The 128,059-nt window shown below is 31.5% G+C and overlaps 1 protein-coding gene across 1 annotated transcript; it reads left to right on the forward strand.

The window, feature by feature from the left end:
* The first annotated feature begins 14,201 nt into the window (after positions 1 to 14,201).
* Positions 14,202 to 113,608, forward strand: LOC149899801 (uncharacterized). Its single transcript, XM_090113699.1, has 3 exons — positions 14,202 to 15,039; positions 87,967 to 88,289; positions 113,404 to 113,608. The coding sequence occupies exons 1-3, from the start codon at positions 14,889 to 14,891 to the stop codon at positions 113,551 to 113,553; spliced, it is 624 nt and encodes a 207-aa protein (XP_089969825.1). The 5' UTR covers positions 14,202 to 14,888; the 3' UTR covers positions 113,554 to 113,608.
* Positions 113,609 to 128,059: the final 14,451 nt, after the last annotated feature.

Consider the following 128,059-nt stretch of genomic DNA (forward strand, 5'->3'; position numbering starts at 1 on the left):
GAAAATGTCTACTCAATTTTTTATTATTATTAAAAGTTGTATAAGTACCAATTACCAATACAGACAATATTTTCAGAAATAAATTGAGTAAATTCAACTTACGACTGCAAAATAAATAGCATTATTTATTCCTTGCAATTATATTGAGAGTGAAACTCATTAGCTTATTCTATTTCTGTTAATGGAATATAAAAATATTTAGTCTTTAAATAACAAAACCAATCTCATAATATTTACATATGTATGTTTCATTTATTGTTTTTATAGGTAAGAAGATATTATTATATAGAGCCAATTAAATCATAAATATTTTAAAATAAAACAAGCTGACGATAGCATAGAAAAAATAAATATTACGGCAGCTATAAGTAAAAAAAAAAACAAATTATAAAAGGGGAGTTCATAATATATTGGACGAAACTGTGTTTTATAGTACACATTTTAAATACGGCTTTTAAGCGCTCTTCAATTTATGATGATCGTAATTTTCTGAGTCAAGACAATGGTTTAATTATGTCGGGTGATAACGGCTGTGTAAAACCTTTGAATGATTATTAAAACATTTGCAAAGCAAATTAAATTTGACTTTATGAGAATGCTAAAAAATCTTTATGCCATCTCAAAGCAAAAAAAAAATAAACCGAAAGAAAAGACCTGAAATTTACACATTTATCAAATTACAACTGAATTACGAAAGCAAAATAATCATAAATATTAATTGTTTTCTGAAGAAGTTTTCTGAATAGTAAAACTTCAGAACTTTAGACAAGACTCTTTTTCAGCTTGTTATATTATATTATTGAAATAGATCTCAATAACTGCCGAAAAAATAGTCAGCGTTGAAAACATGATACCAAAAAGCAATCACACATAAATATAAAACTCAAAATAATCACATCCACGATGTATAAGATGACCATCAGCCCTTAGAAAACAAACTGACGAGCGCACAAGGAATCTCAATTCCCAACTGCTGTTAAAACACATAAAAGTTAAAAATATGACTGCCACTACGTCAAAGAGAAACCAATAAACAAACTTCTTGACGATAATTGTCAGATGTAACATGGTAATAGCTTCTCTTTAAATTATTGTACGCATTTTGACTGAATTTGTTGTATTGGGTGATTTTTTAATGTGGTACCTAGTCAATAAAATTAATTTAGAGTACTGAGAAATGGGTTCTAGGTTTTAAGAATAATATTGATAAAATTCATTATTTTGATAACATACGATTAGGTACAACAAAAATAATAATCAATGCAGTGTTTTTTGAATGAATTCGCAATATTTTTTTAATTCAGGAGACATTTTTGTAACCTCATTCATAATATATCGGTAATAAATCTGTAGTCAGACTCCAAATAAAAAATATAGATATTTAAACTAATTACCTACTCATACTATAATTGAACATCAAATGCTCAAAGAATTTCACATACCTAACTTTTTTACTAATGCTACCTGCATGGGAAAACCATAACGTATAAAACACGGATCATTAGATTAACGATGTCCTTGTAATTGAATGTCCTATGCAATACAATTATTATGGATATTCTAATGGAAATGATTTGGTCAATTATAATTGCTTCTGGTACGTAAAATACAATATGTAGCTATGATTTTTATTGCTGTAATAAAAATCGAAGGAAAGACTAATTATGTGTAATTTATTTAAAGATGTTTTTTTAAAATATTTCCGTTGAGGCTACTAATAGCATATTTAGCAGAAATCTATACTTAATATTATAAACATTAAGAGTTTGTTTGTTTGAACGCGCTAATCTCAGGAATTACTACTTGAAAAATTCTTTCGGTGTTAGATAGCTCATTTATCGAGGAAGGCTATAGGTTATATATCATAACGCTAAGACCAACAGGAGCGGAGCCGCGCGTGTGAAACCGCGGAACGCAGTTAGTCAGACGTATGATGAAGAGCTGAAAAATATGTCATATTAATAAAATATAACGTAGTATTAAAATCTTGTATTATAATGTGAATTCCTGCTTAACCAGAAACATGTTCGAATATATTTCGTATGTAATTCAGTCCATAGATAAATTTTTATTGTAATTAGTATGAACTAAGTGAGCTGAAAAATAAGGGCAATTATATACATGTATATTATAGGTACACATACAGTGATACAGTAGTACAAAGTTCAACTATCATCTAAAGACTACAATGTATATACAAAAGAGGATGGATTTTATTTCCTGAAATGATGAATCAAAGAATCATCTGCGCAAATTGATGATAATTAATAAAAATAACAGTTCCTATTCCTATACGGATACATAAATAAACATTTCCGTGTTTTATGAGTGAAGTTCCAACCTGCTTTCAATAATTATTTCATGTTTCAATATCCTTAATTAGCTTCAGTAAATATTTTATAATTAGGATTAAGGATTAAACTTAATTTTTTCGAAGTTAGAATAAAAAAATATATAAACCTTATAAAAGTTACATAAAAATAATAGTATACAATCATATTATTAAAGTGATTTTAAACGAAAATTTTATGCTAATTCTAAAAATTACCGTTCATTTTTCGCCCTTGCAAAACAATTAAGTAAAAAATTTCCTAATATTTCGTAATAATAATAACACGCACAACATTTCAATTTGCACGATGTTTATCACTTCCCGTTTTTAATTACGAATAAATCAAACAAAGTAAAGATTTGTGACTGAACCAATGAATTGGGTTAAATTATCATCAGTTATTTCAGCGGAATCGAATCTTGCACGCGATTCACGTATTAGTGAATGTACAGTGGTGATACTTTTTGGAACTACATATTTAAATATATTTTAACTATTTATAAGTAGGTAATAATAAGTTAATATTTCGGACAAATTTTCTGGATTATAGTTAATTTACACTAAGGATAATTATTAATTGGTGTTAAAATAATGACTCTACTCTCAATTTCCAATCTCAATGCACAACTTAAAAGAATGGCAGTTTTAGTATACGTTTTTCTGTTACGTAAAATTTATCTAGGCTATATGAAGACAAATTACATATATTTAACAACTGACCTGTAATTTAGCCAGAATTTTCAGCAGCTTACATCAAGCAGAGTATTTATTTTCGCCTGAAAGGAACTTTTATTCATAAAAGATAAGAATTATACCTAGTTTGTCATAATTAATAGTATCGTATGTTGTACATACACTTTCCAAAAGACAAGCAACAAATATGAGCGGGCGAAGTGATTTTTTTGGCGCCAAATTAATGTCCTATCTTTGAAAATGTTTGAGCTATCTGTTTATTTAAGCGGTAATTTCGGTTAAATGATTTCTAATTGCGGTGTTTTATATTTTTGGACTTGGGGTGTAAGTGTTACTAATGATTTTTAAAATGTCAAAAAAGTGATCAATTTTTTTGGGTTTTTAAACATACTATCAACTGCGAATCTTTTACGTGAAGATAATATTATTATGGAAGAGATTGTAATAATAAATTTTATAATGAATTTGTCATTAGATAAGAAAAATTACAACAACTTAATTCATAGTAATCTTCTTGTTCATTCCATCCATTCATTCCAGCCTTTCAAGACGTCCACTGCAGGACATAGGCCTCCCCCAAAGGCCTCCCCCTTGTTCATTAATGTCGCAAATATTTTGCTGGTTAAATTAATCTAGCTTTCCGTCCGCGGCTTCGCCCGCTTTGTTTAAGACCTGATAAGTTATACACTAAAATGTTCCTTTATCACTCTATCTATTAAAAAAACCGCATCCAAATTCGTATACATAGGGACATATTATGGACAGAGAAAGCGTCTTTATTTTATACTATGTAGTGATTACTGAAACAAGATATATATAGAACAATGTAACTACGTATTTCTTTCTCTATGCATTTATTCCTTTTGCATGTCCTCACAAACAGCTAAAACCTGTAAATACCCAAAGATAGATCCATAATTAGCGTAACTTTTTGTCCACAACCAAACCAAAGTGAGGGCGGTATACATGCCTTTTTATTTCACATCTCAGCCAAACTCTTAAACTGTGACCATTCGTGACCTGATTTGTTTGTACAGCTGTGGATTACTCTTTTTTTAACCATAGTGACGAGTTTGACACCGAAAAAACATTTCAACCTTTGTTTGGTGTTTATGCTGGGCCTAAAATATATTTGCACTTGTTACAGAGCTGTTTAGAGGTGGTTTGATACTTAACGAGTGAACTAGACTTATTACTCAGACTTATTATGGTGGATTAAATATTTTTTTGTGGTTGAGTTGGTAAGCACAAATAATTTAAATGTTATGATTCAGGAAGAGTAGTTGGTACAAATATTCAAGACTTAGAACGAGTACCTCTATGATACAAAATTTATGTAAGACACGTGGCATAACTACCTTTATTCCTTACACATATTTATAAGTATAATATACTTCAAATATTTCGTCCCATTTTGAATGATTCCGATGAGCGTGCAATACTTCCCAATGTTCATGGAAATGAACTGACTTTCGCGTTAATATTAGTAGATTCATTCTATAAATAAAATAGTTTCACACTTCAATCTAAATCATAGTATTCAAAGTAACCGTCGCAGCAAATTATTAGCGCATTTATCAAACAGACAATAGTAGAAATTAAGCCTGGTCTACACTCTCATTTGCATGCTGATTTGCGCATGCATTGTGTGCAAACCTTTACAAACCAGTCGTCAAGGACACTGTTATAAACAAAACATAAACCCTAGATCGGATACTGTCGTCGATTCGACCTAGATAGACTGAACTGATTCCTTTGTCCGTAGACGTAACTATTTAGTATTTAGTAATCTGTAGTACTGGTTCTAACTGGTACAATTTATAGAACAAACTGCATTTAATTTGTGCCCTTTGGTTATCTGTTTATTTACGTTAGTTTTGTTTTAGGTTATGGCTAAACTAAACACTAGTTTATCTAGACAGTGCGACTCCTGGTTGTGGAATTTCCTTTACGATTTTTTATACTTTTTGGAAGTAAACAAGTGGCATTTTATTTTTCATAAACACAGCATGGTGTAAAAGCTATTAAGAAAAGGTTGGAGAGTTTTTACGTCCAAAACTACTGGTCTTGCCTGATGATTTTTTTTTTTAGATATTATGAATACTTTGTAGTTATGAATATTCAGATTTGTTAAATTTCTTCTTCTGAGTAGATCTGTAAAATTCATCAACCCAATTTGGCAGATTTGCAAGTATTTTTTATGTTACATAACATGCTACTCAATGCTCTACATTCTGTCCCTTTGAAATGTTTGAAGACCTTGAACTACGATTTATTGTGCAATTTTGGAACGAAATTGAGTTTTACAAAACAACACCTCTAAAATCAATAATAATAAGCTTATCTTAACTCTAATGGGCCTTAGCTTATCTGTTAATGGTTTGAAACAATTTTTTTATACATCTTCCGTATACGACCCTTTTTTTGCTTCTACATTGCGGTTCAGAGCCGGTGCTATTGTAGGGTACATGTCAACTGTTTGGGTATATTTTTAACAAAATTTATAACTGTATAAAAATCGATATATATCACAAAAAAGTGTATTGTTTATTATTTGTGAAAATTAAAAACAGTAAGATATTAATAAAGTTTTTTTTTTCATAAACTCAGTACAATTGTAAAACAATAGTCAATGCAACGACTATATATTTTTTATGTATAAGTAGTAGGCATATAATATTATAATACAAAAACAAGAATTCTTATGTAGTGTATTCCATAGTCAATAATCATCATAATATAATGGAAAAATAATTTTTTTAGCTCCGAAGAGGGTATAATTCATGGGTTTTACCCTAATCCCTTGTCCACAGCACGTCCAGACTTGACCCAAAAAAAAATTATTTACATTTTTTGTTACAATGCCCTTAACGCAGTAGGTAGATCCCAAAATACTTCCACTTTTTGTATGTCCAAGTAGCCTTATTTATTCAATAAGAGATAAATTTGATTTGTTTATTGGTTTCCTATAATTCAAGTTACTTTTTTTTCCTTTTTTTTTAGTTTTATTGAGTAGCGCGATGATGTGGAATGGGTTAAAATTTGAAATTGTAGGAACTGCTAAATTAAATAAAATAGGTTAGTTTTTGTCGGTGCGATTCAAGTCACATAATAAAATTACTCTTTAACTAAACATCAATTTTAATTGAAACACAGAGCATCCTTACTTTTATTAAGAATTCGAATGTGTGTTTGTTTGTCTTTCTTTCACATCTTAACGAAGAAATATTCTGGTACAAATATGACTTTTGAATCTTGATATTGGAGGAGAGAGACTAGGTACTTCTTACTGCGGTGAAACTTCTCATTCCCCTGGGAATTTCCTTAAGGCGAAGACGCGGGCAGAAAGTTAGTACAGCATATAAAAAGTCATGAATTTGCAATCTTATTATTATCAAAATATTATGACATATAACCAAAACACAAAACCATTAAAATACTCCTATAATTTCTTTATTCCCATAGTTTCACTCGCCTGCCGTGACGAACTAATTTACGAAAGCGCACTAAATGATATGCATTCGCCAAATAACAGGTGTCGTACTCGTATGAACGATCTCTCGTTATTACTGTACGTGGGCTGGGCTTAATGAGGAATGTGTGGAGCTGTTAAAACCGTAATGGTGAGATTTATTATGATATTTGGGTACAAATAATATGATATTTGATTTGTAACAACATATTGTGTTGAGTTTGTGACCTTCATTTCATTTTATTGTATTAATTCATTCAAGTAAAGTGCTTAATTACTATTAATAAATTGTGCTAACTTGAAATGAGATACATTTTAAATATGTGTGTAATATCAAGCTGTATTAAAGAATCATTGTTATTAATTAAATATCATGATGCTGAAAAAATAGTTAAGGTAGCGTCTTAATTATTTCAATGTTAATAGTATTATCAGCTCTATATAAATTTCACAATATAACTTCGCCCACTAATCTGTATGAAGCGGATTGCAATTTATTAAAACAGACCGGGGACATGTGTCTTCGTGTGGCCAATGTTTTTCATTTGTTCTCCATATTAATGCTTTTATTTTTAAGGATTCATTGCAAAGAATAATTTCATTTTGCTTATATGTATTATATTCAAATGAATTATAGAATAAAGACTAAAGCCGGTATTTTGTCCATTTTCATTCATAAGGTTGTGAATTACCTACAACAAAGAATTAAATGAATAGTACTTATTATTATTTTCTTTGATTAAGAACGTGATTTCTTGTAGCTAACTTGATAACTAGATACTGCTTTCCAAATCGGTGGTATATGATAAAAATATGTAATGACGATTCAAAAGTGCTTCTAGAAGAAGTCTAATTGTAATAAGTGTTTGAGATTAAGTTTAACTGCACAGCAACTTTCGGCATGTTAAAGAAAGAAAAAAAAAAACATGTGGCACTCGGGGACTGCCGCGGTAAAGTTATTGCATAGCATGCCTTCAAGCCACACCTCCGAGCCCGTCATAGTGGGGAGCGTGAGGTTTTTTCGTTACGGAATTTCTCGATTCGGTCCCCGCGCTCAAGGCCCACGATAGAAGCTATGCAATAGCTTAAAAACAATGTCTCTATCTAGCATAATTCTCATTATTTTCCTGTGTAGCTATCAATGCTATCTTATTTTCGCTTACATAATATCAAGACTTGTAAATTCATGTTTCAGACATATTGAATTCGTGCTTCCTCTCTTATATTTATGATATAGGTATGCGTTTTCAATACCCGTTGGAGGTAAACATTTTCAATCAATAGTTCGTATAAAATTAATCCCCGACCACTCAAACTAAAAGTAATATGCGTAGTTTAAACATAAAGTGATGGAAAACGTTTATTGCACTAGCAATATTCAGATTTATTGGACCCTCTGTCCCTTTTACATAGCTCAGCTGTTTTTAATAGTTTGTAAGCTGGACGAATAAAATTTTACATTTTACAATTTTTTTGAGTAAAATTTTTTTCTATGTAACTGAAGTGGGCTTGTTTTAAATGTGTTGTAATAAAAGGAAAGTTGCTATGGTGGTATTGTATTAATTAAATTTTTAAATTTTACAGTAATATAGTGCTCAAATTTTTCAATTTGTTGTTTACAATTTAGGTCTTAGGAAAGTGTAGTGTAAGATATATTTTACTTCGATTTTGCTATACGCAGATAATGAATACTAGACAAATCGCATAAGTTTCTAGTTATGTTCCTCTAATTTACATAAGTTTCTCTTACAGTTTACGTATTAAAGTTTCAGGTGAATAAAACATAACAGTTTCCCCATCACTGAACCAACATCTTATCTATTATCTAGGTTACAATTAGACAATAGACACTAACACAGTTTGAACACAGTATAATTTATTAGACAGTACATCAATCAGCGACACATTTGCATTCCATCGCTGTTAATTTTACTGTGCCTGCACTTGGCTGCGAATTCAAACGCACCTGGTGTATTATTTGAAATTTAGTATGTTTTAAGCAGAGAGATACATTAAGGAAATGAATAATTTTATTATTTGTTTGTTTTCACGATATAATTGAAAAAAATGCTTGACAAAATTAAAAATTCTATTTCGTCTAATTAAAGATCCTCTTCTGCCTGAACTTAGTATCATAGATTCTGTATGTTTTATGAAAAAGCTAGAAAAAGCAGTTAAAAGTATAATCCATATCAGTACCATATTATCTTAACCTAATCAGCCGTTTTTGCCACACTAAAAACATCCATACTCACACACTATACCGTTTATAATTGAATGAAATAACTTTATAAACAACGTAATGAAAACTGATAACAAACACGAATTAATATGTAAAATCGCTGAATAAACAACGCGGGCTTTCAATCTATTATCCAGTTACATCACGTGGAAAATTGTATCTATCGATCAATTTGCATTTTTGCACTATAACACATTAACTGCATGATGGGCTGAAAGAGAATTTTTCGTTGATTTAAAAATTCGAAACCTTGTTTACAATATTCAGTCATTGAAAGTTTATAAATATTTTATAAACAATAATTAAACTTTATTAATTAATACAGATTGGTCAGTGCCAAATTGAAACTTTATTAATACAGATTGATCAGTGCACAGTGTTTTTTAATTGTATCTCTTACTTATTTCTATTTTCTTTCGCCTACTTGAATAAGCACTGCTAATGAAAATAATAAACTGCCGATAACTATGAAATGATGATATACGAATTTACGTCAGGTTTTTAATAAATTTCTTATAACTGAAAATGCATAAATCAACACAATGTCGTCCATAAATAAACATAGAGCTCATAATCCGTTTACATGTAATGTTAATACATGAAAACATCATTTGCATGCAATTCCCCATTTTGTTATTGAGTGCGAATATTATATTGTGATAATGGAAGAGCCATAAATTCATTAAACGCATTGACACGGACAAATGAAAGGTTTTAACTAGCTGTTAATTATATTACTGATATGTAGTTAATCAGATACCTGTGTTAGGTTTGTAGTTTGTATTGATTTATCGTGTAATAATATCAAATATTTAAACTTTTCAATTGGTTATAGGTATAAGAATTAAAAAATACGAAATTTTTAAAGACTACATAATTACATACATGTCTTTAATTCATTAATGTACGATAATGTTGATTATATTATCATCATCCATACTATAATATGTATTATAAATGCGAAAGTAACTCTGTCTGTCTGTCTGTTACTCAATCACGCCTAAACTACTGAACCAATTTGCATGAAATTTGGTATGGAGATATTTTGATACCCGAGAAAGGACATAGGCTACCTTTTATTGCGAAATATGTACCACGGGCGAAGCCGGGGCAACCTCTAGTATTATATATAACAAAATAAGTTTGTTTAAGAGTTATGGTGCAAAACGCATTTTCACTTTTGTTAAACTGATCGATTTTCCTGGCATAAAACAGGCTATCTTACCATGTCCAACATAGAAACTTTTCTAATACTGGGAATCGAACCTAAGCTACTTCCGGTTACATCGTAACTATTATACCAAAGGGCATTGAAAAGAAAATTCTGCACTTTTGTATCGAAATATCATAACAAACTTACTGGCGAGAAACTTATCTGAGGCAGGAATCGAACTTAGAGACTAGTAAGCTGTGTGGTGCAAGTAAGGGCGCGGGCACACGATGCGTTGCGGCGCCGCACCGCAAAGATTTCACCGTGTCAGTGGGCACACGAGTGGTGCGGCGCCGTAACGTTGTTCTGTCGCAGCGGCGTCGTAGCAGCGTTGCACAGCGTGTCCTTCCTTGTGATGCAAAACAACTGAGCGGTGCCGCTCCGACGTCGCACCGTATTCACCCCTCCCCGCCTCGTCTTGGTGGTTACAAGCCCGGTGCGGCGCCGGAGCGCATCGTGTGACATGCCACAGATATTTCTATGTAAGACGACGCAGCGACACCGCTCCGGCGCCGCACCGCCGCCGCAACGCATCGTGTGCCCCCGCTCTTATAGAAAAACGCGATTTTGTTACTTTTTTAACTATTAATCATTTATATTGTTTAGTTTAGCTTCAATTGTACCTTATAATATGTAATACCTTATAGTATGCAATTAACGTATGTAGTGGAGTGTGATATTTACATAGTAGGTATATTTATTTTTCTATTGAATAAATTATTGATATAGAGATAAATAACATCATAATACTTATAAACATAACAAGCTCCTCGTCTATTAATTGTAACAATAATATGAAAATTTATTTATATTATACAGTATTGTTTTACATTTCAGAAAAAAACGGATGCCTTCCAACCTTCAAAAAAACCTCAATCATTAATCTTCGCAATACTTCAAGTCCCTTCCTTTAAAATTGATTTCTCTATTTCCTTAGAAAGTCTTCAGAAACTTATAAATTAGGCTAGCTCCATACAAAGGGCAATCAGGTTCATTTTGTGGCGTAAAATCGAGCGGTAGCCGACATGCTGGATTATGGCTAAGTGAGACCCTTCAAGGGCTTTTCTTTACGCAGATACAGACGTTTGGATGGACAAAAAATAAGTGTAAAAATGACGGTTTGATAGGTAAATAAGTAAATATTTTAAAGATTAATAGTTTTTTTGATAAATTTTTAATAGAGTAACGATAGATAGATCAACGGAATCGTATTTTCATTAAATATTCAAAAAAACAAATGTAAGTTTCCTAAAAGTAAGTCCCCTGTATTTTTACAATAGTGTTCATCATTATGTATTAAATAGTAATTCATCATTTTTTTGAGCGACAAAAAGAAACAATTTAAATAAATCTAAATCGTTTTAAATACACTACGTAGATAAAATCTATTAGCTTATTTTCTTGCAGTGTATTTATACTACGTTCAATAAAATCCATATTAAATAAAAAATATTTAATAACCTTGTCTTCGAACTAAATCAAATTTTATACGAGTTACGATTTTTACTCTACAACTCTATCGTATAAGTCTTTGAATCTACTACTAGCGCCATCTGTTGTCACACATTGTGCAACTTATGAGTACAAACTACAATAATTCTGTATATTTTTTTTCTAGAAATATAACGAAATTATAATTATAATCATTTTTATTCTGATTTTATACAAAATGGAAGATAATACTTGCTTTTAAGTACTTTTTGTATGGTCAGCCTTCTAGGCGATGATTCATTACCATAATATTTTCAACTTTCATATAATACATGTCTTAACAAGCCAGGCCTATGCCTTTCTAGGTTACCAACTGCATTCTTTAATTATTTTATTTTTAGTTCAGTTTAAAATTATGTCATCAGATGAGTCAGTTGAGGTACCTACGTGTGTTTTTACAAGTGCTTATGAAAAGTATTTTTTAAAATGTATTTATAAACAGGTTTTTTTTATAGAATTGTAGTTTAATAAGCTCTATATTATTATATCACATCGATAATACCTACTTGTTCGAATTTATTTATTCTTTAACTTTTTTGCGTCTGACAAATTTACCTCTAGTTATGAAGCATTTCCATTATAGAGATACATAGCCGTAATTTCGCTCTACCACAGAATAGATTTTTGATTTGATTTTTTAATTATTTACTAGTTAAATGATGAAATGACCTAAATAAACGTATATATGTAACATAAATTTGTATAAGTAATGTTTGTATCGTATGGTAGAGTCATAAATCATAATTATGTAGATTATTTTCAAATTAACTTTTTGTAATTCAATTCTGTAATCGTAGTGTCAATAACAGTAGTTTCAAAAATATATTGTATAAAATATTTGCTTATCGCTTTTTTTATAAAGTCGTTAATTAAAATTGCTCTTATTTTGGTGCCCTAATCTTATCTGTATGAAAAACCTATAAAATCTATAATAATTTATCAGATCGAAAGGACCTAGTATTCCATTAATATGTATTGATTAACTTCACTAAGTTCACCTGAGGTTGACACACTTAAAGATGATGCAATCTTTTAGATTATTTCTTTCTTAGTCACCATAAACAAAGATATACCTATATATTGGAGTGGCTCTTTATAAAAATATTAAGTGTGTATTATGCGTGCTTTAGTTAAATGCTTAAGATATTGTTAAATATGTAGAAATAGGTAGATAGGTATCTTGATATGCAGCCTGCAGGTGAGATTTTTTTTAATATTTTAATGTTAAGTACAGTTATATTATGAGCTAGGTACATTTTATTAGGTCATTTATAAATTCATCAACAAGAAATCGTATTTATAGGATTTCTTGTTGATGTAAGAATACAATATTTCTTTGCTGTGAAAATTCGGATAGCGTATTTATAATTTATGAGCAGGTAGTGTTATTTTTCGTGAAAAAAATAAATTCAGAGTAGGTACCTATTTTCAGTATTTTTAAATTACTATGGGCTGACGATTTGTGCGTTTATGGTGTTTCTGTACTTTTATAATAATGTTTCATTTTATGATATTTTTTATACTTTAAAGTGTATCAGGTATGTGTCAATGTGATTGTGTAATGTGTTAATACTTTACCTTTTTTAAAGCTGAAAAAAATCATACGTTTTCATACATTGATGTAGAGTCCTCCTCAAGGTCTGACTATAACATAGACTTTTAATACTACTTCAATTTAACTTATTTTAATGGGAAAATTCGCAAGGCAAACATATTCAAAGTTTTTTTTAAATAGACGACCGACTCGACCTATTAAGTCTCGTATATAAACTAAATAAATTTGGCTCTATCAGACTCTACATTTTCTAAAAAATTCTTAACTGAGCAGTTTTCACTGATTTCACTTGATTATTAGTTTGACCTAAATAGTTTTTAAGCGAACTTCAATATTAGATAATAAATTCTAATTTTTTTTTATTGAAAAAAATATTCTTTTAAATTTTAAAATGTTCATTCTAGCACTACTCTACTTACAGTCACTTAAACTAAGGTTAACAACCATTTGAAAGACAACACTGCCAAATTTTAAATAGAATTTATTCCGCAACGCTTTGATACACAATTTCATAATACATATTTACTCTAAGTGTTTAACGAAACGATTTTACATCTAAAGCAATCATTTTTATTGCTCGTATTGAGTCGAAACAAAGGTTTTCACTCGGCCCTAAACGCTAATAAACCCAAAAGCACCTTCGATTGCACAAACTACCTTATGGCAAAACCGCGAACGTAAAACCGACGTACTAAACTTAAACATTACCGAATTACTACAAATAAAGCACACGCGTAAATTCTATCACGGTATCAAATGGCCCGGTCCTAAACTCGCATTAAAACAAGATTAACGTTAGCGTGAACAAAGAGTCGTTAAAGCCATAGATATCGCGGTAACAGGTACACAGCCGAAAGCTCAGAGCAAAGTGAACGCGCCGGATCCAACAACCCCGTGCACTCGATATCTCCATTCTTACGTCACCTCACCCCATATGAATACGCTCCTCTCATTGGTCCATTCACTTTGCCGCGCTTTCTGCCACCAAATTAAAACCCCAATACGTTCATGCTATCCCTCTCGCAAAGGGATTAATTCCTGAAAACAGACCGAGAACACCTATATCTATCAATGCTGTTATGACAGTGATGTAACCAGCTCGAAATGAGACGGGAGACCTTTTCGCTGCGCGTGCGAAAGGGACGGCAATAGCCGTGTCACAGTTGATTGTAGTGGTAGAGTGCGAAGGGAACGTGCTACCGTGCGTTCAACTATTTATAATCAAATAGGGTGCAGCAGTGTGAGCGTATGTTTACGTTATGCACCACGCACACAGGCACGCGCGCGTCGAGCGAGGCAATGATGTGCACAAAGTATTATCCCTTATTACACGATCCGCTTCCGCGCTGGCTGCACGTACAATAGTTGTCAGTCGACCTCTTTTGTAGAGCGGTGTGCGAAGTTTCAGTTTGTTTACGAAAAGCCGAGCGATGCATAGTGCGTTAGTTAGCGCGATTGTGTCATCGACCGAGCGTCGGTTATCGCTAAATTGCGAGTGAATCACGGACAATGCTAGCTGTGGAGTTTTCGCAAAAACTTTTTGTGTATCTGTGAACTTTTGAGGTCGTAACTTGTGATCTCCTTGCCGCCAAATCGAACTGTGACTGTGTCCAAGTGTTGAGTGAACTTTTTGTGATTTATAAACATTTTTATATATTTTTATTCAAGATTGAAAATAAAAAATTTCGAACTTTTATATCGCCATCAAGTTAGGAAATATTTCGTCGAAATTAAAGTACAGTTGGCAAAAAAATTTAAACATTATATTGGATGAAAATTGAAAACATCACACGAGAGCGAAGTGCATAAAACGCGCTCAGCATTTATGTATACAAAACAAACCGCAATCTGTCCACGCTTCTTCCGTCGAAAAAGGCGTTGTGAGAGACAAAGATGGCAATAGCATTCAACTTGCCGAGCGAGAGAGAGGCGACAGAGGAGAACTTTTCACGTTTGAACCGGCTTCTAGCCGAGTTGTACGAGGTCCTATGCCACATCTTGGTATCGCGACAACCTGGCCAAGAAGTGCAGGACAATCGCCGAGGTGAGTGCCCTCGCGAGCCTAACATACCACCTTACCACTTAAGATGCAATTCGACCTACATCGTGAATTTGGTGATGGTAGTAGCCATCCTTAAAGTGTCCCTGGCGTCATCTCTCTTCAATACCGTGAGATAAGAGAAGAAACTAGATAAGTATTGTTAACGGTGATACTGCAAAGCAGATTTGGACTATTGTTACGTAATTTTAAGTCCAGTATTTGTATTCCAAGAGATGTTGTGTCAAACTGCACTTAATTTGTAAGTGGTGGTCACGAATTAAAATTTACAATCTCGAAATTGTTCGTTTTAATTCGTCTTGCAATTAACACACTTTTGCTTCCGATGAATTTTGCTTTACAAATTTTGAGTGAAGTTCGACAAAACCTCCACAATAATTATTGTACTCAAATAATACGTGCATTTATAATGTTGCATTACAACGAGATAACATAATTGTTATAATCGATAAAATGTGTTCATAATATTTTTTTTTTTTACGAAAATTTTCTCTAATTTTTGTCTCATCAAAAAATTAAATTTCTCTGCTGACCGTAGAAAATATAATTTCATTAGTACTGTTAAGTTTTTATATTTAGTTACATTTCCATTTGATCTCTTATTTTGTTTTAATAATTTTGCATAGTATAGAAACAGTTAGTTTAATTTATTGTATCTAATAGTAATGAGGCGAGTAGCATTTAAATATTCGTATGATATAAATTTGTTTGAGGATCTCTTAATTTTAGTTCCAAATGATCGATAGTCATGAATTATTCGTAGATAATTTCGATTTACGCCAAATATTAGTGGAATACGCCTCGGCAAATAAAATTCAAATGTTCTGTAATTTATCTAAATCTAAATATAAGAAATTGTTACATTACCACTTGTAAATATTTACTGAATTTTGTTAAAATAATATTTTAATCGATTATGTTCTGTTTTAATAAAGTGTAAAACGAAAAAAAAATGTAAAAATCATAAATAACTTACTGGTGTAGAATTTAATTTTTGAATTGTAAATATTGCATTTAAAATTTGTGATTTCTATGTAAGCATTTCTAATTTCTATACATTTATTATTTCACAAGTATCAATTATAATGTAAGCCGCATGTAATCTTTATAATAACTGGATTGTGTTTAGTTCCCAGCTGTGGGTTAATATTGTGGAATAAATTTATTATTTTCTAGAAGAATCTTTGATTTTACTCCACTCCTATAGTCGTCCCTACATTATCTTTACAATCAATTTATATCTTAGCTCGTTTATTTTTCAAAATATAATTATTTTCCAAAAAATAAAAATATTATTTTCAGAATAAAAATGTAGCTCTACTCTTTACTAAACTTAGAAAAAAAATCTTTTAAAATTCGAAATTATTTTTAAATTAAAACGTGTACTATAAATATGTACATTAATAAAATAAACAGTAGATACTATTTTTAACTAAAAATGTTTATAATATACGCGCACAAGTCACAAATTATAAACAGTGTTCGTTCGTCAATCAGGACGGAAATAGCCGAACAGCCTGAAACATGTTGTTACATGTTGAAGCATTGTTTAATGACAAACTGTTTTATGTTTAGTGAATATGACTTTTTATTTAATAATTATTAAAATTTGGTAGAGTTTTTTTTACTGATAAAAAATATAGAGTCCGTGAGTGATTAATTTAAATAAAATATATATAGTAAAAACAATCTCTGATTTTAGTAGCAATAATTCTGTATACTTATATGTATATTGTATAATATTATAATATGTACTAGCCTAAATTCATAAAATATTAAAACAATGTCAAATGTATTCTGATTTCTGATAGAGTCTTGGGAACTCTACCATATGAATTTTTATATTTAAATGATGAAATAGAGTTTTTTTATAATTTAAATAATTGTGATAGAGTCTTGGTAGAGTCATAATTTATAGAGCAAATTCATAAAATATTAAAATCCCGTCATGTATATCCATAGAGTCTTGGTAGAGTCATACGAATTTTTATATTTAAACGATAAAATAGAATTGAAATTCATAATTAAAATTGTGATAGAGTCATAATTAACATTTTTCTTCTCTACCAAACTTATTAAAATACAGATCCAACAAATATCAATTACGAACCATTTCATGTACCTTCGAGGTTATATATTAAGAAAATTGTAAGACCTTAGAAAGGGACAAACGATAAACTAGTTTAAACTTGAAATAAGACATGAAGTTGCTCTGAATCGTGGAAACGGTCACGAAGCGAAGTGGTCCAAGTTCAATTTAAACGTTTATCGTAGCAATGTTATAAAATTGAAGATATTTTGATCTCTAAATAAAAAATAAATCTCTAAATTAAATAAAAGTGATGGGTAAATATATATTTGAAGCTTCATGTATAAATTTAAATTAATTTAATAACTGGGTTCGATTCCCAGTGAAATTATTATCTTGTGAAATTGTGCACTTGTTATTGAAGGCGATGCAAATAATGTTTTATAAAAAATCATACAATAAAACCTAAAGTAAAAATACAGTGTCTTTCCATAAGAAAAAAGTGCCACGTCTTATATTAATAATTACTACAGATATTTTATAATTATACTTATAAAGTATATTACTTGAACCGTTAAATATTGATAATGGACTCGACATTCGAGAGGAAAATCGATCACTATCTTGTAGAAAACGAAATCTTATTAAATATAATAACAAACGATTTGACGTAATTCATTATTTGTGGAGATTTATTACTAAGTTATAAACATTGCCTTATTAGAAACGCTTTTACACTAAAAATTGACTAAAATAGTATAAATATAAAGAATTAACTTTTATAATGTAGTAATCGATAAAATTAACACTTCAAAAACATAGTAAGTATATAATAATAAGAGTCCAAAATATCCTACTAATATTATAAATGCGAAAGTTTGTGAGGATGTGTGTGTGTGTTTGTTACTCTTTCACGCAAATTCTACTGAACTGATTACAATGAAATTTAGCACACATATAGAGGGTAACGATTGGTTTTATCCTGGAAATTCTACGGGAACGGGAACTATGCAGGTTTTCCTTTGAAAACGCGGGCGAAGCCGCGGGCGGAAATCTAGTATTATAATAATTTATAATGGTAGTTTTAACTTGTTCATATAAAAATACTTTATCGCTAAGTAAGAAGTTAAAACAGCGCATGTAGAGCATCGTCACTTTTAAAAGCTACTTTACTTAGATAAGCCATAAATTAATGAAAATTAGCCAGAAATTTATTAATTTAAGCCTCAAATTCATTCAAAACACTAAATTTTACGACTAAACAGAATAACTAGCGTATAAATGCACTTTAAATATTTCTAATAAGAACTTCACTCAAAGCAAAATTCATCGTCTCGAAGCAAACTGGCTTATAACTAACTATATATTATTTATATCTTCTTATTGTATATAACCTATTTCAAATGGTCTCCGTATTCCTTAGGTGTGGTCTATTACAATTAAAATATAACAACCAAAGGTAAGTCACGCTTACGATTATCATTCGAGTGGAAAAAGATCGACTTTTTTCCGATTTGTTTTTGAAAAAGCATCGATACCTCAATCGATTATTTTTTCACGCTCTTACAATGGTCGATCATTCTTAGAATAACGAATTAATTTGTGCCTTTCGGTGCAGTGAAAATGTCCCCATGTGGGGTATGGGGTAAATTCTATATTTATTTCACAGATTTTATTATATTGTGAAACTTGTAAGAATTATAATTTAATACATAGTGTATTTGCTAGAAATAAACATACGTAGCTCTGAATCCCTGGGTATCGGAAATAAACCATATATTTTTGATAGAGCCAATAATAATGTGTTTTCTTATTGGTTTATTTGATTCTAACAAAATATGAATAAAATGTGTCAATATTATTGAAGGAAGGCCTATAAGAGTTTTTTTATTATGATTCGAACACGAAACTTATAACTTGCACAAAATACTATTTAAGGGCCGATTTTTCAATGCTTGGATAAAACTTATCCGTCCAATAAAGTACGATACACGATAATATTAAAATGTCACGTAAACTGTCAAATACGGACAATTAGAATACGTTTTTAAAATGGTAGTTTTAAACATTATTCGACGAATAAGTTTTATCCAAGCATTGAAAAATCGGCCCTAAAAGTAACTTCTCATAAAACCAGAAACCACCCTTGAAGATATAATTTAAACAATTACATTCCAAGCAATTAAACTTCTAAACTTTTAGTGTTGGATAACCGCTATGCAAATGTATTACAAAGGTACATTTTGCAGCATCTTAATAAATTCACTTGTTACATAAATTTCATTCATGGATAGTTCTGAAGAAAGGTATAAAATTGTGGTTAATCTTATTAGAATGTGCATTATTTATAACGATATTTATATTTGTTGTTATATTAAATACAATGGACTTTCTCTCATAGTGTTACTTTTAAATAGTATTTTGTGTTGTTTACATTTAAAGCTTTACATCTGCGGTTACGATAGTCTAAAAGAAGCTAAGTTTAGCTTCATTTAAAAACAATATTTTACCCTTAGATACCGATTATTTTTTTTATTAATTGTAAGACCATTATATTATTTTTTGGCTTCTAATACAAACATGTCTACATCTTACTCTTATTATCTAGTTGCACAGTTGTACCATTTTGCCATACATTAAAAATAAAACTAAGTGCATTACCAAATACACAAACTATACAAAGTAACCTTACATTATTACCTCTCTACATTATAACTTACAGGTACAGTTTACAAGATTCCCAAACTCCCTTCATACAAACATTTTATTGTGTTCAACGTAAACTAACAATGCTTTTACACCGATTACCCTAGTGCCAGATTTTTTTGCTCCCGAATGGCTTGCACATGCAAGGGGACGTGGAACATAACACAGGTGTTGTATAAAGGTATTTCTACACGGTCCAAGCATGATGGGTTGGTAAAACTTGACAGTATTGCAGGATGAATCTTCGTAGATCATGATTGTGTTCTTTCAATTACCTGAAAGCTATGTATGTATATATATATAATTTAATGAGTCCCCTGCAATGATGTGATATACAATACCTATATGCAAGCAAGACGCATGAAAGCTTATAAACAATCTTGGGTCGCAAAGTCTTGGATACGATTTTATGCAATACCTATATTTGAGTGTATATTATGTAGGTACGTAGATAATTTTGTCAATGACCAGTTTCTATTCCTAACAGGACGTCGGAACTCGGAATATCATAGAATCTTTATGTATTATGTTTCCTTCATTATATTATATAAACACATTTTGTAATATACATAATATGATATTGTAACTTGTAAGCCAATGCTACACAATTTAAGCATGACAAGTCGACATGAGCAATAATAGTGTGCATGCCTCATTTTTTCATCGAAAAAGGGGAGTTTAAATATTCCACAGGTGTTGTTTAAAACAGGTGTCTAGCCTTCATTTAGGGTTACGAAGTTTACAGTTTCTTTAATTTATTTATTTCATCATTCGATGTTTATCTTTCTTGAGATGGAATAAGGATAAAAATAGAATGAGACAAGCGTTTTTAATTAAATGTCGATTTATTTATAGAATAGCATTTGATGATAAATGTAATTGTAGTGTTTTGTAATTATAAAATGCATGTTATAACCACTGTTTTAACTTATAATATGTATAATAACCGTGAATTTAAAAAGGTAAAGAGCTTTAAGCTCATGGATCCAATAGTTGTTAGTTCCTTTGATTTAGTTAAAAATGCATCGGAAAAAGATCACTGTAACAGAAATAGTTTTCCTTATTTTATCCTTAAACCTATTTTTGAAGTTTTAAACAAATAACACTTACAAATCATAATATAAATTAAAAACAATAGCTACAATATACTTTGTATAATATATTATTACTTCTTCGAGTATAGCACATTAGCACCACAATATTGTAAGCCAAATAAACCTGATTAACATTTCATACACATTTACACTTCAAATACGTGTAAATAACACAAGATTTAACAAAATGACACACTGTTCCAAGCTATCATGTCCAGACATGTCCATTCTGTTCAATTGTTTTTGTTTTACGCAGAATAACAATTTATTAATACTGTCTATGAAGCGGATTAGAATACATTTTTATGGCACTTCAAAAGGATTAGTTAAACTCAAGGCTTAGGTAGAGGGTGTTTGAATAATCGGCTACTGTCACAGAATATATAATAAGTAGATAGTATTATGTTCAGATTCACTCACAAATAACTTAGGATTTAACAATGTATATAACGATTGATAAATTTACTAATTACTATAACTATATTATAGCCTTGTAGTAGCTCAAATAATCTGTGTAACAAAGAAAGAAAGCTTAAAACTTAAACAATGAAAACCCAACAAAGTAAAATTAGCTCTATATATTGAATGTATTATGTATTTATTATTTACCGGACAATGTGTAGTCAGACTGAGACTTTATTTTATTTATCTCTACAAGAAAACTTACCCAGGTCATCCAATTTTATTCTTACTCATTATTCCTAACTATCCTTACCAATATTAAAAAGTGTATTTATTTCTTTACCTATTTATCACGTCGAGGTGTTTTGACCTGCCCTAAATGTGATCGCACATTCCTCGCTAAAATTGGCTACATTAGCCATCTCCGAGCGCACGACAGGGCATTGTTGACCCACCGTAACAACGACACATAGCAGTCGCTGTAGCCGAAATCGGCAAGGAGCGATTATTAGACGATAGAGAAATTTTATATGACTTAGATATTATATTAATTGACTCTGTGTACAATGAAGAATAAATTTATTATAAATGGAGAAGTTTATAATAAGAGAAAAGACAATATACGAAAACACAGTATAACCAACTTATAATTGTGACACACTAACACACTACATTCGAAAGGTTGCTCCTTGACATTTTAGCATTTTGCCCCCCTTGATCATTAGCTGACGAACTAATACTGCAATTTGCGAATAGTCCCTCTTATGCAATATTTAACAACCAGTATAGATACCGGCGGTGAATTCGTATAACAACTGTTATTTAAGGTTTTTGTTTGATTTATCAAGATGAAGAATACAATGTAGTAGTAGTCTCTATATGGCTACAGAGCTGCTATTATATTTTTAAAAGCTTCTGAAAACTCATTGTTCAGGACTTTTTTTTATATAATTAGCTTTAATTCACTATTTAGGTACAAATAGTTGAAATAAGACTCTAATGTTAATAGAAGCCTTACTTGTACAATATCAAATAAAAAATCTATTTAAATCTACCAGAACTCAGTAACTACATAGAGCAAAAAGTTAAATTCGCAAAATATAACATTGCGTCGAAGTTTATCCAGTTAATATTCATTACTGAACAAGTACCAGGACAACAGCAGAATACAGGCACACAACCACCAATGTACAACGATTCAATTTCATACACATTGAAAACGTACACTCAAGTGTCAACAAATACAATGCCCTAAGGCCCTTTGTCTCATAATTGGACACACGTGGTCCGTCTGGTTACTTTAATAACGCCATAATCATGCTTTATTAAGTTATATAATTCTTTGTTTTAATGCAACTACCGCTATTTTAAACGTTTAGTTGTTATAAACAGGTTTTGTTTAGGTTTCTTTGACGTTGTTTAGATTTTCTGCTATTCCTTCCATCTAATTAGTTTAAGGATCGTATTATATCCACGAGTTTATATCTCTATAATATGTATAAAAATGAATCGCTATGTGTTGGTCAAGAACGGCTGAACCGATTTCGTTAATTATTTTTTTATAATTTTCCCATGAACTACGAGGATGGTTCTTATGGAGAGAAAAGGTAACATTTTCCACGGATGGAGCCAGAATGGAGCGCTAGTTAATTATAAAAATGATTCATGATAGTCTAGAAGCAAAAACATTTCCGCAAATGAATTAATCTTTAGATAAACAAAGGTTTATCTAAAGATTAATTCTATTTTAATGCGGTGTCTTTACACAATGCGGTGCAAAGACACCGCATTGTAGACTATTTCCATAAATCTCCTGAATTCCGAAAATAATGAAAAACCTCTTTCAACTGTAAAATAATTAAACTCAAAATTAGCTCTACCTTACTCGTCCTATGACTGACGTTTGTATAAAGATATTCAATTATGTACTATCCAATTAAACAAATGTCCAATGCCGATAAAATTTAATTATTTATACTCTATGAATTGATATTTTAATCACACAATCTTATTCAACACTTCATTATATGTACAAATCTCCACAAAGTTTCTTGAAGTTTCGTAAACATGAATTTAATTATTTTGTTAATGCTAACATGACATCTTATTGAATGTTAATTCACTATTATTTCTATATTACTGTATGTAATGTAAAATATATTATACTAGCGGTCCGCCCCGGCTTCGCCCGTGGTACCTACATGTTTAAAGTTTAAACTATCCTATCTCTCAAGTTGGATCGAACTGCACATGGTGTGCGAATTTTATTATAATGGTGTGCGAATCCTACTAATATAAAATTATAAATGCGAAAGTTTGTATGGATGTTTGTTACTCTTTCACGTAAAAACTACTGAACCGATTACAATGAAATTTAGCACACATATAGAGGGTAACTTGGATTAACACATAGGATAAGTTTTATCCCGGAAATCCCACGGGAACGGGAACTATGCGGGTTTTCCTTTGAAAACGCGGGCGAAGCCGAGGGCGGAAATCTAGTTTTATTATAATCGGTTAAGTGGTTTAGGAGTACATTGAGGACAAACATTGTGACACGAGATTTATATATATATTATAAGATAATATTACATTTGTAGAGTGAAAGAAACAAAGTTAAAATGCTCCGCTTGTGCTCAAATTGCCGTTGTTGCAAAAATCAAAACTTTCCTCCTTGTTGTGTTCTTTTTTTTTCTTACTCGACAATAAAAGCTCTGGTGACCAACAATCAAATTAACATCTTAAAATCGCGTTATTATTTCTTCGAAATTATAAAACATTTTGTAAACTAAATGTATCATAACAGTAAGTAAAAGATAATAACATAATTATGCATTTAAAAACGTGGGAAGAACATTCTCGCTTCATTGCATGAGAATTAAATTGTTCTATACTTTTGTTTTATTGACAATTAAGCTGGTTAATTGTAGTCGAAAATAATGTAAATTGCTGGTGTATGGTTACTTGATGAGAAGAAATTAAAGACTTTCTTTTCATACTAGCTGTGCTCCGCGGTTTTACACGCAGTGCTCCGCTCCTATTGGTCGTAGCGAGATGATAATATATAAGCCTATTATAAAAATAAAATTTTTGGCAAAACGAATTGCATCGCATTGTATTCAACTATCGCTGATTAAATTGGACTGTTATTGAACATAAATATTACAAATATTCATGGATGCATGCATCATGTCTTTGCTTTGTCACAATTGACTGAACTTATCAAACCTAAAAATCTTTCAGGAAACAGTCCAAAATAAACACTACTCTTTCAAACGTAAACAGTCCTACAATAACGACTTATTTCTCATTTGATATCTTCCCATATTATGAACATACGAACATTAAACATCTTTATATCGCAAATCATTTAGAAAGTCAAACCCAGACAAAGGTACATAAAATTTAACAAAAAACATAACGCATTTATTACCTCAACTTGTCGGGAATCTAGCGGTTCAACCAGATTTTATCCAAACTTATATGTCGATTTTGGTCACGACTTACTTTGACGATTATGAGACTTAAAGAATGCTATTATGCGAGATATTTTCATTGAAAAGCTAATAAACAATGTTAATAGCTTCAAAACTGACAATATGAGGCAGATTAATAGCTTTTTTAAATCATTATGCGTTGTGACGTGAAAGAGAAATAAACAAGGTTCTTCAATGAGTTTTCAGAAATGTTTTGGATACGCAATGTTGTTTGTTGTAAAAGTATGATGATATATTTTCTAGAAAGATAAAGCGGCTCTTTTCCAGTGATGTGACGAAAATATAACTTAATTCATATCGAAGAAGATACAGCTCTACATAATTAGTAATTAAGATTTTTATTAAGCTATTGCATAGCTTCTATCGCAGGCCTTGAGCGCGGGGACCGAATCCAGAAATTGCGTAACGAAAAACCTCACGCTTCCCACTCCGACGGGCGCGGAGGTGAGGCTTGAAGGCATAGCATGCAACAGCTTTACCGCGGCAGTCCCCGAGTGCCACACGTCTTTTTTATTTAGTGTGATCTTTTTATCCCCTTCGTTAAAGGAAATCCTTTTCCAAATTACCTTCTCGAAAATCTTTGTTTATCATTGTATCTATCAAATAATTATTATTAGGTGAAGTTAACTCAACAATGAATTGCATTGTTTTTCAATACACAAAAAATAGTATTTTCTTGAATTTTACGCGAGTATTTTACCTTTCGAAATTAATCGCTTTTAAAATCCGTTAAAATCTTTAATTTCTAAATATACACAAAAATGCTTCATCCACATTAAAATAATATTCCTATTTTCCTGTTATCTCTTGTAATATCTCACGATCTATTTAATGCAAAATTATTAAGATGAACTCAAAAGAAAATGACTAACATTTAATAACTGTGTTTTTAGCTTCTCAGAAATGGCGGTCGATTTTCCTTCAGACCTTCTAAGAACGTTATACAGATTTCTTAGAAACTCAGGCTTAATTCGGTCTGTTTGTGGAATAGAATTTAATATTATATTGTTTGAATGTGGATAATTTTAATAATACTATATTTTACATGAATATGAAAATATATGGTCTACATATGACACATAATTATTTCTTGAAAATACGAGTTAAACATACATTTAACACAAATTAAAATAAATTTTATTTATATTTTAATTGCGTATTATACTAAATTTCCTATTTGTAAGTAGGTGGAGCAGTATCGAGAGTAATATTGAATAACTGCAACAACAATTAAGATTTATTAAAATAATTTAATTATACATAAAAAATATCACAAAAATTATAATTCGGCTCCACAAAGTATCCTATTACATATCACTACATAGTATAAAACAAAGTCGCTTTTTCTGTCCCTATGTCTCTATGTATGCTTAAATATGTATTTAAAACTACGCAACGGATTTTGATGCGGTTTTTTTGTAATAGATAGAGTGATTCAAGAGGAAGGTTTTAGACAAAGCGGGCGAAGCCGCGGGCGGAAAGCTAGTTTACAATAAACTATCATAAACACACGAAAGCCAACTTACCATGCCTATGCTTATATTATCTGTATCATACGTATAGTACCTATTATATTATCTGTGCCCATACGTAAAAACAAAATTACATCAAATCACGAGAAACTTATGAGCAATCAGTAATGGCCCCCAAGCGGATCGGTAAGCCGATAGCTTCTAGTTAAATTACAACAATTTAATTTAAACTATCCTATCATTGCATCTCGCCTTGCTTCGTATATTTTTTTTACTATAAAATGTGTTTTAGATGTGCCGATTAGAAATGATTTCGAGAAAGAATGCATGGTTTACAGGTGATGATGAAAAAATGTTTTATCTAGTATGGCGTAATTGTAATTAGAAGACCTAAAAGCAATGATCATTCTACAAAATATACTAATGGGAGGTTCTTATTATAAGCTAAGCTTTTGCACTTAAAAAGTATGTTCATCAATTGCAACATGGTATATTGTAACCATTTTTCATGTAAATTACTTAACCTAAATATAATAATTGCTTTTCTGTTTCAGGTATGTAACCTTAATTATTGATGAGAAGATTAAAACAAGTAAGTAAAAAAGAAACATGTTTACAATAGCCTTTATTTTCTATACAATTTCATCGTTACACGTGTTTATAGTTATGATAAAAAAAATGTGTGCGTGTACTAGTGTACGTACACGTAAGAAGTGAAACTTCTTTATGACCTTATTCTTCAAAAAATAATTTACTATATGCAACTTTACAGAAATACGTCGAATCACGCGTGGTAGGGATAAGAAAAAGATGGCGCGTAACGGAAAAATGTCACGCGTAACGAAAAAATGTTACACTAAATTTTTTTCCAACCCCGATAAAGAAGTTTCACTTCAAAAATATAGTTATCAATGAAATTACAGATAATACATAAAGCTTACATAAGGTATCATTAAAATACAAATAAACAGATCTTAAACTCAAATCGAACCGTTAAATTAAGTCAACCATAGGGTTCAGTTACACCTTTCTAATACTTCACCTTTTGTAACCCATCACAAAAAAGTGACACCGAATAAATCAACAACAATACAAATTACATTAACAAAATCAACTCGCACAATCTTGAATCTTATTTAACAGGTAATAAAGACGGTATTAAAACTATTTCTTTTGTTCTATAAGCAGTTTTAAACTTGTAAGATGCATCGATCGATCAAGGCGTATATATTAGACGTCAGATTAACTTTCATTTCGAAGTTGGAGGCATAATATGACATGAATTGTGTGACGATAGCATGATATATGATGTAGAAAATCAATAGATCAGTATTAAAGAATAAAAATAAGAAATAGGAGGAGGAATCCTGGTTAGGCCGTCAGCATTTTTTGCGCCATCCATGTCTTGTGATATTGTCTCGTTGACTAATAAATTCGCATTAAAGGTTGACTTCGTTTCTTATCTGGAAAAAAACAAAAATATTAGATGAGATTATGTAAATGAGATTTAAGGCCAATTTTTCAATGCTTGGATAAAACTTATTCGTCAAATAATGTATAAAAGTACCTTTTTTTAAAACGTATTCGAATTGCCCGTATTTGACAGTTTACGTGACATTTTAATATAAATAATGTTAATATTATGAACACCTCATAAAAATTATATATGAGATGCTCAATTAAGTACTATTGAACAAAACTTCAAGTAATAATAAACCTCATGGTTTGCATGCTCTAGGATATAAATTGGAACATTATAATTATGTTCGTTTTAGAAGTAAACATTAACTAATCATAGAGACTAAATGCGGTTTAGTTTTATGTAAAAATTGCATGATCTTTAATGTTTATTTCCATAACTTTATCCACAGAGCAATTTCCACAAACATATCAGTTTGAACTTTGAAACAAAACTGAAAAAAGCGGAACAAAATCATAAATCATTTGTAACACCAAGCACAAGTTCCAATAACTTCTGATGGCTTATTTTGCAAATATAAGAATAAAACGTAACAACTAGATTTGTATCTTATGTCAGGGGAATAGGTTTGAATTTCTTAAAACGGTGTAGATACGACAGCAAACAAAGGATTGTAATAGATGAGCTAAATAAAAATAGAGAAGATAGCCACTAGCGATATACAAAACCATAGAGTTGGCACGCTTCATTTAGCAAAACTATATCGAATTCATCCTCCATACTGTCTGCCTTATATGTTTTTACTAAAAATTGTGTAGCATAATGGAAGTACTCTATTGCTTTTTCTGTGCTGTGATAAAGTGGCACTTTGCTACATTTTCTTATATTACCATCATTAAACATTGTTCTTATTTTAGAATTTATTTACGCTTTACATTTCGGTAGAAAGGTTGAAAATAAATCGTAGATAGTAAGATGCATGTTATATTATCTTACAATGTTAAGTTATTTATGATTATTATTTTAACTCTCAATTCCATTGTAATCGGAACATATCTGAAACAATATTTGATTATCATATTGGGGAAAAGATCTAAAAATATATCGCTATCGAATTTTAGCGAGTTCTGCGACCGCAATCACCTGCCTACAACTATACTTGTATATCTTGTAAATAATATATGATTGAAAATATAATCAATATTGTCTTTATACTTTCGCCTTATTTATATTCTTCTTCAATACTGAAGTCTATAGAATAAAAACAATATCACTTACATTTATCATTGGTTAATGCATTTGCAAATAGTCACGACACAAAAGGTTTCAGTGGCATTCATCATTATCACACACATGACATTGATGTGCACACAGCCTTTTATTTTAAGTATGTTGATAGCAAGACTTTACAAAAATTACTCAAATGATGCCGTACATTACATACATATGATATTAAAGTCAGGATTGTTTATTAAGGGCCGATTTTTCAATCCTTGGTTAAAATGTATCCGTCTAATAAAGTATTACACGAACATATTAAAATGTCACCTGTAAACTGTCAAATACGGACAATTATAACACATTTTTGAAATGGTTGTTTAATACGTTATTTGACGAATAAGTTTTAACCAAGGTTTGAAAAATCAGCCCTTAAAGTATTGAACTGATATTTTTGCCATTAGCACCGAAATGAACTGAAAAACTTCTGTAAGTATATGAAGTTAACATCACCTTTAGCAAATTATTATCAAAAATATTGTACAATTGCGTTAATTCATACAACTTATACTATTTACAATTTAAATAAATACATTTCTAAATATAAGTATGACAACTAAAACTACTGTTGCTGTCTTTCACGTTAAAAATAATCCATAAAATAAAAATCTAACGGCACATTATTGGTGATTATGACAATTTTTAATACTAAAACATAAAATCTCATACATCCAAATAGTTAACCTACGAACATTAAATGAGACGATCAGCCATAAAACCCATTAAGTACCACATATTATAAGCCATTAAATATATTATGCAGTGTTGGATCGTTCTAAATGGTTTTACATTAAAAAAGATGCCATCAATCTCTCGCGATGATATTACAATTATGGCACGTGATCACGCACTGTTTCGAATGGTTTTAATGTTAACTGGATGGACAAATTGCTTTGGAAGTTATTTTCTACCAGCTTTAGTGGTGTTAAAACTAAGCGTATGTAGTTCTTGTATTACGTCGCAATCGCATAAATTCATTGTCTGTCCTTTCTTAGAATGGAGCAGAAACTTCCTGAAATTATAAATTATCAAATTAGGTATTTCTTTAGTAAATATTTCTATGAATGGAGGAAGAAAATAAATTCCTAAATTCATTTTATTCGAGAAATATTGTACCTTGATTGTAGCTATGATCATTGTCTATAATAATTAAAGCTCAAAAATATTTTTTCATATGACAACTTTTGACGGTTATTATGTTATTATATTATACTAGCGGTCCGCCCCGGCTTCGCCCGTGGTACATATTTACGTTTTCTCTACATAAAAACCATCCTCGTACTTCAAGGAATATAATAAAAAAAGAATTATTGAAATCGGTTCAGCCATTCTCGAGTTATGCGCTTACCAACACATTTTGCGATTCATTTTTATATATAAGACTAGCGGTCCGCCCCGGCTTCGCCCGTGGTACATGTTTACGTTTTCTCTACATAAGAACCATCCTCGTACTTCAAGGAATATAATAAAAAAAGAATTATCGAAATCGGTTCAGCCGTTCTCGAGTTATGCGCTTACCAACACATTTTGCGATTCATTTTTATATATAAGATGAACTCTGCCTCTCTACCATAAACCGCGAGTTGTGAGACATTGAGTATTACAATATGATTTTAATTAGCTAAAACCATATTTTCCGGACTAATAAGACGAAATTAATTCCAAAACCAAACAGAGCGATAATAAAAGTAGATTTTAAGGGTAATTTTATAAATGTCGGATTGTCCTTTAAATTCTTTCATAAGCTCATAGTAAATGGCTTTTATAATTATTAAAAGAGCACTTCAAATATAGTACAAGGAGATCAATCGTTCCGAATAACCTAATATCAATTAATGATAGGAAAATTGGTTGTATCTATTTTATTAACTGGGTTCTGTATAAAATTCGTTAAAAAAGAAACTAGAAATATTTCAGTGGAGTTTAATTCATCTTTTTGGTAAAAAAGCAAATAATATTTTCCTTATAGATAATACAAATGAAAAGTTTGTAACAAGCTAATAATAAAGTGATAAAGGAAAAATAATTTTCCAAAGTAAAAGAAACCTCTTTTTTTTTAAATAACAAATAACGTACTTCTAAAATGTCCTACACCTTACTATAACCGTAACAAAACATCGTAAACTACTAGAAATTTTCTATTTTTTATAAAAGTCAACGGATCCCTAAAAGTTACAAGATTAGTACACGCGCGGCGCCTGCGCATCGTCACCGTGACATGTAATAATGTGCTGATGGCACTCGATATTAATGGACCCTACAAATAAGCCTCTGTTCCTTCTGTTATTGGAAAATAGTGTTATATTTTAGATTGGAGATCGATCTTTTGTGAAAACGGTTGTTGAATCGATATCTCTGTTTTTTTTTTATATTTATTTTGTATGCAAGTGTTAGTTCATCAATATAGAAAATAAATATGTTTGTTTATATTGTATCTTCTCTTCCATTCAACGTTAAAAAAGTGAAAATCAAAAATTGCCTATGGAGAGTATTATCTTTGCTAAATAATATATGCCTCTGTGATCTCACTCAAAGTGGTATGATTATTTCTAATTAAAACCTATTAACTTCAATTAAGACTTTCTTTGTTGATCCCACTTAGTCTCTAATTTTAAAATTAGTTTTTTCTTTATGATTTGCAAATAAATGTAATAGCAAAATTAGCATAGCTTATGTTAAGTATGAGGTGAGGGGTCTAACAACTCGTTAAAGTTCAAGTTAAATCACAAGTCTAAACTTGGCTAAGCTAAGGAATACAAAGTAAGGTTAGCTGGATACAGGAACATCGTAAAACGGATTGCACTGATCATAAGGTTACTGTTACACCGTTGTGTAATGAAATGAATGTATATTAATTATCATGTGTATGATTATCTGAAAAAAGTGTATCTGTTGTACATACATAGATGTATAATTAAGCGATTTTTCAATCTTTATTAAAACTTATCGGTCGAATAAAGTTAAACAATAAATTTCACAAGTAAAATTAAAAAATAGACCTTTATTCGACTATTAGCATGAATAGAAAAATCAGTACATACCTACCTACTACGCGAAATAAAGTTCGTGTCACTTCCTACGTGAAGGTGAATAATAGAGTTCCAAAATAAGAGAACATACTGGCGATAACAATCGTATCAAAATGCGTTAGCTTGATGAAATGAAAAGGATAATATTCTCAAATATCGTTGAAATACTGCATTTATGTAGATATAAAAGCAACAAAGTTATGAATAGTATCAGCCTAATTTGAAAAATTGAAGGTCTTGACAGAATATTTTAATTGTTTCTTTGCTTCGATTAAGTAATTAATAAATATAACTTTAATTACAGTGTACCATCGGTGTATGGCACAGCCACCTAAGTGGGCACACTGCACTTCATCTAGCAACGAATAAAGCGGCGTTTAAGTTTTGATTTATTAGCCCATTGCGTATCGCGGACAACGGTAAATGTGGTCATTAGTGCGCTTTCACACTAGCGGCGGTTGTATGACGCGTTTGTTGGGCGTTTTTTTTTTTAACCCATAAATATAAAATATAAAGGATCAGGAAAGGAAAATATAAAGGAAAGGTTAAATCAATATACTTAGTACGATAGTTATTCTCTTATTCTACGATTGCAAAAATTCTTTACTCAATCTCACTACAAAAAAAGCAAAATTATCCATCTGTTTATGATTATCTATACAAAAGTTGTCTTTCATTTAAAAAATCATGATGCTTCAATTTATCTCGATTTGTACTACTCTCTACTTGTAATACATGTGTGAAAATCAACGTCCATAAAAACCCCTGAAACTAGATTCCAAAGTGTAAATATCATAAAATTTATTATGTCAAAACGAAGGTGTAAAGCCGGTACACACACATGCAACTACCTAAAGTAGCGGTTCCTTATTGCTACAGACGTACAGCACGCTCTTCATATGATGAGATCTTAATGGTTTAAATGTAAGTTAATGGACGAAAATGTTGCTCAATGCGTAATTTGACATAGTTTATGTATTGTTGAAGTGTTCTCTGTGGTTTTATGGTGATTATAATAATTCTTCTTCTAGTATCATTAACGATCTGAATCTGGATTGACTTTACAAAGGTTAAACCTTTTATAATTTGAAGATATAAGCACAAGTATGTTATTTTCAATAGTACTACAATGGATTTATGGTAAAATCTCACACACACGGTAAAATTACAATAAAAACATACTCCAAAGTTTATTTAAAAATAGATGTAGATACTAGGCAAATGGGTGTTTCTCGTATTGACCATCTCCAACTAAAACATAATATACCACATATTGCTCCGTTACTTTCTTATTACAAAACAAACGAATAAACACGGCATTTATATTACTAAATATATTATAACACCAAGGTGGTCAATACACCATAAAGTAATAATAACAATAATATTGAATTACTGGAGTTACCGCACTGGCGCGTGCCCTGTATCTTTGTATAGTGTTGGATGCAGTTTATCGATAAATTAATCAGACTTAAGACAATTTAAATAACAATCTTGTTTATGAGGTAGTAAACGCATGACCGTAGCATAGCCTAGATCTCACACAAGTAAAGTGGCTAAGCATTTATGCAGACTTTTCTTTTTTTAACTCACAGAGAATCAGTATGGTATATATATTTAATATAAATGATAAATTCATGTTTAAATCCCACAATAAATACAACCTCTTTAATTTATAATCCTGTAGGTTACGCAATATGTAATTATTATTAAAGTGAACTCTACCAAAACCATATTTCTAAAGTTATTAGTCTGTATGAAAATTACGTATAATATGAAAATAATATCGATAACGGTGCACATCACTAAACATTCAGATGTCGTATTGAGAAAACGGTATTGCGGTGTGTGTAAAACATAATATTATGCGGTCTGTAAATGGAAAGACGAAGTAACCTGAGCCGAATGAAAGCTAATCTAATATTGAAACAATTCTATATATTTTCCATTGCCCTGTAATTTTGAAGGTAATTTTCAAAACGGTAGCATCTAAGCTATTTCGTATCGGTTTCAAATTGCATCATAATTTGATACCGCTAATACGTTATGTTTACGCATTCAAATCTGGAATATAAATTAATATTATTGATGTTATTTTGAAACCTGACTCACCGATGGCTTGGTTGGTAGTGACCATGTCTTCCAAGCCAGAGATTATGGGTTCGATTCTCATTTCCCAACCAGGGCAAATATTTGTGTGATGAACATCGATGTTTGCTCTGTATTTGGGTGTTAATTATGTAAATAAGTAGATATTTAAAATTATATATGTATGTTTATCAGCCATCTGGTTTTGATAACACAAGCGAAAACCTTAGTATGGGACCAGATCGTACCGTGTGTGAAGAATGTCCTGAATTATATATAAAACTAGCGGTCCGCCCCGGCTTCGCCCGTGGTACATATGAATAATAGATGTTGGCCGATTCTCAGACTTACCCGATATGCACAGAAAATTTCATGAGAATCGGTCCACCCGTTTAGGAGGAGTATGCAGACTAACATTGTGACACGAGAATTTTATATATAAGATAAATGTATTATAATAGTATTATTACATTTTAATGTACCTACGTTAAGATAATAATTTAATTATTATTAAATACATCTATTTAAACAATGTAATGAGATTGCACATGTAATAAAGTTTATGTACGTACTAGCTACAAAGTTTTGTTTTTTATAGTTTTTAGAATGTTCTAAGAAAATCATGTAATGACCAAGTAATTTGCTGCTTACTGATTAGAATCAGTAATTAGTTGATCATGAAATGATACGGATAAATGAGACATATACAACGACATATTTTACAGCCACAATAATTATCTTATAGGGATAAAACGAACTCACGTTATTTCAAATATTTATGTAATTGTTATAATACTTGACATTATTTAAAATCGACGCATGGTCATTATCTTAAAAATTGTTCATTCATGTTTTTGGTATGTATATAAAACAAAACACCTATTTCTCTTGTTTAATTATACGTGTAACTCCTTAATTACAGCAAGAATGGGGGAAAATAGTGTATTTTTCCCCTTCAATAAATCAGTGCAATTGTTCACTTAAAGAGCACTTGAAATTCTAATAAACTTTATTATCTGTGCCCCGATACGTTGTTATGGTCTTATCATACATGCCTGTGTTTGGTTTCCTTTGATAGCGCATTTTCAATTTATATTTTGTTTGTATTTAATTTTTAACTTAAGGTCAAGTCGTAGCGTTTATAGAGAATATTTACGGGATGCAAATTGACATATTTATATTATGTAAAGAAAAATTAATTTAAGTAGTACATTCAAAACACGTTTTTTTAATGTTTTTTAGCTTTTATTATTATGACGACGTTACTGGCGTAACTCTTGCTCATGACTTCTCGTTACCGCTCTACAACTGTGTTATTCTAGTACATAATCTACTAAACTTCCAAATTTTATCAAAATCTATTCAGTAGTAAACCTTTCATTCACCCATCCAGGTAGGATTTACTTTAAGTCAAATTATAATATAAGAAATGCACTTGCTTTGTTCATTATATTTTAGTTTATGCGGTCTTTCTTATGTATGTATGTATGTTGTGTGTGTATGTTGAAAACAAGTGACCAAATTAATATTGTTATATTAATAACCAAACCAATAGCATCATACTAATTAAATAACAATAAATCAGTATAATGATATAACTGATAATAAATGATCATTTATTCCTATATTATTATTCATACTAATACAATATTATACAATAAATCCAAATGGACCTTAATAAGTGCAATAACGCAATATGGCTTATCTACACTTCGACGTAGTAGTCGATTGTAAAATTATCTATCGTATTGTATATATAAATACATAATATTGTATGCATTTAATCATAAAGCGTGAGAACTGCACTTGCAGTAAAATAAATATATCGACGTTTGAAAAATCGTGTGGACAACCCTAATTTGGGTTTATTTATGAAAAATAGATTACATTTTTGATAATACTATTTTTGGCTTTACGCGTTCTTTTTCTTATATTTTATTTACAAGAAATAAAACACGATTTAAAACCAAAGTTAAACACTTCGGATGCAATATAATTCTTAAAAAAAACCTTCAGATTGTAGAACTAAACCAAATTTGAGTGGGACAACATGACAGGCACCAGCTTTCAAATAAAAAAAAAGAATTATCGAAATCGGCACACCCATCTGAAACTTCAAAGGTAACAAATCCAAAAAATTACATGCGAATAAAACAACCTCCATCTTTTTTGAAGTCGGTCAAAAATCGCGTAACAAAAATATTTTGTGAAATATGACACAAAGAAGTAAATCACATTACATTGTAGGTACGTGATTAATTAACCGTGCAACTAATACGGAATTCCTCTGCCAAAGTCATTAAGTAAAAAAGGTATTTACTGAAGATCCTAGTTCTTTGTTTTACTCTGGCAAGGATCCAAGTGACTTGTACTTCTAATGGTATATCTCACAGATCCAATAAAAATGCTTTAGAGTTTCAATGTGTTAGATTTCTTTAAGAAAGAATGAGTTCAGCTTAGCCATTAATCCTAAGGAATCCGAAACCATCTATCAAATGTAGAAAAATTTATTAAAATCCAGTATGGTCGTTCCTAAGCTTAGAATATTTAAGTAAAATTTCAAATAGTTCATTAAATTTAAATTTATATAAATACAGTTAGATTTTTACCGCCCGAGTTCACGGGTTCGAATCTACATAGAATTTTAGGACCTATAATTATTAATTGACTCATCATCATGTCTTTAAAAAGGAATTTAAGGTGATATTCTGTGACCTGATACACCATGTCAATATAAACTTTATTCTACACATATCTAATCCCTACTATAATAAATGCGAAAGTAACTCTGTCTGTCTGTTACGCTTTCTCGCTTAAACCTCTCAACCGATTTTGATGAATTTTGGCACAGACAGTCTTAAGACCCTGAGAAAGAACATAGGCTACCTTTTATTGCGAAATATGTACCACGGGCGAAATGGGGCGGACCGCTAATCTATTTCGGTGTTAGAAAGCTCATTTATCGAGGAAGGTTATAGGCTATATATCATCACGCTACGACCAACAGGAGCTGAGCCACGGGGGTGAAACCGCGGGGAGCAGCTAGTTGATAATAAAACTCGGGTCAACAATCTCCTAATTGCTTTTCAAAACACGGCCAGTAAAATATCCTAATAAACAAAAAACCGCAAACCATTGTTTTATTAATTGACTTCTCTTAAAATCAAACCGCATACTGATAAATTTAATTGAATCGCAGTTACATATTGCGTAGCATTGATTTTCAATTATTATTTTCCTTAATACTGTTTTACTATAGTCACGTGTTTATATCGTGACGTATATACATACACGTATATATGTATAATATGTGTATGTATTTATTGTGTAGAAAACGTGATTCCAGTTTTGCTGTATATATCACAAAGGAGTCATTGTAATTTGTAATTGATGTATAAACTATAAACGCTATGTTATATTTATTAAAAATGTTAGAGATAATGTTGGTTTGTGTAGGTATATACTCGTATTAGTAATACATATACATATATACTAATATTGTAAAGCTGAAGAGTTTGTTTGTTTGTTTGAACGCGCTAATCTCGGGAACTACTGGTCCGATTTGAAAAATTCTTTCGGTGTTCGATAGCCCATTTATTGAGGAAGGCTATAGGCTATATATCATTTCGCTAAGACCAACAGAAGCGGAGCACTGCGGGTAAAACCGCGGAGCACAGCTAGTGTTGTTATAAAGGAATTAATTTTGTGTTTAGACTTTGGAGTTAAATGTTAGGGGAATTTTAAAGTGTACAAATACCCGTCATTACCATAAGATAGAGTTGTAGAGGAATATACATATCTCTTCATAAAATTCAATATAATGTTTTACTAGTAAACAACTGCTATACATACCTACACCACAGATCCTTAGGATTCAGCCCAGTACAAATTTATTTAACGGTGTTCTCTAAACCTTGAATAAAGCTCTACAAACGATATTATATAACGGAAAATAATAATAAAATAAATTATACATTATCACTTTCTCACCCACCTGTGTTGATTCTGTAAGCCATTTACTTTAGATATTATTGCAAACATTTGTACTGGGACACTTGACTTGTGAGAAACCTTTATATCCACGTGATAACGTCTTTTATAGCGCGTATTTCTTACTAACTTTTGCCCGCGGATTCACGCGCGTTGTCTCAAACATGACCAATAATATGCAACTCTATGTATTAAAAAATCCGTAGTTTTATACGTCGAAGCTTACACAGGGACAGTCAGATACTGGGCAGCAACTTTGTTTTATACTATGTAGTGATTGACTGATTTACAAATCCTAAGTTAGATTGTTGAATTTAAGACTCGGAGTAGAGTCGAAAATCGTGTTATTTTTTTTGTAATAGAAACAGCTTAGAAAATAGCAAATTAGTAAGAAACCTTACTAAAAGCTCATCGGTTTTTCAGTCTATTCTCATTGACTAATAGTTGTCGATATTACCTGCTCTATGGTGATAAGAACCACTTACGATCGTACTTAATACAATAACTACTTATATCTTACTAGCTTTCCGCCCGCGGCTTCGCCCGTTTTGTCTAAAACATAATAAATTATATACTAAAACCTTCCTCTTGAATCACTCACTCTATCTATTCAAAAAAACCGCAGCAAAATCCGTTGCGTAGTTTTAAAGATTTAAGCATACATAGGGACATAGGGACAGAGAAAGCGACTTTGTTTTATACTATGTAGTGATGGTAAAAGAAAAATATAGTAAACTATAATCGTTTGAAATAAAATAGATAAAATTTAAATAACCATTCCAAGTAGGATTTATAAAATCTAACTTTACAAGCAGAGCAGAATCCCCCTAAGTCCCAAGTTATATTCACGTAAGTAAAATAAATACAATTTTAAATAACAGGGAACTTGAGAAACATCTTTAGCTATGGGATATCAACTATCTGGGCTTTGGAACAAGTTGTGGATACAGCGTAAATTAAGGGCCGATTTTTCAATGCTTGGATAAAATTTATCCGTCAAATAAAGTATAACACGATGAAATTAAAATGTCACGTAAACTGTCAAATACCGGCAATTAGAATACGTTTTTAAAATGGTAGTTTTATACATTATTCGACGAATAAGTTTTAACCAAAGATTGAAAAATCAGCCCTTAATGAAATAAATTTACTAATAAGAATAAAACGTATTGTCGTTCGTTATTATTTCAAATAGTCCATTGAAAAGTTACATTTGGGGTTGCGTTTTTTAGAGGACGCAATTTTACCTAGATGAATACATTAATATGTAATGTAGTTCAGCCGGCCATAGTTTACTATATGATTTATTAGTTTCTTAGGATATGATTCGTTTGCTCCAAGTTAAATATAATTTAGGTATTCAATCTCAAGGGCTAAACAAGCACTGGAAGCTGCTGACCTTTTTTTACCATATAGAGAATTGTACTCTATAGTATCAAACTGGTTAAATTACAAAAAATTGAATAAAAAGCTTATGCAAAATTACTTGTAATAACCTCACTATAAAAACACGCTACATCTCATGCCTTAAAACACTATACTACGAACTATATCCTACTATACAATATACATACATATGAACTTTTGCAGGGAAAAGCAGAAGCGGTTCGAAACCGGTTTATAGAATAGTGCACGAACATAGTACTTGCAGTGCGAGTTATCGCTCATTTAGTCTGCACTTCTCAAACAAATTACCGTACTTCTATTGTAAAGACGTAGTTTAGGTTCGTAAATATCGCGGGAACATATTATGGTCGTATTTGGTGGTGGAATAGCCAAAGCTTTATGACGAACTTTAGCGCGCGGCTTAACTTTAATACACGGAAAAAACCTATGTCATAATACAAACTCTACCAACTAGCTGAGCCGCTTGGTTTCACCCGTGAACTTACTGACGGTCAAGTTCAAGTATTTCTATAGCTCATGTGTTATTCTGATGTATAACCTATACCAAACATTACTGCGAAGTTTCGTCCAAATCCGTCCAGTCGTTTTCATGAAATAGTAACAAAAAATACGCATAAAATTTCGTATTTATAATATTAGTAGGATATATGAAGCAAAATCCGTTCTTATACATCATAGCATACATCCATTCTCAGGAAACTAACAAACCTACAACTAATTTATTTTTGGCGTAAAAACCAATCGCAATGTTTATTAGACTCTTTTACCAGCTCTCCAGAAGAATAGGGAATCGAATTCAAAAGAAAATTGAAATGCTATACTATATATACGCTCCATGGATTTATTGTTTCGGCTAAAACAGCACTTTATGGCGTCTTTATTGCCCCTTATGGCGATTCTATCGCTTCAGTAATATACATTAATCTTCTTTTGTGCAACTAATAGTGTTTCCTAAAAATAACAATTGACTTAGAAATTTATGTTCCTGTGTCAGAGCTTCTCTTATGTTGCATCTTTTTCAGGACAGCCGTTTACATACATTCAATTTTACATAAAAAATAAATTTTTCATGAACAATATTATTTAAAAGTGTTCCTGTGTCTTAATTACATAATATAAGAAATTATATTTAGCTCAAAATCTTGAATTTTGTACCTATCTAAACTTTTGCATTTTTTAAATCAATAGTGTTCACAAATCACTAAATACAACTGTATTTATGAGGAAATTCACAGGATAAGGATTCTTGATTTTAAACTAAAAACAACAATCTTACATTAAAAAGTAATAAAACCAAAAGACAATACAAAGCAAAATAATTGAACTGTCCACGATCTTATAACAACGGTTTGTAATTCAATCGTATTGTTTTACTATTTGTTCTAAACCATTTGTTAGCGTAAGGTAATTTGTTATATGACTGATGTATAGTAAGCCAAGTGGCTACTGCTTTAGGCTGGAACGGTTTAAATTATGTTACAATACAATTTACATGTACTAAATTGTTTTGTTTAAGACACACAATAAATAGCATGCAAATAAAGCAAAATATTAGATTCAGATTACGGAATGAATTGTTCAACATTACCATTTATTTCTTTATTTGTTTATTTATTAATGAAGTTGTCATGAACTAGCGTCCAAAACGTAAGGTAAGATATAGATATCTAATATATACATTAAGTTTAATCATTACGCCACGTAACAAGAAACCTTTCAGAATTATTCGAGTCCAAACTGATAGGGAAATGTAATAAAAAAAAAATGCTGAAACAGGAAGCAAATAATGCTATTTTCTTACCAAATATCAATCGAAACTGATTGTTTGTATGTCAAACAGAGAGCTAACACCAATTTGTAACTTAAACACTATTCTTAGAAGAAGCATTGTCTACGATTGCTCAATTTATAACAACTACCTTATCATCAGAACAGTAAAATAAAAAAAATGCATCTAACAGTAAATTAACGTTACCATAAAATTATTGATCGAATCTTATCTATATCTAAAGTAAACATAAAACCGGTAATCTGAAAAACTATCTTTCGACATAGTTTTAATCTTCCATGCATAAATTATGTGGCAGTCGTTAAATATCAGCTTTGCATTGACAGAGCTTTACAAGTTTATCTCGATCAGTTGTTCCTTCAATGTGAACCTTATTGTGTTTGTGTTTAGGATCGTTTTTAGTTTGTAGTGTTATAATATCGTTGTCATCAACATGTTTAGCTTGCGCAAGAGCAGCACGAGCCAGTTTATGCTACATTGTGTTATGTTGACTTTTAGTTATTGAATTGTATGTTCTCTATTGTCGTATTTTGCTTGAATTTGTTCTGTATTCTAAATGGTTAGGGAGCCAGGTGCAAATTTGGTTAACTATTTCCTCTCAAGAGATAATTCGTCAGACGCATGAGAGTATAGTATTATAAAGCCTCGTGAACGTCAGCTGGCGCTCGGTTGGGGGGGTGAGCGGTTGTAGCCTCCCACGCACATAGGAAAAAAAATACATTCATTCATTCATTTCCTCTCAGCTAAAAATTTGTCAAATTGTAGCTAACCCAATATCTCAACGAAAAAAAATAGTCAGCTGGTTACAACATGGTGTATTATACGTCAGCTGGTGTCTCGAACATGAAAGTTAAATTTAAAGAAAAATTTATTTTCCGTTATTTCCTCTCAAACAAAAATTTACCTGATGATAGCTTATATGTAACTGTGGATATATGTCAGCTGGCTGTATCTTGGTGGAAAAACCGTCAGCTGATACGGGAGGCTACAACCGCTCTTCCCCCCAACCGAGCTCCAGCTGACGTTCACGAGGCTTCATAATACTATACTTTGATGCATTTTACTAATTACCGCTTGAGAGGAACTTGGTCATAAAATCTGCTGCTGGCTCCCGGACCAAAACTGAATTAGTACATAATTTGTATCAAGTATAATTTATTTTGGGTCCTACATCTTTTAAGGAGTTTGCGTATTATTGATTGTCATGTATTTAGGATAAAATAAGATTTCACTAGTGTTCTTTAGAGTGATAATAATTTATATCTAATAAAAGGCTGATCATCTAATTCTCTATAAAGGAAAACATTTCAATCAAGTCTATTAATAAGTAACATTAAACTGCAATGTCTTCAAAGGGTCGTGGGACTTCACGAATATATTATATACTGAGATAAATAAAACAGAAAGGTTTCTGCGAGGTCATTTTAGGGAAATACACCCTATAGAAGATATAGTTCTTAAAATATAAAAAGGATTTTTAAGTACATCTTATTTTTCAAATGACATATTTTGAAACATAAATGACCTTTATTCCTTACTAGCTGTGCTCCGCGGTTTCAGGCGCATTGCTCCGCTCAAGCTGGTCTTAGCGTGATGATATATAGCATATAGTCTTCCTTGATAAATGGGCTATCTAACACCGAAATAATTTTTCAAATCGAACCAGTAGTTCCTGAGATTAGCGCGTTCAAACAAACTCTTCAGCTTTATAATATTAGTATAGATTCCTAACTGCAAAGCATATTCAGGATTGTAATTACAAGAACTACCACTTCATTTAGAACTCATACCAAATTAATAGTACCACAGCATGCACAATAAACTTGATCGTAAATAATATTATGTCAGCCGCAGGTGTTATCTATTTCGCAATGCAATGCGTAGGATCGATTCGACTTGAGCCACCGAATAATTCTGACATAAATCAATGCAGCCTTATTTGTTACTTTGACATGGAGTAGAAATTGTCTGTTCTTGTGTTAGTGCTATTGTTCAATCATCAAGTTGTTAATAGATAAATAATACTTTTGATTAGCTGTTTGTATTTCAGGGTAACGTGATATAGAATTGTAAGCTATCAACATTGGTATTATTTGCTGATCAGAAAACGTTCCATAATGAAGAAAAAGTTCCTTACAGTTAGCAGGTTACTGTTGATTTTGATAGATTTTCAACTTAAAATAGATGGAATAAATGTGATGAAAGATTTCAAGGACACAATAACACATACCTAAAATAAAATTATCTTGCTATTCGCCGTTCTATCGCTATTTTCAGGACTGACAAAGTAAGATATATCTAGCTTTGTCTAAGATATATCTAACTTAATAAATAACAACTAACTCAACGTTATAACTTTATAAATTTATCTGCCAATTATTATACAGCGATACAACTGAACAAATTAACTATGAATAATTTAACTTAATCTTGACTTTATATTTACTTAGCTGTAAACAATACAGTAAACTATGTTATACTAATTTACGCCCGAGGCTTCGCCCGCGTTTTCAAAGAAAAACCCGCATAGTTCCCGTTCCTGTGGGATTACCGGGATAAAAAGTAGCCGATGTCTTATTCTGGGTCTTCAGCTACATACCAAATTTCATTGTAATCGGTTCAGTGGTATTTGCGTGAAAGAGACAAACATCCATCCATCCATCCTCACAAACTTTCAGTATAATAGGATACAAAATAAGTTATAATTTATTTTCTTCGTGTCTTGAGCTATGTTTAAGAGCATTCAACCTGATATTTAAGTGGTCATAATAAATAGATTTACTTTATAACCACCCACGGGCCGCGTAGGTGGATGTTGCAAAATGGATGCCAAGTGCAATTCAAGTATAATTATTATAATAATTAAAGACTAATTCAAATCATAACTATATTTTGTTTGTAATAATAGTTATTTATAAGATTTTTCAATTTCCAAATAAAACTTAAAATTCGTTGTATCCTACCGCTCACCATGGGATCGGGAGGAAATAATAGGTCATAAAGAATAATAGCAGATAATTACTGCAGAAATAAGATTATCTTATTAAATAATAGAAAGTTTTGTTTCAGAAAAAAATACAATCACATTTTTTCAAACAGTTTGTACGATGTTAGACAATAAATCCTAATAAACAAATATGACTATACATAAAAATGCATACAGAAATAGATAATTGTATATCATTATGAATAACATCTGTTATTACAATACTTCCTTAATTACTTGCAAATCTGATAAAGTTAAATGAATCACATCACGCACTTGACCTACATGTGTTCGTGAAGGAAATGCTCATAGGCGATTTGCATTTAGGTACTGCATCGTGTCTGCAATGGAATAGGAAAGGGCTTTGGATGAAATAAATTTTGCTGGATGTTATGGTGAAGGAATCACTTCTATTTATTCATTTTACTTCTATAAAATAATGTTAAAAATAAGGCATCATTTGCACTGGAAGAGGAGGCATTCTGCAACCTCATCCAGGAAACGTGAAAGAATATGTTATGCACAAAAGTGTGCGTCTGTGTGTGTGGCATGATAAACTTATATAAGTGCTTTTTTTGAGTTGTCTATTTGTATTAGTATCGTAGTTAATGAAGTTTGATTTTAGTTTAAGTTTAATGTTAGGAAGGAAAAATTTCCAACATTTTCTATCTCTACAATGCCTTAGCACAGTATTACAATATTATTTCCTACAGTAAGGAATCGCCTTTGATGTCGCGCGATGCCGCCGCCAGCGTAGGTACTTACGCTGCCACACGAAAATACGCTAGGGTTGCAACAAATGGGAAATAAAACAATTTTGATTATTAATATTATGATGAAATCATTTATTCATATGTACATTCAAAATAATTGCGATTATTAAATCTGATGTAATTATTTGTTCATAAATATATAATTACAGATATTGCACTGCTAAATATTATTTACGTGGACACTTTATTTTTGGATGTTCTTAATTGTATATTATACCATTTAACTAAGTAATGCATTCGCATTGGGATGTTCAATCTGATTAGAAAATAATGAGGACAACATATACATAGCTTTGATTTTAATTCAACAGATACAATTAATACAATCTTTCTGAAATATTGTTTCCTTCTGGGATTTCAATGTAGATTTACATCCGTAAACCGAACAGTTTGTGCGCGCCATAATAGAATATGTAAGTACCTATGTATAATAAAATTATTACACAAAAAATACGACTGCGTCGTCCTTTCGCGATAGTTAATGCAAACTCAGCGTGATTGCATTAAGCGGCCCGCGTCGCCCGACCCCCCGCCAGTTCCCCTCCGTTTCTCTGCACAAGTACATTCGTCGCCATACTGTAGGATGGTAATACTGTGGCCTTAGCCATGGTTGATAAATCAAAAGTGAATGAGATATCGTTCATTAGAATTCTATTTTTACTTCAGCTTTAGAATGTTTTTTAGGGTTCCGTAGCCAAAATGGCAAAAACGGAACCCTTATAGTTTCGTCATGTCCGTCTGTCCGTCTGTCCGTCTGTCCGTCTGTCACAGCCGATTTACTCGGAAACTATAAGTACTACAGTGATGAAATTTGATGGGAATATGTGTTGTATGAACCGCTACAAAAATATGACACTAAATAGTAAAAAAAAGAATTGGGGGTGGGGCCCCCCATACATGTAACTGAGGGATGAAATTTTTTTTTTCGATGTACATACCCGTGTGGGGTATCAATGGAAAGGTCTTTTAAAATGATATAAAGTTTTCTAAAAAACATTTTTCTTAAAGTGAACGGTTTTTGAGATATCAGCTCTCAAAGTCGTAAAAAGTATGTCCCCCCCCCTCTATTTTTATAACTACGGGGTATAAAATTCTAAAAAAAATAGAGGTGATGCATGCTAATTAACTCTTTCAACGATTTTTGGTTTGATCAAAGTATCTCTTATAGTTTTTGAGATAGGTTGATTTAACTGTAATTTATTATATTTGCTGCTACGGAACCCTTTGTGCGCGAGCCCGACTCGCACTTGGCCGGTTTTTTTCTGTATGATTTCATTATATGATTTTCCATGTGTAAAATTGGAAGCGAAAAAAAGGCAGCACATTTAACATTTTGATCAGTGATTCTCATTTTAAAATCTGCAGTCTTCTTTTTTATTAATTATATACCCATACAAACTGCCCATTTTTTATACGTCTGGGGCGTTTTAAAACTGTATTCAATATCAAGATCCGACGCAATTACAAGATGTCCTTGAAGCGAATTGCAGGTTCATTTTGCAAACAGGTTTGAACTTTCTCTACCATTTTTAAACCTGATACTGACCTGTGACAATAATTACCATGGTCGTACCTTGTATGGAGGGACCGTTAATGCGATTTGACTGGGAGCAACATTATATTGAGCCACTTTTGGATGGAGAATCTTGCTTTTCTGTAGTCCTTTCTTTGGCGGGCAAGCGAAACTTGCTGTTGTGTGATTTTGACTTTTATGAAGGTACTTTTATCGCAATTTTGAGGAAATGTGATCATTAGAGAAAACTTATTGAAATGTTTTTAACATTAATGGGCACAAGACGAAAGCTCTGTTTGGCTTCGCTGAAGCAGCTCTTCCCCAAACAAAGTATATCATGCTTTTGCAAATAGTAAGAACAGGGACAATATTTGTGTCTATAGAGGCTAAAGCAGCTCACCAATCTATTTTAACAACAAGGAAGTACATACAAAGTAACAATAATTTTTAATTAGACGACCATTTCACTTAAGCCACCGTGTTTGCGTTCAATTTAATCCAATCAATACAGTTATTTGTCGTGATTGAATCAATGATTACTTAACAATGCATCCTAAGCACGTAGCTTAGGCCATGTTCTAGTGCTTATCTAGACCAAAGTTAGAATATTAAGTGCACCGTTATGTCGTGATGATGGTGTATCGAATGCTTTATTAATTATTACTTGGGAATTTCAAATGATGGAAAAGAGGTCAAATCTTTCGCTATAAATAAAAGGATATTAGAAGAGGTTACAAATGTTTGGCTCATGTTATCATCTTTAGCATGATGAATATCGTATTATATGTTCGAAATCAGCCTTGAATCATAGGGTTTATTATCAATGTAGTGTTTTATTAAGCTTACTACTGCGTGCTACTGCTCTCATTAGAACAATACTTTCACCTATCAATATTTAAACCTAAGAACTCAAAATGGAGTGGCCTGTACCCTCATAGAAGGCCCGTGTCCCAGCAGTGGTGCGTACAAAACTATATCTTGCTACAGGCATTTTTATAAACCATCAGGGACCTAACCCGATCAAATAACTATCAATGGTATATCAAGGATAATAAATGTTGAGAAGGTAATAATTCCAATACAAAAATCAAACATATCAAGATCATTGTACAATAAATAACACACGTTATACATTGACATTATCGTTTTAAAAACAGCTTAGACTAATTGAGGTCAGGACGATAATGTGGGGTAATCATCGAAGATTGATATATAATTATTGTGAACATCGACTTATGTCACGATTTTAAGTTCAAGACTTGATGGTTAATGTCCCTAGTATGTCTGTTGGTATAAATCATTATTGGTATGAATTTATTTGGTTTATTATGCACGTGCGGATTAGGCTTTGAATCTAGGTAATAAAGGAGAATATTTGATGGATTGGAATGAATAAATTGTAAAATTATTAACGAGAATTACATATAATTCTTGAGTGACAAAGATAGTATTTATTTTTATCACCACAGGTCAAGCCATCTGTTACTTTAATATTAAAGAGTGATAAGAAATTTACTCCTTAATGTGCTCTCTATTTCTATTAAATACAAACGATGTTTTCAACATCACGCATACAACGCGAATCTCATCATAAACAGATTTTATTTTGAAACAGATTTTATAGAAATATTATTCCAAAGTTTGTCATCTTTAGAATCATATCTATTTCCATCCCGGAATACAACATTACTTTGCAATTGCTTATTTCACACCGCAGGCAACAAGACCTTCAGTTCATACCATTACCATCGCATACATTGAAATCCAACAAATTATAGTTATCAGAAGCTTATTTGATGGAACAGTGGGCTCCATTCGTGATTCTAATGACGGCGCTACTGTACAAACTGGTTTCGAGATGCAGCTGCGCTAGAAATAACAATTATCAACAGATATAGAACCTGTGACGTTGTAGTGAGATTTGTGTTATTATCTATACTAATATTATAAAGCTGAAGCTTTTTTTGTTTGTTTGACCGTGCTAATCTCGATTTGGCCCGATTTGAAAAATTCTTTCGGTGTTAGATAGCCCATTCATCGTGGAAGGCTATATATTATCATCACACTAAGACCAACAGGAGCGGAGCCACGTGGGTGAAACCGCAGAGCGCAGCCAGTTATTTTCATATAACGAAAAGTTTTCATGGATTAGCGGTATAGAAAAATGTGGTAGAACTGAATTTTCTTACTTGATAATAAAATAAAAAATCATCATCTTCAATAATTTCATTCTCTTTGCAGGGACACAGGCTTTCTACCAATGTTTAACTTAGAAGGTACATGCACCTTCACCAGATAAGCTGGTCGAGTGCAAATTACCATAATATGATGTCAAACGTTTCAGTCCAATAATATTTCATCCGTTTTTTTTCTCGCGAAAACAGTACCTAGGTGGAATATTTTAAGTATATTGAAAATATTTTTATTTTTATTTTTAACCAATTCAAAGTTGAAAACTAAAAAAATTATGCATGGAATCAATTAAACCGTATTCTTATTTCCATACATACTATTAACAATACATGTTATAATGATTACACACATAGTAATATGCTAATAATATGAATTTTAATACAAACTATATTTATCGGAGTTCAAAGCGAACACGTGGTGATATCAAGTTTCTGATAACATCAACAAACCTGGAGTCTTCAGTTAATTAGAGACAAATTTAACGTGTGTTCCATTTAACTAGCTGTTAGATTTTTAAACCTTAGATTAAAGTTTAAATTGAATATTGTGAAAACTTTTTGATTCGATTAATAAATAATTTAAAAAGTTATTATTTAAATTTCATAATAGACATGCAGAATTTTTAAAATTCACACAAATTTTATATTAAACAACACCATGTTATTTTAGTTCTGATTTTAAAACGAGCAAGCTAAAATATTCACAGTACTTATATCAAAATCTAATAAAAGTAATGAACTCAAGAGTATAATTTATATGCAAATTAGTATTTGCAGCTTAAAGTTTAAGTCCTACATTACTTTTCATATTTTTAATAGCATCAAAGCATTATCGTGAATTATAGTTTTGAACAATATTAAAAAATACACTTTTTTATAGAATAACCGATTTAACCCATTGAGCCCCGAACGGCCCGATCGGTCCACGACATAATAGATTTTCTATTGTGTCTGTGATTCCGGGGCCTGAGTTATTAAGTAATTATGTTTTGTCGTCCTCTATATTTAAGGTTTAAAAATAACTTAAATATACATACGAATTGAAAACTATTTTATTTAAAAATTCCGCTAAAGCTTATGCCTTATATCTCTAGTGTTTGTTTGAAACAGTCGCCCTTTGTTGGCTAACCCTGAAACCAGACACTGTTATGGTCCTGAAAGTCAATCTATATTTCATGTTTGAACCTTTTGCTGTACCTTTTATCTTTTCTTAAGTTACATTGTGGGCGGTGGTTGTTGCAAATGTTTTCGGAGTATCTATTTAGTAGGTAAACCATAAAGTTAATTATTATTAATTATGTTTTAAATATATTTTTTGATAAATTTAATAGGTAGGTAGGTATATAATTTAATGACATTCTTGTGAATATAATCAAGGTCTAGCTAGCTTTGCAATCTTATTTTGTAAGATTAAAAAGTCTTTAATGATAAATATGAAAGTGTGTAAATTATTACGTAACGAAAAAATTTAAGAATTTGTTGTATTATAGTTTTCTCGTACATTCAACCCAATATCAAAATCGTACTTGACCGTGCACTAAATAGTCTACTATTACATTATCTGTAATACATACTATATAGGAATGAAATGTCATATAATTCATAAGAATTAGTATCTAATATCTAAAAGTCGGTTAACACAGGAAAAACAAGCACAGTTAATCGTAAACCCATTATATAAGTTGGCCACAGGTGTTCAATTATAGTCGACTAAATGTCTAGCCGTGTCAAGGGCTAACAAAAACGATATGAAATTACTTTAACATTGGTTTTGATTTTATATTTATGTACAGTTTAGAATTAAATGTGTAAATAGTCAATATTAATTAACGTCATATCGATTTTTATATGTACTTTTGTAAGGTGTTCAAATTCTATGTTTGAGTGATGTAATCAGAAGTTAATCTAATATCTAATATTCTAATATCTAATATCTAATATCTAATCTAATATCTAATATATATTATAAAGGCGAAAGTTTGTAAGGATGTATGGATGTATGGATGTATGGATGTATGGATGTTTGTTACTCTTTCACGTAAAAACTACTGAACCGATTACAATGAAATTTAGCACACATATAGAGGGTAACTTGGATTAACACATAGGATAGTTTTTATCCCGGAAATCCCACGGGAACGGGAACTATGCGGGTTTTCCTTTGCAAACGCGGGCGAAGCCGCGATCGGAAATCTAGTAATAAATATGGTAACAATACGGTAAGTACTTTAATAATTAATCAACTCTAGAGTCTCTCCGTGACCACGCTGGCTGTAAAGTGTTCGAAATATCACGGAAAAAATCACGTTTAAAATTCGTTGAAAAGTATTCAATATTTTAGCTAATTTTCTTTTAGTTAACTATTTTTGATTTTGAATCAAGGGCATAGATTTGAATTAAATACTGAACTACTTACATCTTACTTTAAGTGTACACTGTAGGTACTTATGTAAAATATAATTTAAATCCGGGCTCAACAGAAAAAAAACATTAAAACACATATGACACAGCTTTCACACCAGAAATAGTAAGTCCCATACTATAAACGTTTATAAAGTTTATGATACATTTTTACGCGCATTTAAAGTCCCGTACACACTAACCGCACCAGATGAGCACAAAATTCCAAAATTTTTACGACTCGTCCCTGTAACACGTGCCACCAGATCGTGTGCATTATGCTTAACGTAAATAAATATGACGTTAAAAACTAGTAAACGTATCCTTGTTTTGGGTTACTTGGCTGATATTGCTATAGAGTAGGAGTTTTTCTTTGTGTCACTTCAGAAAAATTTGCAATGACAGCCAATTAAATAAATGCGATAGAGGCTTCTGAATTTTTGTAGATAACCTTTTAAAGAATAATATTATGTCGTATTATGGTTGAACTAAATTTCCTATGCGTTGTTAGTTGAGTCTATGCCAAAAAAAAAAAGGTTGTTGTAGGTTTTGTAATTGTCTTTTTAAATATGTATTGTAAGGCATAGGTTATATGATCGTAATATTTACTATACTGAACCCATGACCTCCCCCTTATCTATGTGTGTGGCCACACTTTGATGTTCGTTTGTTTACATAATTTTTTTGACACACCAGGTGCCGAAGGAAATAAATGAATGTAATAAATAAAATATATTTTTAGCATAGTGTATTGGTTCCATTATCTGAAATATCAAGAAGAAAACTGTTTTTTTTTCACTTACCGGTTTTCCTATATTTTTCGGTTGTTCAGCAAAAATCCGTCCATCCCTTCATTTCAACTAAACTACACACACACATCGAATTTTACAGCGTTCAGTATTTTTTAAGATTTAAGAAATGACATTCAATTCCTTTGAGATAGTACACACCATTAACTGAAAGAAGCCAACCATTATTTTGTACCAAATTATAATTATTAATCTTAAAATCAATTAGATATTTTCAATGCCAGTCTCCCAGGCGCCTAGAATTTCATTATTATTTCGCAAACCATTGACCTATAGCACATTATTTGACACATACAACCTTTAATATCGTGATATGCCAGACTTTCATTAAAGAAAAACAATCGTTTACTATTTATGATATTATTATTTATTGTTTTGTTGTCATGAAACTTTGAAAAGCTATTATTTTCATGTTTTTGAAGTGTATGAAGAAAATTCCATACACTTCAACGAATATATTATGTTACGCGTATTAGTAAATTATTATTGTTTGTTAATGTTGCTAATAAACAATAAAATTTTCTGCTTCGTTTTACCAGAGCGAGATATTTTATCTTGGAGAAGCAGAGGTCCTTCGAGGCGAGTCCTGTATATAGTAGACTAGCTGTGCCCTGCCGTTTTACCTTTTGTTTTTTTGTAAGTGGGGAAATCTTGCATAGATACCCACGGCCTCCGGGGAAGAGGCCGTGGGTTATGTTGGATTTCTACCGACCAAAACCCCACTGTGTTCCGTCAAACCGCATCAACGACAGGGCCACGGGTATAGGTAGAATTCGTCCGTGACCCTGCGGTTTTACCTGCATTACTCCGCTTCTTTTGGTCTTTGCCGGATCAAAAAAAAGCCTATAAAAGGTCTATGTAACACCGAAATAATTTTTCTAATCGGACCAGTAGTTCCTGAGATTAGCGCGTTCAAACAAACAAACAAACTCTTCAGCTTTTAGCTGTTAGCTAACAAAATTTAGCTATCTGGATTCTGGAAGTCCCTAGTTATATTTTTTCCCAGAAGACATTACACAATGCACATAATTGCAACGGAAGTGCAGAAAATCCTTGAAAATGTTAGGAAATGCAGCATTACTATGCTCGTTAGGTTATTATAACAATAACATGGTTGCAGGCTTCAATCCAATTTGCATATTTAGACTCCATTATTTAAAACGTTTGTTTCTAATTTTAGTTCGGGAGCTATTTCTCAATAATTGTCGTTTGTTTTGTAATATTTAATAGCAATGTGGTGAAGTTCTTTAAACTAGTATTGAAAATTTTATCCACCTATTCTCTATACTAATATTATAAAGCTGAAGCGTTTGTTTGTTTGAACGCGCTAATCTCAGGATCTACTGGTCCGATTTGAAAAATTCTTTGGTGTTAGGTAGCCCATTTATCGAGGAAGGCTATAATATATCATCACGCTAAGACCAACAGGAGCGGAGCAATGCGGGTGAAACCGCGGGGCACAGCTAGTATTAAATAAAAGCTAATTTCCACTCCAAGTAAAGCCATACTTGCAACTTGTACGATAAATTAAACGTCATGAACTTAAGACTACGTATGTAATAAACGGATCATAAAAATTAATATTATAATCTTTATGTCAACACATATAATGCGCCAAGGGCAAACAAATTAAATTATTTTCCATAATACAAATGCATAGTAATCTTATAGAGTATTATATTATCTGTGCTTATAGTAACGCATCTATTATTACAATGAGCGTGTGTGTGAGCGTGTATTTGTGTGAGTCAGTATAATATGAATTATGCCTAGGTCAGTATTTAATATAGTATATTATAAAACAAATATAAATGCAGGGAAACCATAAGGTTCTTTGTAGTTGAATTTTAAATATTCTAAGTACTTATTTTTTTTAAGTCAAGAAAGTTCTTTTTTTATTTAAGTCTTTATCTATACTATATCAAATATTGTAAAAGATATCTATCTAATCAGCTTTATTTCACTACTTTTGCAATATATGTAAAAATCCTAGAACAATTACTATTATTCTTGTACCACGCAAGTAAAGCCGCGGTCTCCAGAATATAACTAGCTGTGGTATATTCTATAATAAATATTTTAATGGATATAGTATTTCTTGCAAAAAGGTTTTCATTAAAAAACTATTAGATACAATACTGCGTATAACAGAAAACACGAGGAATAATTTTATAATATTATCAACATAATCACTGAAGATATCGGCAATTTTTCTGTAAATGCATTATTTATGCTCACCAATTATAATGATGAGAACAAAATTATAGCTTAATCTACCAATTGCTGTCTTTGTCTAGCTTAGGCTGTAATTTACTCGCAAGTGAGATGGAGATATGATAGCGTAATCACGGTTTTTCTTTGTATGTTGCAGATCATTTCTGTTTTCCGAGTACAAAGGTACCGTTAGTAAAACAAGCAAATATATATTTTTAAATGTCACAAGTTATTTTAAAGATTCACAGTTTTAAATAAAATAATATAATTAATAGACTATGTATAGCTTTTTTTATTTATTATATTAATAATAATCGATACTATAAATATACAATTATTAATGTATATGTATAAATTGTATATGTTTCAACCTTGTTTCAACTTTTAAAAGCTCAAAATAGTAAAAAAAAATAGAGGAACTATTAGGTACCTACTTTTCAAAGTGCAGTAAGAATAAAATGTAAAATGTACATAGTTACATTTTTTCTTAATTTTATTTACAGACGATCATAATATTAATATCTACTTCCGAACTTTCTCACGTGTAAAAATAAAATACAACTCAAAATACACCCGTAAGTCGTTACACATATCTAAATATATTCCAAAGAAAACACCCCTGTATTACCAAGATGTATGGCCGATAATTGCATAAATAAATATTAAATTATAGCACAGTCTATTCATAGGTAAGTAAGTCGAGAGCTAAATATTGAGTAGTCAAGAATCAAGATGCTATTTTCCTTAATTAGATTTAGAAGTGGTTGATACAATAATACTTGAGTGTGTAACGGTATAATTTCCCATGCAGATATAAATAGATAAACCAATCGTAGGTACATTTATATTTGGTTATTTATAGTTTAATTATTTTGATCATTATTAATTACTTTAGCGTGGGATAGGTCATAGAAAGAGTTTGTAGGACGTTTAATTGTATTTTTAATCAACAGTACCAAAGGACGACGGCAGTTTTGAATTATTGGCTATTACATACATACATTATACACATTATACATTATACATTACTATGGCATTATCTTTTTTAAAAAAAAAAAATATGTAAAAAATGTTCTTGTATTGCTATATGTGTTGAGTAAATAGGCATAAAATACCTTCATGGAAAATTAATAACTTTATCTTACGAATGTAGATTTACTACAACGTAACATTCAACGTAAACTTTCTGCTTGGCTCTAGTTGCTTGGAAGAAATTGCTATTTAGCAATGAAGTCGCCAATAGCTTGTTGTGTCCTGGTATCGTAAAATTAAAAATTGTGTGCAATAAAGAATATATAACTTTAACTATAACTTACATTAATTATCAAGTAAATGTTAAATAATAATTTTGCACTGAACTAATTTTGCTCTTGATATCTCTATAAATATCTGAGTCATATAAGAAGTAGCTAAGAAGACGAGAATCTTCATGAATAAAGATAATAAACATAAATAAATCCTCGAACACTTAACCACTGTCCATTGGCTTTAACAACCAGCAAAGTAAACAGACGAAGTCATAATATAAGAATTATTGATCAATTTTAGTAAAGCCACGTTCACATGAGTAAGATACAATAATAAAATATTTTTTTCCATACACTTCTAAGTTTGAGTACCTACTTACACACATTACATTGGAATAGACATGAAACAGTATTTAAAAAACTGTATTAGTCAGTTAATTTTTTAAGTTATGAAAAAAGGAATCGTAATTTTCAAACAATTTAAATATTTGCAACATTGAATTCTTAAACTATAGAAGTGAGGATCATCTCCTCTAAATGCGAAAAGCGAATTTAATTAATCTATTCAATAATATTTTCTTAATAGTAATATAAGAAAGTCCCACGAAATTTCATTTTAAATTTATAAAATTGCAACACAGTCACAATAATCACAAAGAGTCCATAAAAACAACCACAACAGTTGATAGCTCCAAAGGATTAAAACAATACTAATATTTTTTATCAGCTTACCGGAATCGCCTTGGAACATCTGCACGTAGCCTATATCCATTATTTTTTACGTTACGACAACCATTCTACTAAATGAACATCAATATGAGTGAAGTTTGCTCTAAAACGGTTCAGCAAAGCCACCTAACCATTGATAGACTCAGAAGTTACTTTTTAAACGTCATTAACTGTTAAAATTGTAAGTTTGAATGGTTATGATCGAATCATATCGGGAACGGAGAGAATTTTAATGATATTAATTTTGATATCAGCGGTTTAGAATCCCGTGGATGTTGTTGTTTGAACAGCTTTCGAAAATATTTTTTCTAATCATAGTCAAGTCATAGTCTAATGAAGACAATGTAAGTTTTACATATGAGAGATCTTTGAATGGAAAAATTTGCTTTCAAAATCTGATTAATAAAAGAAAATATACCTCGATTACGATACTACTTGAAGTTACCTATAGAAGTAATTTTCTTGTAATCATCATCCTTCTAATATATTATGTAACGTAGTATAAATTAATTATTTTAAATATTTAGATTTTCCGACCTCACATTTTTCCGTTTCCATACCGTCAGAATAAAAAAAAATCGATACTGATAAAACACCGAAAGTTCTATCCAGATTAAAGCCAGATCATAAACCACAATTATAATTAGAAGATGCGTCATAAAAACAGCTTCCCACTAAGTTAACAAGACATTAAGATTAAGCTCAACACATTTATTTCAGAAAACAATTCATTAAAAACGACTGATTGTTTTCCCAATAAATCTAACGACGTATACCGTCAAACCAAATTGCCTTTCAACAAAATGCTGCTTAGTATAATTACAGTCAAATTTATTGGCTCGGTAGTCTCGCGTACGGAAAAAATCTTAAAAAACTATCATTAATTTTAGGCGTCGACTTTGAAGTATTGGCTCACTCTCGTAACTTATTCTACCCCAAATTAGGGTTCTTTTGTCCCCACTGTATTAATATTCGTTTGAGCAGATTTTAAGTTGAGATTAAGGAGTTTTTAACATTGTTCTATTTTAGACTTGGAGTGTGTCATAGAAATTGAGTTTGAATAATAGTTCGCTATTAATTTCTGTTATTGTTTGATTTTTGGCATTTGTTTACATTTATGTTTTTGATTAAGTTATTAGAAACATTTTAGAAAGAGAATTGTAAGTTTCTTTTTTTATTAAAGTACCATGGGAATGTTAAGTTTGTTAGCTAAATCTTTCATTGTTTGTATGATTTGAGCACACTCGAATGTTAGTTTTATTGTTTAAATATAGTAATCATTATACAATAAAGCAAATCGCGATTTAATAACAACATTTAAATTATTATTACGGTAATAATTATTCATTCGAAATTTACCTCTGCATAAAAATAACTTTATTGTACATAAAAATATAAATCTCCCATCTGTCACACTGAGCCTTTTAACAAAACACCCAAAACGTAAATACATAAAATTAGAAGGCAATTAACATAAACTATTTACGGAATACTCCAGAATCACCCCAGAATTCGAAAAAATGTCGCCGCGCAATTGACAGATGGAACTGTCAAGTTGACACTGACAGCTACATTGATTTCCGACATTTTAATTACAGGTTAAATAGCAAACACCCCAAGTATTTTGGAAACACACGGAATTGCTCTTTTCTTGTTACATTGAAATGCGGAGAATTTGTGTAGAGATAAACTTGACAGCTGATGGAAACTCCAATTTTGAGATTAATGAATTCTTTTTTTTTTTGTTTAAAAGCTATTTTGGAACAAATATTAAATATTTCATTCCATTAATATTTCATTCCATTAAGTTACTTTACCTCACGTAGCTGCATAACTGGATATTATATTTAACTTTGAGTCTTAACCTATTCCATCACGATTTATCTTTCTAACGTTCCCGAGATTGCATTAATAATAATTTACCAATTGATAAATAAAACCCAGCTAGTTACCAAATTCTAAACTCAGTAATCTAATTTGTCGTTCTTAGTCTAACAATCAGTTCTGCTAATTCATAGAAAAATCCCAATTAGTCTAACCACGCTTATCTACAATATCTCGAGTCCGTTTGGTAAAACATTATCTTTAATCCTTTGTGTGACCACCCACCTGCAGTAGCAAGAACAGTTATATTTACAGCAAGTAATGACAATGCGTTCATTAGAATTGACTCAACCTACTGAATAGGACACCAACTGTCAATTCTACAATATACTAGATATTATATCGCCTTTCGATATGGTCTGTATGCAAATGGGAAATTCCTTTGCCAAATCATAATTACAAAGCATACTTCTTAAGGAATTTAGTCTCAGTAATTTGGTTCGTGCTTAATCACGTTTCCATATCAATATGTGAGCAAATCTATGAAGGAAGATAACATTTACTGTTTTCTATTAGGTCTAATGCTTCAATTTTGCTGCTATCCAGTTATTTAATCAAAGATGCCTCAATAATTTTCGACCTTTTGCTGTCAGAACCTTGGGAGAGTGTGTGGATGTATCATATTATTATGTTTAAATTGTTCATATGTTCAACAACGGTATCCCTTAGCGGTATCCTAATATAACATTTATTTGAAGTACTTATTATTTAGACAAATCTAATTATGGTAATGGGGCAGATGCATTCGATGTGTATTTTCTGGTCAATATTCCATGCAAGACAACTAGGTAATCAATTTTGAGTAACCTTTCACACATCGGATTTTAATCAGTCTCCAGTCTCAACCAAGAAGCTTATATCTTATACACTGGAGATTGCACTATGACCATTAACTTGTCACAAGAAAATATAACCTTGAATGACGTCAGTGTTGTTTTTTGTCTCTTTCTGTGGGTGACCACACTGGTTTGTGTATTCAGGATTTTTCGAAATAAAAAAAACTAAAAATCATGGTCTATAAATAATAACGACATATATTTTTAACAGTATTTATATTATAATATTACTGGTCAACTTACATGAATAATTATCATCTTTATAGGTACATACCATTTTAATTGGTAGAGAATGATAGTTTTAAATAACGCTTGATAACTTTTGATCTCATACTACGATTTTTTTAATTAAAATGAGTGCTTCATACATTAAAACATCGTTTTGGTTACTCAAGCTTCAGTCTAAAACTTTTCAATATTCCAAAGGGAGAGTTGCATCGCTAGTGTTGATGTGTGGTAACGATATTACAGTTCTCAGAAATTCGTATGTCTTTCAGGAGCTGTACTTACGGTTACTAATGGTTTCATGGTGGTTAATTATAATATAATTAAAATTACTTTATCAGTTGAGACGCAGTAACAAGAATGTGGTAAATAAAAAGGTATAGCACTTTTCAAAAGGTATTTTTTTTCTGGACCGTAATCCTCAGGCTTAAAATGCAAACTGCATATTCTGGCATGTTGATAAATTTTACCCTTGATAGGCACTATGGACAGCCATTTATTTCTTTTTATTTCATTTTTGGAAAGCTGAAATACGTAAAACAAAAAAATATTAGGTTAAAAAGTATAAATTTCAATGTAAAAAAGAACAAACCACAATATGTGAGTGCAATACCGATGTCGTGTGTTGTTTCATTACTAGTATAAAATTTTTTAAAATGGTGTTCTAAATGTTCATCATAATATTGTTTAGCAATATATTATTATCGTCGCTATCCGTAAAAACCCATCATCATGGTAACCTTACTTGTTAAATTTGTTTGTTGAAAACTTGTTGAAAAATGATGAAAGTATTTGGAAAAGAACTTATTTAACATGATTGCTTAGTAAAATGATGATAAATTTGACGATTTTTGCCATTAAAATGATTCTAAACAGGTAAATGCATGAGTATTGAGGAATATTGTAAATAACGTAAATATACACTTGCCTGTGAAATTATAGGCCAAAATTTGGTGTCCAAAAACTTCTGCAATTTTTCCCAATGCAATACATTATTAATATTCGGAAAATATTTATTAAATACGCAACAATATTAACTTAAATATTCGAAGCGACGCAATTTTTTTGACACTTATGTCATATTGTCAAAGTGAGAGTTGCTACAATTTTATTATGGTAACTACCCATAATCAGGGAATATCGCTTTTTAATAATTGGTTCAGATACTTATTTTATTTAGCATAAATAATAATTGTCTTATCCAACAATGCTTCTGAATGACGTTGTTGGCAATTTATCAACAAACTCATGTACAAAAACTAACCTTTTGCACAGAATATTACAGCATACATAGTAGCCTTGGGAAAACTTCGTATTAACAGTGGCAATACCAAGTTAGGTGTGAAAGTGATAGAACACAACAATTTTCTTGTTACACGTCAAATGTTCATACCGAAATCTCCAGTGTATAAGATATAAGCTTCTTGGTCTCAACCGGAGTTTGACTTGAAGTCTTATTATTTTTTGACGTTTATACATTAACCTCTATACCAAGAAGGTCTTCATCAAATGTCATGTTGTTTGAGAAGCCACCTTTTGCAAAATGGTCTATAGTAATAACAACATTGCATCCATTTTTTTGAGAGAACAACAGCAGATGTTAACGACTAGTCTATTGACTCAAACTGGTCTAACTGTATCCATTTTTATACGTCCATTATTTATAGCATTACCAGTTCAACATCAGTTTAAGTAATTATTTTTTAATCCTTACATCATTTACTTTGTCGCGGAATCTTGCTTTTCAACCGACTTCAAAAAAAGAAGGTTCTCAATTCGACTGTATTTTTTGGGGTTGTACCTCAGAATTTTCTTTCAGAATTTGATGATTCTGTTTTATTCGAAAGCTAGTATATTTCAGTTGGTCCTATTTAAACTTTGGCTAGCCCTGACCATAATATAAAGGCGCTTTATTTTTTTATTAACGAATCAGTTAGCGGTTCTGAGCGTTATTCAATCATTTCTTAGTATAAATAAAGCTATAATAAGAGTTATTAATTACACTATTTATTCATAAGTATATATTTGGCCGCCGTGCAGTCTGCGTTTGTGTCATTCAATGACGCATACTTGCATCTGGCTGATGTGTTATCTCGGCTTTCGGTTATAAATTGCTGTTATAATGTAGAACATTTCTTTGGGTGTGATTTATGAAACGTCATAAGGATCTGTTGGCTCGTACCAAGTACTTATACCACCTTATACTGAGCTTGTGTGGAAAATATGAAGTTGAAACAATTTTGATACATTAACATTTATACTGACTAGGAAGGGGATATTTTTGAGAAGTTTGGTGTGTAAGTTTTAATTTGAACTAGTACTAGTTTGAAGTGGCATATGCTTATTTTTTCTTTCCAGGATGATCAACCTGTAATCAATATAAGAGAAAGAAGAAACATGAACATTGAATTTGTTTATACATTTCAAAGGAATCAAAGAACACTTTTTACAGCTGCATATGTTCCAAAATGTAATGGCGAACACTATGAATCTTTAATAGCCGACATATTAAATACAGAATATCTATTAGTTTATCTTCCAGATAAACAAAATCTGACGATTTGCAGACGCTCAGTTTAAAACTTCAATCGTTTACAATAGCGGCTCACAAAGGGTTCCCGGTCGTGTATGGTCGTGTTTGGTCGTGTATGGTGCACTGTTTAATATTTGCAAAGGACGGGTCCTTGGTGGGAACGTGATGTTATGTTAAACAAAGTATTGTCGGCTCCTCGAAGTCTACGAGATTTTTATGCGTCTTGTATTGTCCAACTCTTTATTGGCTTACAGTTTATCCGTGTTTATTTTTCTCTTGTATAAGGCTTTACCCTGTAAGCAATTTTTGTGACTTCAATATTGCCTCTTCTTAATAGTACCTATAGTGGGGAATCTCCATATCACAATTTTGCTGTATAAAATGCATTCCTTGCCGCTTGTCCATCTGATCTGGAACAAAAACAAAAATAAAAAAATAAACGTAGTTTATCACTGCCGGATTAATATAGCTATCTGCGGATGAAACAATTTTTAAAAAGTTGAGCAGTTTCCAAATTTATTTCACACAAAAAATAAAGTCTAAATCTCCAAATAATTTGTATAATATTAATAATTTGAAATAAAAAACAAATAATTTGGAAAATCCAAAAGTGCACGCCTCATAATTTTTTTTTAATAAATATTTATTAATTATTATTTTTGTTTATTTAATAACAATTAAACCACATCGAATTAGACCCTGAAAAATGAAAGGGTTCTATTCCTGAGCATACTCAAGCGTAAGAGAAAAAAAAAGACTCGATTAGTAAAGTATTTCGGTCGCTATCGTGTTAACAAGAAAAAGGATCCGCACATACAGACACACGGACGTCCAAGACAGAACTTTTTTAAACTGTTTTTTAACTAGTTTAAATAACAAAAATGACATCAAAAATATCATGAACGTTAAAAATAGTGTTTTTTCTTAATATGTGTGTGTGTATGTATTATCTTACAAGTGCAATGTATGATACATAAAGACATTTTAAGTTTGAAAAATCAGATGTTTTGCGCGAAGTGACAGTAGTACCCACCTCAACGCTTCGCATATGAGGCGTGCAATACGCATGCAAAATATTGTTAAAAATGAAACAATTGCCGCACTATCGAGTGCATTTTTTTAACGTAAACAAAGTTGACATTCAACTCGTACGCAGACCTTGATAGCAATACGTCTGAAGCGATATATGCGAAAATAAGCTCTATTTTGTAGTAATAATGTACATTTTAGATTGAATAATTATAGTGATAATTATACCATACATGTGTATTGCATATCGAAACATGTTTTACTGAAAATGGAAACTGGGAAAACGTCGTGTCCTTGGCATTACGGCATTGTATCGATTCTAGGTTTTAACATCTCTAGATATATTCAAAGTAATATAAAATTTCATCATAAAAAGTATTTTATATTTTTACCCGGTCAACGTTTCTTACTAGGATATCCTTATGGATCAGGGCCCGGGGTGTAATGTTGAACGAACGAATATACTTCAAAACTAAAATTTCAATCGTATTCACAAATCTGTTTTAACAATAAAAACATTACTTGTAATGTATATAAGTAGCAAATCGTATATTACATAATATTATCTGCATACACAATTCTGTTATGAATGTTAATACTTATAACTAGACATCGGATTATATGCACTAACAAAATGCCAAAATATGCATGCAAATATGCACTAAAAAAGGCCGAAATATGCACTAAAAACGACTGATATGCCTAAAATATGCACAATACAAAATCAAAAAACCTTCATTATTTTTATATTATATTTAAATTATAGATTGAACAAAAACAGTGAAATTTTCTTGTAATTAAATATAGTTTTTTTGCCAATATACAATTAAGCATTTTTACCAAATTTTCGAGCGCAAATTACCTTAACCTAACCATTTCGAGCTAAACTAAGCCCTTTTTTGGTATTCAACCCGTGTTTTAAGTTTTTAGCCCCAAAAGGGTAATCTAGCCCTATTTTGATTGGTTCAAAATTTACTTAAAATGGAGCCCATTTTGTAATTTTTTGCCATTTTACCATGCTAAAATAGGGTTTGTTTACTCGCTGAGCGTTCTGATTGGCTAATAAAGGTTAGTCGACCAGTAAAAAATTCCCGCTACTTAACGAAATATGCACGATTGGGGAAAAAGGCTAAAATATGCACTAACGCCGTAATTAGAGAGATTTATGCATTTGCATATGCAAATATGCAATTGCATATAATCCGATGTCTACTTATAACTTACTAACTGTGCCGCGCGGTTTCACCCGCATTGCTCCGCTCATGTTGGTCTGTTGGTCTTAGCGTGATGATAATATATAGACAGCCTTCCTCGATAAATGGGCTATCTAACACCGAAAGAATTTTTCAAATCGGACCAGTAGTTCCTGAGGTTAGCGCGTTCAAACAAACAAACTCTTCAGCTTTATAATATTAGTATAGATTACTTGCTACCAGCTTTCTGTTGCAACATTAGAACTTAAGTGTGACCTAAGCAAGTTAATTGCCACGTGCTAAGTTGTACTTAAATGGTACTTCCTTTGTGTAAGTTAATCATTTTCCATGTTAGATACAATAGAAACCTTTTAATGTTATAGTTTGTAACATTTGTATTTTTAAACGTTCGTTTAACAAACATACATACGGGGTATGTTAATTTTCAGCTGATGTAAATATATTGCGATATTTTGTTTATCTATGTTAACTTCGTTGAAATGGAGTTGGACAGGGCACATAAGTCGCATGCCGGACGAACTGTGGGCCAAGATAACTACTTTGTGGAGCCCAGGAACAGATAGAAGACGTCGCGGCAGGCCGAAGAAGAGATGGCGAGATGAACTTCACCAATTTAAAAATGACTGGTTTTCATTAGGACAAGACCGCGATTCGTGGAAGCGACTTGGAGAGGCCTTTGCTCAGCATTGGGACACGACAGGCTGATACAATACAATACAACAATGTTAATTTGACGATATTCTATAGGACTACCTAATAGTCATGAAGTATCGACACGATCCATCATACGAGCAATCACTAAGACGAACTGTCATAGGGATCATCTTAGGCCGCGCCGGGTACCTATAGTGTAGCTAAGCAATCAATTGTCATATTATGGACTTTTGAGTATATTATGCAATACTTTTTATACTCTTTTATTAGTTTTCATATCACAATTATAATTTTAATGGTGTTAAAGATCAAGATCTTACAAGATCCGTTAATACTTGAATCCTGACGGCCACTAAAAACTAAAAGAAACTTTATCATTTTTGCTACATCAAAATAATTAAGTACCCTGATAACTAAGATATTAAAATGTAAATAACATTAGCGTTTGATTGAAACGAGTGACCCGTGTTCGTACGATGTTTGTGTGGACTAAAATTAACGGGACCTGCGCAGGCGCCGCTCCGGCGTAAGTAACAGAATACCGTCTGGGAGCGTCTGCGTTTTCTTTGTTGTAATTATGGCATGTATAATGGAATAATAAAATATTTAACAACAGTGCTTTATTAGTTTTCCATTGATTTCTGTCAATAATAAAGGTCCGTTATTATGTATTCGTACTTAATAAAGAAGAAAACCGTCACTTGACACTATTTTGCTTGGAAACCAATATTGTTAGCTGGTTTACCTAAAAACTATTATAATCATCTTTCAATGTATAAAATAAATAAATGTAAATTATTCATTCACTGCTCGTTAAGTCAACGATCTATTCCAATTTCTAGCTAGTGTTATATGAAAAAAAAATTTGTTATCTGAATTATTCAAGGCAATACCGTCACGTGATAAGGCGACGATTTTGGTATCTTTGAATCTTGTCAAAAAAGTTTCACTTCTGACACGTGTGCTCGGCACACACGGTCTTTTTATATTATTTTAACGCGGTAACCCATCCCTTGGCCCTCACCAAGCAAACAGGCTTTTACTGCGCACAACCTTAACATTTGTTTATGATTTATTTTTAGCCATATATTTCGGAGCTACATATCTCCAACTTTACGTCTCTTACTTGCTTGATTTTGAGATAAGTAATTAATTGACTGACCTTTTATACGATGTTTTTAAATTGAGGCAAGATGAACCTCTGCGATGGGAGATTAATTTGCTATTAAATAAGTACTACTTAAACTCTTGATAAACGAAAAATAAAGCCTCTGTCACTCTGTCTCTATTATTTTTTTCAATTTTAGTTATAATTGTCTAAATTTTTATAAGCTACCCTTGTGTTTAATTCCGTACTTTATATTTTTAAGAAAAATATTGAAAATCCATTTCGATACATGGACGATGTACAATTGTACAACCACAAAATGTATTTACAGTAGATTATCTCATTTACTGGATTCAGACTACACTACAGTAAGATTTAACGGGTAAGATTTTGATACAATCAATTATATTTTGCATTAATTCCAAATTCAAAACAAACGCAAATTAAGGACACATTAAATAAATTCGAAAAACAATAAGTGCCTTAAGATTTTCTACACGTAACAAGCAATCGGTCAATCGCCTACAACCATAGATGGCGCGGACGTGCCCCTGCATACAAATGCATCTTATATGAGAAAGTATATTTTGTTGTACAATATCAATGGGTGTCGCTAAATATGGACGTGATTAATTCACGAAGCGATCGCACTGTGGGACCTAGTTCGTATAGGATAAAAATAATTGTACATTTTCAGCACGTTTCACGAATGACGTTGGATGTTTAGTTGGTAACTACGTATTTTGTTTGAAATTACATGGTCTACACTATCTTTACCTACGTACATACTACATAGCCTTGAAAATTCTAATTGGCTGTATAGAATACTAGCTTTTCGCCCGCGTCTTCGCCCGCGTTTTCAAAGGAAAACCTGCATAGTTCCCGTGGGATTTCCGGGATAAAACCTATCCTCTGTGTTAATCCAAGTTACCCTCTATATGTGTGCTAAATTTCATTATAATCAGTTCAGTAGTTTCTGCATGAAAACCATACATACATACATACAGACCTTTCCTCTTTATAATATTAGTTTATATAGAGATAAAATTAATTTAACGAATTACTTTGAGATTGAGCCTACATTAATGCAAATTCACAAGTCTTTTGGTTCCCAACCAACGCGTTTGTTCATTTAGTTTATGAAAGTTAAAATACATAGTTTACTATACAGGTACGATTAGTACATAGTGATAGATGGTACAGCAAACAGATAATATGTATTAACAATATTACATACAATTAACTTTAATTACAATCAATTCTGAGTAATTTTTAACCAATATTACAATCACATAACTCTAAGTAGAGCAACTCAAAAAGCGTCCACAAAAATTGACTCATATCCGAAATAAAGAAATTGTAAACTCGAGAACATTCAATTAGAAGATTAATGTTGAAATACCTTCAAGCCGGAGCCTTAAATGGTTTCCTAGATGTGCTTATTACATGTAAAACGGTCTGTTTGTCCCAATAACTAACGTAAGTAGCATCTTATTTCAAGTTTTAGTAATTAACTTTACCGTTACTTTTGTGTTAGTGTTTCTAGTGTTGTAAAGGATTTAAACTCCCGATCCATGTTGTGTAATTTAAGCTTATTTTAGAAATTACTTCTTACATAAGCTACATTTAGAGGATTTCGCCTGTTTCTCATAAATGCGAAAGTTTGTGAGGATGTGTGTGTGTGTTTGTTACTCTTTCACGCAAATACTACTGAACCGATTACAATGAAATTTAGCACACATATACAGGGTAACTTTGATTAATACATAGGATAGGTTTTATCCCGGAAATCCCACGGGAACGGGAACTAGCGGGTTTTTCTTTGAAAACGCGGGCGATAAGCCGCGAGCGGAAATCTAGTCTAGTATGTAATATTATAAATGCGAAAGTTTGTGAGGATTTAAGGATGTTTGTTACTATTTCTCGCAAGTACTACAGAGCCGATTACAATGAAATGAAAACGCGGGCGAAGCCGCGGGCGGAATGCTAGAATGTATATTAATATGGATAAAAATCTAAAGATGTCATAACTGGATTAATTCGTGGTTCTTGCGCGTTTGGTTCGGTCTCTCATGAAGGTTTAGAACTTTTCATAAAAACTTTATCAATGATAAATAAAACATTCACGTTTTATTATACTCAAATGTGTGAATAATTCCATGTACTTCCGGCTAGCAGTTTTTACGTGAGGTACATGACAAATCCTAATTTTCACACAGAAATAACAATACGTACCTATACCCTATATAATTATTTATTATATAGTATATACCTTATACGACAAACTGCGGGGTAGGATATACCAATCAATTGATATATTTTTATCATACAATTTTTATTATAACATACAGATTATTATATAGAGTTGCAAAACCTCTGGATATGTTCTGTATAAGCTTATCCGTCAACCAAAATTACAAAGTTAAGGAAAACTACGTCAAATACTATTAACTTTATTATCAAGAAGTGAGACTGGCAAAGAAAACAAGGCAAAGAAAACTCAGATACCATTTAATAAAGACTGTTTATTTTAAAAATATTTACCGCGAACATAAATTATCATTGCATAAGCAATTAACAAATCATCGAGCTCAAATTATATACCTTTTTATACCTTATTGCAGGTGCAAATCGTAGCAATCACATCGTAAGATACTCCCAGTCATTTCGCGTAATGACTGACAATTAAAATCGTTCAAATTATTGCTTACCTGCGTCTAATAAATACAATTTATTTCTGCAAGTTTTAACTGCTGGTTTGTTTACTGTGTTTATGTGGTTTGACTTTGTGATAACTTTGTTTAAATTTTTAGCGTATTAACTTTATGAATTTCATGAATTAACTTTATATAATTTAATGCATTAATCGATTTATCTATATATTTCTATACAAGTTTCTCTACATCGGATTGTTTAAGGGCGCTTTCAATTTAGTATGGTACTCAATTATCTGTGCCTATATTAAAAAGACTCACAGAATTAAGAAATAAAGTGTTTATAGAACGACTACCTGAAATCTGTAAGTATATTATACCTCCCTATCTATATATACTTCTAAATAGGTACCTAACTTAGTTCCAGCCAGACGATTATTTCACGTCATCCTTTTGATCTTCCCTCCAATAAAAATGCTTCTATACAATATTGTCTTATAAACTAAACACGTGGTGCTGAAAAAGTTTTGACTAATAACACAGCCAGATGTCCGTGACCTACGTCAATTCGTAGCACGCTTCATATATAAACAACGTAGCGCCGGTTTTGCTATTTAGTTTCAGGGTTGCTACCGTACAAAAAAAACCCTTTTTTTTTAGTGGGGAAATCTTGCATAGATACCCACGGCCTCCGGGGAAGAGGCCGTGGGTTATGTCGGATTCCTACCGACCAAAACCCCACTGTGTTCCGTCAAGCCGCATCAGCGACAGGGCCACGGGTATGTGTAGAATTCATCCGTGACCCCATCAGCGGCAACCGTACAAAAAAACCCTACTTAATTTATATATAATAGGTATGTATTATAAATGCGAAATTTTGTGGATGTATGGATGTTTGTTATTCTTTCACACAAATACTACTGAACCGATTATAATGGGCTACTTCATATCCCGGAAATCCCACAGGAAAAGCCAAAAGGAACTATGCGGGTTTTTCTTTCAAAACGCGAGCGAAGCCGCGGGTGGATATCTAGTGTATAATATACGACTGCTTATTCGCGCTATTGAAGTTTTTGAAGTGAAAACTTCTTTAGCGGCGTTGGGTATAAAATCTTAAACTCGCGTCAGGAGTCAGGACACGTGGCCTGATCGAAAAAGCGTAAGACGGACTTTTTTTTTAGCTTTTATATTCCATGCGTAAGACGGATACCATTCCAAAATATCAAACATGCTGAACGTTAATAATCAAGTTTTCACTTCTGCCGGCCGCGGCACTCCCGGAGTGCAACCCGTCTTTTTTTTTGTAATTTTGCGTAGACCTTTATTCTCTAAAGCCATTCTTCCATTAAACCGCACTACCTCTAATAAATGTAATATTTATGGTATAACGGTGTTAGATTACATGAAAGTAGGTCTCGTTGATACTTAACAGAATTTGACTAGATTAGTAAGGGTCTATATATTTAAGTCAATATAAATGTGCTCTCTTTATTAAGACATAAATATTTCACATTATAGATCGTTAAGTCTATTTTCTATTCAAGTGTGTGATTGTTAACAGCAAAAGATTTTTAAGAGACTGAAGAGTTTGTTTGTTTGAACAGGCTAATCTCAGGAACGATTTGAAAAATTCTTTCGGTTTCACATAGTCCATTTATCGAGGAAGGTTATCATCACGCTAAGACCAACACTAGCGGAGCACTGCGGGTAAAACCACGGGCCACAGATAGTTAAAATATTTATAATTGAAAGAAGTTGACAACCCTATCCGCCGAGAATAACAAAAATAGTAAACCGTTGTAATGTTTACTATTTCTACGTTATTATTGTTTCGGCTCCTTTGAGGCTGCCGCAAATAAATTGTTTGTGAGATAACTCCGATACGTTTGTATTTTCAATTTATTGAATGCTAAGTGAATTGTAAATTACTAATTATTTATGTACTTAGATACCTGATACCTAATGGTCAAACGATACGGTTGATTACATCGTAATGTCTTATTGTATCGATAGTAATGTTCTTTTGTGTGTAAACTTATGTTTACTGTGAAGACACATTATAGAATTCATACGTTATGGTAAATAATTATTGTGAGCAACAACTTTTGAGACCCGAACTTTAGTTTTAAAAAAAGTGACTATAACAACACTATTAGGTAGGTACTTATTTGTTCTAAATATACTCATTTGATATTTGAAATTCGTAAAACATATTTTTAAATAAAAAGGGAACCTTTCGTAAAGCTTAAATAGCATATTTTAAAAAAATATTATCATACACGAAAAAATCATAATGTTGGTTGATTTACACAATACAGAAGGTGAACTGAGATATTATAGCGAACTTCACATATTCAAAATCGATTCGTCAAGTGCTACAAAAAATGCCATCAAAAGAATAATAATCAATATGCATAAAAATGTAACCTGTCCCCTTGTGGGAAGATCTTTATCCCTCCGTCCCTCGGCTACCGAATTTAAATTAGTTTTTTCTTAATGTTCCCGAAATTTAAATTTCTAACGCCAAGATATAATTGTATGCTTGATAAATAGCTATCGTTGACAGATGATGTAAAATCTAATTGATTGTTGTAGCTTCCAGAATATCAAGTTACATTGATTCGTTTTATAGTATAAGTTGTGTTGAAAATTTATCTAAAAACTTTAGAGTTGGTATTGATCACACATTATACATATACCTAATCTATACTAATATTATAAAGCTAAAGAATTTGTTTGTTTGTTTGTTTGAACGCGCCAATCTCAGGAACTACTAGTCCGATTTGAAAAATTATTTCAGTGTTAGATAGCCCATTTATCGAGGAAGGCTTCGGCTATATATTATCACGCTAAGACCAATAGGAGCGAAGCCACGCGAGTGAAACCGCGGCGCGCAGCTAGTATTATACTGATAATTAACCCCTTATTGCATGAATTATTAAGGAGATGAAATAAAAATTATTTTTTTGCAAAAAAGTGTTTATTAGACCTTACATTATGAGATCAAATTTAGAAAAAAAATTATTTACTTATATTATAGAAAATATGAAACGGCGCCATATATGGACTCGTATGCAGTATTTGTTGTATTTTTTCTGTCATATATGGCTTCGTATGCAATTAGAAAAAAGTAACTAAATAATAAAATAAAAATATATTCCGGACTAATTTCACACACATGGTTGCTAAGCCCCAAACTAAACTTAGGCTTGTATCCTGAATGCTAAGTCAACTGATATACTATATATATTTTACATAAATCCTATCCTACTAATATTATAAATGCGAAAGTTTGTGAGGGTGGATGTATGTGTATGTGTTTGTTTGTTACTCTTGCACGCAAATACATCTGAACCGACTTTAATGAAATTTAGCACACATAATATAGAGGGTAACTTGGACTAACACATAGGATAGGTTTTATCCCGGAAATCCCAAGGGAACGGGAACTATGCGGGGTTTTCTTTGAAAAAGCGGGCGAGGCCACGGGCGAAATGTTAGTACTTTATATGGATACCTGAATATCACCCAGAATCACAGCCAACTTATACTTCGTGAAATTGCTTAAAACAATAACGTTTGTCATTAAAACATAAAAACACGTTTATTTTTCACATAACGTGAAGGAACGAAATTGGAACAATATAGGCATAGCTGACGGGTGTTCTTCTTCCAAATTGGGTAATGACTAATGCCATCAGATCGTACAGAATCAAAGTGAAAATCTAGATGTCTTGCAGGAGTTTTTCGTAGCTTTTTTGCGGCAATTGGCGAGTCAGGAATACTGAGGAGACTCGAGAGATGCCGATGTTCCTAAGTTTTTGAGAGACGACCACGTCTTTGGTAATAAGAGCTTTCCCTGACTTTCGCATTTGCTCTGAAACGGCTAATTAAATATCATACAGTGGCATATAGTATGAGTCTGTATTTATTGATGATGATATGATATTTACATGCTTAGCAGTGAGATAAAAGTGTCCAGGATCGATACTGGAACAATCAGTGAAAGTATCCTTGAATGCATACCAAGCCACATATGACATAATATATTTTGGACGGAATGCATACGAAGCCAAATATGACAGATTTGGAAAAGTTAAAAAAAATATGATTAAAGCAAAAAAACGACCAAACCAAATGTTTTACCTTATTTTAGAAAGACTAAAGAATGAAGTAATATTTTTTTCCATGAATTACTCACCTTTTTGATATTGAAATCTTAATTTGAAAATCACGGTTTTTTCCGCGCACCCAAACCGTCGCACGCGCTAGACTAAATCTCTTATATATCTGATGGATATTATTTACACTGTATAAATTAATTACATTCCAATTCTCGATGAAATGCTGTTTAAGATGTAAGGTAGTTTTTTTAGATATTGTTTATGGTTAGCCTATAAAAAATTCATGAACTTCGTCGTCCATATATGGCTTTGTATGCGGTAAGGGGTTAAAATAATTTTTATTTGGAAAACATTGTTTGTTTAAAACAGCAATTAATAGAATGACTCGATTTTCTCTTTTAAATAATGTTATCTAATTATTATTGTATAATATAATATGACGATTTAAGAGTGCTTAATTGAAATAATTTTGTTGATAAATAAGCTAGATTTTGAAATAAACAAAATAAACTCAGCATGAGATCGCTCCTTCAAAAGATTTGAATGTACATACATAATATTAATTAATTGCTACTGTTTCATTCCCTTCCATCTTAAGAAAAAAAAAAGTTCTAAAAAAATAGATTCCCTGTAGAGATATCCGAATTCGATCAGATTCAATCCGGTTTTCTTATAAACAAAAAAAGTAACTAGGTATGCTTGTAAAATAAAAATTATTATGACTTGTCAATTTGAAAATTTGTATCAACCGTTGCCACTGATATATTTCGTGGTCTTGGTGGTTAATAAAAATGTCTATAACCACGTTTTTTTAATATTTTTATGATTCGTAAACCGTAGTACCTATTTGTTATACATACAAACTCGTGTAAAGTCAAACACAAGAGAAATCCATATATCCTACTGAAAAACAGTGATTTCAAATACATTTCGATCTTGACCCATCCTCCTTATGGAATGGGGCAGCTACGCTTAACTTCTGTAATCGCTCACAATAACAAAACCCGCATCGTTTGAAGGATCTCACTGATGAGTGACATCAAGTGACGTTAATAAATCAGTAACTCGATATATTAGTACTATTTTCAACTTGCAAAAACATATGAGTAAGAAAATGAGTAATTACTAATTACGAACCATTTATCATACAACTAAAATATTCTGCTCTACGGTAATGATCGCAAATGATAAAAAAGTAATTGAAACAAAAAAGAGGGGGAAAACGATATGTAGGTAAGTATTAAAATAAAATTGATAAAACGATTTTATTAAATTTCAGTGAATCCTCGTGTAGTTGGATAGGTAGATATTTGAATTTGATATTTCATCTTCAAATCGTAAATTACTCGCTTGCATCTAATATAATTAAAAAAAATACAAGTAGTCCCTATATTAAAAAAATATATAGATAGTCACTTTTTCTAAAAGGTCACTATCTCAAAAGAACCATAAAATCCAAAGCTACTTAAAAAAAGTGCATAAATTAAATAAAATCCGACACCTTCGACCGATCGAGTACCAGGCGGACATAAAAGAGGTGCAACGTTCGAACTTCGAACGTTACAGTTACTTGTAACACGAAACCTCGTAAATGTAATGATCATTGTCAGTGATGCATTACGCGGCATTTCTATATGATATTCAATATAAGCATTTTAAAACCAACTTTGTCGGTTTTATTCGTATTTCGATTGTTATTAAATAGACAATAGAATAAACGCTGAATTTGTTAGTCTTTAAGTTACAAAAATACCAATCATTTCAAGATATAACACCAAGAAGTATAATAATTAATATTCACAAATAGCTATATCATTAATGACTCCTAATTTTGTGTAATAAAATCTCGTAGTTTGTTAGCTCTACGTAGTAACCATTTATTAATCTGTGACTCTACTTCATGCAACGAAAGTACACAGTACCTACATGATAAAAAACAATAAATTTGTGAGCAAAGCTTTATAAAAAAATGTGAGTACAACTGCCCAAAAACAGCAAAACCTTTTATATTACCCTCATATGTTGAAAGAACAAAAATTGCACAAAAAATCCCCAATTTACCTAACATTTATTTTTAACAATAGGATTAATGCAGAGAACAGGTGTTCCACTTTCATTATTATTACGAGACATTAGTTTACGCATTAAGGTAAAAAAAAACTTGAGCTTTCGGAATCAAATCGGTATACGACAATGATTGCTTTATGTCAAAAAATAATATGGCCATAGTGGTCAAGTGTGCATTGAAAAATGCATCTTATTGCAACACGATAAATTTTAATGTAGCTTGCATATAAGAAGGTAGTTATGCTCCTATGCAATTAGACGTCTTTGAGGTCGTTGTTACTCTGGGGATACTAAAGCACAGGTGTCCAACGTTCGGCCGGTGCGAGAGAGATGTTCATATAACACCCTTATAAGTTAGAGAGGGACGGTAAGAAAATAAACGAACTTGTTTACCACTTTTTCTTTTTTTTTCTCTCCCTAGCCTATGTTCGTGACGGATCTTTTTTTTCTCATTTTGTTTTGTTGCTTCGCCTTTTTGGATTATTCTGTTGCTTTTAAATATATTTCCACTTAATTTTTTTCAATATCTTTATGTATTATGAATTCTTATTTTGTGGTATATAACCATAAATACATAGTAAATAATACACATACGTACAATGTACATAAAAGCTCAAATAAAATACTTGGGTTTAGGTCGATTATAGACTATTAGAAATAATAGAAAAAAAATTCAATATTTTAAAGTGCAGGAATACCTACCTTGTAAGATGTAAGTTATAATACTAAACGTAGAAATAATATGTTACAGTAAATAACTTTCAAAATCCCTACTTAAATTATAATTATGCGAAAGTAACTCTGTCTGTCTGTTACGCTTTCCCGTTTAAACCTCTCAACCGATTTTGATGAAATTTGGCACAATCTTTAGACCCTGAGAAAGAACATAGGCTACCTTTTATCAAAACACCACGCGGGCGAAGCCGCGGGCGAAAGCTAGTAGAACATATTGGGAAATTATATATATGGAATAGTTAGCCATGTAATAGGTAATAATAATATCACCCAACTGTCAATTTCATAAAGGCGAAAATTGATGCATTTTGTTGCCCAATCACAAAATAACTATGAACCGATTATTTTATTATGCAAATAGACTATAGCTTGAAATAATAGTTAAAATCTCCTTTAAGCACGTGGTTATTAATCTTTATAACTTCAAATAATATATTGGTATTATATCCTGGTTTCACTTAAACCAGTGTCATTATAATGAGTTCGCTTATTATTTTGGGATTGTATGGAATTATGTCGCCCTAATGGTATTTCTGAAGTAAATCGCATTAACAGATTATTTGTTCTTTTCTTTTATTATGGTGTAAGTATTTATTGAGATGAACATTTGCATAAGTACCTACTACCTACCTATAAGGTTTTTTGTGGACTTTTTGGGGAATTTTTGGAAAGAATACTTATGTAAATAATATTATATGTACTAATTTATGTGAAAATTTTTTGTGATCTAATAAACTTATATCACTAAGGTCAAAAAATACAAATTAAAAAACAATCCTTTTTTATGTCTGTTAAAAATAATGAACTTTTACATTCTGACTACCTAGATGAAATGATGGCCTACTAAAATGTAGGTATCAACTATCACCCTATATTCTATAAGAATATTTTACAAATAAGTAGGTAGGAAGGTACTTTAATTTTTAAACCGAATACGAAATCAAAGAATCAATCCATTGATTTTATTCTAAGAGCTTACAAAAGCATCGTACACAATTATTCACATGCAATGCCAAAGAATAATCATTACAATCTTGTGCGTAATCTGTTGGTCACACACACACACACATTATCAGTACACACACAGTGATACACCCACACAGACGCATAACGTAAAACCAGTAGCAAGCGAGTTTATACTATACCGAACGGTAATCATCGTGATATTGTGTACTGGTTACAAAATAGATCTAATCCTATTTATATCGTGTGATTTAATATTTGGAATTATTGCGAAATAATCTACTTAATAACTAAAGTTGGATTACGGTTACTATGTTCGATCTATCGTAATAATCTTATATATAAAATCGAGTGTCACAATGTTAGTCTGCATACTCCTCCGAAACGGGTGGACCGATTCTCATGAAATTTTCTGTGCATATCGGGTAAGTCTGAGAATCGGCCAACATCTATTTTTCACATGTACCACGGGCGAAGCCGGGGCGGACCGCTAGTCTTATATATAAAATTCTCGTGTCACAATGTTAGTCTGCATACTCCTCCGAAACGGGTGGAACGATTCTCATGAAATTTTCTGTGCATATCGGGTAAGTCTGAGAATCGGCCAACATCTATTTTTCATATGTACCACGGGCGAAGCCGGGGTGGACCGCTAGTATCATGTATAATTTTATGCGGTTAGATCATGTCTCAAGTCAATTCAAGACGAGTATGTCTTGATAATTTATTTGATAAAGATTTAATTTGAAGACATAGTCACATAGGCTATAGCATGATAGCGCATAGGCTATTTTAAAGTCCGTTACATTCGAGTGAAGGCATCGGCTCTTGCTACAAATTTAATCTTATCGTATGCTATTCATTGAGCAATATCATTCAAATATGTACATGTTTTTTTTTTATTTCACGTTAAAATAATAAACGAAACGAGCTCGTGAATAACTTTAATTTGACATATTTCACGTTATCATAGTTTCACATTCTTTTGTTTAATGTAAAAACATACCGGCCGAATTGATAACCTCCTCCTTTTTTTGAAGTCGGTTAAAAAATATGCTACAGATCACTCTTAACCAAAACACAGACATCGCAATAAAAAACTTTACGCATATATTTTGCGACAGATTTATGCAGTTATAAATATTACTGGTACTAATGATTTCTTGTAGGGCTATTCTACTACGGACAGCACATAAATAACATAGTTATTGTGATCAGGACATTTATGAATATGTGCTAGATATAATCTAATGCATAAAATCATTTTATGTGCTGATATTGAGTGAAAATGCTTGCTATAATGATATCCTTTATCTTAGACGTGGTGAGTGATCTTTATACTGTTATTTGTTTTAATATAATATTATGTTCCTCATGTTTATAAACATAATGTTACAAGCATGGTGTGGAGTAAAATGAAGCATGTTCCTATTTTCATTGAATGTAGTATTATAATAATATGGCAATTAAGTAATTGTGATTTTTAAACATAAAAATTTTGGAAATCGTTGGACACTGTTAAATTTTTTGCATTCATTATGTAGGTATTCTACTTACAACGGTTATGAAAAATGTATATCTACAGTTTCATAAAATATAAGCTACACGGCTAGACCCTTCATGCCCCGCTGACCCTTGGCTGTAATTACTATCAGATTTACAAACGAAAAGAACTAATGTGAGTACATACAATCATACAAATAAAATTTTTAAATATTAGATATTTAAATATTATTTGCGCACCGTACAGCCTCGCTAAGTCCCACCAAAACACGTGGTACGAGAAAGAGAGAAAATATAAACCCTTTAATTTATGCCACGATAGTACTCGTATCTTGAAAATAAAATATCATCTTATTCTTATTTTGGGTCACTGGCCTCGACTTGTTCTGTGATATGACGTGCAGTCGATTGTTTATTTTGTTGACTTGGCGAAATATGGATAGGGTTTAGGGTTTAGGGAAATATGGATAGAAAATGTTTTAGCGGTTAGCCTATATTATAACTACCTAGGTATATTAAGTATATACGTAGTTTTGCTGTGAAAATGTAATATACAACAGAAAAGTTTGTTTAGCTTTCAAAGCGCATCTGGTACAAGAATTAATAGCATCATGATATTTTGAGTTCTTCTATATGTTTATTTTTTATACATTTTTTACCGTTTACCTTAGTCTATCGTCCACAATTTTTACTACTAGACGGCGTTGTAATAAATTTTAAAACTTAATCCTGAATTCATATAAAAAGCCACACACCCAAATTGTAACACATATGATTAACGCTCATAAAATATGAAACATACCAAAACGGCCACTTAAATTCGTATAAAAAAGCCCATAAATCTGAGGTCAGAAACCACGGCTTCTGGAATTGGTGTTTCGATACGGGCCGAAAATATTTAAATGCCAATAAAATAACCTAAAATTGAGAGCCCAAAAGCGGGTTCCCGCAAGCAATATTTCTTGAATACGGGCTGGCCGCTGGATCAAGACATGTCACGAAACTAAGGATGGTAAGCCATAGTAGCATCTATCCTATAGAAAACTTACTCCTTACTCAATCCTGAATAAGGAAGTGAATCAAAGAGTCTTGTAAATCTTTATCACATTAATATGAACTTAATTCCATCGAAACTATTCCACGGGGCAAAATAAATTTTGTTGAAAAATATTGTTCTTAGCGATACTAAACTACCACTACGATACCAGAGGTACTAACTCTATATCGAAAATGAAAGAATGTTTTTATACTAAAATTGTTTAGGATTATTTTACATTCATGCACACAATCATAATCTTCCACATTTATAATATAAGTCAAATATCAATCCTACTAAATTCAAAATCAGAAACTAGTACGATAAGATCGAGATCTTAACGTAGGTAAGTACCCAACGTTTCGAAATTATATGAGGTACATTGGCGTAATACAGTCGTATCGAATATTATTGAAACTAACACCATAAATGGTAATTCAATTATAATTTACGATTTTAATGTTATTTGGATATTGAACGTGTTTATTTACTATGCCCATTTTCCACGCAGTCAATTTACAATAATTATTATTGGACTTACAATAAAAACGTAACGTACCAGCAGCGCAGAAATAGGTGAAGGTAGTTTCTATTTTGCATTGTCATCAAATCAAGAAATGGTATTCACTAATGTCCAAAGGAATACAATAATGAGTGGTCTTTTACAGAATCCCTACCATAATTTTTGAACGTTAAAAACCAGAAGAGCAACTACCTAAACACTTTTTGTATAAAACTCCATGCATACGTTTATCACGGTCATATTTCGTGCTATGTCACGTGTCACAAACGAACTAATGCTTTCCAAATGATTACCATATTTCCATAAGAAAGCCGGTCCCGCGTAGCGCAGTAGCTGCAGATAAGATGGCTGGTTTTGTTTTCAATGAATCATTGTATTTCTTCACGTCGAACGTATTGACAAAAGGAACAAAACTCGCCATTCTGTTGGTTGGACTTAAATTTGTTTACGTCGCTTACCAATTTGTAACGACGATGATTTACAGTTTTTGTTACCGCAGTATAGAAAACATTGTTTACTTAAAATGCAATGATAATGCCTTATCAGTTGGCATTGGATTTTTCTTTTGTTGTGTCATCAAGTGTTACAATGTAGACTGTTTCAGTCGCAGAATATTTAATCTAATGTTAGAATCTAGGGATGTAACGATACCGATACAGATACCGATATATCGGCCGATATATCGGCAAGCCGATATATCGGTATCGCCGATAATAAATCAGCCGATACCGATATTTTTTTATTAAATTCTTTCTTTTCTTTTATGTTTTTGCATTGTATTCATTCATATTGTTTTATTTCTGTTTCTGTAATAGTGTTAAGGAAGAGCGGAACCTCCTGACACAAGCATTTTATTTGCTTACTAGGAGTGTTCCAATCACAAATTTGTTTATGTAAAGGAAAGAAATAAATAATTTTGAATTTTTTTAATTTTTAACGTGATAACGTTTTTAAAATCGTTTTAGTCGGGTGACATGTTCATAAACTTGTGTCACACCAAAACCTCACGAGCGCGATCGCAGGTATAACGAGAGAGAGACGGACCGATCTCCCGTTTCATCTCGAGCGCTGCCACTGCATTATGTTATCACGTAAACATCTCGATCGTAAACCTACTTTACAAACAACCAATTTTTTTGATATCAAATAATTCAAAAAATCCGCGCCCAATGAACGATGCGGGAGGCCGCCCGCGCGTGCGCACTTTGTTTTCTGAAAAAACTCTACCAATACTGCCGTCCTTTAACTAAAAAGCCGTTAACCCTCAAATGAATCAAATCAATTTTCAGTTTTAAATGTAGGGTGATAGACTTCAGAATTCTCTATCTTTCTGTCTAAGAATCATTAATAGTTATAATTATATGAAAATATTGTAAGCCGTTAAGTAACACAATTTTCAGCGATTCCATAACTTGAAAGCGTCTAACCAACACTACTTCGCTAAATTTCCTTTAAAGTACCTTAACCGCCAGATTTAATAATTATTTTTTAGCTTTTTACTTGACTAAAAGTACGTTATCAGATTATACTTGACTATAGGGACGCAAAAGGACTATAACTGCTTTATGATATGCTTTCATATAACGATTCCAATGGAAATCCTTAACTTATTTGCAGTTACTCGCCCTTAACGCTTTTTTAGTTAAGTAATTTTATTTAGGAAAAATTCTAATAACACTTTTTTGCTTAGCTACAAAGCAGCTAACCCTCATTTTTTAGCTAAAAGGCAGTTATCCGATTCTGGTGATGCATCAGTTTTGGGGATGAGAGTGATGATGAAATAATGTCGCTCCCAAGCAGAGTACCGATTGTTTTTGATTTTCTTTTACAAGACGTATTGTTTCTGATCAGGTTTACTAAGTTTTAAACAATCTAGCAGCTAAATTACGGAAAATATAACAAGTCAAAGTTACGAAAATTTGGTAGGTAATGGTTACGACAGTGCGAACTTTCAATCGTACTTCACTGTAACCGAGAAAGAGAAGAAAGACAGTCTGTACTATTTAATTTTTAAAACTATTTATTAATTATTGTAACGCGCTGTACCTAATGTTCAAAATAATGTTATATTATGTAATTTACCCCTTGGGTGGAATTAGTAATCGACTGTCAAGCAATGTACTAGAGATGGTGATACAAAAATTGTTAGGAGACCTTTGACCCGCTGACGGGGAGTCCATTTTGCAACTATTGCTATTTTTTCTTATCTTTATATGTATTAGATTATTAAGATTTGTACTTTTTACATTGTAGCAAATAAAAAGTTTTCTACCTCCTGCTATTTTCCACATATTCTGGTATATTATATTTTCTGAATGTGGATGAAAGAGTCTTCTAATCATTTGATAAGCGGTTCTACATTATTTATTAAGAGCATCCCACATGTAAGAGCTTGAAGCCCTATTGAAACCAGGGTGTATTTTTTCAAAAACCATGTGCACAAGTCTTAATTTTTTTTTCAGGAAACGATTTATGTTTACATTGTTTGTGGTTCTATATGTACTCAATATCCGTGACTCGTATGATGGCTTCGCAGAAGAATATTTATAAAATAACGTTAAAATTGCAATTCTAAATGAATATATGGTTCCAAAAAAGAAAAGCGAGAAGATTTATCTCAATCTTAACCCATTAATGAGCCACTGTAATGAAATAAACGTGAACATGACGAGAAATAAAGGTTAATTTTATCGAAAACTTAAAAGAGTCATTTAGTAAAAGAGTTTAAAATACTTGTTACTCACAATAAGACGCTAAAACCATTAATTTAGATAGTGTTTAAATCCTTAATACTTAAACCTAAAAGCTTTTGATCCTTTTCCTTTCCATTGGTTGACCTAGAGGATGTAATTCCCGAGAGCAAAGCAGCAAATTTTTAACATTAGTAAGATTAAAATTTAGTACAACTATATAGAATCATAGTACAAAAGCATCCAAAAGCCCTTATAAAGTTTTTGAAATTTAAATTAAAACGAAAGTCATAGCTTAAAAGTAGTTATAGTAGCTTAACGACGTTTTAGGTAAGCATTTTATTAACAAATAAAAAAAAATCACAAAATGAAAATAAAAATACTAAATTACTTAGCTAAAAAGTCGCTATGGTATGTGAACGGCCGTCTTGTCCAGTAAATAGTTAAAATTTTCAGATTATATCTAATATCTAATATCTAATATTCTAATATTTCTAATATTTCTAATCTAATATTCTAATATTCTAATATATATTATAAAGGCGAAAGTTTGTAAGGATGTATGGATGTATGGATGTATGGATGTTTGTTACTCTTTCACGTAAAAACTACTGAACCGATTACAATGAAATTTAGCACACATATAGAGGGTAACTTGGATTAACACATAGGATAGTTTTTATCCCGGAAATCCCACGGGAACGGGAACTATGCGGGTTTTCCTTTGCAAACGCGGGCGAAGCCGCGGGTGGAAATCTAGTGCTGAACTAAACGAGAAAAAGTGAATTTAAAAATAAATTATAACAGTTTCTGGGTAAAAACTAATATTTAGATATAATATAATTAAATGTCGATCGATGTATCTCACAATAATTATTGTAAGTGTCATAATTTTTAAGAAATAACGATTTCCGTGTTTTTTGCCATTTACTCGAAACTCACTTCGTGGGCTTAACGGCTTTCTAGTTAAAGGACGGCAGAATAGTAAACTTTTATTAGGTACTGATTGTATGTGTATTACTTAAAGTTTAACTGACTTCGTAAAATAATAATACCTACTAAAATAAATGGTTTTGTTGTTTTTTGCTTTGGCATTTTTATTTAAAAGAATACGATTAACAGTTGTCTCTGTTAAAGGTTGGTAACTTTTTATGCATAATTCACTATTTATTTTTCTACCAAGCCATCGATATCGGTATCGGTATCGGTATCGCCGATACATTACTACAAATATCGGTATCGGTATCGTATCGGCAAAATCATGTATCGTTACATCCCTATTAGAATCAATATTTTTGTTAGTTCCTACTGCGCTTATTTTTGATATCTATTACAAAATAATATGCTTTCCTAAATGTATGTGTAAATGTCCAAAAAATGTATAATGTTAATCACATGTTTTCATAACCTAATATAAATACAGTTACATTATAAGATGTTACAAATGTGCTCTTACAAGTATGTACTTATAAAGAAAAAATGGTTGAAGAACCACCCTAAATATTCATAACATCCAGCATGCCTGATAAACATTAAATAACCTATTAAACTAATACAAAAACATCCAATAAGAAGCTGACAGAACATAGCTGCGTCAAGCCGTCACTGTCATCGCACATTGTATGCAAATGCTTATGAAGTTTAACTTATTAATTGTAGTTGCTAGCGTATGAATAATGATGTACACGGGTTACAGACAAAGCGAGTAAACCACGGAGTAAACGTAAGTTATGAATGTTTATATCTGTCAAAATTGTGAAGTTAAATAAATGACAGTGCAAGTGCAATTAGCATCGCTAGAGTGTTATAGTCTTGTGTAAGGAATGGTAAAAGTACCAAAGTTTAGACAGTGTGGGAGAAAATTTAATGTGCAAATGCAATTTAGAATAAAGTGTTAAAAAATATAGTTAATTTTTTTTTGCATATCATAATGATGGTTTGTGGAAATGGTCAACCTGAGAAATAGACAATAATTTTTAAAACAGGACGAACAATTTCTTTGTGTGTTTTTTGCTTGTTTTTTGTTTAAAAAATTGTCACATTTTGTGAGATCCTTATTTTAAGTTTTATAATTTAGATACCTTAGTTTTTATTGTTGAATAATTCGATATCTTAAGTTCTAAAGAAGCTCAGATCAAATAACAAAAATATAAAAAGCTTATTTATGATATAGGCAATTCAACTCGTTTAAAGAACACGGCTACCGAGATAGAAAAATCTCTAATATAATATTATTATTAAATAAGTATCTCCGTTGAAGATGATAGTTTGATTATATTTAATAGCCCTATGATTTACTATACCATAATAATTGGATTAACAATTAAGTGTAATAATGTATCGTTTTATTTAAACGGTCTGTTGCTTAATAGTAAATTCGAATACTGGATTGCTGTTTTTGTGAGTTATCTTAATTTTACTAAGATTTAAGCATTCAAGTTTTAATTATTATTTTTGATACATTTTGATTGATGGAATTGTTGAGGTAATAGGCTTCCAATTGGTACATAATTATTATGAAATAGTATCCTTAAAAATATGTAAGTTAGAACGTCTATAATTAATTTGAAAATGAAAGCTCTAGTTAATTGTACATATTCTTGTAATTGTAACCTTTCAGGCTATCAATGGAAATTATCATACTGCTATTATAATTGTGAATGTTTAAACTTTAAACTAAAACTCAAACATTGATTTATTCGATGAGACTTCTTTTAGAAGCACTTTTGAATCATCATTACCACATTTTACCGCCGTTTACTATTTACAACTTTTAAATCCGTTCTACTGATCGCAGGATATTAAGAACCGATTAAAATAGTTTTTCCAAACAGTTCCTAGATTATCATCTTTTAGAGCTCAGCCTCTAACTTTCTCATGGCTTGTTCCATCGAATCTATTTATAAAGCCAATCTTCACTGGCATCAAGATAATTGTCGTTAAGTGCATAATCGCCTTTAAACGCCTAACTGTGCCTGATGGCGTCTGATCAAATTGTTTTCAGGTATTATAATTAGTACCTATCGCTTATAATCCATTTAAATATCTTACTTGAATTTGAAATATGTTTGCATATAGTACGGGTATGGAAGGTAATGTGAATGTTTAATGTGTGTAGTTAAAATCCTTGTTAGATGCTTGAAGATAGGCTTCGTAACAAAGTTTGCAAATGTTTCGGCTTGTTTTATGGTTCTGTTAATTGGCTGTTATGTGCGATTATGTTTTGAATATATTATAAGAAAAGTGCAAATATTGTAAGGTATCCTGAAATAGGTCTTATACTTGCAATGTTTTCTAGATTGAAATGATAACAAGTACCATTTATTTATTGTTTATTAATTTAGTATTTTCTATTGTTTGATTTTACGCGAGTATAAATTATACATTTAGAAATTAAAGACTTTTTAACGGATTTTAAACGCGATTTATTCATTATATATAATTTTCCCGACGTTTCGAACACTTTACAGCGAGCGTGGTCACGGGAGACTGAATAGTATATATAATGAATAAATCGCGTTTAAAATCCGTTAAAAAGTCTTTAATTTCTAAATGTTTATTAATTTACTCTTTATTGTACAACAGTCTTATAATATAAAATAAACAACACCATGCAAAATGTACAAAATTTCACGTGTTTGAATGGAATTTCTTTAAAAATTTTAGTAAGTATATTTTTTAATATTTTAAACGTACTCAGTAGCCACAAAAATGTATTAACGTTTCAATTAAACTTATAAATATAAACCAGTTTCGCTTACCCATCAAAATCTGAATAAAACATTCAACTGTTTTCGTGATAATTCAATTAATCACTGAATCAAATGAATGGTACTTATAGGATTAAATAGTTGACAATCATCTTGTATGTGGTCAATTCTTACTGACCATGTTGAATAAACTTGATGTATGGGAATTTTGAATTATCTGTGACCCTAAAGGTCGATAACGACAATGATGTTTCAAGTATAGGTACATATTATATTTTAATATATTAGATTTATATTTTAAATTAAATTGATTTGTCTTGTTGTTTGTGTATTAAAATAATGTAGAAAATAGACGAATTATATATGTATAATATTTTGCGAAAAACATAAAACATTTGAAACTTGACAATATTAGGAAAGGTTAAGCTACCATTTCATACAAAAGTAATTTTGAGTTGAGAATTATTATTATCGTTGAAATAAGGTTTTTGATATATCGATTATCGACATTAAAACTATAAAGTTATATTACTCTCAAATATTATTTTAACACGTATCTTTTACTCTCATTACTACGATAATTAAAAGTACATAAACTAATAAAATAATTATTTGAAGTATACTATTACGATATTAATCAAATAAATGAGGTTTAGTAGCCATTTCATTGTCTGACCAATGATGCAACATCTATCGATACTTGATTTATAGCTCATAAACCATTTTATCGATACAACACGTTTAATAGTCACCTCACTGTTTATGTTCGAGTATCAAAGACTTGCTTATTTTTCCTACTTCGGTTAAACTTTTCCGCAAGCTTTTGGTTTTTATATGCCTATTACTAAAAATAGTATCGGAATGTTGGTTGGTTTATGATTGCCGAAATGTTATAAATGTGATGCAAGCTTTAGTAATTAATTTATCTAATTTTAAACAAGTTTACACTTGAATAGATTACGGCTACAATTTTAATAAATATCAATATGCGATTTTACATTCTGCAACGTATTATAACATTAAAATCTTCAATACATTTATTTTATTATAAAATGTAGTTCCCTTCGTATTATAAAGATGATAACGAAATTATTATTTACCTAAAGCTTACCAAAAGAACTTTGAATAAATAATGAAACGGAGCTATAAATAAAGAACTGTATACATTTTAAATAAACTAAATCCTATATACGCTATAGAGCTACAAAACACCTGTGTTACGCGTCCAGTTAAAAAAGCTGCGAAAGAATATTGAGGATAGTCTAAATTTATTTACATAGCTCTTGAAATTAAATTTATTAAATGGAAAGTCGAGTACATACTTGTTAGGTTAATGCATGCATAATACTTACAATAAGTACGTTTACATGCAAAACGCATAAAGGATTTCAAAAGGTTTATGACTGTTCAGAATTATGATAAAATATTAAGTTTTAGATTGAACACAATTATTTGCATGATTTGTTATATTTTATATACTCGATACATCTAAAAAGTTTAATCACACAGTTATTGTATCATTATGTAGTTTCAATATCAATGAATGAAAACATATCGTACCAAATGAACATCTTTTCTGACGTTACATGAATGCCTACTTAGTAGTTGTTAAACGATGATCAAATTAATAAGTCAAAGTGGAGACAACCAACCAGTTTGAATAGAAAACAATAGCTAATCCGAACCGGACACCTTACGTAATGCAAGTTAGATGTTGCGGTTATTCATCCAACCTCATCCACTATATTACGAACGTTGCACTTTAGAGAGAGACATACTATGGACGTACACCCGTCCCGCTCGCACAGCGGCCGGTCGCTGCACGTGCGCCTTGACAAAACGGGTTTCGTCTGCGGACGAAGATTTTAATAATTTTTGTTCCTTATAACCTCTTTGGATATCCTGGTCGCCTGGTACTCATATCATCGATCTCATTGATAACAAATTGCTCGTCCTTTGTTCTGTCGCTTCGAATCTCGATACTTGTACGTTGCTAATGTCCCATTTATCTCTGTGGTTCTGATTATACTTTTTGTCCATTTCTGTTTATTTATTTATTTTTGCTTACCCAGTTCAAGTGTCTGCCGTTGCATTTTAGTTGTAGAAAAAAGTGGGGTAGTTGTTAAATTAATTCGTGATTTTGTATGTCAATTCGTGACTTCGTTAGTTCTGTTTGTTGAGTGCGGTGTCAGAATTTAATTAATTTAAAGATTATAAAAAAAACAAACACCATACGAATCCTGTTTTATATTATTCAAATGCTTTCTTTAAACATTTCTCAGGGATATTTTTATAACATCACCTGTAATTTGTAAATTTCACATTTCAATCAATTAATTTATATTTTTTTCTATCCCCAGATCGCCCTTTCTCCGAGTCTGACATCGAGCGTCCATCACAAGCGCCTCCATTCTGCCGTTTATCTGCATCATCACCACCTTTAACCTTTCCACTGGACATGGACCTTGACGACGACGTGTTTGTCAGCCCTAGAACAGACAGCGGGAACGATCCCTTCTCAACTACAAACATAGAAATATTCAGATATGGCAGCCCTAGGACACCAGCGGGAGTACTATTGAGTCCTAGACGGGATTCCTCCTTCAGTTTTCTGACGAGCGAGAAGCATTGGCGGGATAAGGGCGGGACAGACGTGGCTGACGGAATTATGGACACTGATGTGGTGAGTCTTGTGTGTTTATGTACTCCTGGTAGATTGGTACTAATTTTGTATGTGCGAAAGTATAGGCAGAGTAAATTATATTTTTAAATTTTAATTTATTATATTATGTATAACCTATGTGTGCCTATGTTACAAAAACGGCTAATTTGACATAGATATAAATAAGTCTAGATTTGAAATACTTATTAGGATGCTACGGTCTACGGTGCAACTTTTTAAAATCGTACTTGAAAATATTAACCAAAATAAGGTCAAAATATTATGTGAAATTACCTATTAGGGACTTTATCGGTAAATGGTATCAGTTGGGCTCTGTTTAATTAATTGATTTAACTTACTACACTTTAATGATAGTATAGCTTTGTTTGAACTTACAGACTCACTAGGTTTAATTCAGTTTTTCCTGTGAAAAAAAATGGCTTTTTTACTAGCAAATAATTAATTAGGTAACGATTGCGCGTCATTCACGCTAATACGCGGTACCTACCGTATGTCCGTATCCTATAAACATTTTGATTCCTTATTTCACCTATGTTAAATAATAAAAAATGTATGCGTGTACTAGAGTACACACGTAAGAAGTGAAACTTCTTTATGACCTTAAAATGTCACGAGTATGGCGTAACGCAAAATTGTCACGCGTACGTCGTAACGCAAAAATGTCACGCGTACGGCGTAACGCAAAAATGTAACACTAAATTTTTGTCCAACCCCGATAAAGAAGTTTCACTTCAATAAATTATTTTCTCATAACAAGACGTACCTACTCTCTAATATATATAGAAAAAAAATATACGTAAAAAACATACAGATGAAGTAACATGACGTATACTATTTAATGTGTAGTATTATTACAAATTCACTGGGTCAATTCGTTATTTATCATATAAGTTCAATTAAATATGTAATGTCAGCTGTTTGAGATAAAGAAATGATAATGCGTGAAGGTAGGCTATAATAATTAGTTTTCATTATGTATGTGTTACTAAATTGTCACTCATTCAGGGCTCTGTTTAAATCAATAGATGTAACATTTGCTAGAACCAAAGTTCTCAGCTCATAATAGATATTAAACACTTGACCGTAATTTGAAGCTTACTTCATTGAGAAGGCACCTAGCTTTTTCCGCCTATTTTTCCCTCTCTTTCCGTTGTATATATGCTATCTCTCTCGCACACCTCTCCACCAGGTGGCGAGGCGCACGATAATGTCGGGCGCTGGATGTTTTTCATTGGCGTCTAGCTTCCGCCGCGAGAAGGTTGTCTACAAGACTACAACCTTGGTGCTATTAAGTATTAAGTATTGCTTAAAGCAAGTGCTAAAAGTGTTAAAAAGTGTATCCCGTCGGATCGGTACTGTGAGTTATTTTTACATCTATTCTAATAATATTTTACTTAAAAATGAGTAAAAATCTTTAAAGTCAACGGTATAATCGTTGGACTTTATTTAAAATGCTGAGGTTTTTAATGAATCCTTCAGCAATAGTTTATTTTTCAATATGCTTAAATACTTAATAGCATGAATAAAGATATTTAAAATTAACGATACAACCGTTACATTTTACTTGAAATAGTAACTTTTCTTTTCAAATATTTCATTATGCAATATGTACTAATTAATATTTGAATTTTTAATACTGTGAGTAAAGCTATTTTAACGGTGTTACCGTTCGGCTTTACTCGAATCGTTAATATTACTTTTGTGATTATTTGATATTACTAGATATATCAAATACCCTCTCTTGTATATACGAGATATTTTTAATATTTTATTTCATTTTTAATAATGTGTTTTTATTACAAGGGTACAAGTGAATTTTTCGTGGAAAAATTACAATTAATACTTAGTATGGATATGAGCCAACTCAAAGCTTTACAGGCATACAATCCATTGCTACGACTTTATTACATTGTCGTTATCGCTAGGAACGGTTCGGAATTCCTATCATAGTTTATTACTAAAAATTATCGAACGAGATGAGTCAGCTCCAAGAAGTCACGACATGTCAGAACATGTTGTGATATTATTTTATAAATCGTACGGGAGTTACCGCTCAACTGAATAATGATGGAATTCGCTCATGTATAGTAGATACGTACCATGAATGTTCCACACATTCAAAACTATCCGTAGTCTATACGTGTCCTTTTATGAGTATTATTCTGATCCGTTTTTATGTGAAAATAGACATATTACACACGGCTAATTTGATTGAAAATTACGTTTCCTATGTTCAAATGATGCAACTTTTTTGTTAAAACGAGTAAGTACCAAAATTTTACAATTAAATTTGGTTTACTGAACTTGTGCTGAAAGGGTTATCGTATAATAATTATCGAGATATCATAAATTAGATTTAGATACACTTATTTCAAAGGATTTACAATTCACTTCTAACGTTTTAGAATAATATTATAAACTTGTACACCTTGACAAAAAGTAAAAAATTGCGGGTGAGTGGAGATTATTTTGTGCAATTAAATATAACGTCCTACGACGGTATGGTTGCGTTCGTAAGGAATGTTAACGGATATAAAGCAACTAAATGTTACATCGATTGCATGAACAAAAATAAATATGAATCGAAGTTCATTTTAAAATTTAGTGAATTGATTTGAATTATGAATTTATTAAATGTCGCTAACATTGGAAAATAAGTTAAAGGACCTTGTTAATTGCTATATTATTTAAATGATTATTTACTGCTATTTTTATATTAGCACTAAGGTGTATTCTTGCTCGAAGCAGAATACATAAATGTGGCCACTACTCCTCGCAGGGGTTAGCCAGGTCAAATTCACCCTCGCAGGGTGTCTCTTAAGCATTTTTTGGCAGGCCCTACTTATTTCTAGTTACAAACATCCCTCGCGCAGCTGTCGCTCGCAGGGAAATTGTGCAAATAATATATCGGCCCTCGCGGGGCTTTGATTACAATCGTCCCTCACGGAAAAGATGGTGCGAATATATATCAGCCCTCGCGGGGCTTTGATTACAACCGTCCCTCATGGAGAAATGGTGCAAATATATATCAGCCCTCGCGGGGCTTTGATTACAACAGTACCTCACGGAGACATGGTGCAAATATATATCAGCCTTCGCGGGGCTTTGATAACAACCGTCCCCACGGGGAAATGGTGCAAATATATATCAGCCCTCGCGGGGCTTTAATGGCGATTGGTGCAAATATACAAAGGATTGATCATTAAAATGATCATAGATATTTGCTTTTGTCAACGAGGACCCACGAAAGAAGTTTTGGATATGACCGTATCGGATCTTCACTCTTCTAAGGTAGGTAGAAAAAGGTTTTGAAATCTACTTCACAGTGGGCAGTATAGTAAATGACCTAATAAATACAATAAAGGTTAGATACGTCAAATAATGGGCGCATGAAATTGATACTTCGTATCCTAAAAGTTTACGCTTCAGGAATCAGGAAACCACCATTGGTTTACCAATTATGGAAATTGGAATTGAACAAATTGTATTTACCAATGCAAAGCCTAATCACAACAAAGGAAGGCGAGTCGGATCAAATATCATCTCGCAGATGATTTGTGGTGGTGGTTTCGAGGATTGTCACCAAGCCTTGTGTCAACGGTATGTTTGGTATCGTAATTAAATGGCACTAGCCGACCAATTTTCATATACAAACATCGGAAGAGATTTTTTAATCGCAAAGCGATTGAATGTAACAAATGACGATTGATTACGTATAGTTGACCTCTCATAGGCCTATTTTAGTTGCCCGGTCTTGTAGGCAATTTATTTGACTCGTTTTTCAACCCATTTGACCTCATTATTGCACCCATGAGATTTTTCTTCGGGGCTCAAACAATAAATCGCTGAGGGATTAGGATAATCGTTTGTTAGACAAGTTTTTTGTCATCCCACCAGGATTATTATATTGTATAATAAAGTTATATACCTACAACTATTAACGTAAAACGTTTAAGTACTCAACGAATGCTGAGAATACTGACTGTTGAGTTACATAGGATAGAGGATAAATAACGGAAAGTCAATCTTTCCAAACAAAAGCCTCTTATTATTAGATATTACTTGGAACCCCTACCCTTAACGAGAAAGCTCTGCCAAATGACTTCTCATTTCTTTGCTTTGAGGGGGGGGGGGGCAATAAATGAAATGTACAGGCTATACGGCTTTTAAAATATAAGTCTGGTAAGCGAACTAAACTTTGCTGGTTTAGTTCTTGCTATATCGCTATCCGTGCCTGCTTCTCGTGTTTACGGGTGAATTAAGTTTATCAATAGTCATAAATGCAATGCTATTCAGAGGATATACCTACTGCATTTAAAACATGACAAAGTCTGGTAAGCGAACTAAACTTTGCTAGTTTAGTTCTTGCTATATCGCTGTCCGTGGCTGCCTCGCGTGTTTACGGATGAATAAAGTAATGTCCTGTCTTCGCATCCACAGCTAACTGTCCTATACTGTCATAATCTTAACACAGATTCATTCGACATAGCTCCCCACGAGCTCAGTTCTCCATTTTTGCACTCGCACAACTGTGGACAACACAAGAGCAATGCCTCCATTGGTAGCAGTTACAATCAAGGGATAACTAACCTTAGGCTAGCCATATTACGGATGTTGGAACAACCGACTATATTCAGGGCAATTTTCTTTGTTCAGTGTAACGTTTAGACTGTCGTAGCATTCCTACAGAACAAAGATGGGATCAGATCTGCATCCTTAATGCAGTTAATCGAAAGGAGATACTTTCAGACGACGATAGTATTCAAAACCCACCATATTCCTTAACATAATAATGCATAGTTAAGCTTATAATCTCTCTTGCCATTATCCTGCAGCAGAATTCCTTGGCGATAATTTATCCTCGTTAGAACGAGCGAGGGTTGTTACGATAATATGAGAAATCCTAGTCAGTTAGAGACCTGAACGACGCGATAGAGTACCGCTATTTCAGTAGTAGTAACACCTAGAAGGGTGAAGGTATTCTGGAAAGCGGAACTGAAGGCCCGGTCAGCAGCATCAGCCACCTAATAGACAGTGTTCAGTGCTGCACCACTATAATCTGCAAAATGACTCTGACGGTATGAAAATGTGGAGTACATTTTCAAAATATCAAATGATATAGTTGGAATAAAAATCCTATTTGCCTCCGTCTATCCAAAAGACATACGGAGTAGCTAGTAGTAGTTGGTTGAATTAGAATAAAGTAACTATAGTTAAAATCCTTTGTTACTGACTGGATAAATTTGGCTCTTTTCCTATCTGACGTTCATATAGCTGTTGACTGCCTAGTGTTGTGCACAAACACTATTATTATAAACTAGCGGTCCGCCCCGGCTTCGCTCGTGGTACTTACGTTTTCTCTACATAAAAACCATCCTCGTACTTCAAGGAATATAATAAAAGAATTATCGAAATCGGTTCAGCCGTTCTCGAGTTATGCGCTTACCAACACATTTTGCGATTCATTTTTATATATAAGAAGATAAGTCACGTTATGTAGTCCCGAGGCTTTCGGTATATACCTAAGTTCTGATGTAAATCATAATTATATCTTAAAACCGAATTGATTAAAAGTAACGTACTTGGCTGTAGTAATTGCAGTTTTGGGACACAGATAAGCTCCTTATCATTTTAGTCTCTTAAGTTCAGTATATTTGTTTCCAGTACAGAGTTTATGACCTATCAGTTTTAAATAAATAATTCATGCATTGTACTGAAAGTACTAGCCATGTTTAGAATATGATTGGTGGCGTTGGCTCTAAACATTAATAGATACCGCATGGTTTGGTTTGATGTTAAAAATCTGTATTATAATTAAAACCGTTTACCTGTTTTGATATTTTATTGCCTTATTCAAGGGGTGACCTTTTAAATTTATTTCTGACCCCAAAAGTAAGGACCAAGTTCTCTTCTTGTCCGCTTGTAGCAGGTTGGGTTAAAACTGTGTGAGTTGAGACAGGTGGTAATTCTATGTTAAGATGATTCAATTGTGCTTCTACAGAGTTCTAATTGAATAAATAAAGGTTTGAGTTTGAGGTATTTTTGCCTCGTCGGGATCAGCTGTTGCTTTATTTTGTAAGTAACATCTAAATGCGTAATTGAAAGTCGTTACTGGCGCTTTCGCAGATTTACGCTAAAGATAGTGAAAATTGTAGTAACTTTAACTTTTCAAGCCCAAAAGGTTAACTAAGGTACGCTTGAACCAATCTCATAAGTTCTAATACTTTTAATCATTATGATTAACTTTTTGGTTCTTATTTGATTAACTTTTCATCTGGGATTGTTAATATATTATATAATATAAAAATTTGTGTGATTTATTGGTAGGTATACTATCTGCACACCTTACTCTTTCAAATAAAGAAATAAGTAATTACTTATGTATTCAAATTCACATTGGCGTCCATATATTGTACACCAGGTGGGTAACAAACAGGTCTCAATGAAGTAAGCTTCAAATTACGGTCAAGTGTTTAATAGCTGTGTTTTACCTGAAAATAAAACACATATTAAATACTTACCTATATTTGAAGCTTACACTTAACGTCCACCTGTTGTGGATTTCGACTCAATGAAAAACATCCAGCGCCCGACATTATCGTGCGCCTCGCCACCTGGTGGAGAGGTGTGCGAGAGAGATAGCATATATACAACGGAAAGAGAGGGAAAAATAGGCGGAAAAAGCTAGGTGCCTTCTCAATGAAGTAAGCTTCAAATATAGGTAAGTATTTAATATGTGTTTTATTTTCAGGTAAAACACAGCTATTATACGAAATGCGTACGGAATTACGAATATAAATAAAAATGAGATCAATCTATCACGAATCTCGAATAATTATTTACGCACTAACATACGTGCAAATTGTCAACATTTTAAATAGGTATATGCAATGTTATTTTTTATACCGCACGTGCGGGCCTTTGTTAGCGCGCATATGATTCATACCTATGTGTCGATGAACCTGTATATTATGTGCTAACATTGTATCTTATGGCTGTATCAGTTAAAAATATACGCAAATATTATGAGTTACGACCCATAAATATAGTGTTTTGGCCTAAAAAGCAATTAACATCTCCGAATAAAGTGTGAAACAACACTTTTACTTTTCATATGCATGTTTAATGTACCATTAACGAGTGCATCTGCTGTGATTAACATGTGCTAGTTTCAATTTTGAACCTACAAATACGGTTTTTCTGTTCAATACTTTTGATAAAAGATTCCACGATTCAGAATCCCAATAGCGATTTAAAGTAAATTTTAGTAATACTGAATCTGAATCTGTGTTCCCCGACGAGTACAATTTGGAGGTCTTCAAGAGGAGAGTGAACAGGTACATTTTAGAGAAGCGCGCAAGCGCTCCCCTATTGTACAATAATAAAAAAAACAAATACTATGCGCCTAGTGCAAATGCAGAGCAACAGAATTCCTATCGTAAAGATTGCTTTTCCTAACAGTCAGGCGTAAGAAAACAAATATGTCTAAGCAGTAAGCACAAAATATAAGGGTGCAATTATATTGTTAATGTAACAATACAATAAAATAAAAAGCGCTGACTGAAGCAGAAATTAAATCTTTTCCAATACGCACAGTTTTACGTTCAAATAAACTTTACTACGAGTGTTTTCTTTATTGATGAGATTAGACTATGGAATGGGCTTTTTTTTATTTTAACCACTTCCCTAAAATACACGTTTATATCGGTATAATTAATATACCGATATAATACGTATTAGAATGTTAACAATAAAATAAAGTAAAGACAATATTGTGTTAAACTGTTTGCTAACTATTAACACGAGGAAGTGTAAGTAGACCTACTCAATTATCGCTGTCACTTAGCATTCGCTTTGCACTCGTAATAAGAAAATTTATTCACACGCAGATGTACGCATTTTGGCGCGTCGCCAACTTCTGTTTACTTTTAATGCTGCAACTGGAAATCTGTGTCACTTTTACAAAAAGGTTTATACTATTTTTAGTTGTGATGCAATCCAATTTATTACACATAGTTAAAGGATGCGCTCTACATTTAGGTATATTTTTTAAATACTATGATAAGATAAATACGTCCGCGTCAGTACAATTTCATTTAAAATCGAAATTAACGATAAAGTATAAGCTAGAAAAGCAAAAAAAGCGCTTCCATACTTACATATCCATTGACTTTGAAGAATGATCTTCGGTTTACGCTGGAAATAAATTTATTTTAGTATTTAGTAGGAAATTAATTGCGCCACAAAACATAGCAGGGGATGAAGATGGATTTACGCCTTATTGGATGGATTTCATTGTAGGTGCTTAGGATTTGAATGACTCATTTCCGTTAAGGTAATAAAATATAAGGGCCGGTGTAAATTCTTTAGCGAATTATTTGTTTTCTTTTGGTTGTTCCAGAAATTTCTGTTTAATGTTCTGGATAGTCACACTTATAATTTTGTCTTTAAATTATTGCGACAGTAAACTGCTTTATAAATTTTCTTTAATTTATTCACAATGTCTCAAATAAAAAAGTTCAACAATTAAAAAAGTGATATTTATTTTAATGATTATTTTTCCGACCCAAATATCGACCAATAGAATTGCACCATTCGACGTCACGTGGTACAACCTACATGGTATTATACTGATAATTTTTTGAAAATTTTCTCTGGTCGTTGACGTCAAACTGACAGGTTCAATTCAATTGTGAAATTATTGACCGACATTTGGGACGGAAAAATAATCTCCCGAATACCACACGAGCTTCAAAATTATCTGGCATTTCCCTCAAGGTTCCCTGCAAACAAATAAAGTCGTCAAGTTTTTCAGGAAAAATCACTCGCGCTTCGCGCTCGTGATTTTTTAACCTTGACTAAAAACTTGACTCCTTCATTTGTTTGCAACGAACCTATCGGAAAATACCCGATAATTTTGAAGCTCTTGTGGTATTATAAATGACAATTAAAAGTGTCAAGCTATATAAACATTTATGAAAGTACTAATAATTATTTTGCGTTACACAATTTACGACATTTTAATCATTACAACACTATGTTGTTAAAAATCACAACAATCGCAAATCTGAAAGAAAGAAAGAAAGAAAGAAAAAATATTTATTGCCACATTTACACACTTAACAACTACTTATATTAAGTACTAAAAAAAACATACACTAAGTAGTAACATGGCAATCGGGTCAGACTCAGCCGTGCTGTCGGGCTTTAACGCCTGAGCAGCGCTGATTAAAGAAATTCCCAAACGAGAATTAGCAACTAGAACAAAACTAAAAAACCAAAAGTAAACAATAGATCTATTTCAGTTAAGAACTACTACAATTTCATTTAGGACAAGGGAACAGCGTGTAATTATTGCATCAACGAATCTATTTTTAGGCCACTCGGTGGGAGAGGCTGGGATATTTATGATTTGAATCAAACGCAGTTTCTATTGCGAAATGTTATTGTGGAGCTAGTAACGAAATCTATAAGTTATAGACTATAGTTACAGTATAAGTTAGATATGAAATTTCGGCTTGGGAGCTTAGTAGGTTATAACTTGCGCAGGCATCAAGGCGAAAGGTTATAGTTTATTTAGGTTATAGGTCAACACTATTCCACTAGAAAGGGATTAGGACAAAGGCTAAATATTTGAAGAATGAAAATTTTGTAATTAGAGTATTTTCTGCTATAATTTTCATAGGTATGTGCGTAGTAACATAATTATTAAGAATGTTCTAAAAAGAAATTACAATGTAATCCACTATATTCCTTAAAAAAATAAGGTAGAGAGCACACTCGTAGACATTACATTTATAAATTACGTAATTCACATATATTTTAAACATCCGTAAAAGCACATAATAAATTTAAATCCGAAATAAATCTACCGTATTCGAGGACACTCTCAAATATTAAACGCGCAGAAAATCTGGAGTGCGGTTTAGATTACTTTTCAGTTTTGTCAACCGTCAAAATGTATTTTCGTATTTTCAAGCATCACTAGAGGGTTGGTTTCTTTTTGTTAAGCGTGTCCTTTTTTCCCGCCCTATTCCTTATTTCGGGTTGTTAATATTCATAAGTAAATTGCTGGGATGATCTGTTATGGATGCTGCATTATAATGTCTTTTACGTGGATTACTTGAGCACAATGTAAAAGTAATTTGAGGATTTGAATTTTATACAGGGTTTGAGTTCGGTACTTCTTTTGTGATGTTCTGCTATTACTTGGTAAGTAGCGTGTATTCATGTGAAAAAATTCGTTCTGTTAATTGATAGGTAGTTATGATATAAAGTTGCTTATGTAGAGATGGATTGACTATATAAGAGAGGAGAATAAAAAATGTAGTGTTAAGCAGTTCGATGTCGTATTTTGATAAAACGTTTCGTTATTACTGCTAAATTAGTATGCAACTACTAAAGTATACTGTTGTAAAACATACGTAAGTAATTGGTTATTGCCTATTTTTCTCCTCTTATAACATACTAGCTTACCGCCCGCGGCTTCGCCCGCTTTGTCTAAAACCCAATAAATTGTATACCAAAACCTTCCTCTTGAATCACTCTATCTATTAAAAAAAACCGCATCCAAATCTGTTGCGTAGTTTTAAAGATTTAAGCATACAAAGGGACATAGGGACAGAGAAAGCGACTTTGTTTTATACTATGTAGTGATTGTGTATGAACCTTCTGTCTAAAATATATTAACTAGTTTTTAAAATACCTGCTACCTAGAAAATGTGCTTGTATATAAATTGATTGGATGGATTGGGATCAGTTTGTTAAACAGAAGTTTAAGAACATTTTTCAAAAATATATATTTCCTCGACATCATTAAAACTACTCTAAAAGAAGAATCTCTATCAAGTATCAATTTAAGAAGGAAGTACCAAGTAAATTCAATGGATCCATTAACATCTTGTCAAGATGAGTTTATATCAAGGTATTACGATATTCACAAAAAGTACCTATCACAAAACACATCATTGACAAGACGTAAATGTAAAATCCGAAGTGCTCAAACACATCTATAATATCAAAGCCATACCTCGCTCATTTAAATATTCCTTCTCACCCCAACCTGGGGTCCTAGATACTGTAAAAAGAAAATGTCATCCCATTGTAGATGCCCACTTGTAGCGACGGAGCAATCACCCGAGACGTTGGGAAAAAGGAGCTAGAATCAGAAAAAAGGACAAAAATTATAATGCAAAAAGTAAAATATGGGAGGGAGCTTGGTAAATGGAAATCGCGGGCTGGATATGCGACGGATAATGAAGTGGGCCTCGTTACGGCGTACCTCCGGTATTTAAACGTGTATCAAACAAAAGCTAGAAAAATTTGGAAGTGCACAACGGTATTGCTTGCTAGAGCAGAAGTGTTAGGAATAGGGTTGGTGACATGGTACGATAAATTTTGAGCGTGATGAGTATAAGTTGTATTTGATTTATTTGCATCATAGTTGAACTGTTATCATTACAATGTTGGTAATATTGCCGAAGAGCAATCGAAAGTAGACAGAGATGAAGAACACAAAAGTCGAGTCCATTCTTAAGGACTTTATTAAAAAGAGCGTATCTAGTAAAGATCGTATCGTAATGATAGGTTTGTTTATGTTCTTACAAATTCTACTGGTAATGTTTGTTGTTCTAATAATAATATTCAAAGCAATTTACGATTCTGACCCAGTAGCAAACTGTCTAATTAGCTCCAATTTGACCAATCAACCATATACACTCATAATTAACTCAGCAGCGTAAATACGAATTATTCCAGAATATAAAAAACTATTATGTATTTGTATTACATACCTACAAACTAAATAATATTAACATACTTCTAATTCTTCGTTAATTTCTAAAATGCGTGTTATGACTTGTTTTAACTTTTACAGGATTTATAAACAAAGGCATCCTTTGGCAACTTAAAAGTAGGTAAACAATAAACATCGTATCATCAAGTTTATAAAATAACCTATCTACTATTACCAAATGCAAACTTTAATCTTCTTCATTTTATTTTATATACCCATTACAATACTATTTTGCTGAAACGACAAAAAGTTTTGACCTCACGTCACACTGAATAGAAAATAAATGACGAAACGACACTTAGAATCTTCATATTTTTTCCATCAAATAAAATATCGTCTTGACTCAAATGATCGACATCACTTACTACGATTAAAATTGTACATAACCAGCGCTTATACGGTATACCCCAAATGTTGGTATGTCTGATTTGGCGTCGTAATATAAGGATAAAAAGTATATCAGCACAAAGCACTCTGCATTCGATGTTAAAGGTTGTAGAGGAAGCCAAGCGAGAGGTTTTTGTGGGAAAACTCGAGGAAAACGGAGTAGAAAAAATCGAGACATCTCTAGATGCGACGGTCTCAAGTCTCGAACCTTGAAGTTTTGTGTGGATGCTTTTACACTGGAGCGGTGGAAATGATCTTGAAATGGAATTAAATTCAGAGGTTTTTTGTGTATTTTATTTATTTGTTTAGTATTATGTTTCAGATCCTCTAAACCACGTTAGAATAGGAATATTTTCTATTCTTTAGGTATTTTAATTTCTTCGATTTTGTACATAGCAGAACGAAACTGTACTAAAATAATTTTCTTTAGTTCAATAATAATATTTAAAATATATAAAAGGAAGCAATTGTTTTCAATAATTTAGAATAAGTTTCATTATTTTACATTTAAATTTCCGTAAAATTAAAAATTAAGAAAGTTTAACTGACCATCGTTACACCATGTTACACGTTACACACAATACAGCGAGTTACACATTGGTGTAACAGAGTCCCGAAGCTTTGTTTCACGTCGCCCGCCGTATCGTATCATTAACTCGAAGTGGATGAGGTTTTTTGACTTTTTAACGTTAATTCTTTTTTTATTTATGAAAAACGGGTGTCACTGCATCTTTGAGATTTTGAGAGGCGTCGCGCGAACGCTCAATATCGCTGATGGTATTAATTAGAAAGATTTTTTAATACCTCAAGTATGTTTTGACGCCAATTTTTTTCCTGTTTTTCAAGACCTTTGTTCGCGAACAGAATTCGTTATTCAGTTATGAATTATTTCTATTGTAATTTGTTCTTGTCCTTGTTAGTTGTTACTAATTATTGGTCTTGTCATTTGAAAGTAAAAATTAGCTATGTTTCCATTACGATAACATTTTTTTTGTATGTTATCTTTTTCAAAACTGTCGTCGAAAACAAAACCGAAAACTATCAAAATCCAGATTGATTTTAAACATTGCTAAAATTCCTTTAATTTCTACAGATTAAATAAGACTATGTTTACTTTTTCTTTAACATGAATTAAAAATATGGTTTGTGTCCATTTGGAGAAATGAATGTAGGTATAGTAAGTACGTATAATACTATACATATAATGTGACTATATAAGACTCTCTCTGTCATGGGAATGACCACATACAATAGAAACTAGATCGTTATGGTACACCGGAGCATATGAAATTTCTAACCGAGCATTGAAATTTAATGTTTTTGAGACGATTTCTTGCAATTAATTTAACGTTTTCGTGCACTATTAGCAATGAAGAATGGGTGGTAATTTATTTCGGATTTTGACTGAATATTAGTAATTAGAAGAACTTTTTATCGGGATTAATGAATTATAGTAATACATGGGTTAACAAAGTTTTAGTAGGCTCTTGTTGTGGTCTTATGTTTTTTTGTTTTAATTTAATATACTTAATATAACTTGTAAAAGATGTTATACAAATGTGTGCATCAATTTTATTTTAAACTCCGTCTATTAGTTGCTGAGATTAGCGCAACTAAACAAACAAACGATCATTTCAGCTTAAATTATTAGTATAGATACAATATAATATTAAATTCCTGCTCTACATCTGTATATCTTGTAAGAAATCAAATCCAAGACTTCTCTCAAGAAAATTCACGACACATTACCAGGGGGAGTTTTAATTTCAAATATGCATGAATTACAGGAAAGAAGTAATCCAATAAAACATTTTGACAAAAGAATCTCCTCCGATTTCATTATGATTCGTATCTGTATGTTTGTATGAAATACGTTCATTTCTTATTTAATATTACTTTGCAATTGTATTTGGAATTTATGTTTCCTTTGATGGGATTGTTAAAATCAAATACTTACAGCCAGTTTTGGGGATATTATTAAATTCGACATTGTTGATTTAAATGTTGAACACTACAAACATGTTATAAATAGTAGGGTAAAAGCCGGATAGTTGCGCCACTTTTCAAAAAAGCTATATTATGAAAAATTATGTACTTAATAAGAATAATGAAACATGTATATCAAAAGATAGGTCTTTAAACCATCATATTAGCCTATTTTATTAAACGTAATTATTAAAGGTTTTGAGTAAATCCTGTTTTATTTGACCTCTCAAATGAAGGATAGTTGCCTAATCTAGCGGATAGTTGCCTATCGTAAATAAAACTTCAGAGGATACTTGCCTCGTGAGGGGATAGATGCCTCACAATATTTTTTTAAATAAAAACAAATTTATATCAATTCACTTAATCAGTCTTTATTATTTGTTTTGCTTTTTAATTAAGAACTAATCAACATTATACATTTTTTTTCTATAAAACTATAACAATATAACAAAAATAGCCTCTAAATTAGTTATAATCACATATTAGTAAAATTATTGATATTTATCTTAAAGATAGAAGAAGAATATGGCAATCAAATTTGGCATTAACCATCAGAAGCGAGGGATTTCATCTTTCCACATCGCATGCAATACAGTTTCATCCATATTAAATATTCCATCTGGTTTAACCAGCAATTCATTCTCAGTTAAGACAGAAGTTAATAAGTAGATCAAAAAATTTTGCAACGTCTTCTTGTTGAGACCCCTCGCTCTTTCAATTGATAAACCCTCAGCTTGCCTTAAAACTATTTCGGGATTTCTTTCCAGAAAGCTTTTTAACCATTGTGGGCTGTGGCCCAGCCGTTATATTAACCCCAAATTTTCGGCAAACTGGTAAGCTAGCTGACGAATTGTATTTCTTTCAGGAGGAAATCCTGCGTCTCCGAGCTTTAGTATATGAGTCACTAGTCTTTTTTCATTTTCAAAATCAAGGACAGGGTATTTTCCTGGAAGTTAAATAAAAAATTAGCGAAATGAATATTGTACCGGCACGGAGATGCCTTATTACCAATAAAAACGCAATAATATTAATATTTGCTAGTGAAAGAATTTGTAGTTGCGGATAGTTGCCCCGAGAGCAACTATCCGCACAAGTTTCTAAGGCGACTATCCTTTTTGATACGGATACTTGCCCTTTTTATTTGCGAAATAAATCAACAATATTTTGCAATAAAATGTAATTAGCAGTATAATTTAAAGTCTAATGCACGCAAAGAAACATAAACTACATTGAAATCACAATTAGTAACAAAAATATTCAATACAAATGACTTACCAATATAGTTTCAACGCCTATCGAAGTTTCACCGCGGAACAATTTCGCTCGCACAGATGAAACGCGTGCGTCTACACAAACGATTGACGTGGCACTGAGGTCTGCGGGAGGAGTACTTACAACTATAGTAAAGCGTTATTGCCACTAATGTCCGTAACATAGTGTATTCGAAACTGCGGCAAGTATCCCACTGGCGCAACTATCCGGCTTTTACCCTAATTAGACAGATTATAGAAAATAGTTTTCATCGTTTCCCTTGTGTTTCTCATAAAAGTGTAAAATCTATAGTTATATTATAAAGATGAAGGGTTTGTTTGAACGTACTACTATCGGTTACTACTGATCCGATTTGAATAATTCTTTCGGTGTTAGATAGCCCATTAATCGAGGAAGGCGATAGGCTATATATCATCTCGCTAAGACCAAAAAGAGTGGTGCACTACGGTAAAACCGCGGAGCACAGCTAGTTTTTTAGAAATATCGAGTTAAAACTGTACAAATTTTATTTAAATTGTCACTGATTTTTTTCAAGTCGTGTAACTGTAAATGGAAGACACAGGCTCCTGAAAAACAGTGCTTACTATCTTAGGAGCCTGGGTCACTCTAATTTGTTATTTTTTTTATGATTTATTTATTTAATTCAGAACATCAATCGCATAATGGATGTTTCTTCAAAAACATGTACTTGTCTGTACTTTCAATACTCCATGTGGTTACTTACTCTATGCAAACATTTTATTATCTTATACATTTTACAATAAAACGTAGGCAGATTACGAGCGCACTTCTTTATTCGCATATAAACCGTTTAAAGCTCAGACTGCGTAAAATATTTTCATAACAAATGTGTTACCTTATGTTTATTATCTATAAATCGTAACGTGTTACCATATCAACACATGTTGTAAAATTGTTATATGTTTGTTAATTGGCAACTGCCAACTTTATCTTCACTAATATTATAAGAGGAAAGGTTTGTATGTATGTATGTATGGTTTTCACGCATAAACTACTGGACCGATTTCAAAAATTCTTTCACAATTAGAAAGCTGCATCTTCACTGAGCAACATAGGCTATAAAACATGTCGGTACCACGGGCGAAGCCGGGGCGGACCGCTAGCTTAATTATTAGGATATTACTCATAAATTATTCGCCTTGGGCTAATAATTTTTCTAAAAGTTAATACATTCTTAGGATTATTTCCTTACAAGCCAGTAGCCACAGGTGTATAATATAGGTACTAGGTAGTCCTGTCTCAGTAAAAAAAGAAGCTTTTTGTTAAATATTAATAATTAGGTAGGTATATTAAATATTATGTAGATTCAATTATTTTTAACACACAACAACATTTGGCAGAAATCATGAAATTTTAATAAATAGGCATTACATATATATGGCATTTACACACGAATATAAACGCACCCCTGTAGTATTATTGTAATCTGAACAATAAAAAAAAAACATTAAATTTAAGACCAACGATTTTTTTATATCGGGAGATGGAAAACGCGTTTCATATCAGTTGTTAAAATAAGCGTTGGATTTAGTTATGTAGTCATTAAATTTAGACTCGTTATGTCGTCGTATATGTCTATATAGAAATATTTGTTTTATTGTTACATATTTAGGTCCACATTTAAGTAATTGTGAGATTTATCTATTTTATAATTTTATAATCTATACTTAATTTTATAAAGCTGAAGAGTTTGTTTGTTTGTTTGTATGTTTGAACGCGTTAGTCTCAGGAACTACTGACGTCCGATTTGAAAAATTCTTTCGGAGTCAGATAGCCCATTTATCGACGAAGGCTATAGGCTAGGTATATAATATCATCCCGTTAAGAGTTAAGACCAACAGGAGCGGAGCAATGCGGATGAAACCGCGGGACAGCTAGTGTAGTATAAAAATGATTATTGTATTTGTAGGGTAAGAAAAACTATCTTTCAGAATAATAATATTTCTTCTATATCTATGCAAAGTACATAATATTATAATTTTCCGAAGGATCGTTAAATTAATCGTTATATTGTAACAAATTGCACTTTTCTTTTTGACTGACACCTTTTATTATGCCCTGAAAGATTATACGTGCTTACTTACATTTTTCAAAACAAAAAACACAATAAAAAATAAATTAGATTTACACTCACCTTTCTACCTTATTTCTCTTTTATATCACAGTAATTTGGGCTTATCTTTAAATGCCTAACAAAATCGAACGTTAAAAGAAAATGGCGGCGTTCGAATTTTAAAAAGCAAGATGTAAAAGGGCGCGTAAAATTTTTCAAGTAACTTTTTTATTGTTAAAAAGATGAGCGATTGTACACTTTGTTATAATTCAAGATAAGCGAAACATTTTATTTTATTGCAATTCTTTGTTATACAATCAAATGGAATAATAATAAACTTTTATAAGGCGTTGTAAAAAGTGGGCATTGTTCAATTAAATCTGTTGTACTTATATAATATAGTACATATTACATAATATTTTATCTTTGGTAGTATATAATATAGATACTTATTGTTTTTTATTGAAGTAAACTTTCGATCCATCTAATATTGGTTTTAATTTGACCAGGAATATTGAGATACTTACACAGAATAAGTTTTTTCATGTAGGTATGTTAATTTTTATTGTCATTTAGGATCAATCATGACTTACTGTCTTATACTAGAAGATCTTTCCTGGATACGTAAAAAAAAATAATAATCCTATCTAAGTATTTTTTTTTTTTCATATCAAAACATGGCACTATTATTAACGTGACAGGCAAATATATTCAAAATGGCGCATTTAACGTTCCTGTAAAATAAAAATAATTTTAATACCACCATAAAATTAACGCAATGCATCTCTAATCTTGCATTATTTTATTATCCGTTCCTCATTAGTCACTTTAACAGTCAATAAATGTCGGTACATTAACAATGACGTCATAAACTTCCAGAAAATTCTTTTTTATGACTTATTAGACAGACGCGTGCGCATGTTAATTCGATCGTTTATGAAAAATCGAGTTATTTTACGATGTTCAGATAAAAGCTGGTTATTATCGAGTTTAGTGGTAATTGGACATTTTAATACTGAGAATAAAAATTATGGGGATTGTTAAAGGTAATGGTTTGATGTTTAGTGTATCTGATTTATTTCGCATTGTTTGTTTGGCTTTCATTTGAGATTTTTTCCTTGCGGTTTTTTTACAGGGTTTATGTAATGAAGAATGTTTATAGTTAACTAGCTGCTCCCCGCGGTTTCACCCCCGTGGCTCCACTCCTGTTGGTCGTAGCGTGATGATATATTATAGCCTATAGCCTTCTTCGATAAATGAGCTATCTAACACCGAATGACATATTCTTAAACTAAATTAGAAAAATGGAAGAAAATGTAAATATACATACTTCACACGTCTTGATACCAAGGAAACGATAACATAATAAAGATGAAGTTAACAGTTAATATGTACGTGGATTTATATAAATCAGCTGAAAAACGTCAAACAATAATAGCACAAAAAAGAAGTTATTTTATTGATCTATGAATCCGAATGATGTTAAAACTGAATGTTGCCAGCTATAAAATAAGAGATTAGCCGAAATCCCTACGACTTGACCGTAAATAATAGTATGAAATATTATGTTACGATATAAAAAAACGACCATACATGATGCATTATTTCTTTACTTTATCGCCGATTTTAGTGAGCATTATAATATAATAGAAATAAAATCAACAACGTAACAATATATTTATGTTTCAACATAGGTAATGTGCAGTCCATACCATACTTATATACATATTTTGTGTAATTTCTGCGTCGATATCTATCTTCTCTCAATATATAAAAGTCTCTTTAGTTACCGTACTCCTCCGAAACGGCTGGACCGATTCTCATGAAATTTCGTGCGCCTATTGGCTGGATCTGAGAATTAGCCAACATCTAATATTCTCGAATCAATAAACAACATTTGCCGGCACAGCTATTACATGTATAAGTACAATCAACGATACATCTCAAATAAATAATAGACGTTTACATAAGCAAAGAGAACAATGTGTTTTTATGACAACGCGCTCAGCGCAGCCATTTTTTATAGTGATGTGACACGCGTCGATACCGCTCGATACATTTTACGATTGCATTTAATTTATTTGTTCGATCGTAAACGTCATGTGGAGCATCGATGCTCTCCGTTTGAAGATTATTATTTGTTACCCACGCGGTTTTTAACGATGCTATTACGAGATTGCGTCGTGACGATTCTGTGTGCCATAACTGTCCGTCTCACTTGACTTTGTTATGATATGAATTTATTAAAAAAACGGGCACTTCGTTTCTTTTTGTTTTTGCAGGTTGTTTTGTTTATTTCAAACATGTGTATGATAACTCCCAATGAATAAAGAAAGGAATAAATAAATACAAACATGTCGATTGTCATGTTGCATCCATCATGTAGTCCATGTTATGTACATACTTTTAATATAAACCAACTCAAATAATCAGCTGTATAATATGATATAAGCACAGATAATGTATTACTATACAAGTATGCATTACATAAATAGTGATGTACATATGGTATACGAATAATATCGATAAAAATATCGCCACAATGTCCCACCACTATTCGCTCAAATGAAAAATTTTACAATTCCAAGACATACTTTGTCAATACCAATATTACCTCTAGTTATCTATAAAGCGTTCTCGTTTTAACGATATCGATATAGAATTCATAGTTTCGGCAATAAAACTCAGAATGCTAGGATAAAATCTTCAAGTCGATAGATCTTTTTATCGTCAAATGAAACGTCAGAATTGTCTTCGTAACTACATTGTTAGCTTAATAATATTTAGTTTAGATTTAAAATTTTACTTGAATTAACGTTTAAAATAGTTTATCTCCGCTGCTAGTGATAATTTTTGGTTTAAAAATGTTTACACTATTGTTTTTACATGTGGTTTCCCTATCTTAAAATCGGTAGGATTTTGTTTCATAGAAAATGCCTAACACTCTTACCAAAAATGATACAATTTGTCTTTTCTCTCTACCTTTCTCAAGCAAAATACAAATTTTAAAAGAATCTTATCAATTCGCCTTAAATCAATTTTATTTCATAAATCTTAAATAACACAATTCTCTTTGATCACAGACTAAATATTAATATTCCAATATCAAATGCGCATAAGCAGACGATCATTGTGTTCACGGAAAAAGTATTGCGAAATTAAATATAACTAATTTCACGACTCCTTTCATAAAACCTCTTTTCTTGAGCAAATAGCCTGCTCGATCGAATTCTGTTTTAGGTAGATTAGACTCTATGTATGAGGGAGAAGGATTCAAATTTATTTGATTCAAATAAGCAGCCGTTGGGTCGGTATTGAGTGAAAATTATCCACCCCAATCCCTTTGAACCGATTTGTCGTGTGTCTATTGTAGGTTCAAAGGTATTTTTTTGCTTATTATTACGCTTGTTCGGTTCTTGCAAGCATTGTTTACCTGTAGGATACAAATGTGTATACGGTTGAGAAGGAGTATTTGATTTCAACGTACTTATTGCATTGGTTTTTTATGGGACATGTGAAATTACTTCATGTATGTGTATGTTATTTGTCATTTCAACACCTTACCATACCATACCAACATAGGTTATAATTAAATCCATAATTTTTACTATTATATCTTGTAATTATGTCAATAATTAATACTCAATTTTGTTTTACTGCAGTGTTTATCAAACTCTGCTACCATTAATTTGTAGTTAACAGAGAAAGATTTAATTCAGCATTTATTTGTGTAGTACATGGTACGGAAAAGAAAATATTTTATTACTGTTACCTGATGTTATCATAAAATATGCATAACAATCTTCAGAAAACAACAATCCTTTGAACTCGAAAGCGTACCATTCGCTGAGTAAACAAATATTTGGAAACGATACCTCCACTTTGAAACGATGTTTATCTACTTCGCCATATTTATTTATTGTATCATCAGAAACTATTCGATTTTATTACAGAGTTCAATACAAAACTCCAATCACAGTTTCTCAAATTTGCATTTTATCTGCTCCCTATTTGAATTCAAAATTGCATGCAACCTCCAGGGAAGGAATCTTGCCAACTTAATTTAGCTTTTTATTTACTCTCAAAGTATATGCAAATGTAGATGATTTCCCGCCTTTCTTGTTAAGATAATCAGGTGATATCTCTCCCTGTCTGTTACGTTTGTCCCTGTATATGTTTGTTTCATTTTTTCGGTATCAGAGAAAGTAATTTGTCGGGTGCGTTTTCAATTTAGAAACGAAATTAGGTATAATAAAATTATACAGTTCACCGCTAACGTTTCGATCTGAATGATATCTTTTAAGAGGATTTCTTTCTAATTTTATTTGTTGAGGGGAGCGTTTTACCTGTGATGTCATTAAATTTGGTTTTATGTGTGTCATGCCATTGTATCTTTACCATCTGTTAAAATTTGTATAGATAATCTATTCATAAGCTTCGTCTGTATGTTTATCGTGTTATCTGTTTTATGTTTACGTGCCTTCCATTTAATATACTTCTAGCACAGACTAATAATAATATACTACGTATCTTCTAGTTAAAATGTTGTGTTTTTTTTTTTAAAACACAAGGTTAAATATATCCTAAGGATATCAATTTTACCGACGTAGACTCAATATTTATCAAGTTCTTCACTACGTCTATCATCTGTTATTAATAATCTTTGGTAGAGATTATTTTATTTTCAAAACAAAATAAAGTTAAGAGATGCATTTCACATAATATATTTTATCTGATGTTCTTGATTTATTTTACGACCAATTAGAAGACCTTTTGAAGTCTTTAAATGGAGATGCAAAAATCTAATCTGTGCCAAGAAGTTGAATAATAAATATAATAAAACCTACAATTGCTACTAAATAAATAAACCTAAATCGCAATAAACTCCATCACCACCTACTTTTATGACTTAGAAGTGTACTTGATCTAGATAGCTAAAATAAACACTATATGCATTAGATTTTACTTCGTTAAAAGCGTTGTAACACTTGAATAGTTTTACTATTGCGAAATTCTATTAGTCTTTACGATGTTATAGACGGACTTAAACATCACTACATAGTATAAAACAAAGTCGCTTTCTCTGACCCTATGTCCCTTTGTATGCTTAAATCTTTAAAACTACGCAACAGATTTGGATGCGGTTTTTTTAAATAGATAGAGTGATTCAAGAGTAAGGTTTTAGTATATAATTTATTGGGTTTTAGACAAAGCGGGCGAAGCCGCGGGCGGTAAGCTAGTAAATGAATAAAAATAAGCTCAAGTCAGTATACAGAAAATAAATTCCGTGCAAATTATGAAACACACAAGAAATGTTAATATTAAAACAAAAAAACACTGAATATTAATGAGAAGATTACATGAATAAATGAAAGAATTGTGCGCCATGAAATGACAATCGCTTTTTTTTCAAACACAGAAAAAAACATCTCTGTAAGTCGATTTCCAATTGAAAAACTGTATTTTTCATCAAATCTCAGCTATGTATACAATTATCTTAAAGTTGAAGAGTTTGTTTGTTTGTTTATTTGAACGCGCTAATCTCGGGAACTACTGGTCCAAATTGCAAAATTCTTCCGGTGTTATATAGCCCATTTATCTAGGAAGGCTATAGGCTATAGTATTATATCATTTTTATTTTATTTTTTTATTAGGTAAATTTCATATTCCTATTACGAATTTCAATTGTGAATTCAAATGCTAATATCATTCCTATAGTTCATGTCTCCACTAAAAATCTAATCTCTACTATCACAACACACGCGTAATTCGCAACCCCTTATAATAAAAACACCATTCGAATTATCCTAACAATAAAACCGACAAGTGTATCACTCTCTTGAATTACTTTTAATATCGTTTGGTACGTTACGACATATCGTATCGTAATGTCGGTTATGAAAATGGTAAAACTCTTTTTATTTTCTTCGATATTATTATTTTCTTAAATTAAACAATAAACAATAAACAATAAACAAAAATCTTTATTTCCAAAAAATATAAGATGCATAGAAATTGAAAACCCTTGCTCCCACACTAGGATTCCCTGTGTCGTGGGAACAAGTATCTTCCAGTGGTACATTTTAATCCTAATGCTAAGAAAATAAACTATTACATTAAAAATCTTCTATACAAATTATTATATTTATTTTCTTAAACATCCTAAAATAATGAAAACTAAAATAAATATGTGCATCCTATCCTACTAATATTAAAATGCGAAAGTTTGTGAGGGTGTGTGTTTGTTACTCTTTCACGCAAATACCACTGAACCGATTACAATGAAATTTAGCACACATATAGAGGGTAACTTGGATTAACACATAGTTTTATCCCAGAAATCACACGGGAACGGGAACTATGCTGGTTTTTCTTTGAAAACGCGGGCGAAGCCGCGGACGGAAAGCTAGTACGACTTATTTATATTACGTACCAGGCTACGTAAGGAGTTCCGGCAACTATGAGACATGCAATGTAAATAAAATATCGTATTCCTTTAAAAATTTAATTGTTAAGGAATGCTCTTCACTATAATAAAGCTTTACATTCCATACGATGAATCATATAAATTTAAAAATTAAAACTAGAGCACAAAACACGGGCACAAATAGATGTGTTAATTGTACTAAGTCTATCACAAATTATTGGGGTAGAAATAACTTTTGATTACATTATACAAAATTCTTACAAACTGCACCATAACTTCCATAATATTTGTAAGGTAATGAAACAGAGTGATTCATGCAACTTATTAGAGTCGTAATAAAATCGTATCGCATTCGTTCCGTCACTATAAAAGTACTCTACGACTCACGTACTAAACTTTATGAGGGCATTGTTTTATTAATATCTATAAAAAGTGCTTCCAAGTAAACCGTTTGAGTTTCAGTGTTTACAGACTCTAGATGCACTAAGTTTATTGGTCTCACTAACTTGTAAAATTTAATTATATTCGTGTTGTTTTGGTGCATTTGCCTGCATTTCTTTATTGCAATCATTAAGGAACTTTTGAGTTATGTTAATGAATATTTTAATGATGATGTAGAGCTATTATTTACAGTTATACTAATGAAGTTTATTTTTACTAGTCCACGTTAATATATTGTATTACTAGCTTTCCACCCGCGGCTTCGCCCGCTTTGTCTAAAACATAATAAATTATATACTAAAACCTTCCTCTTGAATCACTCTATCTATTAAAAAAACCGCATCAAAATCCGTTGCGTATTTTTAAGGATTTAAGCATACATAGGGACATAGGGACAGAGAAAGCGACTTTGTTTTATACTATGTAGTGATTAATAGGAAGGCAATTGTCTGTCTTATTACTACGTTATAGCGTCTGAACCACTAAACATAAATTACTTCTACAACTACAACTATTATTAATTATTATGAATTAAAATTACTTCAAATCTACGATAGAATAATACCTCAAAAATAGAACAATATTAGCAATTGACAAAAGTCATGTAAACTTGCTACATTAGGTATCAGGAACATTATTACCAGCGAAGCCGTGAACAGAAATCTATTTTTGTGTAAAAATTTAAGTCTTTTACAATTTCGTTTTTTTTTAACATATTATTTTATCATTTCAGACGGATGCCGCTCTACCGCAATGTACAGACGATAAAGGATCTTCAGAAAGCTCAATATTCTCATCAATAATACCAGACAAGCTCTCCGGGTCCATTTGTACTGCTGTCCTCTTCATGCTTGGATGGAAACTATTGTCAAATAAACGGTGAACAAAATGCCATAAATTTGTATCTAATTTTTAAGTATACTCTCGTCTGTTATTATATATATATATATATATATATATCACATTTGTAGAGAGTCAATTAATCGGGACCTTGTATAGGTCCCGGAACAACCCCAAATTGTATCTTGTATGAATAAGTATTGAATATTATAATCACAGATTTAGAATGTTCTAGATATTTTAGTCGAGGACAGGTCAATTGTTGTTTATGTTTTTACAACATAGTAGCTTACGTGTGCAAATAAATCTGATACTATAATATGAATGAACGATTCTCTAATACTTAATATTCACATCAAAACCAAGATAATATCAAATTCAATACATTCGTCATTAATCGTCTTCGTCAGACTTCATGTTAAAGTGAAAATATGATCATTTTGTAATCTAATTCAAGCAGAGAAATTTCATGAATTCACTTTAAACCCAAAAATAAACGAATATTTAAATCTGTGATTATAATATAACATTGGCAGTTATTTGTATACTGATATGCCCATGTAATTATGTAGAGATACTGTATAAATTGTTAATAAATCAAAACGTATATTCTCAGCTTAGTATTAAAGGTATTTAACGTAATTCTAAATTGACTATTTGTATATTGTTTGAAAAATTAGGTTGAATAATGTATTACTGATTGTAAAACGCACAATTTTCATGTTTTATACCTATATACTTGAAATATTTAGTGAAAATTTAACTATTGCTTTGATGCTTACATTCCGCTTTTGATGTTGTCATAATTTTAAATAGCCCGAGAAAATTAAGCCGAAAATTGGATATTATCGGAAATAATTCGTGTACTTTTGAAAATCGCTTTAGTTGTTCTTGAAATATCCAGATCATATCGAAAGTCCTCAAGGGTAAAGGAAATTCTATGTAGAATATTTTCCTAGAAGTAACCGTGATGCTATTTGTAAAGGTTTTAGATTTATGAGCAAAAAAGGGTCCTTTGGTCCTACACACTTAGCTCACCCCTCACTCTTGAGGACTTTCGATATGATCACCTGGACATGTCAAGGAATAACTGTAGCGATTTTCAAAACTACACGATTTATTTCCGCTAATTTTACTTATTTTCTTGGACTAATATAGCAATAAAATATACGAAAATTAGACGAATTTATACGTTGTATTTCGATATAAGAGTTGAGCGTTTAATATCTGGATATATATTTCCCACAAATTGTTCCAAAGACACAGCCTAAAATTATCATCGATTGATCTCATTATATTATTTTTGTAATGAAAAGGTTTATTTTAGATAATTTAGGTAATGTAAGACGGTTCGTGCCAAGAACTTGCAGAGAAATAATATTTTATTATTCAATTAATTTTATTGTATTAAGGGCCGATTTTTCAATCGCTAGTTAAAACTTACCCATCCAATAAAGTATTACACGATAATATTAAAATGTCACCTGTGAACAGTCAAATACGGGCAATTAGAATACATTTTGAAATGGTAGTTTAATACGTTATTCGACGAATAAGTTTTAACCAAGGATTGAAAAATCAGCCCTTAATCGAAATATGAAACAGTTTAAGAGCATATTCAATTATATAATTATTAATTAATTTAAGATTAGTTTAAGTGGATTGAATCGAAATGATTCGTTACCGGATAGATGCTTTTATATTATTTTTGCTATTTGTAAATACTATTATTATTAGTATAACTTGTAATTAATTCTGTATGGAATTCGAGGCTTCATTTTTAATTTGAATTTGAATTCAAGTGACATTTTAACAAGGTCCTTTTTACTCAAATGTTTGCACTATTACATTGTTATGAAAAAATAGTTGAAACATATTAAAGGTACGACAAAAACAAAGGCAGTAAAACAGTGACATTATTAGTTTAAATTTAACGTTAAAAAGTTTTCAATAACAAATTGAGTGACGATAATAATTATTAATGATAATTATTAAAAAAAGAGTAACATTTGGTGGCCTAAAGTTGATTAAACGATTACACAGTTACGTGCAAAAACATAGAATATAAAATGTCTGTTCTGCAAATGTTAATATGACAAAGAATGTAATGAACGAACAATTTATTTAAATGGTATTATGCATTTCTGATAATTTAATTTTTAGCACTTATTGATAACAAAATAGCCATTTAAATTTAAAATGCCTCAATTTGTCACTATTTGAATTCCATTCAGGGATCATAATTTGGGAGCAAACCTTAGTTAAGTATAAAGTAATTTTTATTCCGTTTGTTTTAAAGACAAAACAATGAAGGATGTGTTCAATTGTGATATGTATTTATTTAAGGGAAAAGTTAAATAAAAAGTTTTCATAATGATCTCTTGAAAACTCTTATTTGCTGAACTGCTTCTCTATAGTGTATGTAAAAGATAACAAGTATCAAACGTTACTACAGATTATATTTTCTTCTTAGGGGCGTCCATAAATTACTAGGTCCATAAAATATTATTAGGTGTTTTAGTTTAAATCTCATCTAACCTTACGTTGGAAAGAGGGGATGGTCTCGGCAAAAATCACATTTCAAAATTGAAAAAAAAAACAACTAACGTAATTTATGGACGCCCCCTTATTTAATAAACATTAAAATAAAGTCATTAAAGCGTTAAATATCTATATATTAGAACTTCAACAGTACTTTATAGATAATAATTATTAATTTGATCATCTTTTGTGTACACTAAAGAGAAGCCGAAAGAAAACTATGCATTTAAGAGTTTTGTAAATAAATTATAATTGGTATGCTTTTCGCTCTTTAATATTTATAGAGAAAAATTTCTAAATTTCCGTACTAACGCTTCACGTCTAAATGGAAGGAGGTGTGAGAATATTTCATTTGTAAAAGATTTGTAAAATAATATCATCATCAGCTCATATACTATGTTCCCACTGCAGGGACACGTCACACGGGCCTGCTATGAGGGTTCAGGCCATAATACACCACGCTGGTCAAGTGTGGGTTGGCAGATATTACATATTGTCGATCTCAAAGCAATAATATCACCTATCTACAACAATCTGTTTAAAAATTAAATAAAATAAAAAAATAAATCCATTCGAAGTTTGATACTTTGAGTAATAACAATTTTTTGATAAAAAATATTACATACCTTCTCAAGCGTAGATACAATTGTTGAATAAACAGTTAGTTAATGTTTTATTTATAATAATATACATTTAAAATAAACAGAAATATACTCAGACCTTCTTCCAACCATAATATTATAAAATGTGCTTTTGCTACCGTACGTTTAGTTAAATAATTAAGTGTATAAATTGATCTATAAGCAATATAATTGTAATAATTAGGTATAAGGCATCTCACTACCAAGTCTTTCTTTATTTCTTCACTGTTTTTGTATGGAAAACATGTTTGTCTTTTTAGTTACATATTTTAATATTATATGTAAAATTTTCAGTCTAAACGATACGAATATATTTATAATTCCACTGAAAAAGCATTAAAGAAATGGAGCGTTTCTTTTTTTTATTCAAAAATTTTTCGTCATTTTAGTTTAACGATGATTTAAGACATACTTTGTAAAAAGAGTCGCTACTCAGGCAAAATCATGATAATGATGTGAATATTATAAATATTACAAAAATAAAAATCCAAAAACTGACTAGGTCCTAATTTCAATGAACATATTTGTAACCTTTGGATTCAACCAAGTCCTGCTGTCTACATAACTGTTGTCCATTTTTTCAGAACACTATCTATATTTATAGTAATTCATAATTTCTAAATACTATTATCACGAAAGCCAAAATAATTCTGATACACTCCGTCTCAATATTCGACTTGGATATTATAAACGACTAGATTTCCGCCCGCGGCTTCGCCCGCGTTTTCAAAGGAAAACCCGCATAGTTCCCGTTCCCGTGGGATTTCCGGGATAAAACCTATCCTATGTGTTAATCCAAGTTACCCTCTATATGTGTGCTAAATTTCATTGTAATCGGTTCAGTAGTTTTTACGTGAAAGAGTAACAAACATCCATACATCCATACATCCTTACAAACTTTCGCCTTTATAATAGTATTAAGATATGTATGTGTGTATATATATAACTACTACTACATATTTTTACGACTTAGGCTATGTAATGGCCTATATATACTGCTGTTAATTTTAGTATTACATTGTAATTATTTTAAGTGATTATAATTATTAAAGAAATTATTTTAATACAAACGTGTGATTCATAACTTAGTTTAATTGACGGCCTGTATATTTTAGAATAATTAATTTTAGTGAAAATATATTATAATTTAGTTTTAATGCTTTATTTCTTACCAGCTACATATATGAACGCTAGATTTTTTTAAATGTTTATCAACTGCCGATTTATTTTCTGTTTTTGTATATTCTTTTTTTAAATAATATAATTTTATAAATACAATTTTGTTTTATTTGTTGACTCTACCTACTCAAACTCAACTGAGTGTGATTATGACTTTGTATTATAATAACGAAGTAATTTAACAGTCATTGGTAACAGTTCTTAGCGTGATGATATAATATATAGCCTCTAGGTACTCTATAGCCTTCCTCGATAAATGGGCTATCTAACACTGAAAGAATTTTTAAAATCGGACCAGTAGTTCCTGAGATTAGCGCGTTCTCACAAACAAACAAACTCTTCAGCTATATAATAAGTATATATAGCTATCTATACGGAATATTAAATGTCAATCGGTTGAATAGCTAAAGAAATGGTTATAATCTTAGGTTATAATTATCTTATATATAAAAATGAATCGCAAAATGTGTTGGTAAGCGCATAACTCGAGAACGGCTGAACCGATTTCGATAATTCTTTTTTTATTATATTCCTTGAAGTACGAGGATGGTTGTTATGGAGAGAAAACGTAAACATGTACCACGGGCGAAGCCGGGGCGGACCGCTAGTATTAGATAATATTTTCATTAGATAAAATTTGCTCTATGTTCAAGTAGTTCAAGTATTTAAGCATAGGCAAGTGAAGCTATCATTTTATGAAATTTCAACGAAATCTGTCGAGTATTTTCTGGTATGAAATTTTAACACACATAGTATATATACCTACAAATATTCGAATTTATCATACCTATTATAAATAATATTTATGTAATTCAGGGGGGTATAAGGTGAATGCCCTATGAATTTTAAACTGTTTAAGAACCCCGAAGAAGCACCTCATTGAAAGTACAACACTTCGCTAAGGAGGCAATAAACGAAAGCATATGGTGATAACATATTTTATTAGAGATTCTAAAAAGTTAATTATGTTCAGAAGAGAGGCTAGTGCGTGTAATATTAATAAAAAAAATAAGATAGTTAATTATGATTAACTGAAAAAAATACGTTAATATTTAAAACTAGCGGTCCGCCCCGGCTTCGCCCGTGGTACATATTTCGCAATAAAAGGTAGCCTATGTTCTTTCTCAGGGTCTAATGATTATTTGTGCCAAATTTCATCAAAATCGGTCCAGTAGTTTATGCGTGAAAACCATACACACATACATACGAACCTTTCCTCTTTATAATATTAGTATAGAAGTATAGATAATTACGGGATTTTTTTGATGATTAAATTAAACTCAAATATACTAGACCGATGTCGTTAAACGGTTTTGAGCTTACAGACAGACATACAGAGTAACTTTCGCATTTACTTATAATATTTTTAGGGATTTGTAAGCTCTACCTTGTTTTGTTGCTAAAATAAAATTGGATTCAATAAGGATTGTCAATTTTTTTTTATTTTTCGAGAATTAGTGCACTATAATTTAAAGCGTGAGTGAAGTTTCTATATATTTAGTACTTATGTAAAATATCCTATTCTATATTTTCATACAAATATCTTATTTTTACGCCCAAGTTCTAACACCATTAGCATGAAGCCTTTCATCAAAACTTTAAACCATTTTCAAAACCATTAAATTGAATAAGTTTACTGCACTCCATGTAACTTAGATCGTGTTTGTAAGAATACCCACTAACTTAACGTGGTCACTTATTTGATGTATTTAACTTAAATCTAACTTGGATGGTTTTATATCTACTGTGGAAGTTTTACGAGCACTTTTGAAACGTATAGGGCTATTAGGCGCCATGTTATTTTATTTTACCTTCTTGATACAGTGGTAAGCGGTTCGACTCCCGTCAAGTGACTAACAAAAACAACTTACAGAAAATCGAACATTGAAACAGATCTTTTATGTATCTGACTTATTATTCTTTTTTTTTTTGCAATTCATAATTATTAATGACAACAGGAAACTATTATTTATTATTAATATTAATTTAAATATGGAGAACCAAATTAACTTGACCTCTTTTTAATGTTCAACAAAATTAACAAATACCCAGCTCCGGGTTACTCTTATTAACAAAATCACATTTCAATATTAATAAACATTAACGCGACGTTAATTTTAAATAAATTTATTTAAAACATGATTAATCGATAGACCATCAAATCCCCATCACGTCAGGAATATTGACATGCATACAATACTTGTGACGACTCAACGTAATATCTACAAATGGAAATTTTTGCATACAATATTGTTACGCGTGACGAAAAATACAATATATATTTGGTATTCAGATTTTTTGCCGCAACTATTATTTGCATATAGAAGAGGTACTGTAATCGATCATCAACTAATTTCAATATTATCGCGTTGTTTACGCTGTATTTTTGAAGATTGATCGTTTGGTTTTCTCACGGATTTTTTAATTTCGGTTGCGTAATAATAAAATATCAAAAATTTTAATTTGGAACATATTATTAATGAGTGAGCAGTTTATTTTGTAATATTCGCTGAGATTAAATATATTGTTATAATTTTTACATTACACCAAAAAATAACATTTCAGAGGATAGTTCAATTGCCGCATTTTAAGCTGCAAATTCCTTTTGTTTCATATTTTTTCAAAATTTCCATTTTGAATTTACAATCAAGGAAAATTTGATGTTTATCCATAAAACACGCCAAAAATATACACATTTCTCTCTCATTACGCATCATTATTTAACCAAACAGTACTAAACACACGCAACCGTATCAAACGCGTCTACAAAATCCCAAATAAAGAAATCTAAACATAACGAACCTTAAACAGAAATCCGCTTTCCTCGCACCTATAAAGACGAAATAAAAAAAAACATACACACATCATAACCCACAATGCTTTTATTTGTTCGAATTATATCAGAACGGGTCCCTGTATGCAAAATTGGTACGAAATTGAAAAATAAATTTGCTACATATTGCTTTTTTGATTCGGTCGGTTATTCGGGTAGGGTTGAGGGATGCTATTCTGTAATCGTGCGATATATTTCGACTTAGTCAATGCATGGTATAAGTATTATACTGGTGATGATTAACATTTCAATTGTCTGCTTTACAATAAGCTCTACATCACCAATACCACAATTCATATTGTTTCCATTTCAATTTATAATTTCAGAATGATTATTATTAAAGAACTTCTTTAGCTGGTTTAAAATATTATATACACCTTTGTGTTACACAAATAAAATTGTTGACTATTTTCTACTCATCCTAACCTATGTTTATTCAAACTACATATTAATAATTGATGTATCTCTGTACCAAATCATACAGATACATCATCTAATAAATTGCTTTGCGTGAAAGACTGTATACTATCTTAACCAATATTAACATTTATAAAATCCCTATTATTTCCCGAAAGTACAGAATAATATCACTCCAGAGAGGGTTGCGGTTATGTCATACACCGACGCGTCGTGTTACTTCATTAAAGCTGTATTACTCTGTATTACTGGGGATAACAATAGGCAATACTTTTTCTTGTTTCCGTCTGTTTGTGCGTTGGAATCCACTGATACTGTGGAATTAACGATACGGAATTAAAACGATTTTATGAGTATTTATTTGTTTATCTAATTTCATGTCATTAAAAAATAGATCTGAAAATATATTAAAAGTATCCTCGTTAAATAAATTGTCATTGGGTTTATAAATGCTAATGTACATAGTGATATCTATTTATGTATGTTTCTAATTAGAAGCTTCATACACCACTCGCTTATAATAATAGGTGTAACTTATTTAGCGCCAACTGCCAAGGCCAAGGTGGACTGAAAATTGCAGATATATCCAGTTATAGTATATCATCAAAATCCCCAATTCGTTCTGTTCATCACAAAAAAAGGTTTATTTTAACTTAGGACAACTATGAAATACAAGAGAAAGCATTACCATCATCTAAAAATAGTATTCCTATTTCCTACAGTTTACACTTAGAACCTAGGTAACCTAGTACTAATTCGTCACACCACCGCGTCTGTATTGAAATTGCCGGAATCAATCATGACATGCGTGTTAGCCTAATGTCACTTAAACAGGCTGCCACTCCGCTGGAAGCCTTAATAATATTCGTGGTCATAGATTAAACACAACCTAGAAATGGCTTTGCTGAACCTAGAAGTGGTTCTTAACTTTTATCGTAAACACTAAATGTAGTCTTCTATTATTTATTAATACTCATACAAAAGATAATCTTACATCTGAATATCACAAGGCATATATTTACAAATTATTTCAGCTTCTTCTGTTCGAATAATCAAATTTGGGAAGAATTGTTTGTTACCTTTAAAATTAAAATCCACATTAAGTGAATAATCCGTCCTAAATTTTTAAATGGTAAATAGAAAATATTAAATTCTAGATACAAACAGCTTTGCTCTCTACCATAAAAAATGTATTGTATCGGTAGTAGGTACTTACCGATGGACTGCACCTTTTGTAGTTCTAAGCTTTTTCTTTTTTGAAGTTAGAAGTAAGTAAAAACTTATTTCAGTAAAATTACAAGGTGTGGTCATGGCAATACCGTACCATCATGGAGTAAGCCGACGATTTTGGTATCTTTGCATCTTGCCAAAGAAGTTTCACTTCTGACACGTGTGCTCGGCACACACGCTCTTTTTTAATTAGCTTCTTTCTTCCTAATTGAAATTCAAAATATTCATATGCCGCGTCTGCATTTTATACGCGAGATGTAACCCATCCCTTGATTGAGGCAGAATAAGCGCTGGACATTCAATATCGATGCAAATGTCTGGAGGGTGCGTGCGTTCAGATATTATTACGATTAATTTATGTATACATGGATAATGACTATAGAATACCAGTTATGCTGTTTGTATAGCTGTATCTAGTGTTTTAATTTTTTCGTCTCCAAAGTTTTTGGGCAGATCACAATTATTGAGGCTACGTGTTTCGACGTGACCTTCTGTGATGATTTGTATGTTTGAACGATATTGTTGTGTTTATTAAATCAGGCATGTAATAGAGAAAAAGCCAATATTATATTAATTTCATTATCATAATATAAGTAAGTCGTTAAAGTTTCAAAATTTTAGTATAATCTTATTACATTATGAAGGTACGCATAATCAGATACCAGCTTTAAAAAAATAATGATATTTTTGTTATACCTTGAATGTTTGATAATCTTTTTTTTTTCTAGAATTTTTCATGTCTGCTTTTCTGACCAACCACCATTTAAGATAATTGATAAAATCTTATTTTCCACAAATTGATGCATAATAAGTACCTAACAATAAAAAAACATTGTAACAAAAAATTTAGAGAGCTTCCGTACGTTTCAAATATCAATTAATCCCTCACCCCTATTCACTCCAAAATCTATTATTAACTAACCAAAAAATTAATCACCGAAAAGATCACGTTAATCTCATTTATATTAATTTCCTAACAAATAGCTTATATAGAATCATAACCACATAAAATATGTTCAAAAGGGCCAATTTTTCGCCACGTGACTAGAGGTAATTCGTTTTTTACTAGTCATTTGGTGTGGGAACCGTTTGATGGGAGTTCACAAGGTGTTTTTCAATCAATAGTTGTACCTATTAAATATTTTAATTTATTAATAGATAGAATTATTATTAAATTTACATTGAATAAAAAAATGTTATGAAAATTGGGTAAAAAAAAGACAATTTTTTGGTAGCTTGCAGTGAATGCAATACAGCTCTCGGTAGAGAGTATAGTGTTCTGTGCAATACAGCATGATAGAAATACGTTTGGAATTTAAGGTTTTGCAACAATAACAGATACTTACAAATATTTCGTTTGCATTCAAACTTAAATTGAATTCCCAAATTATTTTCAAATGAATTAGCCCTCATAACGTATTGATTTGGTATATACCTTATAATATTATAAAACGGAGTACACCATAACAAAAACCTCAAAATCATACCCCTATCTATTTCAAAACCAATCGCAGTAAACAATGCACAAAAACTATGTATAATCATATCTCTAATGACCGTATTTAAGAATTTATTCCGAAAGAACGCTTTTGATTTTCACTCGCGCCACGTGACTGGCACGTGACTGCCGCCGCCATGTTTCAAAACCCAACCAGTTTTAATAGAACTACAACCCTTACTAAATACCCAACAAACGGTACTATTTAAATTGGTTGCATTATGTGTCATTATTCCAAACGTTTGAATTTTGAATTCGGAAGAACATCCTCTTATTACACGAAAATGATGCTTCTTCTCAATACAGTAAAGGCGATGTTACTTTAACGATAATATTGAATAAATAGGAAAATGAAGGCTGGTTTACAACAATACAATTTTCTGTTTTACAATAATATAGAATTGTTCGTATGATACGTAATTTCGGTATTGTTTATCTAGTTTGGGGTGTTGATGACGTGTAATCCTTACTTGAACAAACAAGGGTGATCGTTGAAGCCTTCAAATCTAAAATTGTTATGATTGTTATTCACAATTTTGTATTTATTTTATATTTATCTATATTAAACACTACATTGCTCAAAAGTAAGGTATTTTCGATTATTATTTAAAATATAATAATCAAAAAGGAACTTTTGAAGAGAAGGTACCACTAACGATTTTTATAGGAGTCATTTACAAAGCGCCATTTACAAGAAATGCATCGAAGATTGAAGTCTAACAAAAGGTGTCTCGTCTTTTCATTAGACTAAGCAACAATTAATAAACCTTTTCCATCCTAAAAACGCAAACATTAAATACTTGTCATCAAAAACCAATTCATCAGGCGTTTCCAATCCACAAATCATAATCAGCGTACAGACTAGGAAAAATAAAAATCTATGACACGATGGGGACAGACGTGACCAGTCTAACTTGAACCCTCTAATCGTATCCAATTTATATCTTCGAAAGGATATTCCAAAACATGTTCAAGCTGTGAGGGGTCTTTGTGAGTGGTTTAGGATTAATGATACGGGAGCTACCGCGAAATTTAATCTTGCACAAAAAGTATTGAATGGAACGGATAAAAAGAGTGAGTGATAAATGAGCGTCGCAGGTCATCTTGGGCGCTCTAAAGTCTAAGCGATACGTTGAGTGATTTTCTTTACGTATATGTTAGGTGCTTCTCATCTTAAAGTGGTCCAACTATTGTTAGGATTAAAAAGTTTTATAAATTTAACGTGATATTTTGTCTACTTTACGCAAACGGGACTGATTTTTTCTTTCTTTAATATTATTCATTCACTGAGGAAATTTACAATTGTCTAAAACTTGATAGATCAAGCAATTTCAGTAGTGAATTTCATGTTGTACGAGAAACATTGAAGTTTTTTTTAATAGATGTATCCTTCCTACTTTTACATATCTATATGGTAAACATTTACTTGAAACTAAAACAAAAAAAGCTATGAACCCATTTTCTATAATTCAGTTTAACCTACAATATCATCCAGAAAAAATCAAGAGGTAAGCTAAACCATTGTAGTACATATTATACTGTAAATGTCGTTCATACCTTTGTTAGTAAAACTTGTTCAAATGCATTTTAGCTTTCGATTCAGCTAATCTGATGATTAATGACTTAGTTGTCAATAGTGTCTGCTCATATCGATTGACTGGAGTTAATTCATTAGTTAACTTTGAACGTGAAGTTATCTAGATGATTTTGTAGTGACTCTGTGTGTAGTGGTTTGTAACAACTTTACAAGAAGGTAAAGGTTCAATTACAGAACAAAAAGTGGCAATGGTATTATTTATGCAATGATTCTAACTTTACTTTTGTGAACTTTTTTTGTAAAATGCTTTTACTTCTTGACCGAACAAAATTTTATTTATTCACTTCTCTGTTCATCTCCTCCTGTAATCTCTTTAATTCCGAAATTTTTATAAAAAAATATTATTCATCAAATCTAGTCCAAAATTACTCTAATATACCTTACATTTGCATTGATTCGTCCTATTCTAAAAACTCTATCGTCATTTTTTACCATAGTAGCTTTGGAAGCTACTATGGCAAAATAAATTTCATTTCCTAGCAAACAATAACTTTGGTGATTACCAACTCTTTCCCAAAGGGTGGTGGTCGCTAAACGGTGATTGCTTTACCAAACCGATAGGCGTGCACCCATCCATCATGCAGCCACAATGCACGACGCATCATCCTAATATCTAGTGTAAGTGCCGGGGAACTAAATACTGTTAATGTTTTATTTAAGAAATTTTATAATTTTTTTACTATTATTAAATTACTAGCGGTCCGCCCCGGCTTCGCCCGTGGTACATGTTTACGTTTTCTCTACATAAGAACCATCCTCGTACTTCAAGGAATATAATAAAAAAAGAATTATCGACATCGGTTCAGCCGTTCTCGAGTTATGCGCTTACCAACACATTTTGCGATTCATTTTTATATATAAAGACTATTAGTAATTTCATAATACCGTTGCAGTAAGAAATATTTCATTGTTTTTTATAAACTGAAAAAAAAACTTTAGAATGACGAACACAAATGAAGAATGATAAAAATAAAAAATAGATGAACCGTTCCGTTCATGCCGTGATCTAGGGAAATAAGAATTAATTTTTTTACATAGATTTGCAGTTACTCTTATATTAGGTATTATATCATCTAATCAATTATCAATGTAAAACTAACTCAAAGAAACGTCTGACAGCAATACTCATAAAATCACATTATTCTAAAACTCGCTCGAAGGACCAAAAATATCAGCAGCTCTCACACGACCACGTACAAGCAGTTCATTACACCATAATTACATGATCGAAAGAGGGTTATGATCACGGTCATTTGCTGTGTCACACACGTGTCTTTTGTTTGAATTCAACAAAAATTACGTACATCGTTGATTGCGGTGAAATTGGTCAGCTATTTGAAAAAAATGTTGATATAGGTTCCATATAAAATCTTGTTATGAATGGTTGAACACTGTAACGTTTCATAAATGATAATTGAATTATTGCTCTGAATCTTATTGCTTAACAATAATATACCTACTTAATATGAAATTTGTGATGTCGAACGATTCGGTTCAGTAGTATTTGCGTGAAAGAGTAACAAACACACATATACACATCCTCACAAACTTTCGCATTTATAATATTAGTAGGAGTAGGATTATCTGAAATTGATCTTCTATTATTTCTTTTTCCCACCTCACCCTTAAGATTATATTTCGAACTGTGTGCGATCCTTTGTAAGCTTATCGCAAGGTATATTTATTTTCATGCTTATTACAATGTCGGATTTTTATTGTGTTAATATTCCTTTGTGAAATTTATTCTTTTCCTTTTAGCTTTTTATTACCTACATTAGGTTAGCAGAATGCCAAATACTTATATATTAGCTAGATGGTGATACAAACGACCATAATAATTCTAAACAACACCCTGAGTAATCTAATTTTGGCGACCACCAAATAGCATTAGCTAATTGTGAAAGAGAGCCAATAACATTTTTTTTAAACGTTAATTGTTTTCAGTTAAATGTATTTGATTTTAGTCACTCCATCAATAATTGATCATGTTAATTATCTATGGATTCTCTCCAGAAAACCATCCGTTCTTTAACTTAATTGAAAAAATTTATAACTTAATGCCTGATTCTTCATACATAAGATCTTGTGTAAAAACTAAAACAGAAAACATGACACATAAAATACGAAAGATTATAACTATGTAAGTGTTGAAGTAGCGTAAAGATTAGTCGTCAATTTTCACCTACTTATGTTTTAATTATATCCGATCTTATTAGACACCCTGCCGTCTTAATCACATCAAAGCAAGCTGAACATGCACCAGATAATAGCCTTTATGTTGATAGCTATAAGGTTGGAAATAAAGCTGAAAAAGTAGATGAAGCAGGGCGTTAAATTAATATCAGAGGGATTATGGGTATTTGCGAATTGACACTAAAAGTGTGCGGACGCTTTGTAGGATTACCGGTACTTATGAATAGATGACGTGTATTTATGACGTATATGCTCTGCGGCTTTGTATAACACCACTGCACTTTTTGCTGGCACGTGGTCGTAATTTAGTTCAAGAGAACATGGTACATTTATTCGGTGCCAGAACATCTACAACAATCTAACATCTTGTTTTGATTTGAATCAGCTGGAGATTTCTTCATCTTAATCTTTATTATTCTC

The sequence above is a fragment of the Colias eurytheme genome, chromosome 20, assembly GCF_061535395.1.
Source record: "Colias eurytheme isolate Ceu_HAF_F1 chromosome 20, ilColEury1 Martin Lab GWU primary, whole genome shotgun sequence".
NCBI classification, from domain to species: Eukaryota; Metazoa; Arthropoda; class Insecta; order Lepidoptera; family Pieridae; genus Colias; species Colias eurytheme.

What these genes read in the sequence shown, in the direction of transcription:
- LOC149899801 (XM_090113699.1), top strand. Translation starts at nt 14,889, where the DNA reads ATGGCAATAGCATTCAACTTGCCGAGCGAGAGAGAGGCGACAGAGGAG. An exon ending in AGTGCAGGACAATCGCCGAG is followed by an intron (nt 15,040 to 87,966) that starts GTGAGTGCCCTC and finishes TTCTATCCCCAG; the next exon opens with ATCGCCCTTTCTCCGAGTCT. An exon ending in GAATTATGGACACTGATGTG is followed by an intron (nt 88,290 to 113,403) that starts GTGAGTCTTGTG and finishes TTATCATTTCAG; the next exon opens with ACGGATGCCGCTCTACCGCA.